The 109,943-nt window shown below is 42.0% G+C and overlaps 5 protein-coding genes across 7 annotated transcripts; 3 read left to right on the top strand and 2 right to left on the bottom strand.

The window, feature by feature from the left end:
• Positions 1 to 3,127: 3,127 nt before the first annotated feature.
• fbxo21 (F-box protein 21) lies at positions 3,128 to 25,265 on the top strand. Its single transcript, XM_029256618.1, has 12 exons — positions 3,128 to 3,366; positions 5,163 to 5,298; positions 8,136 to 8,245; positions 9,077 to 9,198; positions 10,591 to 10,737; positions 10,889 to 11,025; positions 11,530 to 11,666; positions 16,287 to 16,466; positions 17,618 to 17,750; positions 21,205 to 21,395; positions 24,063 to 24,220; positions 24,899 to 25,265. The coding sequence occupies exons 1-12, from the start codon at positions 3,128 to 3,130 to the stop codon at positions 25,126 to 25,128; spliced, it is 1,920 nt and encodes a 639-aa protein (XP_029112451.1). The 3' UTR covers positions 25,129 to 25,265.
• Positions 25,266 to 25,940: 675 nt separating this feature from the next.
• Positions 25,941 to 37,972, top strand: tesca (tescalcin a). 2 transcript variants are annotated; one of them, XM_018740505.2, is made up of 8 exons: positions 25,941 to 26,284; positions 31,291 to 31,360; positions 33,030 to 33,110; positions 35,280 to 35,419; positions 36,248 to 36,309; positions 36,425 to 36,532; positions 36,938 to 36,985; positions 37,086 to 37,972. In XM_018740505.2, exons 1-8 carry the CDS (start codon positions 26,218 to 26,220, stop codon positions 37,161 to 37,163), a joined length of 654 nt encoding a protein of 217 aa, XP_018596021.1. In that variant the 5' UTR covers positions 25,941 to 26,217; the 3' UTR covers positions 37,164 to 37,972. The 2 variants fall into 2 exon arrangements, with proteins under 2 accessions (XP_018596021.1, XP_018596022.1); XM_018740506.2 differs by lacking the exon at positions 33,030 to 33,110.
• A 2,572-nt stretch (positions 37,973 to 40,544) lies between these two features.
• On the bottom strand, positions 40,545 to 66,363 carry fbxw8 (F-box and WD repeat domain containing 8). The gene is made up of 12 exons (XM_018740533.2): positions 66,275 to 66,363; positions 64,981 to 65,473; positions 64,789 to 64,893; positions 63,116 to 63,280; positions 62,937 to 63,025; positions 58,613 to 58,770; positions 54,583 to 54,779; positions 52,855 to 53,067; positions 47,920 to 48,047; positions 43,445 to 43,618; positions 42,781 to 42,897; positions 40,545 to 41,411 (listed from the first exon to the last, which is right to left on the bottom strand). Exons 2-12 carry the CDS (start codon positions 65,398 to 65,400, stop codon positions 41,249 to 41,251), a joined length of 1,929 nt encoding a protein of 642 aa, XP_018596049.2. The 5' UTR covers positions 65,401 to 65,473; positions 66,275 to 66,363; the 3' UTR covers positions 40,545 to 41,248.
• Positions 66,364 to 69,517: 3,154 nt separating this feature from the next.
• rnft2 (ring finger protein, transmembrane 2) lies at positions 69,518 to 85,672 on the bottom strand. 2 transcript variants are annotated; one of them, XM_018740494.1, is made up of 10 exons: positions 85,552 to 85,672; positions 84,935 to 85,016; positions 82,945 to 83,334; positions 82,783 to 82,859; positions 81,065 to 81,165; positions 79,357 to 79,510; positions 72,825 to 72,974; positions 72,643 to 72,708; positions 70,574 to 70,675; positions 69,518 to 69,958 (listed from the first exon to the last, which is right to left on the bottom strand). In XM_018740494.1, the coding sequence occupies exons 2-10, from the start codon at positions 84,951 to 84,953 to the stop codon at positions 69,824 to 69,826; spliced, it is 1,194 nt and encodes a 397-aa protein (XP_018596010.1). In that variant the 5' UTR covers positions 84,954 to 85,016; positions 85,552 to 85,672; the 3' UTR covers positions 69,518 to 69,823. The 2 variants fall into 2 exon arrangements, with proteins under 2 accessions (XP_018596010.1, XP_018596009.1); XM_018740493.1 differs by having other exon boundaries at positions 82,945 to 83,444.
• A 295-nt stretch (positions 85,673 to 85,967) lies between these two features.
• spring1 (SREBF pathway regulator in golgi 1) lies at positions 85,968 to 93,018 on the top strand. Its single transcript, XM_018740495.2, has 5 exons — positions 85,968 to 86,480; positions 87,603 to 87,759; positions 88,003 to 88,154; positions 90,303 to 90,416; positions 91,620 to 93,018. Exons 1-5 carry the CDS (start codon positions 86,388 to 86,390, stop codon positions 91,701 to 91,703), a joined length of 600 nt encoding a protein of 199 aa, XP_018596011.1. The 5' UTR covers positions 85,968 to 86,387; the 3' UTR covers positions 91,704 to 93,018.
• Positions 93,019 to 109,943: the final 16,925 nt, after the last annotated feature.

Below are 109,943 nucleotides of genomic sequence, written 5' to 3' on the forward strand. Positions count from 1 at the left end.
TAGAATTGACAGAGAAATACAAAGGTTGTCTTAACAATGCATGACAACAAAGCAAGTTTATAGAGCTGTTTTGACATCTAAGACCCTCTTTAATTTTGAGAGGGATTCAGCATCTCTGAGGGAGACAGGGGCTCATTCCACCACACCATAGCCACTGTACAGATCCTTTGACCCTCTTAGAGGCCAAACACTTGAAAGTTCCCCCAGATCACTCTGAGCTGTCCTGCTCCTCACAATGGTAAAGGCTTGCCTGTTGAATCCTCCAGAACCCCCCAGTGGCAAACAGCATCAGCACCATTACAACTAATGAATGTAACACAGAACTGTCCCCAGGTGGCATCCCACAGAGAGAACTGCCGACACAGCCGCTGCAACATCTTCGCTGTACCAAAGTGCCTGATGCCGACAGGACTGCGTACACGCCCCAGCACATCATACCTGAGGCTATGGGGGACAAGGAGCTGCAACAGGGTCTGGTCATGCACTGGCCCCTCGCACTGGTATAGCAGTTCCTCCTGGGCCTGGTGGAACAGTCTTGCATTGTTAGCAGACATCATGTTGCTTGTCGGATCCTCTTCCAAAGCAGCGCAGGACTCCACCCATGGGAGCAGTCCCTTTACGCTCCTCAAGGCTGTTCCAATGTCAGCCCAGGACTGCACTGCATGGGCACCAGAGGAGCATGTCTGCATTAGTGTGCAGACGTTGTGGCCTCTGTTGGATCTCAAAGTAGTACCCCAACAGGAACTCCAGCCACCACACCATGCACCCCCCCCCCCCGGCTCCCTGAAGATTAGGAGCCATGTGAGCAAGGTGTGGTCAGTCCACAGGAGAAACCTCATACCGTAGAAGTAGGGTCGGATTGTGGGCTTCCCCAGGATCGATAAGGCTAAGGCAGGGGCAGATGCCAGTGCTTCACTCAGGCAGGTGGTAGCACGCTTGGAGGTCCACTTGAACGGGGTCCACCTTACGCTGGTCAGTCTGGACGTGGAGAAAGCATTTGACCGTTAAGACCACTCTTTCCTGTTTAACACCTTGAGCAGACTAGACTTCAGCCCCAATTTCCTAAGGTAGGTGTGCGCGCACTTTACACTGAAGTAGATAGCCAAGATACCATCAACAGCTCCCTCGGGGAGTGGGTGCCCCAGCTTAGCGGAGTGAGGCTGGGTTGTCCACTCTCCCTGCTCCTCTATGCTCTATACATCGAGCTGCTTGCTTCCGCCATTTGCGCCCACCAGGAGATTGACAGACTGCTTCTGCTGGGGAGCAGTGGCGAAACAGTGAAACTGGGTTAGTACACAGACGACATTACATTGTTCATGTGCTCGGACCAGTCACTTGGGCAGGTGCTTGGCCTGGTTCAGGCATTCAGGTGTGCCTTTGGCATGCCGCTTAATCTCCGCAGCTCCCTTATCAAGTCCTTTGACCACTGGAAAAAAAAAGAGGGCTGCATCTCAGGTTTTTGCAGTGTGATGGTCCTCTCAAAGAGTTCGGAGTCAACTTCTTTTCGGAAGATGCTCCCAGAGCCAATTGGGAAGAACGCTTGTTAAAAGCCAGATGGAAAATCAGACTGTGGAAGACTAGGTCCCCCTCCTAGTGCTGAAGGTGGACATCCTCCGTACATTACTCTACCTTACATGGGTGTATGCCTAGCCCCACTCGATGTGGAGAGGCCGTACTAAAGACATTTGGTCCAATATCGAGACAAGTGCCAAGACATGGCCTGTTTACTACGACCATGGTGGCTGGGATCAATGCAAAGAACCTCCTCAAGCACAGGGCCTTGTACCCTAGATGAGAGGAGAGGAACTCAAGTTCTTTGAGGGCTCAAGCAAGACACGTGAGCCACAATCCAGCAAAAGGGACTAGACCACCATGTGCAGGATTCGAAATGGTGTTCTGTGTAAAGTACTAAGTGATAAAGTAAAGTAAGTGCGAAGTAAGTGGTCCTGTACTGACACAAACTGACCAGCGACACACTCTGCCTGCTACTCCAGTGTGGTGAGAGCAAAACTCTGTGTCCGAAACTTCGACACAGGCTCTTTATCCTTGGGTAAGTAACACACGCCATTTGATGCTTACAGGACACCACAACCACTGTTTTTGGTATGTTTTATGTTAGGTTTAGGATTTTAATATTTATTTTAACTCAGTTTCATTGAACATTTTTATATAACATTGAGCACTTTATTGTACTTTTAAATAGTCTGAAAATGGCTACCTGTGTGGTGCGTGTTTGTATTTATTTATTATTTAAGGTTGGTTTATTTTAGTTTTCAGCATCCATTTGGGTGTTTGTTTGAGGTTATTAATCCTTTTTCATTATTTTTTGTTTGTGGTGTATTTGGTGCCCCTGGGAAGAGGGTTAGCAGACCGGCCCTCTTGAGCATGCAGTTGTCCAGTAAGTTTCCTTTACAATATTTATTTATTCTTTTTAGGCCTTGGGGTATGTTTTTAGTTATTCCATCATGCAATGATTATTTGAGTTGGTTTTGCTCATTTTATTTTACTGTAGAAATTGTAGCAGTGCCATGATGGTTTTTATGGCTTATTTATGGAATTTAAAAAAATGGTGGCAATAATGTAGCCTGTGGTTCAACCTTATTGCTAGATGAAGACAGAGTACAGCACAGTACCCTACACTTAAAATAAAGAGCACTCAGTCTTCTAGAACTCTCTGTCCTGAGTCTGCACACAGTAACAGCGCTGCGGATCGTGTCGCCATTATCATTCTACACTATACAGTAGTGTGTCTGTTTTGTTCAAGCAGGTGCCTAGTTAGTATCATTACTAACTGTACAACCAGCAAACCTATTCTTGAGGCTGGAGTGAGGATTCGATTAACAACCTTCATACTGCAATGCGACCATGTGCACACTCTGTTCTCGACTCCACAACATACAGTATAAAAAAGGATGTTACTGTGTACTGAGGAACGAACTCTATCCTCTGTCTGCTCTGCACTACGCTCCTCTATGCTCCACTACCACCACGACATTAAAATTGAAACGAGCACGGAGACGCGCATGACGCGCATGACGCGCGCGCACCCACACCGGCCGCCCCCTGCGCCAGAGAGGGGCGGGCCCGTGAGCGCGCGGCGATGAGCTCATCGGAGTAAACAGTAAAGATGGCCGCCGCGGGGGATGCGGACTCTCAGCCGGCGTGCGGTGCGGCTCCGGACGAGAGCGGCTGCCGCCGCCGCTGCTGCAAGAAGCTGACAGAGCTGCCGGCCGAGGTGCTCGAGTACATCCTGTGCGTGCCGAGCCTCAGCCACGTGGACATCTCGAGCGTGGCGTGCAGCTGCAGGAGGCTCCGCGACGTGTGTCACGGCAGGGGCAAGGTGTGGGCTCACCAATATGCGCGCAGGTGAGGCTGGCAGCCCCGTGTCGCGGCCTCCCGATCGGTGTGCTCGGACGTTTTTTGTGTATCTAGCACTGTAAATCACCTGGGATTAATGTGTCAGCTAATACTAGTTAATATCTGTGCACAAGCTCCTGCTTATGAATAAAATGAAATGAGTTGTAGAAGATGCCCACTGCTCCATCCATGCCTCACAATGTGTGTGCAGCTCTATCGTTGAACATGTTCACAGCAAGGCAGAATGATGGCAGTAAATCGTCGAACCCATCTGTATTCGATTAAATGCAGTGGTCTAAAATTTCGTAATTGCACATACAGTGTAATGTCCAACCATCCATTCATCCATCAACCGCTGGTCTGGAGCGGGGTTGCGGCGAGCCGCAGCCTTATCCAGCAGCGGAGGGGGGAGGGAACGCACCCAGGACGGGACGTCAGTCTGTCGCAAGGCACCCAAGCAGGGCTCGAACCCCAGACCGCCACACAGCGGGCACCGACCGAACTACACACACACACACACACACACACACACACACACACACACACACACACACACACACACACACACACACACACACACACACACACACACACACACACACACACACACACACACACACACACACACACTTTCAGAACCGCTCGTCCCATAGGGGGTCACGGGGAACCGGAGCCTAACCCCGCAACTCGGCGTAAGGCCGGAGGGGGAGGGGACACACCCAGGACGGGACGCCAGTCCGTCGCAAGGCACCCCAAGCGGGACTCGAACCCCAGACCCACCGGAGAGCAGGACCATGGTCCAACCCACTGCGCCACCGCACCCCCCCTACAGTAATGTCAAATGTCAGTATTTAATTTATGGATCTGTGGGTGTCATAGTAGTTAATGCTGCACCCCTTGCTTCCATGGAGGTCACATCTGAATTCCACTTTTTGCTGTAGTAGCCTTGAGTAAGGTACTTACCCTAAATTGCTGCATTAAAAATTACCCATCAGTAAAAATAGAGTAATCAGTGTAAGTAGCTTTCAATTGCAAGTCACTTTGGAGAAGATTGAATGAATGTATTTAAATAAATAGAGGTATGTGTCTAGTGGGCCGTAGTCTTTCTGAGGGTTGCTAACTTTGGTAATTAATTGATAACTAATATTACTGTGGTGATACTGTGTCTGTAGTAGGATGCAGTTAAGAACAATTGAGACCTTTACTTAAAAGTGTGTGAGAAGTTATCCAGTATTGAAGTAAAAATGTAAAGTAAAAATTCATCTAGTATGGGGACAGCTGGTAGTGTAGTGGACCCAAAAGGTTACAGGTTTGAACCCCACCTCTCACTATAGTACCCTTGAACAAGGTACTTATCCTGAATTGCTCTAGTAAAAAATTACCCAGCTGTATAAAAGGGTAGATAGTTCTCGGTAGGTAAACCGTGTAAGTCGCTTTTGAGAAAAGCATTGGATGAATTAGTCAATGTATTATAAGGTTTTTAATCCATTTGATACCTTGGTACCTTCATTCACAGTGCCTTGCAGTGTTAGGTTTGTACAACAGGGTATTTTAAGTGAGTTTCTACTGGAATTTCTACAGCTGGTTAATTTTTTACCGTATCAGTTCTGGGTTACTGCCTTGATCAAGGTTACTAAAGCAGAAGGGGGTCTGAACCTGGAATATTTAGGTAACAGTCATAGCCACAACACTACCTGCTGATGCTTCTGTTTGATGGCAATGATCATTTCCTGTAAAATATGCACTTTGACGTGTGTGTGTGTGTGGGTTTAACTAGTAACACTCTTTTGAACATTTCTGTTTAGATGGCCGAGACTAATGAAGAGTTACCGGCAGAACGAGTCGTGGGACTGGCTTACTGAATATCGCACACGACATGCAGTTGGACTGCAGATCAGGAGGACCGTCGAGTCCATTTCTAAGCGCTTCTTCACTGAAGTTGTAAGTGTCTGCAGGAAAAAAGACAAATAGCAGCATTAATCAACAGCATGAATGTCCACTTGGGTTAGGAGTGAAGAACAATATCATCAGTTCAAAAAATGCAAACCTTTTACTGTAACTTTGCTTTTCCTAATTTGCATAAATCTCAAAAGTTCATGAACCTGGGAGTTGAAGTATAATTCGATGATCTTCAGATTGCATGTCACACTTCAGTAAATGAAAATCCCTTTCTTGTTCTCTATGCAGTGTATTTGACTAGAACGACTGACATTTATTTTTTCACAACCCACTTGGGACTTATAAAATAGCTCACTAATATGTTCCGTGTGATTCCAACACTGGTGAAATGTACAGTAAGGCATATTTTCATGATTATTTGCTTATGTTTATTATCCCTATGTATATCATGGTGGCACAGCGAGTAGCACTTCTGTCCCACAGCGCCTGGGTGGTGCGAGAGAACATGGGTTCGATCCCTGCTCAGTTAGCCTGTGTGGAGTTTGCATGTTCTCCCTGTGTCTGCATGGGTTTCCTCCCAGAGTCCAAAGATGTGCTGTTCAGGTTCCCCCATAGTGTGTGAGTGACACATAGAGTGTGCTCTACTTATGTATGGATGAGTGACCCATTGTAAGTAGTGTATCTAGCAGTGTAAGTCACCTTGGTGAATAAGGTGTGTGGGCTGATAACACTACATAGTATCCATTCTAAGTTGCTTTGGAGAAAAGTGTCTGCTAAGTAAATAAAGCTATATCACTGTGGCTTCTGCATTGTGAAATATTACATACAGAAAAACTAATCCAGGGATGGGTGATTAGGTCTCATGAGGGATGTAGAGTATGCTGGTTTTTATTGTGTGCTGATATTCAGATAATAATAATAATTGATAATAACAGCAGCAACACTTGATCAGGATAAGGAAAAATCAAGGCTTTCGTTTACCCCGCCCGGTATGGGGTCACCGGGGCCCCACCCTGGAGCCAGGCCTGGGGGAGGCTCGTATGCGAGCGCCTGGTGGCCAGGTCTATGCCCACGGGGCCTGGCCGGGCTCAGCCCGAAGCCATGACGTGGAGCCGCTCTTCGGTGGGCTCACCACCTGCCGGAGAAACCGTAAGGGGCCGGTGCATTGTGATTTGGGCAGTGGTCGGGGCCGAGTGCCCGGCCGACCCAAACCTCGGGCGCCAACTCTGGTTTTTGGGACTTGGAATGTCACCTCACTGGCGGGGAAGGAGCCTGAGCTGGTGCGGGAGGTTGAGAGATACCGTCTAGATATAGTCGGGCTCATTTCTACTCACAGCTTGGGTTCTGGAACCACTCTTCTCGACCAAGGGTGGACTCTCCACTATTCTGGCGTTGCCCAGGGTGAGAGGCGGCGGGCAGGTGTGGGCTTATTATTAGCCCCCCAGTTTAGCCGCCATGTGTTGGAGTCTACCCCGGTGAATGAGAGGGTCATCTCCCTGCGCCTTCGGGTCAGGGAACGGTCTCTCACTGTCGTTTGTGCTTATGCGCCTTGCGGCAGTGCAGAGTACCCGGCCTTTTTGGAGTCCCTGGAGGGCGTGCTGGAAAGCGCTCCCACTGGGGACTCTGTCGTTCTACTGGGGGACTATGTCTCCCGGCTGGCCTGGGAACGCCTTGGGGTTCCCCCAGAGGAACTGGAGGAGGTGTGCAGGGAGAGGGAAATCTGGAGGACTCTGCTCGGACTGCTGCCCCCGCGACCCGGCCCCGGATAGTGGAGGAAGATGGATGGATGGATGAATTGCTTTGTAACTTTTAAACTCTGCCTGATAGAAAAATTGAGGAAACAGATCTGAATTCAGCGTAAAAAGTCCTACAAAGCACACCTATTTCACTCTGTGGGACAAAAACAACTTAAAATTTTGTTGTCCAGTGTACTCACTATTTTAAGGCAGGGTCATAGCGGTACGGAGCCTATCCCAGAAGCACACTATGTCACATTAGGCAATTATCATTAGTACTGTTGTTATGGGAGCATGGAGGCATAGCAGGTTGCGCTGGTGTCTCTTATCTCTGTGTGTGTGGCTTCTACCTTGAGTGCAAATCCTCCTCAATCTGTGTGGAGTTTGCATGTTCACGTTGGTTTCCTACGACAGGCCAAAAACAAGTGTTTCAAGGTAATTGGTGACTTTAAACTGCTTATTGTGTGTGTGCAGATGTGTTTGTTTGTTTAATTAAAAAAAAAAAAAAATGGTAGAAAGGTTATGAAGATTAGTCTATCCTGAATTTTGTGCACCTACTCGTGCAATGAACATTGGTGCATAAAGTGGAAGAAAACAAATTAGGTTTATTTAAACATCACATGTCTGCAACTATGTCTCTTTCTCCTAATGTAATGCACAAATTGTATTTTCCCTGAGACATACGTTGCTTTGGAGAAAACTGTCTGCTAAATGAATAAATGTAAATGTGTGTGTGTGTGTGTGTGAGAGAAAGAGAGAATTTGTACATGTGATTGCCCTTCTGGAATAGGCCATTTATTGAGATCGATATTTTACTGCTATTTTGGTGGATTACATTCCTGGGACTGAAATCAGCAACTTTATGGTGACAATCTTAATCCTTCATCATACACTGTCATCAGAATAGAAATGGTCACCATCTGTTTTAGCTGTTCACCCAGTCAGAAAATCACTCACCTGCACATATCCCATAATACCAATCCCCAAAAGTGCTTTATCCTATTATAAATGTCAAGTATCACAGTGCTGGACCTAACTTGATGCCCTGAACGTTTCTCAGTAATTTAGCAAGATGTAAATGGATAGGATGTTGGTGGGTATGTGCCCTGCATATTGACATTAACACTGAGATCTGTCATGCAGCCTTGTGTGGGCCAGGTTCTGGGGGACAGCTTTGCTGAGATTGAGTCCCTGGGAGCTCCAGAGCACTTCTGCGAAGATGAGCTTATCTCCATCTTGAACTCGGACAGGAGGTGAGTCTTCCCAGGTGCATGTTAATTGTGTTACTCCATTGGGGTTATGGGGCACGTCTTGTTTCCCCATTCAATTCATAAGGTAGCTACTTGTGTGCAAGTCATTCAGTGAAATATGCTCTTCAGTCTCTTAATGGCCATCACGGTGGCACTGAGTAGAGCTGCTGTCTCATGGCGCCTAGGTGGTGCGAAAAGATGTGGGTTCGATCCCTGCTCAATCTGTGTGGAGTTTGCATCTTCTCCCCATGTCTGCATGGGTTTCCTCCGGGTGCTCCAGTTTCCTCCCACAGTCCAAAGACGTGCTGTTCAGGTTCACCCATAGTGTGTGAGTGACAGAGTGTGTGTGTGTTCTACTGATGGATGAGTGACCCATTGTAAGTAGTGTATCTAGCAGTGTAAGTCACCTTGGTGAATAAGGTGTGTGGGCTGATAACACTACATAGAGTTCGTTGGAAGTTGCTTTGGAGAAAAGTATCTGCTAAATGAACAAATGTAAAATGTAATGTGCATTTACTAAAGTAGCCAAGCCCTGTTTTGCAGGACAAAGTCAAAGGAGCCAGGTTCAAATCAAGGTTCTAACCTTGAACTAATAAAAATGAAAATTTCCTAGCTGTGTAAATGGGTAAATAATTGTAAGTTGCTTTAGAGAGACGCTTCAGCTAAATCAATAAATGTGAATTTCATTATGGATGCTCTAAATGAGTATGGCATCTGTTTGAAAAATGTCCCCTAACTTGTGTGCAGTCCTTTCCATATTGCCGTACTGACTGTTTCACCTGCGTGAGTGTTGGTTAGTTTTCCTCATTCCTCTCAATGTTCTCTGACCTGCAGAAAGAGCCTGACGCTGAAATACTATGCAAAGAAAATTCTGTACTTCCTCCGACAGCAAAACATCCTGAGGAGCTTGAAGGCATTCTTGGACCAACCGGCAGAACAGCAGTCGGCGCTTGAAGGTGAAGGGGCTGCAGCAGTCTGAATTTTTTTGAGTTTCAGTGCTGTGAGAAAGTATTTCCAAATTTCTCTGTTTCTGCAGCTTGTTGACATTGTTCAATCACATAATTTTGTCTATTCAAGCAGCATAAGAATAGAGCCTTGGAGAAGCAATGACATCAGTATTGTTTTTATGTCATTTCCATGGTGTAGAACATAATGAATTCTGCAGTTATAGGTGTGAGAAAGTAATTGCCCCCAGCGTTAATAACCCTGCTTAATGGGGTAATTAGAGTCCTCCAGTTGGCAAAATAGACATTCACAGACCCTGTGATGGAGTGGTATCACGTCCAGGGTGTCCCTTACCCAGCTCTGTACCCGGTGATTTCAAGATACTCCAGACCTCAATGACCCATGTGGTTAATTAAGATGGATGGGTGGACGGATGGACATCGATAGTCACGTGAAACCACGCTGAAGGGGAATTTCTGAAAACTTGTGGAGAAAAGGTGCTGATGCTGAAGAGTGTCAGTGAGGACAGGACTGCACAGACATTTCTCAGGCTCTGGACCTCAGCTGAACCACAGTCAGATCCATATTCATGGAATGACGTGGACCTCACTGAATCTGGCAGAAATCAAATACATAATTTCAGAAAAAGAATATTCAAGCATGGTGTTAGAAGTTTGATGGTCTGGGTATATTTTGTTGCCCCAAGACCTCAGTCTTAATATCACAGAAGGAACCATGAATTCTTCTTTGTGTCAGGAAAAAAAGGAGAATATCTAGCTGTCAGTCCATGAGGTGAAGCTCAAGTGCAGCTGAATTGTGCAGGAAGACAACAGTGCCAAACATGCAAGCAAGCTGACATCAAGATGGCTGAAAAGAAACAAAAGAAAGTTATGGAATGGCTTAGTTGTAGACCTGTAGTCCTGACCTGATGTGCTGCAGCAAGACCTGAAAATAGCTGTATGTGCTGGAAAGTTTGCAAATGTTGCAGAGCTACAGCAGTCCTGCATGGAGGAGTGAGCAGCAGTTCCTAGACAGCATTGTGAGACTCTGGTTTAGTTGCAGTCATTGTAGCTAATGGTGGTGAAACCAGTTATTGACAGTGAAGGAACAGTTACTTTACACACTTTTGATTTCACATTTCATTATCTTCCACACCAAGGAGATGAGATAAAAACAAAACTAGTCACTTTTTCCATATCTGCTTCTGTTCATATACTACAAGAACTGGCAGAAAGACCTGATTAAATTTAGTGTCAACAAGCTGCAAGAAAAGAGAAAACTGGAAAGGCGTAAAAACTTTTTCATAACACTGTACTTCTATTTTGTGACTGGTTTGTGTGACTCATGTGTTACTAGGTCCACTAAACAGTCTGTTCTCCTCTTTCTGTGCTCGGCTTTGCTAGGTGCTGTTCTTGTTGACCAGTACTGCAACCCGCTGGCAGATGTTTCACTGCAGAGCATCTCCAGCCAGCTGGATGAGATCACAGACAAGGTCAAGAAAACACTGCGCACAAAGAATCCCTCGCACCCCAGCATGAGAGCAGATCAAGGTCTGTCCTAATCTCTACCGCAGGGAAATGACTCAGAATAGTTGTTGCGATCACTGTGAAAGCGCTTCCTCGTTCACCCATTTATGGTCCTTGCACGCATATTTGTTGGAGCCTGGCAGTCTGAACCCCTCTGTTTCGCATTCATTCCTAGGGGGCTGCTTTGTGGTGGAGGACCTCGAGCTCCAGAGACAGGTGCTGTGTGCTCTCAACTCGGTCCTGTATGAGCAACTTCAGTACAAGGGCAATGAGTGTGACTACTACAACCCTCTAAACTCCTACATTCACCAGGTAGCCTGTCCACTTACATTTACATTTATTCATTTAACAGATGCTTTTCTCCAAAGTGACGTACATCTCAGAGAAAATAATTTGTGCATTATATTAGGAGAAAGAGAGACATAGTTGCAGACGTGATTAAGTAAACCTAGTTTCTTTCCACTCTATGCACCGATGTTCATCGTACAAGTAGGTGCACAAAACTCAGGATAGACTGATCCCGATCACCTTCCTACAATTTTTTTTTTTTAAAGGTACACAAACATTTACATACAATACAGGAGTAGAGGCTGTATAAATGCTTATCTGGGAATGATCATAAAGTCACAGTGCATGAACATTTAAACCATACATGAGCTTGAGAGATCATGGGCGAAATGAGTCTGGAAAAGGTGAGTTTTCAGACCCTTCTTGAATGTAGACAGAGTTTCTGCACTGAGACGGGGAGGTCTATGCTTTGCACTCGTGTTAGTTGAGAACACACCTTTGTTTTAATTTTCTTGCTTGTTTTTCCAGGTCTTACTCCGCCGGATGGGAATTCCCATCAGCCTCTCTGTTTTATATATGACCCTGGCTCAAAAGCTGGGTGTTCAGCTGGAGCCTGTGAACTTCCCCAATCACTTCCTGCTCCGTTGGTGCCAGCAGCCTAGAAGGTAAGGCTGGACATAAGCAGAGACACATGCACAGGCTATTGTGGAAGACTATGTAAGGAGAATGATATTCCATGTAAAAAGTTTTAAACTGCTGTCACATTGAAACTAATTTAACCTTACCGAGAATGAAAAATATATCTGTGGATTGAAGTTTGTCTCACATTTCTGAATATTCTGTTTGTTTTGTCTGGGTGTGTTTTACTCACATCTAATGAATGGTTCTTGAAATGCTTTCACTCCACAGCAGAAGTCTTAGAAAATAGATTGAAGAAATTACAATTAAACACAAATGTCACCTTTTTTTATCCTTGGAAATTTATAACTCAAATGTTCTTAACATGAGGATCCAGAATTGCATGTATATTGTGTGTGTTTTTTAAGTTTGAATCCTTATCCCATGTTATCATTTTCATTTGCAATCACTATTCTTATAATGATAATGAAATATTTGACCTTTACAAAAAGCTTTTGGGGACACGCCTTGTGGGTGGCTTGTGAAAAGATTTTAGCATTTTACACTGAAGTGTGTGTGTAGATGCAGAAATTTATGCACAGATGTATCATGTCTAAAAAATTAAGCACAGTGGTAATCCATGGTCTGATTGTGAATTTGCTTTGGAACAAAAGGCTAGTTATCCACCAGCTTCCCCCAATGCACAACTCTTTTCAGAAATCCTTGGACACAATAGCAGACTCATAGGAATTCATTTGGAAGTATCTCATGGGAGGGAAGGAGAGAAAACAGCTTGTTTTTTTTTTTTTTTTTTTTTTAAATGGAGGTGAGATAAATTGAACCAGTGAATAGTGCCATAAGAGGCTGCAGAATGTTTTTGGACAGCATTTTTGCAGATTGCACGTGTCAGGGGGGTTAATAAACAAGCCACATGTGCTCCACACTGTCTGTTGTTACCCTGGCACCATCATGGGAACCAAAGCAAGTACTTTAGGGAAGAATAAAAGAAATGGAAATGAGTTGCATTATTTTGGTTCTCTTCGTCTTTTATGGACTAAATGAATTGGGGGTTTAAATGCTGGGAGCAGCTTTTATTTTTACAGGATTGATTAAATTACCATATTTTACTGCTTTTCTGCATGTTAGTACATTTTTCTATTGCTTTCAGTGTTTGGACTTATTTCACACAGCACTTCATTCCAAATTAGGTACTGCATTTGTATGGTCCGTTGGTCGAGTTCCATTGAGCTGCTTTAGGCCCTACAGGCTTCTCCCACAGTACAGCCCACTGTATCTTACTTGTTACACTGTGGTGCCATGTATAAAGTATTTTTAAATGTGTTTAATTTTCCAGTTGAAACTAAGAAGGTAAGCTTAGTATTCTTAGTTGAATACGTTTACATTTATTAATTTAGCAGATGCTTTTCTCCATGTAAAAGTCGGAATAAATAAAAGTGCTTTAGCTGCGCACACACAGTTGTTAAAGCACCGTCATTCCGCTGTTTTTGCTGACACGCAGTACATGAGTAGCTGCCTATAAAATTCATGGGAGCCTCAGACTTGATGATGGGAAATAATGTGATGTAAGCTGATGGAGCAGTTAAGTGATCAGGAGAGAAGTAGTGTGAGAGTTGTGTTTTGAGACCCTTCCATAATGTTGAAAGTGATTCAGCAGTTGTAATGGAGAGAGGGAGTACATTTCACATTGGAGCCAAAACCAAGAACCTACAGAGTTTGATTTTGGACCCAATGAGTCTTGTATCCCAAATGGCCAGAGGTACAGAAACATAGCACTCTTTCTGTGGTGTAGGGAGTGATCAGGTCCCAGGAGGTTTTGAGGGCCTGAGAAAAGTAGGATGCAGATATTGTAATGTCATGTACTATTCAGGACTTTTCACAAGTACGCTTTATTAATTCTACAGTTAACCTCTGCATGTGAATTAAAAACATTGATACAAACACCGGCAAAAAAAAAAATCTTACTGTATGCAATTCCTTTTAGCTGTAGAGATCACAGCCTTAAAGGGTGGTTAAAATAAAGTACAATTTATTCTGATTGTAGAACTATTTTCCTTCAACAAAATCACCTCATTCTCATGACACACCTGTTTTACTAGAGGTACATGCCTACTGTGCCTTTGGGAAGTATTCTGACCCCTTCTCTTCTTCTGCCATGTTTTTTTCTTATGTTGCAACCTCATCAATCTACACTTAATACCCATAATGACAAAGTGAAAACAGGATTGTAGAATTTTTTGCAAATTTATTAAAAATAACAAGCTTAAATATCACACTGACATAAGTATTCAGACCCTTGACTTAGTACATAGTTGAAGCACCTTTGGTAGCAATTACAGCCACAGGTCTTCTTGGGTATGATGTGACAAGCTTTGTACACCTGGATTTGGGGACTTTCTGCCATTCTTTTTAAGCTGAACTAGGTTGGTTGGGGACCATCAGGACAGGTATTTTCAGGTTTCTCCAGAGATGTTCAGTTGGGTTCAAGTCTGGCCTCTGGCTGGGCCACTGAAGGACACTCACAGAGTTGTCCCTAAGACACTCCTGTGTTGTCTTTGCTTTGTGCTTAGAGTCATTGTCCTGTTGGAAGGTGAACCTTCGGCTCAGTCTCAGGTCCACAGTACTTTGGAGCAGGTTTTCCTTAAGAATATTTCTGTACTTTGCGCCATTCAGCTTTCCCTCAACCTTGACTAGTCTTCTGGTCCCCCCATTGAAGAACAACCCCACATTAAGATGCTGCCACCACTGTTGGGATGGTTTTACACAAGTGATGAGGGGTGCTTTGTTTTCTTCAGACATGATACTTATAATTGAGGCCAAACAGTTCAATCTTGGTGTCTTACAGTTTGAGAGTCTTTTAGAAGCCTTTTTGCAAACTCTGAGCAGGCTTTAATATGTCTTACTGAGGAGAGGCTGCCATCTGGCTACTCTGCCGTAAAGCCTAAATCGGTGGAGTGTTGCAGTGATGGTTGTCCTTCTAGAAGTTTCTCCTATCTCTTCACAGGATCTCTGGAACTCAGCCAAAGTAAACATTGAGTTCTTGGTCACCTCTCTTGCCAAAGCCCTTCTCCCCTAATTGCTCAGTTTGGCTGGGTGGCCAGCTCTATAAGGAGTCATGATTATTCCAAATTTGTTCCATTTTAGAATTATGAAGGGCACTGTGCTCTTGGGAACTTTCAGTGCTGCAGAATTTTTTTGTAGTCTTCCCCAGATCTCTGCTTCAACAACATCCTGTCTCTAAGCTCTACAGGCAGTTCCTTTGACCTCATGGCTTCACTTTTGCTCTGATACACATTGTCAACTGTGGTACCTTTACAGACAGCTGTGTGCCGTTCCACATCATGTCCAATCTATTGAAATTGTCACAGGTGGTCTCCAAAACAGGTGCAGAAACATCTCAAAGATGATAAATAGAAACGAAATGTAAATGAGCTACAGTTCAGGTGTTAAATAATTATTAATTTTAAGGGAAAATATCAAGAAATATCAGATCTTTTTTCCCTATTGCAAGTGTTCAAAACAGTGTAAAAAGTAAGTTCTGTGCTTACATGTTTGGTTTAGTATGAAATTTAAGTTATGACATCATGATTGTGACACTGAGTGAGCAGCTCAGTGAAGATTTTATAAAGAGCCAGCCCTAATTAGATAGGTACACCCATGTGTTTCTGGTCCTGTGGTACATTAAAACAGGATACCCTTACACTGTATCAAAATAATATGGTGTCCTTTTTAAGTGTCTGTCTGTTTGCCAGAGATTCACTTTGGTATGAAAAATATACATATGTTATACTTTGATCCCATGCTGACTGAAGATGATGACCAACTGCCGTGATGGACGAGACGTACCATACCATATAGCAACAATATCATTATTACTTGTTAATTGGCTTAGAACTCTTCCTTAATCTAGAATGTCCAGGAGGGGTGGGCAACCACTGGCCGTTGGACCCCCAGAGGTTTTTTCTCCCTTGACTTTCAGTTGGGAGTTTTTGTTCCTTTCCTCTGTGGCCAGTAGGCATCCTTATAGCTCTATAAAAGTATTATATTATGATAGTCAGTAGTCAGCTGTCTTTTTTGTTTCTTATCCGATGTATTTGTTTTTCTTGCTGTATGTCTGTGTTAAAGCTCTCTGTGTCACTGCGTGAGAAGAGTGCTCTATAAAAATAAATTGAATTGAATTGATTATGTTTTTAACATTAAACCACATGATGTAAGACACACCAGAGGACATGCCAATGCTTACAATCTAATGAGGTACAATAAGAAATTAGTGCAGCAGGATTCTGGTAGCCTTTCCATCAAAATGATGAGTAGCAGAATTCAGATGTGGGTTGGGGTTCAAATCTGGCTGTGTGTGGAGTTTGATGTTTGCTCTGTGTTCATTTGGGTTTCCTCCCACAGTCCGAAGACGTGTGTTTCAGGAGAACTGTTGACTTAAAATGGCCTTTACTATGTGTCTGAGTGAATGAGTGTATGGTTGCAAGGCTATTATCTGTAGTTCCAGGATATGCTCTGGGTGTCCATTACCCTGAACTAACAAATACTGTTGTTATTATTAATGGATGGATGGATAGATGGATGGAAATGAATTATGCTTAGTTTTCCCTGCTGCTTGCAGTGTGTTCTGATGTTGCCTTGTGTCTTGGCAGGAGTACAGATATCTATGACTACGTGTATATCGACGCGTTTGGGAAAGGCAAGCAGTTGAGCGCAAAGGAGTGCGAGTATCTCATTGGCCACCAGGTGACAGCCGACTACTATAGCTCCATCAGCACTACGGAGCTGCTCCTCAGGATGGTGGGGAACCTGCTCAACATCGGCAAGCGAGGGTGAGCATCTAGCTGCCGTAAGACACACGTAATTCAGATATAGGCCATATGTGAGCACCAGTCACAGTTTCTGAATTGATCAGAAAGTGCGTTTCACCTTCAAATAAAAGCTCTGCCTTTTCTCTTCAAACTGTTGATGATAAGTGACGTTGAGAAGATCAGCCGATTCTTAGTAAGTGTCAGAGACCTGGAATGTTCCGTCCTCCAGTACTGTTGGGCTATGCTTCATTGGTGGTCATGTTTTTTTCTGCCTTCAGCACTTATGTGTTTTCAACTTATCCAATGGATGTATTTGTTTGAATCACTTAAGGAAATGTAGATAAAAGAAGCTTTGTGGTAACGAAACAAAAAAAACAAAACATTGCGCGCGCGCACACACACACACACACACACATTTTCAGAACCGCTTGTCCCATACGGGGTCGTGGGGAACCGGAGCCAACCCAGTAACACAGGGCGTAAGGCTGGAGGGGGAGGGGGCACACCCAGGACGGGACGCCAGTCTGTCGCAAGGCACCCCAAGCGGGACTCGAACCCCAGACCCACTGGACCGCAGGACTGTGGTCCAACCCACTGCGCCACTGCACCCCCTCAAAACATTGCACTTTTGCACATTTAAAAGAATGAATCATCCCTGTTTTTAACTACTGTTCTTAGTCATTTTTTTTTTAGCCTGTGGAATGTGTTTGAAACAGCTTTTCTTTCTCGTGTTCCTGTCCAAATTTGGGAGACCCTTTATAATTGTTAATAAAGCAGTAAAGAAACATAGATGATTGCTTAATGTTGTCTTCAGCACACTTAATTCCCAGTCATTGTTACTATTATTACGTGTGTCTGTATACCAAATATGTACAAATTTTGAAAAAAGCGGGTAAAATTCAAATAAACTGGTCATCATTAACTTCATGATGCCAACTATACGAGATACTGTATCTCGAAGCCTTGTGACAGTCATATAAAAGAGACAATTTGGTGACAAAGTAAAAAATCGGTCAGATTCTTAACAAATCCATAGGGATAAATAGTACATAAAAGTATAATTTAAGCTCAGCGTACAAGTTATGAGTGGTATGACACCTCCCTTTCCGAAGTGAAATTATGCGAAAGCTCTTTCCATTCCTCAAAGTCACCTGTGAATGTTTTTCTTACAGGGAGGGAAACGAGAAATCCTACCAGCTGCTGAGGGACTCTCTGGACCTCTACCTGACCATCAACCCCGACAATGTGCAGTACTTGCTGCTACAGGCCAGGCTCTACTTCCACCTGGGAATTTGGCCGGAAAAAGTGAGATGTGCACTTGCTTTAATAATAAAACCCATGGTTTGGCTGCGGTATCAGTTTATCTATGGCCTTTTCAAAAAGTACTACCTCTTCATTTATCAATTCAGAAGTGTCTGAACTTCATGCTTTGTACTTCGCTGTTCTGGCCCTTTTAAAAATTTATGCATTTGGCTGGAGTAGTGTTGTTCATATTTCTGCTTATTTGCATAGATATTCATAAACACACATGCACCCATACTCCCCCTCCATAGTACTTGATGCTTGTTATTTTACTTATGTGTTAAAATGCAGTAATATCAAACACATCATGAACCAGCTGCATTTTTTTGGTGCTCAGATAAGTTGTGAACCAGCAGGTTTTTTTCTGATAATTCAGAACTGTTTACCTAATAACAACACTTCACGGGTAAGAGCAACTGGCACTTTTATGGTTATTCATTTAGCAGATGGTTTTCTCAAAAGCAATGTATGTTGTTTAGTATGTTGTGGAGCACTTCATCCAGGGTGGCTTTACAGCCCTAGATACACGGCGCTAAACTCCCTACACAACCTTTAACCTTTAAATGCTCTCGACAGGAATGAGAATCAGTAGAATTTTTGCTCACAGTGGGTACAGCAGGGATGATTTAATGAAAGTTTTGCCAACATCATTCTATCCTTCAAAGCCCTGTAATGTCTTTAAAAGTGTAATGTAATGTAAAGTGGTGAAACATTTTAAATTTCTCGAGATTTTCTAAATGATCCAGTTACAGTAATGAGAATCCATGGTACATAAACGTTCCATGCCGAGCTGGGGATCCAAGATGCCATTTACCACCATTATAATTACTTGTTAAACACTGGCTTACAAATTGTTACTTTCTAGAATGCCCAGGAGGGGTGGGCAACCACTGGCCCATGGACCCCCAGAGGTTTTTTTCTCCCTCAACCTTCAGTTGGGAGTTTTTGTTCCTTTCCCCGGTGGCCAGTAGGTATACTTATAGCTCTATAATAAGTTCTTCATTATGGTAGCCATTAGTTGACTGTCTTCTTTGTTTGTATCAATTTTTCTTGCTGTATGCCTGTGTTAAAGCGCTCTGTGTCACTGCGTGAGAAGAGCGCTCTATAAAAAATAAAAATAATAAAAATAATAATGGTGTCATTGGGGTTAAAGAGAAACCAATGACATTTTTTTAAATTATTAAAGTATTGAATAAAAATCATCTCATCTTCATCTTTATTCTTGAAGAGTCATCATGGAAGAATCAAACTTTACTTAAATCTCATCTGTAACTTTGACTTTAAACAGTTTAACAGTTGTAAGAAACATGTCCGGATTCCATGATTTTACAGAAAATATATTTATTGGTTATACTGGATGAGGTTTATATACAAATTAGGCATTATTTCAAGTTTTTAATAACATTTTAATTTGGGATGCTCCAAAAAAAATTTTAAAATTATGTACATTGCATTATAGATACTTAAAAATCGCATTACAGTAATAATATTAAATTTAGTAAATGTGAAAATTCATGATTCAGGAGTTTATTGTCATGTGTACAGTAAACAGTTCGTTACACCATACAATGAAATTCTTACTCTGTGAATCCTCTCAGTAGCCTATGACATAAATTGTAAGGACATGAGGAAAGGAAAACACAAGGCATAAATCACAAATTTACAAAAATTACTATTAGTGCGGGGGGGCGCAGTGGGTTGGGCCGGGTCCTGCTTTCTGGTGGGTCTGGGGTTCGAATCCTGCTTGGGGTGCCTTGCGACGGCCTGGCGTCCCGTCCTGGGTGTGTCCCCTCCCCCTCCAGCCTTACGCCCTGAGTTGCCGATTAGGCTCCGGTTCCCCGCGACCCCATATGGGACAAGCGGTTCAGAAAGTGTGTGTGTGTGTGTGTGTGTGTGTGTGTGTGTGTGTGTGTGTGTGTGTGTGTGTGTGTGTGTGTGTGTGTGTGTACTATTAGTGCAAAAATCCAAGAAACGCAGTGTGCAATGTCCTGCAGAGGTAGATTGGTCTATTCGCAGTTGAAAGGGGGTGTGTATTTGTGTGTGCAAGGTATGCGGAGGTAGTCTGTGGTCTCTGATATTATTGGCGTTGTGGATGTGTATGTGTGTGTAGGAGGGATGGGAGGTAGTTGACACCTCTCAGCCTCAGCAGGTAATCTGTGTCTGTCGTGATGGGTGGAGAGGCAGTGGATGGATGTCGTTCACAAGCCTGCTGGCCTGTGGGTAAAAACTGTTTTTCAGCCTTGAAGTTCTGGTTTTAACACTCCTGTAGCGCCTGCTGATGGTAAGGGTGTGAAGAGGCTGTGCTGGGGATGACTATTGTCCTTGATGATGTTAATGGCTCTCCTGATGGTTCTGGCCTGGTATAGGCTCTCCAGTGATGGTAAGGACATTCCAGAGATGGTTTGAGCAGCTTTCACCATTCGCTGTAGCGCCTTACAATCCTGTACTGTGCAGCTTCCAAACCACACTGTGATAGAGCTGATGAGGATGCTCTCGATCGCACACCTATAGAAGCTTCTGAGGATTCGGCTTGGCATGCCAAATTTCCTCAGCCTTCTCAAGAAATGCAGACGCTGACGTGATTTCTTGACCAGATGTGTGGTGTTGTGAGACCAGGTGAGATCTTCAGTAATGTGAACACCCAGGAATTTGAAGCTGCTCACCCTCTCCACCACTGTCTCACCAATATGCAGTGATGAGTGTTGCTCCCTCCTTCTCCATGGATCTCTTATCAACTCCTTTGTTTTGTTGACATTGAGCGAGAGATTGTTGTAATGGCACCACTTCACTAGGTCAGCCACTTTCCTCCTGTATGCCGACTCATTGCCTCTTATCAGTCCAATGACTGTCGTGTCATCGGCAAATTTGATGATGCTGCTGTTGTTCTGAGAGGCCACACAATCATGGGTGAAGAGTGTGTAGAGCATGGGGCTCAGCACGCAGCCCTGCGGAGTTCCTGTGTTTATGGTAATTTTAAAATGTATTTTTGTCTCTAAAAGTATGAAGGCTCATAAATACTTTGTTTTTCCAAAATGATGTTGAACATGGGTAGCTTGTTGAAGGCTAAATGTCTGAAATCACCACAGACATCATTTCTGATTGGTTAATGAGACTGAAAAAGTCGCCCATCTGTATCGCAGTGCAACGTAACACAAATACATGAATGCCGATTCACACGGTGCATAATTTAGAGGCACTAGTTCACATAAAACACACATCAACACTGCAAGAAGAACATGGAAGTCCACAAATGCTGGGTTGGATTCCAACTTGTGTCTGACTGCCCAGCCCAGGAGCCATGAAGCACCAGCACTATCCATTGCTCCACTGTGTATTATATGAATAAATAACTGTATGTTGAAGCTGTGTAAAGTGTGAGTACAGCCCAGCACTTGCGTGCATGGGGTAAAGTCAGCATGAACCTTAAAGTGTGACTATGCATGTGGACCCCTGCCAGGTCTTGGATATCCTGCAGCACATCCAGGCCCTGGACCCCTCCCAGCATGGTGCTGTGGGATACCTGGTGCAGCACACACTGGAGCACATCCAGCACAAGAGGCACCCCACAGAGCCAGAAGCCAAGCGACGCAGTGCTGTTGTGCATGCCGACGTGCTTTACTCCGTGGGGCTTGTCATGAAGCACAAGAGGTACGTGCGTCAGGCTGTCTGCAACAGTGCCTTGTCAGGATGTCGGAGAAGCTACCCACAAAGCCTTGTTTATGCACGACGCCAGTCCATGCACTTCGAGTCTCTTCATGTCTGTGGAAGCCGAGTGTCGGCATGTTTGTTTTGACAGTACAGTAAATTGTAGAGAAACAGTGCTGCGTCATACTGCATTCTTTCTTACAGTCTCATTCTGATATTATTATATTGGACTTTTGTGCATTACACCGAGGATCAAAAATATTATAGTAATGCCCATGACTGTTACTGTGATTCTGTTTGGCTCACACCTATCCAAAGCAAAGTACTCTTTTACTAGATAAGTGATGTGTAAACATAGTGCCATTCATTGCAGACCTTATATGAAAGTGTAATACACCGGCTCTTCACCTAACAGGGTTAATTTATTCTGTAAGATCACTACGTTTTGTGAATTCCCATTATGAGGCGGTTCACTGACAATTAATTCTTATGGGGAAAGTAATAATTGGTTCTTGAATGAAAAGCACATCATCCATAAAAAGTATTTTTATGCATGACAATGATAACACCAAAAAAATTTTATGATATATTTGTAACAAAATTTTATAACTTCTGGTCGGTCTTTTAATATTATATTTTCATTAATTCATCAATAACCACTTATTAATAACTAGAGCCTATCTAGAAAGCATAGGGTACTCACTGACAGGGATCCTCCTGGACAGAGAAGTGGTGACAGTTTGGCATACTATAGATGTTTTGATGAAAAGAATAAAAGTTCACAAAATCACTGCCTATGTCTTTCATTGTGCAAATCAGGCAGATACTACACTGTTAGAGGGGCTGTGTAGTTTTTCTGACAAATATTTGATCACTACACCTGCTATAGTACCCTTGAGAAAGGTATTTGCTCTGAAGTGCTCCAGTAAAAACTACCCAGGTGTATACATACATGGGCAAATGATTGTAAGTAGCTTTTTAAGAAAGCATCAGATAAATTAATGAAGAATAGTATTGAATTTGGGGGATGTGGTGACGCAGCAGGCTTGGCCGCGTCCTGCTCTTTGGTGGATCTGGGGTTCAAGTCCTGCTTGGTAGGTCTGGCAATGGACTGGCATCCTGTCCTGGGTGTGTTGCCTCCCGCTTCAGCCTTGCACCCTGTGTTGCTGGGTTACATTTGCATTACATGTACATTTATTCTTTAGCAGACGCTTTAGTCCAAAGTGACGTACATGTCTGTAAAAGTACAATTTATGCATTACATTAAGAGAAAGAGACACAGCTGAAGACATGTGACTCAAGTAAGGCTCTGGTTAGGCTCTGGTTCACCGCAGCCCCGCTCGGGACAAGCTGTTTCAGACTGTGTGTGTGTGTGTGTGTGTGTGTGTGTGTGTGTGTGTGTGTGTGTGTGTGTGTGTGTTGAATCTGCTGTTTCAATTGTGATATTATATTTACCTTCATCAAGGGTTGTGATTGCTTCAGATTATCAATGTAATAGGAAGTACGCAGTACAAATTGTTTTTTGTTATCAAAGAAGCACAGTATCTTCATGCTTTGCAGAGTGAAAGAGTAGACAGTGAGTAAAATAACTGTTCTGGTAATAAAATATTTGTGTAACAGGGAAAAAATGGCATTGTACTGAATTTAAGCCTTTTTCATTAAGGGTGTGTGTGTGCGCATAGAATTTTGTTTTGCAGGACCCTGTTACATGAGGACCAACTGTATATGGAACACAGAAAACTTAAGCACAGATGTTTTGTGTTAATGTGCCGAGAATGTGGTTAGCAACAAGACACACATTGGAAGCAGGCAGTTGTGAAAGTGCAACTGGCACACTGGAGAATCGTGACGGAAAACCATGTCACTATGGTTAGTGTTGTGCAACCAGAGTGATAACGTGAAGCCTTCAATTCACTTGTTAATTGCAGTAACTGGGTCCAACAAACAACATCAATCTGTTTCTGCAAACCACTTCACTGGGTGTACAGGCTGTGTGACCAGTCATATTTAATTTTTCCCCCACCCCCAGTCAACCAGACAGTTAAGTAGCTTCATTATATGCGCTCAAGATTATGAAATGCTTGCAACTTTGTTCTCCACTAATATACTGCTAAATGAATATACAGGTACCCCTCAAGTTACAATATATACATATTACAACCACCCAAAATTTACAGAAGTTATTCAAGTTCCAGTGTTTGGTTGTAGCGTCTAACTATGATCACTCCCTGTGGTACGATAAAATCAGCTGGCCCTGCTGCATTGTTTGGATGTCTAGCCCTGATTGTGTTTTGCTTTCAGAATTTTTAGTTTGTGGTTCCCATCAAGTTCAATTTCATTTAAAATTGGCTTGCAAGAAAATAATGTAAGTGTTCTGACGGTGCTGAAAAGAAAAAGCAGATGAGAAATTTAGATATGAGAGTGAAGGTAATAGTGTAGCATGAAAATATATTTATAAAACTCTGCTGCATTTATACTATTCTCTATTATTTTAGTATACATAATGTGTGACATTTGTGAAAAATTACAAATCCCCTTACACGAGGTAGCCTTCAGGCATGGTAATTGTTTATATACCCTTCCAGTTCATAGAATATTTGGGAATTTTCAGCTTGTAATGAGGCTGTTGGAACAAAATGCTGTCGCAAATATGTTGTCTTTCTTTCCCAGATCTGGTTACAACTGTGTGATCTATGGATGGGATCCAAAATGCACTATGAGCTTGGAGTGGATCACAACCATGAGGGTCCACCAGCTGTCTAATGGTGCAAACCAGCCATTTTACAATGTTCTGGTACAGGACGGCACCTGCCGATATGCAGCCCAGGGTAGGCCTGCTTTTCTCTCCACTTTTTCCATTCTCCTTCCCAGCATCATTCCAGGCATATCACTTTACACAACTATACAGGATGTGAACAGTGAACCTGTTGACTGACTTCATGTAATCTTTAATCTTGATGCACATAGCAATATAAAAGGAGTAATTATCATTGCAATTTATGGATTTCAAAGCTACATGCATCCCACAACATACAGCAAGATTAGATATAAACATTTGATTATCAAAACACAGCTCATTTGTTTAATATCTCCATTGTCACAGCACACATTTTCCTGTAGCTACTTTCAGAAGTGATGTATGAAAAGGAAAATAGGCAAAAGTAGCAGGAGGTAAAGAACAAACTAGGTTTCAGGAGCTCAGGAAGTTAAAAAGAAATGTTTTGACACCCTTTCTTGAATGCTGCAAAGGATTTCAGTAGGTCTGAATATGAAGCATAAACGTAGTGTATATCCTTTGCATTTGTGATTGAGAAATTTCATTTCATCTTTTACAGTAAAATGTAGCGTAAAAGTCATATTTTGTGCATTCATTAAACTCTGAGCATTTATAACGTGCCCCTACTACACTATTATAGACAATAGCAATCCACTCAGTTTTTTGTCCTGTACAAAGCCTGGCCTTTTTTGCATGACTCCCATCTTTTTCTCCCCATCATGCTGTCCAGAGAATCTGGAGCCACACTTGGCTCCCTTGGAGATTGGGCACCCTGAAGTGGGCCGCTACTTCACTGAGTTCTCTGGTACCCACTATGTTGCCAATGAGGAGCTGCAGGCACGGTATCCCGAGGACCTTGATGAGACCCTCTGCGCTGTCCAGAAACTATATGGTGGACAATCCACTGAGCCTGGCGAGAATTCTGTCGAGAAGCAGAATGACGAAAGTGCAGCTGTGTAGCCTGCATCCTCAAACCAACCTTGGACCAGGACCAGAAGCAGGGCTAGAGCCAGTACAACTCATCATTGACCCAAAACCCCATGGGTGCTTTCCCTCCACTTGGAATGAAATCAAGACCATTACAGATACTGCGGAATACGCACACTAATGACAAATGACTTTTTTCTGTATATTTACAATTAAAAATAGTAGTAAAGATGCACATGTGGTGTTCATTTGTTATATTGCATAACTTAATGTGCACTGCTGTGCTACAGGATATCCAGGAGCTGGTGGGTGGCCATGTCATTGTCACACCTTAGGGTTTCTATGCATCCTGCCTGCCAGAGCGCTTGGTGAGCTCTTGGGGTGTGTGTGTGCCTAAAATTGCTTCAGTTGAACACATTTTAATTGTAAATTAATTTTTAAATATTTCTCACTATGCAGCTTATGCTGAATGATAAAGCAGTGTGTAGAATTTGGTCAAGCACAAGCTTGAAAAAACATGAAGGGAGTAAGAGGGTGTGTCTGAAAGATAAAATTCAAAGTTTGCTCAAGTTTCCAGTAGCCAGGTTAATACTTTAGTCTGAAGCACTCTAGAAAGAAGGGAAGTGTTACTGTTACGTATTTCTTTCCCTTCATTTTGTAAATCCGGAACTGTGACTTTGTGTACCACCTCTCTGTATTTCAGGGAAGTGAAACTTGTCTTAAGTGGTGTCAGGAAATTATTGGCAACCATCTCGCAGGATATATGATGACGGTCTTACATTTGTGGGCGTGCTTGGTATTTAAGGATGAAAAGTAGACATGGTAAGTGTTATTGTTCACTTTTTTGCTCGGTCCGAGGAAACCTGCCGCTCACGCCAGGTGCGCCACTGAACCGGCCGTTTGTGCATTAGGACCCGGGGGACGCCGAGCCGTTCTCTGCGAACCAAGAATTGAGAAGAAACGAGACGAAGAGATAGAACTACACAGGCGTGCACGCTGCGCGCGCTCCAGCAGTAGCGCACTTTTGCTCAGCGACACTCAAACCACTCCGAGTTTTTCCCTACTTCTTTCAGTTTGTTTTAGCAATAAAACAGTTATCAGGCTGTCATCTAATTAATAATTATGGGGACTTCGCTGTCTGCTCCTGATCAGGATGATGATTTTGAGGATCTGGCAGCCCGAACAGGATGTAAGTACAGAGTATGTTGCGTTTTTCAGTGTTTCCCCCTCCACTGTTTTTTCAGCTTGTTTCCTAAAAAATAAATCAAAATCAAACAAAGTGATCGAAGTGATGAAGCTAACACACTTCGCGGGCAATCGGACAGGTGATGCGGAATACTTCGGGAAATCTCGTTAATAGAAAAGGCCTGCTTCTCTGTTAATTTAAAAAAAAAAAAAAACTTTGTGACACTCTCGAATGGAATGGAAGTCATCTAAATCACGACGGAACTTCAATGCTTGTAGAATACTATAATTAATAGTGTATATAAAGCTGAAAGCAGGTAAGTGCAATACAATACCTGGGAACTGCAATATTGTATCATAGTACTTATTGAATACACTGTCCTGCATCCTGAAATGTAACAGAGTTGGCCCACGTTAATAGCATGATTAATTATTATTATTATTATTATTATTATTATTATTATTATTATGTCAGTGTTTATATTATATAATATTAAATATGTGTAACCTACTCCAAAGTATGCTTAGTTTCCAGTGGTGCTGCAATATGTCTGTTATAACCGTTTCGCAAACGTGTTTCTTTTATCTGCAATTGTAAAACTGTGATTGTCCTGCAGTGGAAAAGGGGCTCAAAGGTGAGCGGTGTGTGCAAATGCACACAAGACCCATGCTGGAGAGAGCAGGAGCGCAACATGTTCTTTATTTCATACAGCTGAGCTCCCAGCTTCCACGAGTGTGTATAACACAGTATAAAATATTTCTGTGAGGCTGCTGTTATAAACTTTACAAAGCAACCTTTGTAGTGTGTGTTCCTTAACTACGTTTTTCACATGAAACCCACCTTCATTATGAACCTTTGTTTATCTTCTGCCTTTGTGAATAGTGGCATATACATAGTGTGAGATGACCTTTAACTTTGGAGTAGGTTACACACATACTGTACACACACAGCACCTGTCCTGCTGCAGTACAGTATATTGTCTGGAGGTAATGGCAGTGTTCATGGGTCTTACAGCAGCCTGGGATGTGTCCCTGCCACCTTCGCATTGCAACATGACTACAGTACTCTAACTGTACACGGCTCTACCTGCTGCTCCCTCATAGCTCCTCAGGATCATTGACATCATACAGTATAAATCACAGCCTTTCATGGCATTCCAAGCCACCAAGAAGCTGCTGGAAAGTGTATTGTATGTGAAGAAAACTTGTTATTGTAAGAGATCCTCTGGCACAAATCCTGCCTGGCTGCAATTCCATTTATTTTTGGCATGAAACACCTCAGGATAAGGTTCATTATTTATTTTTTTTTAAAAAGTGGGTGTTTAATCACACTGTTCTGCTACATCTGTGTCCACTTTGCGAATAAACATAATTTCTCCATTTTGGTGAAGAAATATTTTTGTACAATTCGGATATAGACACAATAACACTTTTTTTTTTTTCCCTAAACTGCACCATCTGTTATTTAGTGTCTAGGCTTATTTATACTCAGATACTCTGCTTGGTGGATGTTTGTAAAAGAGAGTTTTTGCATTATAGTTTTAAAATATGAATGAAGTGCATTCTTTCCATCTTTATTTTACTGTGGTCTCCATGTGTCCAAACACTATCCACCTTTTTGTTTGCTTTAATTATGCTGATAAATATATTTACTCAGGTGTGGCCTGGTGCTGCTCAGTGAGAATAGAAATTTCTGGATGGATGTACCAGTATGTTACTGGGTTTCAACAAGACATTGCATTCAGAGTCGTTGGCAGCTCTTTTCATACCTAATATTTGGAAAACTTCAGTAAATATTTAATGCTCTTACTTAATGTGACATGACCTGTTAAATGTGCCATCTATGAGATCAATAAAAGGTTGGGTGTTTTTAAGTACCCCAAATTACCGTGAGCTCTTTATCATTACTGTACATACACAGCTTGTAAAGGTTTACCAGTCCCCTGTATTATTTCAGTGAAACATGGTAACTCCATGGTTTGTAACTACCATGTGAGCACCCAACACACTTGATACATAAGTAAGAGTATATAATCAATAAAAATATGTGTGTTATAGTAAAATGGGAAGTGAAAACTATAAATTGACATGCGTCAATAAATAATCTATATTTCCGGTACCGGAAACATTAGGGTTGTGTTCAACTTTCACTTTCAGATCTCCAATGAAGTGAATTCTCTCATGAAAATGTTCGACTATGAGTAGTCATTTCTGGAGCAAAGCAATGTAGTCTAGTGTAGGAGGCAGTGTAGTGGTTTGAGCTACCCCCTTGCAGTCAGTAGGCCCTGGGTTTGAACCCTATGCCCTGCTGTACTTCACCTGAAAAAAGGTACTTACCCTGAATTGTTCCAATAAAAGTTACCAAGCTGTTGTAAATCACTGTAAGTACTAGCTATACAGCTTTGAAGAACTGTGTTGAGTACAGGTGGTCCCTGGGTTATGAACGAGTTCCGTTCCTGAGTCTGTCTTTAAGTCGGATTTTGACGTAATTCAGAACAGTTAGGTATGGTGGGTATCTAACGTCAGTTTGTCAAATGTTTGTCTTAGTATATCATATATTGTGTACTTTTCTATGCATATAAAACATATTTAATATAACAATACAGTATCAGTAGTAATAATAATAATAATACTACAATGTAATGATGTAATGATAATAATGATAATAATACTAAAAGTAACTCCAGTATTTATAATAGAGAGACACATAGAACAAGGTAATAATAAATGTTACTACTGTCATGAACAGAGGACACAGAGGAGGCTGGACACAAGTGCAGGATCATTGATTCAGAATCAAAGGACTAGACATGTTCTCATGGTCAGGGATGGGCGAATGGTAGGTTGATCAGCGAACTGAACAGAGGCAAGGATCTGAAATCGTGGTCGAGGGACAAGACGGGTGGTCGTTATAAAAGAGATGTGGAATGGAACTGGGGAACAATGAGGGGCAGGACACGGAAGAGCAAAGCGCGGTAGGTTTGAGAACGCTGAGGGGACGGCTGTGATTCCACAACTGGGAAGTGGTTGAGGAGTGTCTTTTATAGGCGAGTGCTCCGATTAAAGCTACTGGTTGAGGTGCAGGGCGTGGTCATGACAACTACAGTATTTTTAAATAAAGCAAGAGAGAGAGAATGTGTGTGTGTGTGCGCGCGTGTGGGTGCAAACCATTAAAGAACCTTTAATGTTTGTTTTTCCAGTGTTCATTGACGTTTAACCTTTTTCTGATAGCTTTATTATTTCCGCTTTAGTTTCAGTTGTGATTGTTTTCCTTTTCTTTGAGACATCACCATCACTTGCATCATATTTACGCTTTGTTGCCATGGTTAGGAACAGGGGCCATGGTGGTGCAGTGGCGCAGTGGGTTGGACTGGGTCCTGCTCTCTGGTGGGTCTGGGGTTCGAGTCCTGCTTGGGGTGCCTTGTGACAGCTTGGCATCCCGTCCTGGGTGTGTCCCCTCCAGCCTTACACCCTGAGTTGCCAGGTTAGGCTCCGTGACCCCGTATGGGACAAGCGGTTCAGAAGGTGTGTGGCATGGTTAGGAGGGTTAAAAACAAAAAGGAATTAAAGCCAAATACAGTAACACATGAGACACTGTTAACAGCAATGTGGTCCAACTGAAAAGAAGGAAGTCTTTGTCCTACCTTGGCTCACAAACTGCTGTAGACGCGCAATGTTTTGATGCGGCTCACAAAGTAGTGCCAGTTTGTTATTACAAATCATTGTATGTAACTCGAATTTTTAATATAATAGGCTTAATATGAAGTTTTCATTTAACTGTTACTTAAGGGTGACAAAAAATTCACTTCCAGTCAGTAGGGGAGTGGTTCGTAACTACGGGTTGTATGTACGTTGGATGTTCGTAACCTGAGGACTGCCTGTACTGTAAATGAATAAATGTTAGTAACATATTCTGACCAGTCGGGTTGTGTTCTTCAACCACAAGGCCTTTACTCTGTGGCAGTGTCCTAATTGTTCACTGAATTGTGGTGACTTTAACAGTGTATACACTGTGCTCTTACTCTATATTTTACTCGCATTCAGTGTTTCCACTAAGACAAGTGACAAAGTGTAAATTTTTTTGTTTTTTGTTGCTGCAATGAAGCCCACAAACCCATACATCCTGAAACCCTGAACAGAAAGGAATGGAATGATGCATGTGGCAAGCATCTCAAACTAAGAAAAACCATTTGCCTTTTTGTTTTGAGCTTGCAGCATTAAGAAAAAACTGTTGTGCTGTAATGTGATAGTTGTGTTCTTATTAAAGAACATGTTATGCCAGTTTGTGAGGTAAAAATTTTTTAAAAAAATTTCCACCAACTTATGGACTGTCAGAACATTTCTTGGCACTTTGTTGTGTTGTCCTACCATGTTTACTCAGATTGAACCATGTGGATCAGAGTTAGACAGTAAGTGCAAAAAAATGTCATCCAATGAAATGTTTCTAAATCAAAACAAAATAAAATGTTTTGTTCTCAAATGTGTTTCATGTTACATAATTTGTGCTCTTCTGTTTATCGATTGTTGTTGTTGATTATAATAATACTAATATTCATAATATCCACATAATTAAATGTCTTGTATTGCATACACACACACGCACACATTGACTGAAAATGCTTGTCCCAAGTGGGGTCGCAGCGAGCATAATTACACCAAAATCAGCTAGCAAGAGCAAAGACAGAATTGTGCCTTTTCTATGTCAACTACAGTATTGCTGTATGAAAATTGCTGTAGTGCAGTTGTTCAAGGTCCTTACCCTGAAATGCCACAGTACGAATTTCCCTTAAGTAGCATTGCCTTTGAACAACTTCAAAGAGCACAGCACTGTAACTGACTTTGGAGAAAAGTGTGAGCGAAACAAATAAGTCTTTCTCAGCACATGTCATTCACGTCCAGCCGGTCTGTAATGAATCTGTACTGGGGCTCTTGGTTTGCTAGTGGGACGGTAAATCATGTGGATGTGGTTTTTTCTCTGGGCTCATGAGCACTGCTTGTCATCTTCCCTAGTTTCTCTGGAGCAGATTGGGAATCTGCACAAGCGCTTCAAGCATCTTACCAACAATCAGAGCACATTGAGGTACTTGCCTTCATTTACATACGAAACCTCTCTCTTTATTCCAGATGGCATCTTGGCCCTGTTGTTGTCACATTTTCTCTTTTTTATTATATTATACTACTACAGTACATATGTACACACACACACACACACACACACACACACACACACACACACACACACACATTTTCAGAACCACTTGTCCCATATGGGGTCGCAGGGAACCAGAGTCTACCCGGCAACACAGGGCGTAAGGCCAGAGGGGGAGGGGACACACCCAGGACGGGACACCAGTCCATCACAAGGCACCCCAAGCGGGACTCGAACCCCAGACCCACCAGAGAACAGGACTGTGGTCCAACTCACTGCACCACTGCACCCCCCATATACTACTACAGTATATTATATTATATTAGTTTACAATGAGACAAATGGGTTCTGAAAAATATTCTGTTACATTTTCATTAAAAAGGTGGACGCATAACCCTTGTAGCATCTTCCTGTGTTGTATCCTATGTTAAATTGCTCCAGTAAAAATGATCCAGCTCTATAAACATCAGTAGGGCTGCTCCCAGCTATTTCCAGGTCTTGATCAACCGCTACACCCCAGCCAGGCCCTTTCGCTCGTCTACTTCTGTGTGCTTGGTGTTCCCGCGCACGAAAGGCAAAGCATGGAGGTTCTCAGTTCTGGCTCCATTGTGGTGGAATGACCTTCCCCTGACACTCAAAATTGCGGAAACTCTGTCTACATTCAAGAAGGGTCTGAAAACTCACCTTTTCTGGACCCATTTCGCCCAAGATCTCTCCAACTCATGTACGGTGTAAATGTTCATGGTAGAGATAAAGCCAGATAAAGAATTAGCCAGATAAAGCCTTTATTCAGCCACTACTCCAGCAGTGTTTTGCTTGCTTGTGTATCTTATAATATTTAAAAAAAAAAAAAATTGGTAGGAGGGTATCAGGATTTGTCCATCCTGTGTTTTATGCACCTACTCAAATGATGAACCTCGGTGCAGCAAGTGGTAGGTAACAAACTAGGTTTACTTGAGTCACACATCTGCAGCTATGTCTCTTTCTCTTAATGTAATGCATAAGTTGTACTTTTTCTGAGTTGTACATCGCTTTGGACAAAAGTGCCTGCTAAATGAATAAATGTAAATATAAACGGGTAAATAAATGTAAGATGTTTTACAGAGAGGTGTCATCTAATGAATGTGTCTCTAAGTCTAAATGAGTGCAATGTGAATGTTTACAGATACATGTATTTGTTTAGCTGACACTTTTTCCAAAGTGACTTAGTCTTAAGGTTACAATTATAAGCTTACAAATATCAACCCATTTACTGGAGCAATTTAGGGTAAGTACCTTGCTTAAGGGTACTACAGCTGGAGGGGGGATCAAACCTGCAACCTTTGGATCCAAAGGAAGTAACACTACCCATTACACTACCAGCTGTCCCATACTCTGTAGTCTTCTGTAATAGTCTGTAATCGCAAAAGGAAAAGGTAATAAATCCATAAACCAGTAGGGTATTTTAATGTTTCCATTCCTGAAACACCGTGTTCAAGTATCGTTTTCAATAGGTTCTTACTGAGTCCTAGAAGAACAAAAAATGAGAACCCCTACTGAGGAGGACGTGATACTGTTGAAATATAAAATAGTTAATTCAAAAAAGTTTCTTTCTTTGCAGAAGAGAGAACTTTGACTCTGTTACAGACCTGATGTGGAACCCAATTCGCTCAGAAATTATTGAAGCTTTCTTTGACACAAGGTGGGTGGATCATACTCATGCTAATTTACACCTGTAGGCATCAAAAGCACACATTCAGTTTACTTCATTTATTTAACAGATGCTTTTCTCCAAAGTGACTTCCAATAAGCTCTATGTAGTGTTACCATCCCATACACCTTATTCACCAAGGTGATTTACACTGTGGGGGTGTGGTGGCGCAGTGGGTTGGCCCACAGTCCTGGTTTCCAGTGGGTCTGGGGTTTGAGTCCTGCTTGGGGTGCCTTGTGATGGACTGGTGTCCTGTCCTGGGTGTGTCCCCTCCCCCTCCGGCCTTATGCCCTGTGTTACCGGGTAGGCTCCATGACCCCATATAGGGTGTGTGTGTGTGTGTGTGTGTGTGTGTGTGTGTGTGTGTGTGTGTGTGTGTGTGTGTGTGTGTGTGAGTGAGAGATTTACACTGCTAGATACACTACTTACAATGGGTCACTCATCCATACATCAATGGAACACACTCTTTCTGTCACTCACACACTATGGGTGAACCTGAACAGTATGCCTTTGGACTGTGGGAGGAAACTGGAGGACTCAAATTCTGCACAGACCACCCAGGTGCTGTGAGACAGCAATGTTACATGCTCTGACACTGTGCCGCCCCACGTTAAACTATTGAAACATTTCTATTTCCCCAACGTTTTGAAACAACTGGGGTCAGAAGAACCAAAATACATTAGCTGAAACATATTGGTTGAACTACTAATCACACACAATCTTGGCAACATCTTGTCTGCCACCTTGGCTTTGAAGTTCTCTGTTTTTTATGGTCACACACACACACACACACACACACACACACACATTTTCAGAACCGCTTGTCCTTTACGGGGTCACGGAGCCTACCCGGCAACACAGGGCGTAAGGCCAGAGGGGGAAGGGGACACACCCAGGACGGGACGCCAGTCCGCCGCAAGGCACCCCAAGCGGGACTTGAACCCCAGACCCACCGGAGAGCAGGACTGCAGTCCAACCCACTGCACCACCACACCCCTTATGGTAACATGTGTCTGATTATTTCCAGCTGTTAAAAACTTTTGAAAATACAAACAGTTTCTGTCTGTTTAATTTTAAATGGAGTATTTTCTTCACTAATCTGTCGTCAGACATTTGAGTGTCATCTGCATTTCTGCATCTGGCCATTAGTTGATTGTAAAGAGCTTCCAAGCATCGTAGGAGTGTTAGACTGGATTAGCAACCTGTGTCCCATATTCTTGAATTTTCACAACAAATATGATGAATGCTGCATAAGTTTTTGGGATTATATAGTTGCACCGATCATGAAGAAGGAAAAATGAAACTTGTATAAAAGTTTTATCTAATTGCTTATGATAACACACAGTCTATGTGAACATAATACAGTATGTCCACAGAGCGCAAACGTGATCTGTCGTACGATGTTGACATAAGGTGGCAGAAGTCCACTTTTCTAATAAAACTGCCTCGGTTTGTCCAGTGATAAAGCTGGTGCCATGTAGACAATAAATGAGACTGGCCAGAGACCAACAAATGTCAAACACACACACACTTTCTGAACCGCTTGTCCTATAGGGGGTCACAGGGAACCAGAGCCTAACCCGGCAACACAGGGCGTAAGGCTGGAGGGGACACACCCAGGACAGGACACCAGTCCATCGCAAGGCACCCCAAGCAGGATTCAAACCCCAGACCCACTGGAGAGCAGGGCCCAGTCCAACCCACTGCACCACCACACCCCCTCAAATGTCAGACATGTTCAAGTTAATGAAAGAGAATAAAATTTCCAAGACAGACTGATATCGTGTTCTGTCCATGGTGCAGGATACCATGTGAGACTCAGCATCTCTGCATATTACAGCTGGTTGATGAAAATAGAATCAATTAATAACAGTGAATCTTTCACTTTAGCTTCACCTGATGTTTTACAGAACCTAAGGTGTGAATAGGTAGAGGGACATGAGTGTTAATGATTGTGCCATAGTGGTTGGGTTAACAAACAAATTAGGTTATGAACAGACTTCGTGTTAATTTTTTCCATAAGGGCACCGAAATATTCACTGAAGAACAATTTGCAAACTGGAGCAATGAAATCCATGACCTGTTGTGTAGCTTTCACTCAAACCCATCATGGAAGGAGCCCTAGCTTTGTGACCCCCTCCCTCCCTTGTCACCCTTTAGAAACTTTCAGCCCGGAGGCACAGGGTCTGTCCGGGAGATCACCTTCGAAGAGTTCCTCATCGTCATGTCCCACTTCAGACCCCCGGAGCTAAACATGACATCAGAGCAACGGGAAAGCCTGCGAACAAAGAAACTCCGCTGTGAGGGCACCTCCTGCCATCCTCCTATCCTAGCACCACATGCGAATCCTCTTTCCCTGTATAATCCCATGAACATGATGACAATGTAGAGGTCATATGAAGGAGATCGCTGGAAAACAGGGTTCCCAACACTTCAAAGTGATGGGAAACCCAACAACGCTGGGTTGAGAACAGTCAGCTGTGTAGATGGGAGCCATTTCTCAGCAGTGTTACAGTAAAGGTAAAAAGAACATGCATAAGAAATACAACTGACATTTGCAGAGAGCTGGAAGACTTGTTATACTTGTGTTAAAGTGGCACAGCAAAGGAGCACTGTTTTTTTCAGCCCATGAAGATTTCAGCAGCAACCAGTGTGTGTGGTTTATTAATGGTCCTCAGGTCACATTGGCAGCCAGAAGGAATGTTGGCTCACACTACAATGCAGTAACTTCCTCATGTGGGAGTGACAGCTCGAACCACAGGCCATCCATCAACAATTCTTTCCTGCCTGCTGCTCTTGCATTGTTTACACCCATGGTGTGTCACACACTTTTTGGTGGCCCGTGTCTCTATATGTGGTGAACCATAGAAGATACTGGGACAAAAGTGGATCTGAAAGAGATAGTTTTTGAGACCATTCTTGAATCCTGAAAGGAAGTCAGCAGTGAATTTATATAAATTCAGTATTTTAGGCATCATAGTAAATAATGTAGATGATAAACCGTTAACTGGACCACCGGAACCCATACAACATAGAGATGAACCATGTGTTTTAACAGCAACGCATACTGTATGATGTCGGGTCTTCTGAAGGGCAGAGGTCAATGTTTGTGTATTTCCCTCTCTCAGTTCTGTTCAACATGTATGACAAGGACAATGACGGGAAGATCACACTCCAGGAGTACAGGCATGTAAGGATGAACCCCCGTGAACACATGTGCTTCGTCAGTCTTCGTCATCACCCTCCATGCCATGTCAGCCTTCGCTCCAATGGCCTGTCTCAATTGTGTGCCGTCATTTGGCCAGGTGGTCGAGGAGCTCTTGTCACGCAGCGGCACAATAGGCAAGGATACGGCAAAGGACATCGCAGACGCAGCCATGCTGGAGGTGGCCAGCATCACCGTTGTTCACATGGTAAAGAATTTTCCCAACTGAAGTTACTTTGCTTTCTTCTCCCATTTCCTCCCACTCTAAAATATTGTGATTCAGCTCTATTTTATCAAATGCGCATTCAGATGGACAGAGGGTCCTGACCTCACTAACTGTCCACTACATAGTGGTAACAGTGATCAGTGAGTGGTGATATTTGTGCAAAAATATGTATATAAAAATATATAACTGTTATTGCACTATTTCTGCTGAAATACTATCACTCACTAATCACTTTTAATTTACATTTACTACAATGTGGCTTATCATTGTATGTTTTTTTCCAATTAGATATAAATAATTTCACAGTTTGAAATTATACTTCTGTTAAGTTTGCATGGATTTAAGTAAAGTCATGTACTCTTCACACATTATTTACGATTCCCTCAGGAGCCGGATGAATTCTATGAAGGAATAACTTTTGAACATTTTGTAAAGGTTTGTGATTAAATAATTTTCAACAATTTATTTTACTGCTTCTCTGTTTCCTTGATATTTTAAAAGGTTGAATCACGTAGATTACATATTTTCCTTGCAGATTCTGAAAGACATCGAGATTGAATCGAAGATGTATGTCCGCTTTTTAAATATGGATACCACGACTCTGTGCAAATGAAAAGTCTTCTCTTCAGAAGACTGGTAAACACTGTGGAGTTGAGCAGAAGCTCAACTGTTCACCTTGTATGTGTGTGTGTGTGTGTGTGTGTGTGTGTGTGTGTGTGTGTGTGTATGGAGGGGACAGCAACCAGCAACACTACTGAAACACAACAATCATTCAGCAATTTAATTTTTGAATGCTTCTTGATTGTCTATCCATTTATGTATGCATAAATATGCAAAATATGCACTTCTGATCGATTCTACTTTACTGTCTGCAAATAATCAGATTTGATCAATAAATGAGCAGTTCTAATGCAATGCTGTAGCAGATAATCACACAAGGTCATGTAAAAGATTAAACACATTTGTGTGAGTCATACTGGCTGAATGCTTTCCTCAGTACGGTGTTTGTTTTGGGATAAATCAGCCCTTTGTGTGTGTCATGTGTTCTGCTAAACTTAAACTATGCAGAGAGACACCCTGGAAATATGATCTTTTGTGTCAATTCAGTCTGTTGTTAACTTAATCTCTGTCTGTAGGCAACTGATGAAATAAGAATGTAATGCTTCAAAGTGTCGGCTCACACGTCAAACTGTTGAAAATGAAATTATTAAAGATCAGCATGTCTGCGCTAAACTATGGAAGTGTAAATTTGGCCAATTTGTGAACTGAGAAACAAAATGTGTTGAAAAAATGACATTTTGATGTGAAAGAGTGGCCCATGTGAGAAGGCCTTGAGGAGCTCAGCTGAGCTGGTGTAGAGACCCACTGAAGTGGCCGATCCTCCTGGGAGGAACTCAAAGGAATTAATGAAGGAAGGACATGCATAAGGTTTGGAAAGTAGGCTGGGGAGATGCAGCTCACTTCTATTATTATTATGATTTTCTTTGGACAGTTTTGGGCTTCGTGTCCTTTCCCCCAACACATATCACAAACAATATTGGCATTAACACCGCTGCTCACATATACACACACCCACAATCCTTCAAGCCAAGTGGATCAAGGTGTCAGAGTGGTCAAATGTGCCTAGGGACAGTCCTCATTTAGGACTTATGTGTACTGTATAATAATAACAGAACCTGTCATTATTATACAGTACACATAAGTCCTAAATGAGTGGGTGTGCTGCATTCCCAGAGTCACAATCTGAAAACTGTGTGTGTGTGTGTATGTGGGCAAAACATACTGGTGTCCACGTTTAGTGCAGTTCAATCATAGCTCCAGTTTGAAACTTCTTATTGTCATAATAGTGGAGATTGCCAGTTCCTGGTGTGGAGTTCTTTTTTACCACAGTTGTCTAATTTCTGAATTTCAGCACCCTGTTTTGTCGATGATTTCCCCCATGCGGATGGATGACTAAAGGATCTTAACCTGTGTCACCTCATATTTATACTGGAGTGAAACAGGAAGCCAGAGTTGACAACTTAGGAGTTCTTAAAGACCAGGTATGCTTGAAAAAGCAAAATGTACGTCGAGATGTACGTCACTTTGGAGAAAAGCGTCTTAAATGAATAAATGTAAATGTAAAATATTAACAGGAATATACTTGTTACATTTTGTTAATTTTTACAAGTGCCAATAACTGTTACACATGTTTTTGAGAAAAATGTTTTTTATGAGGATTTTATGTTTTAAATAATTATACCTCAGTGAACAGTTAGATTTCTCTCAGACTTTGAGTCCAGGACCAAGCAGAAATTTTTCTGCTCATCTTGACTGCAGGTGCCAATAATTTTAGGGGGTGCTGCACATCAGTATACATCAGTGTAGGTTTCACTAAAGAGTAAAAACAGTGCTAAAGAATGATTACACACCTTCATGTGGAGCATCACACTGCCAGCTCAGCCTTCCTGAGCCACATCCTGTCCCTGGATCAGCAGAGGAGCCCCAGGTGTGTCACCACCACTGTGTATTGCTAGGGACAGGGACCACAGTGCTCTGAGACAAAGCAAAATCTCTATTTCACACTGCTGCTCTGCACCACTGTGCCCCGCCCTCAATAATTTAGGACACAAGGAAAACATATTGTTACATCAACCCACACAATCTAAGAATTTTTATTAAATATATTATTATGCATTTATCTGTTATTGCAATACTGTTTGAGTAATTTGTAAGCTATTATTAATATTTTACATTTTGATGCTACCATTTGGAATGGGAATGAAATGTTAGCAGGTTGAGATTAAAATAGGTAGTGAAAATTATATTTACTCATGCTGCGTGCCTTGCAGTCATGCCCACAAATGTGATGATCAGCTCAGCCATGACCAACTTAGACTGACAGTAATTAAAGGTGGAGCGATGAAAAATAATGGGTGCAAAGAGTCTTTAATTGGGCTTTCAGGGGGACTCAGCTCAGCAGTAAAGTCCACCAGCTGGGATTGACCTGTGAACAGTATGTTTATGGAGGCAACAGCAAGAGGACGCAAAATACATGAGCAGGGCCTTTCGGCAATAAAACACAGACATGCCTTCTAAGGAGATGAGTTTCTGGAAAAAAGTGATCTGCCAAGCTACCAGTTAGCGCGCCTACATAGCATGCAGGAAAAAAAAAGCCTGGAAACATGTATCCCTGGATCCTTGTGTTACATACATTAGCGGTGTGAATTCTTAAAGTTGTTTTTCTATTTATTTTTTATTGTATTTTCTTAACTTATTTTCAAAAAGTTGTTTGTTATGGATAAGGGGTGTGGTGGTACAGTGGGTTGGACTGGGTCTTGCTCTCCAGTGGGTCTGGGGTTCGAGTCCTGCTTGGGGTGCTTTGTGACGGACGGGTGTCCTGTCCTGGGTATGTCCCCTCCCCCTCTGGCCTTATGTCCTGTGTTGCTGGGTAGACTCTGTGACCCCATATGGGACAAGCGGTTCTGAAAGTGTGTGTGTTTGTTTGTTATGGAGCCAAAGTCACAGCCTTTTGATTATTTAGTAAATTGCAGAGTAGAAGCATTGAACTAGATTTATTGAACTTCCTTCCAGTGCTTATAGCTCATGTCTGGTGTTTGTGAGTGCTGGTGATCAGGAACAAGGTGACAAATGCTGCACATTGAACTGGCATTGAATAAGAAATTGTGGGAGAACCATTTTTATTTAATCATTTTCGTTTTCAATTCAAGGTACCTCAGTTAATGCCTTACAGTATATTTTTTATTACAGGTGATCCCTGATTTACGATGGGGTAACGTTTCGTGAAACTCATCGTAAGTCAAAAATGCATTTAATACACACCTCTGCGTGAGACTGGGAGATGCGGATCACTGTTGCTGCCCAGCATCGCAAGACAGTATTGCACCACATATTGCTTGCCTGGTAAAAAAAATCTAAATTCAAAATTCGAAGTACGGTTTCTACTGAACGTCTAACGCCAGCTCACCATCGTAAAGTCAAAAAAATCGTAAACTGAACCATTGTAAATCGGGGACCACCTGTATACTGAAACTGTATCTGAGACTTTTACAGAATCTATGCAGCAAACAGAGCAAAGTCTTACAGTGAACTTTTAATTCCTGACATCTTTATCTGAGGTTTTTTACAGAACTTAGATTGTGACTAAATTGGGTAATGCCTGTATTAAGCTTTAACTGGTAATAATGCACCGGACAGAAAGACAGACAGACTTTAGTCCCAACTGTGTTTATAATTTGAGAACCCAGTGTAGTCTTTGGATCTCTGTAGGATCTGGATTTTAGTGTGTGAGCCTGACAGACATTTAACTGGGCTTTAAAGATCAAGGAAAAGCCAGTCTGCATTCATGACATGTAACATATTAACCACCTGTAATGGAACCTTTATTACAGTATATAAAAGTCAAAATATATTCATACACAAGTTTATATGTATACTTTCACATTCTGTATTTACAATTTTGTTACAAGCTTGGCATCCGAGTGATCACTAAAACTGATTTAATGAAAAAACTAACACAAAAGCTTCATGGTGCCCCATTCTAAAGAATATCTGTCTTTAGAACTAGTTATGGTTAAAAAGACATGAACATTAGTTAAGAATAAAAGGAAGATAAAAAAGGTACATTTTGAGTATCCCCGATTTATTTTCAGGTAACGAGAGGATCACATCCAGTCCAAGGTATCTGTGAATGAGGGGTCAAGGGGCATGAGGTCCAGAGAGGTCATCATAGGGCACGACAAGGCCAATGTTGTAGTTGTAACCAGTGGACTCGGTGTAGTTGGACCGACAGATGGGTAGAACGTGGTCTGGCTGAGTTGCATCCACAGAGAAGTCATAAAGGCAGATGACACCTCTGTGCCTGGAGTGGGGAGGAGCAAGGAATTTAGCAGACAGCCTCATTCAAGACAAGTCATAGAGCGAATCACTTGTCAAGGTAAGTCGCCATCACTTCACAGGGTTACCAGGTTACCGAAAGAGAAATGCAAAAGCAGGAAATTCAGGTGGCTTTGCCTTTACATCAGTCCCGTAAATGCTCCCGTTCTTTGACAGGAGAAGATTGGACCAGAGCACAATTACGTTATGTTCCAGTTAAACACTTTGATATTGGATCACTGCTCCTGCCACAGGTGATAGCTCAAACAAGCGCTGCAAGATGGTGAAGAACTTTCGACTAAGAGTTAAGCGCCCAGGTGCGAGTATGAGTATGAGCTGAAGGAAATGCTGCCACTGAGCTGCTGTTAAGTGGAAGGCTCTTGAGTCTCAGCTGTTAAGGTTTGGAGAGCAGAAGCTCAAGTCAGGACATTAACGTAATGATTTTATTGGACATAACATTATTTATGAGGAGTTAACACAATAAAAAATGTTCCATACATTACAAACGTATGCACTCAGGCACACAAACACTGGTATGTGCAAATATTGCATGTATGTATATGTGCACATATTTATACATCTTTATTGTTTTTAATGCCCATTTTTCTGTATTTTTAATCTTTTTTTCCATTTTCTTCATTAATTTTAATCCCCCCCCCCCCAAAAAAAAAAAAAAATAAATCAATAAATAAAAGCAATATTTTTCAGCCTCAGTCTATTGTTCTTGAAATCTGTTCTGGTGTCTGTTTTCCTCGTGGACTGTACATCTCTATTACTATTCACTTGTTGATTGTATAGATAATAAAGGAATCTGAAAGTGCCAAAAAGCTGATGAATGCTGCACGTATGTCTAAAGACAATAAAAGTCCTGTAACAACCCCCTCCCTCACCCTTATGTTTCCAGGATAGGCTTTGCAATACAAATACCTACACAAGATGAACAGTTAATCAAAATGTAGTACATTATGCCTGCAGTGAACTTTCTTAAGTCTTCATAGTTTCAACTGTGGTTCTTACTGAACCTAACCCATAAATAATTACAGGGATGTGTGTATTATTAAGCTTTTATTTATATAGTGCTAGGATTTATGAACTAGCTGAGTTACAAACAGCCTTCTGCTCCCAGGTTTCTTCATAAGTGGGGGATCAAAGGTACTTCAGATGGAACCTTTTTAGTCCTGGAGCAGCTAGTACACAGTGTCACCACTGGGTCTGGGTCTGGATCTGGGTCCGACTGTGCAATCTACAGCTAATTTGTCACACATCATAAAGGTGGCAACAGATTCAGCCTGGAGTTGACAGGGCACATTAAAATTACACCAAGAGATGATAAACTGGGTTGAGAAGTCAGTTACCTGCGGTGAGCAGTCAGGTCGTCGTCCGTGATGCAGGCCCCGCGGGGCAACTTCTCATCTGGGATGTTGGCCGTCACCAGCCTGCTCACTCCAAAGGAGAGATGTCGCACAGGATGCCTGCAAATGGGGATTTGATATGGAAACAATGAACTTACAGTGACTTAGTTATTTATATAATTGAGGGTAAAGTACCTTGATAAGGCTACAACAGAAGGAGGTAGGATTCAAACCTTGATCCTTTGAGTGCAAGGCACCAGCACTAACCACTATGCTACCTCCTGCCCCCTTATTAAACTTTTAAAGGGATTCAGCAGTTCTGAGGATGAGAGGGAGCTCATTCCACCACAGCAAAGCCAAAAGAGAGAACCTATGGACTTTTGATTTTGGACCTCTCATGAGTAGGATCACCAAGCATCCAGAAGTGGAGGAGTGCAGCACTTTTGTTGAGGTGTAAAATATATAAGCTGTACTGAAAAAACGTTGATAAAGGTGCCATTCCAACGTCCATCAACAAATAAGCCATAACAATCTGGCCAGAGACTCAGACTATGAATGTGCTTCTTTAGCAGGTATGCCCAGTGCTGGTTGTGTTTCCACATAAACAAATGTGTGGAAGAAGGGACTCTGTATTTACCACAGTGCAAGCGACTGACATTCACCTCACCTGTTGTGCATCTCCCACAACTTGGCCCCTGTCCTCATCTCCCAGACGCAGACCAGTCCCTCTATGCCTCCACTGACAATTTTCCAGTCATCTGCCTGGACAGTGGTCACGCCGAGGTGGTGGGCGTACAGTGACACCACAGAGGAGCCGGTGCGCAGGTCAAACAGCCTCACCCTGAAAACCCAACAGCAAGAGAGGGGGGCTATAAACCTGCAGAGTGGCAGTGGCAGGTCAGGGATCATAGGAATATGCAAACGATACATGTGCATGACAACCTCATCACTTATGAGAGAAAGTGATCCTGTCTTTTCAGAATTAAAACCCTGTACACGAAGCTCAGCGGACTGATAAATGATGGCTCTGCAATGTCAATAAAACTGAGAGCTAAGAGGAAGCGAGTACAACCAGTCACAAGTGCTCCATGGACTTGCCTCCCCATCTGCTCTCATGAATTTTTATTGGGAGACCATGACGCCAGCAGATGACTTCAAGCAAAAGCTTTCCAAAGTTCATTAGTGGAGTCTAATTTCATTTGCGGCACAAAGATTTAATTTCCGTTTTAAGGAATTAAGCAAACCAGGATTGCAAAGCTGAGTGGGCAGTCCAATGTTAGCTATGAGGGGGTGTGGGTCAAGACTCCAGACAGCATGTTGGAAATAAAAAAAGAGGGGGTTAAAAGTTATTGGCAGACTCTCCGTGCCATAAATCTAACGCTACTGCAAAAGCTGATTTCCTCGGCACGCCAGCAAACAACCCACTTTCCATTAATCAGGATAATGACTCTTCCTCGCTGGACAATGACAGGCCGCTCTCTAGAGACTCTCTTCCCTCTCTTTAAAACTGCTTTTGGCTAAAGATATGGAAGCAAACACTTTGAAGGGCCGCAAATAGACATGACCGCTCTGAATCACTCCATATCACATTTACTTGCCTGACACTTTTTGTATGAAGCTATTTACAAAGATTTACCCATTTATACAGCAGGGATCTTACTGGAGCAATTTTATTTTATTTAAACCTGGGTCTTTCAAGCAGAAGGCAGCACCTGTAACCACTATGCCACCTGCTAAATGACATTTACATTTACTCATTTAGGTGACACTTTTTTTCCAAAGCAGCTTACACTGTAAAGTTTACAGTTATTACAGTTACAAGTTTACAATTATTTACCACTTTATACAGCTGGGCAATTTTAGGGTAAGTACCTTGCTCAAGGGTACCCTAAAGGAAGGTGCGGATCAAACCTGTGATCTTTGGATCCGAAAGCAGCAGCTCTAACCTCTACACTACCAGCTGTCCCCATATGTAATTAGAGCTGCTATTAAACTGCTAAAAAACCAGGTCACAAGTTAAGCAAGAAAGGACAACGTACATAACATACTGTGTGTAGACAGTACATACGAAACAGCAAACCATGTAATCTAGGAATGTTTATTAGAATCTTGCAAAAGGATATCTCCTCATCCTCCATTATTAGCTTTCCCAATATCTGATTTTTTGCATACCTGGACCAAGATTATGAATACCATTTATTACTAAGTGGTCAGGGTTGTCATTTATATGGTCTATGAAATTCAGTCTGGTCCACAACATTTGGTCCAGCACAAGGAACTGCAAATTCATTCAAAAACTTGTGCAAAGTGGCTGTGTGAAGAAGGCTGTTAGACGCACTGCATTGTGGGAACCGTGTACCCCCACTCTCAGCCTTCATCTATCTCAAGCCCAGCACACTATCATGGTAAGTTTACTTAATGAAATCATTACCATAAAACAAAAACAACTATTTTATCTACATGAGACCCTTCATACATTAAATAGCTTGTCATTACCATGTACACCCTGAGTGTGAGCTCCGCAATGGCCCTGAAACAAACATTAATGTGCAGCAGTGAGGCAAACAAGGAAAAACTGTACTTTAGAATCACGCGTCTGCATGCAAATTCCTCCTTCAGTTGATGTAACGCACTCTTTGTATTTTTCTCTGAGATGTACGTTGCTTTGGACAAAACCTTCTGCTAAACAAATGTAGCCTAAATGTGAAAAAACAGCAACTGTAAAATAAAACTCATTTCTGAATTTATTCACAATTTAAAGTAGGAAAAAGAAAACAAAATAAAAAATGTCATTTAATGCAATCATTCTTTCTTCTATGTCAAATATAGACTTTAGAAAATGTGGTGCTGGTGTAGAATAGTGAGGAAGCTGTTTGACAGCGTACATTTCAAAAGAGCTTCACAGATATGTGTGTAATTTGAAAATGCGCTGCAGAGGCGAGGGAAATTTTTTAAATTATTTTCTGGGAACAAACTGTAAAAAAGTAAAAATGCATGAAATCATTTAGGGTGACTTTGGGATAAATATGGAATGGGCTTAGAACAAACTGGATTTTTTACTCCTCCTTAAAAAAACAATGCATTTTTGGTTTTTTCATATTTCATGAGTTTCCAGGAACAAATTGCGACCAGTTAACAGGGAAAAGTGTGCACACATAGCTACTTGTCTGTTTAATTTTCCATCATTTAAGGTCTATGGGCTGTTTCAAAGGTAATGTTACTGCAGGGATGGAGAGGAAGGAAGTAAATGGCACAGCAAGAATTAAAGGCTTCACTGTGACAGCAGTAGGGTTTGTCACTAGGCTTTCATATGCTCTTCTCTCAGATCTTCTCTTCTCTCCATCTTTCTCCAAAGCACCTTGCAATGTTAATCTGCTCATAACAATTGACCCAATTAAACAACAGGCTCATTTCTACTATTCAGGCTGAAGTATCTTGTTCAATGATACTAGAGCAGCAGTGGAAAGTGGCAGATTCACTACAGGACCTCTTAATACAGTACCTCTAGTACAGCACCTCTTACTGGAGTACTTCTTAATACAGCACCTCTAACTACATTTACATTTATTTATTTAGCAGACACTTTTCTCCAAAGTTATGTAGTGTTATCAGCCCACACACCTTATTCACCAAGGTGACTTACACTGCTAGATGCACTGCTTACAAAGGGTCACTCATCCACACATCAGTGAAACACACTCTCTCTGTGTCACTCACACACTAAGGGGAACCTGAACAGCATGTCTTTGTACTGTGGGAGGAAACAGGAGCACCCGGAGGAAAATCACGCAGACACAGGGAGAACATGCAAACTCCACACAGACTGAGCGGGGATCGGACCCACGTCCTCTCACACCACCCAGGCGCTGTGAGACAGCAGCGCTACTTGCTGTGCCACTATGCGCCGTACAACAGCACCTCTTACTAGAGTACCTCTACAACAGCACCTCTTACTAGAGTACCTTTACAACAGTACCTCCTGAATGAGCCGCACATGAACCAGGTCTCAAGCTGCGTGAGCAATGACACTGAAACCCCGTGCAAGTCTCAGATGCCGTTGCAGCCATCAAATCCTTTCTTCCACTCGTACACAAAAGCAACCGTGGTCGCTCAGTCATTCACAGCTGTATGCAGCTCGGACCAAGTTGGTCACATTGGAAGAAGGGAGGAAAAAACCAGAAAACTAATTGGGAAGACAGGAGGAGCTGCATTAGGCCTTGGCCTTTGGCCACGCTAATGCAGGGCTGTGGCGACGTTCTTCTAGTCCCTTCTTCCTTTGCTGCTGTTCCAAGACTCGCTCCAAGTGGACAAGCTGGCTTCTGCCCCCCACTGCCCAAAACTCCCTAATAAGCTAAACGGACCAACAAGTGGGTGTACACTCCCCCTTGTTCGAGCCTGTTAAAAGCCCCCAGGATTTCAAGCGACACATGATTCCCCAACCAGGACGTATTCGACCTAGGGCCTACGGTCCACAGCCGGCAAAGCCAACAGACCCCTGCCAGGCAGTCCTCACTCTCATCTTCCCAGCCCAGGCTGAAGATGTGGGACTGAGGTGGGGGGTACCATGAGTTCGATGCTCAAACTGCCGGGCAGCTGCTTGCAGTGCCTTTCGCTTCCAGCACTTCTTTGTCTTCTCACATACGCCCGCAGGTGATAAATGGATGGGGAAAAAAAGCCGTTCAAAAGCGGTTTGTTTTGCACGAGCATCGGCCCAAATTCAGTGTGCTGGGATTGATTTTTCCCCCCATATTTTTTTGTTCATGTTTTCTAAGAGTTATTCTCTAATCTTTTGTTTCCAGACTTTTAGTGTTAGCCAGGAAAGGCTGGGAGTGAAGAGGGCTTCCCCCCACCCCAAGGATTTACTGGAAGTTAAAACACCTGCTTTTGCCAGTCATAGCAGTGCCTTTCTTTATTCTCATTCTGAGACATTTGAATGGGCGCTGACAAGAGGCTACAGACATCTCCTTTTTTTTCTTCAGTGGAGAAAGCCAATTTTGTGGGTGTTACTAGGATAAAACAGAAGAGCTAGGATAAAGATGTGAACGTACAGACATATCAATGTATGTGAACGCCTCCTCTCAAAGACTGCAATGACAGATAAAAGAGATGAGCCCAAAGCAGTCCCTGCAGGGTGCCTCGTACCTTCGATCTTTGTTGCCACACACCAGGAGGTGGGCTGGGCTGTCTTTCAGGTTGACACAGGTGAAGTCTCCTGCAGAGCTCCCCACTGACACCTCCAGCTGACCCGTTGCCAAGCTGTACACCTGAATCTGAGCACAGAGGTAAAGAGAGGGGTCTGTATTACATCAATGTCAATAATGCCCCAGTTAAAGCTACAGGCAGAAAAGTGGGAGACAGAAAACGCACAAACTGCAGCTGCTGCAATGCTGTTTTCCAACGGTGTGAACTGTTCAGTAATGTATAGTTACATCTTCCCTACAATCCCTCCTGGGCGGCACTGTGGAAGCCCTGCGGGATCCAGAGGGGGGTAACATTTTAAAACACCGAAACTTATATTCCAGTTGATCTCACCACATGTGCTTTGGCAGAGCTGTTTTGTAATGCAAGTCATTTGTAGCAGTAATAATAATAATAATCATTATTATTTTTTACTATAATTACCTTTGCCTCACTTTTAGGTTACAGTAATTCAGTTAAAACAGCACAGCAAACATGAGCTTTAAAATCAACTCTTCATGACAGATTGTTCCTCAAGAATCTGTAAGCACTATTCAAAACCAGAAAGGCAGTACAACACTACCAGAACAAAACCGTTCACCAACAAAAATATAGTTTGACTCCCAATGAAGTCATGTTAACAAGGGGCATCACTGCGGTACGGAGCTATCCGTACCACTTTTACTTTTGTTGTTTTTTTTGTGTCTTATTTCCTGTCATTTTTAAAAATTGGTTTATTTTTCTGTCTAAATGTGATTTTTTACTCCCAGTGTATGTCACAAAATTTTTGCTCTGTCACCAAGTATGTATGCTGCGATGGCTTTGTGTAAATTTCCTTTGGAATAGATAAAGTTCTGAAAAATTTGTTCATTCACTTAATAATGAGAATCAGAGGCTGCCAAATACTGCTTACTTATCACTGAAAATGACCAAGGGACAACAGTGCTATGGTGAACGTGCTCTGTAAGAATTGCTTGTTGCTGTCAGGTAGATTTTGACATTTAAAAGTCTGTTTAAAGTGTGTTTTTTTTATGGAACAGGACTTAACAGTGCCCTAGGAAACAGGCAATTTCAGCACAAAAAAGGATATAATCCAAATTGCTCATTAAACAAAAAGAGTGATGCACAAAGGAAGCGAAAAGCGAGCTAACGTGCTGCATGATGTAAGTTTTGAGAAGATGCCAGCTGTTTTGTGTCTCGTTCTTTTCAGGCCAGACAGACTTAACTGTGTGTTGCCCAGAAGCATGCCAGACCCCCTGAGACTCCCTCAGACTCCAGACGAGCTGCATCATGGGCTGCTGGGGGGCATTTTCTAGATGCTGAAAAATCATCGCACTTTTGAGAAATATGAAAAAGCATGTTTAAATACCCTGAGTGAGTCAAACCTGAAAGGATGTGGTCTCCAACTCAATGCTGATGTGGTACCATGGTCTGATCATGGTATACTGAACAGACTTCAGCCCGAAAAACATCCATCCCCAAGCTTTGGCAGAGCTACCTTATTTCATTTCAGACAGAAGAACATGCAAAGACCATTAGATGGCACTACACTTACTATAAGTGCGGTAGTTCAGTTAACCATGTAAGACATAATTTAAAAACACAATTTGAAAGCAAAAATACAATTACAAATAAGTTTATTTCGTGTTTCCAATAATATATTAAAATTTAAATAATTTTGAAATTAAATATAAATTATTTCCAGTAAATGTTTATCATTACATTTACATTTATTCATTTAGCAGACGCTTTACTCCAAATCAACGTACATCTCAGAGAAATACAAGATTTAAAAAATGAAAGCACAGTCACTGAAATCGTAGGGGCAAAAAAACACAAAAGCAGCTACAACCCAAAACCTTGCCAGTTCACAACAACCTGCTGTTGTACGGCTACAATACACACACACACACATTTTCAGAACCGCTTCTCCTATATAGGGTCGCGGGGAACCGGAGCCTACCCGGTAACACAGGGCGTATGGCCAGAAGGGGAGGGGTCACACCCAGGACGGGACGCCAGTCCGCCGCAATGCACCCCAAGCGGGACTCGAACCCCAGACCTACCAGAGAGCAGGACCCAGTCCAACCCACTGCGCCACCGCGCAACCGCGCCCCCTGGCTACAATACATTTTTGAGTTAAAGCACAGTATTTTCAACACGGTATTATAACCAAATGAGTCTCTGGAAGATGTATATAGATACATTAAATATAAAATAATCTTCCCTCCAGCACTGTCCCTTATCCACATGAAACATACATAATAAACTACATCCAAACTTGAATGAACATTAAGTTAAAACATTTTAAATACCACTGTCAGCAGCTGGATATTAACAAAGTGATGCAGTTGCACCTATTTATGTCAAATGCTGCTGTTACGTCCATCAATATGGCCATTTCATGGTAGTCATGCTGTACTATTTACACAGTGCGTATTATTCTTTATTCCTGGTACTTCTGTCATAACGTAAGATATAGAGCTGTAGCACGCCAAAGCGGAGAAGGAAGGGGGTGGAGACGGGGACAAAGCAGGCACAGCTGGGGCTAATCACTAACCCTATTTCTTCCCCTGCACCCAGCAGTGAGAGAGAAAAACGGCAGAGGAGAACCGACGCCGAGAGACCCAAGTGCGCATAATCCCGATCCCGATCCCAACTCTGATCACGAGCATGACACCGCCAAGACCGGGCCAAGTCCCCCTCGTACCCGTTCCCGATTCCCCCTTTTCCCTCCCTTTCCTTCTCCCCGACAACGGAATAAATAAACCCCATGTCAGCACAGATGAACACCCTACCTGTCTCCTCTGTTACAAGAGCCTCCCACTTTTGTAGTTGTTCAGTAGGTTCGGATGCATTGTAAGGGTGTCTACATGAGCGTCCACATTGGCCTTTCAAGTGTTGTGCTAAATTGTCTCGTTTGGCAGTTACATTAATACTGTGATCCTAAAGCTGCATTTCTGCACATGTGAAGAGAAACGGTCCAGCACAGTTCCCATCCCTCCCAGCACCAGTACAGTTCAGGAGTTAGGGCTCCTCTGAACTCAATCAATAAAGAGAACAAACAAAAAACTCAAAAACAATGCCAGAAAATACACACTAATAAATAAAGATGACTCGCACCTTTTTCTGCACAAAGACACAATCCTTGGAAGCTCCTTTTATTTCTTAGCACATTTTAATTAGGCATATGTCTACTCATTAAATACTGCAAAAACACATTCTGCCGTGTGTCAAACTCGCCAAAGTCTCTGCTGGCAATTTTCGCATCCCTTGCTGTATAAAATTAACGTTACAATGCCAGCGAGCCGACAGAGAAAAACCACGTTGAAAAAGAGCTGAAATTAATGTATTACTGTCATTAATTGCATGAGGAAACAAGGTGTTAGAAATGATTTGGCATTCTCAGTGAGAGAGCTGAACTGCAGGAACACAAAGGAGCACCCCGTTCAAAACTACAATAAGAGACATTCCTGCCATATAGAGTGACACTCAGGACTAGGCCAGCGGAGGGTGTAGCAGTTAGAGCTGTTGCCTTCCACTCAAAGGACCCAGGTTTGAGCTCCATCTCCTGTCGTAGTACTCTTGGTCATGCTAGAGATATATGTCCTTGAGTTATGAGATATGCCATTTAGGACCAACCAGACATGAGACAGCCATCCAATTAGCCTTATTGTATTAGTTTTGAGTCCTGACATTTGGTCATAACATCCAGCAATGCCTGCTCTATGATAACATTGGTTGACCACACTGCCACAACACATTTATATTTAGTCCATGCTTTTCTCCAAAGTAACTTACCATATTAAGCTACATACAATTACTGTATTTACCCCTTTATACAGCTGGGCAATTTTACTGGAGCAAAGTAGAGTAAATACCTTGCTCAAGGGTACTACAGCTGGAGTAGAGATTCAAACATGTGACCTTTGGGTCCAAAGGCAACAGCTGGAACCCCTATGCTACCAGATGTCCCTGTTGTTATTGTTTGGGTCTCACAGTGTTTTGGTGTCTGAGTTTGTTTACAAACCTTTGTTTGTAGATTTCTTTCCAGTTACTTTTTATTTAAAACAGATAGCAAACAAAACAGAGAGTATTATGTATGGTATTAACAATATTCATAAGTAATTACCTGTACTGTATTTCATTTTATAAATCACTGCACCATATTTATATTTCTGTATATCAGCATTATTTTAACATGAATAATACTATGTGAAATTAGTGAGAAAATATAACAAAGGCATATTACACAGGATAGTATTCATGTTAATTGTTCATTTATCCTTATAGTTCATTTAAAACAGTATAGCAGGATTTTAAGCTAATGACATCATTGACTTCCAACAGATTGTTGAAATGGAACCTTGTCAGAAGTGGAGGGCAGCCCCTACAAGTGTTCCAGTAAGAATGACCTTGCTTGATAAATGGGTAAATCACTGTAACACTGATGTCAGCTAAATGAATAAATAAAAACGAACATGTGCTTCTGTTGTAAAAAGCATGCTGTCGATTCCAATTAAATTCCATGTCTTGCTTCTTTTGTTTATGAAAAGATTTACAAACATTTTGATTGGTGCAGAAAAGAAAAAAAACCCTAATTATAATTATACTTGCATTAATGAGACAGCTCAGTCCTGAAGAGAGCGTGGATCTAAAGACAGCTATATAAAGCTTTTAAGGCAATTAAATGTGGAATGGCTGAGGAAAATAAAAATACAAAAACAATAAATATAAAAATAAATAAAAAAGCACCCACTGAGGGAATGGCACAAAACACAGGGGCTGAGGCAATGGGGGTGTTCCACTGGGGCGAGTTATTTCTGGGTCCGCCCTGCACTCCCCTGTGTCTCTCACCCACCCTGGGGCTTTGATGCCATGACCCAGCCACCGGCTCACCTTGTTACCCCCATCGTTCATGGCCCAACCACAGCTCTTGACACCAAGCGCTGCTCGCACAGCACTAACATCCAGGCAGGTCACGGGGTGTCCATAGATGGAGTGCAGCACATCAGGGCCCCTCCCCGGTCCAAGCAGGTACACGCTGTCTCCGGCGGCCACCGCTGCCAGGGGGCCCTCCAGGTGCTCAGGTACCAGGAGAAGGGACTCGACCTGTCCCCAATGACACCCACAAGGCACTGTAATACTCTCTCATGAGAGAAGAAAACCCAGAGGAACAGCAGTGTGAGCAAGCTTTACACTTCACACGTCAAGACACTGTTCAGTGGTTTAAAAAAAAAAAAAAAAAACATTAGTCATCAAACTAACTGATCATCAAACACTGATTTATATTAAAACTGGAAAATTGTGGACTGTCTCTCCCTGTCTCTATCCACCTCCTCTTCTCTCTCTGTCTGTCACTCTCACTGAGTGGCTCATGGAGACTGGGCTGGCAGACACCTTGTGCACACACCGGCATTTTCAAAGCCCCACTGGCTGGGGATTTATGACTTGTAAAAAAGAAAGCACAATAAATACTCGTGGCTAGAACCAGAGCAGAGTGTTGCAAGCTTCACGTCACACCTATTATCTGTCCATGAATCGGTGGAAGTTAACTCCGTTTATGAAAAAATAAATACTAAATCCTTTTTTTCAAAAAGTTTGTTATTCAGAAGTTTGTAAATCGGGTAAACCTTGTACTTAAAATCAACCATATGCTATAAGAGCATTATTATCTTGATGGATTACATTAGGCCTTTAGCACCTTTACAGAAGCATATTTCATTGGCGCAAAATAAATACGTTGTTTTCTTCGGACTTGAACCAGCAATCTTTCAGTAACAAGTCTCTGTATTTAACCACATTTTACCAGTCAATAGCTAGTGTTCAATGCTTTAGTACAGCCGCAGGAGGTTGAGTGCTTGGAGCCACCACCGTATACTTGCAGGACCCTGAAGGTTGCTGGTCCAAATCCATGCTCCTGCTGCAGTACTCTTGATCAAGGACACTGAACTGCGGGGTACTTAATTCTGTGAACATTTGTTATAAAAACACACAGTAACTGCCTATGCTGTTCACAGTGGAGAGGATATGCAGAGAAGAATGGCAGAAAATCTCCAAATCCAGGTGTGCAAAGGTTCTCACATTACACCCAGGAAGACTTGAGGCTGTAATAGTTGCCAAAGGTGCTTCAATTAAGTAAGTAAAGAGTTTGAATATTTATGTCAATGTGACATTTCAGTATTTTAATAAATCTCCAAAAATTTCAAAAATCCTGTTTTTGTTTTGCCATTCTGGGTATTGAGAAAACCTTGGTGAGGGAAATAATGAATATAAACGATTTTAGTATAAGGCTGCAATATAAAAAAGCAAGAAAAGTGAATGAGTCTCAATATTTTCTGAATGTACTGTAATTCAAGGGCTCAAGGTCAAGACTGGTCACAGTTATGACAATGCAGCACTGTATCTCCACTCCTATAAACTTGTGTCTGATCACATTCCCAGAATAAATGTAAAGTCCCTGGAAAGGCTTTGCATGTAAAAATTTTAATTAACGTGGGATATGGTTTGGGATATGGCATGGTTTTTCATATTTAGAGTTTGAGAAAAGGTTTTGGATCTCTGACAAGATGAAGACTGAAAGCAGACAGGTGCACCATAAGAGCCCTTCGTAAGAATTGAACTCACGGGTGCATGGAGCTCTGCTTGGCACAGCGTTGTCCAGGAACCCGAGTCTTCTGGACTGTCGACACGCACCTGTGTACCAGATGCAGTGGCCACTGCGACCGCCTTCGGCCCAAGAGCCACAGTCTGCACACCTTGGAGCTGCTGATAATGGTGAACAGGTTCCTGGCCGCTCTCTGTACTCCACACATCCACTGATCCTGGGACGATCAGAGAACACCAATGTCTAGCGTTTATTCCAGGAGCCCAAACCAACTGGGGAGGGGCATCAGTACTACAAGGTGTAAATAATTAACATAAACTTACACTGGCACAACAAAAGAAAACCTGATGTTACAATAAAAGACGACAGATTACTGCCCTGGGTGTTGCAGTGAAATAAACGTCCTTGCCAAAAGTGCATTTTGCTTCCAAATCATGTCCATTGTCACCCTGGGACGCCTCCGAAGCCCCCAAAAAATTAGAAATGCATTACTGCATTTTGCAGACACTGTCACAAAAACGCATTAATAAATGAGTTGAAACAGCACATTGTGCCACGAGAACCAGTACAAAACACTCTGAAGGGAATTAATTAAAGGTCATTAATAGGTACCTTTAAAAGCTTGTGGGTGTACAACAATTGTCTACTAAATAAGAATTCGCAACACAAATTAAATTGTCTCAAATTAATCAAATCAGAGAGAAGGTGGTGGAGTGGGTGCAGGTTCCACTCGCAGAACGCTGCTCAATATTAAATGCTCTTTCCCACCTTGGTGGAATCGCCGCCATGGAGCTCAGCTATTGGCATGGTGCCCCCCACAGCCGTGGTTAAACTCCTAACCCAGTGACCAACAATCTATCAAATGTGGGCCCACGGGGCATCTGTAATGCATAGGCACCAAGACAGCAGTCTTCAAAATGCTCTGAGAGACATGTCGAATCAATCAGGTCCCTGAGAGAAGGCAGCCAGAAACACGAAACTCAGAGGACAGGCTGGTAAAGTCAAAAGACTCAGTCCTAACAGCCTGACGTCAGTATCAGACTGGTTCAAACTGGACTGTATGTTAAAACACCTATGGCTTCCTGCTTGTCCAACTCTTGACAGGACCAAAACTGATATCTTGTAGATTTTGTTTTGCCTCCGGTGTGGTGGAATGAGTTCCCTCTGTCCCTCAGAGCTGCTGAATCCCTCTTAACATTCAAGAACAGTCTCAAAAAGGATCTCCTTCAGATCTCATTATGTCACCACCACCTTTGCATTTGCTATCAGTTATATAATGTAGAAAAAATGGTGGTATTGAAAAACCCAACTGTGCTTCTACAACTGTACACCTGCATTTAAAGTCTGTTGCTGATGCACTTTTGTTTACTCTGAGTTGTATGTTGCTTTGGAGAAAATGAATAAATGGAAAACGAGAGACTCTCAGAAGCAGTGCACTGTATGTATGACACATGTATCACTGTCATACATGTTATATATGTCAATGTCACAGTTATATACTGTGTGTATAGCACTGCTTAAGTTATTAAGCACGCTACAGAATGAGACCATTTTCATTAGCACATTATGTGCACTAAAATATAACAAGGGTAAGACACTGGTAAAAAGTGTGTTAATTACTGTGGACATTAAACGATGACAAGAAGCAGATGAACCAAAATAACAGTTGTTGCACCATGCTGAACACAGTAACCTGTCTCATAGCTAACTCGCTCCACTGAATCTATGGCGGGTTTTCATTTGGCAAAGCCGCCCTGCCAATCCATATGGTTAGTGCTCCCATTTGCCAGAGCGCTGGTTAGAGAATTAGTGATTAATTATTGGGCAAATCTCCCACATAGCAAATTCATTTCCTCCATAATCAATGGTTCTAAGAAAAAGCAACAGAAAGGCATCAACTGGAACGGGAGCAAAAGCAGAAGTGGTTAATGGCAAAAGGTTTTTTCTTTTTTTTTTTTTATTAAATAAAAAAAAACCCACACACAAAACACACCAACACAACAGTTGTTCCACAGAGATGCCAAGCACATTGATCCAAGTCAGGTTCCCACCACACCAAGGGAGAGATCACACAGAAGAAGTGCTAACAAAGCACTGTTCATACAAATTGGCTTGACTCGTACCAAACTTCTCCACTTCTTGGGTGATAGGGTCTCTGTGCCAGCTGCACATCTGTGTCCAAAGAAATCCATAACGACAAGCACAAATCCACACAGAATGTTTGGGAACATGGGATCTATTTATTATTCTGAATATACAAAAATAATTTTAAAATCCACCAAAAGAAAATAAATATATATTGCTTAGGATAATTTTAATTACAGTCTCCGGGTTACGAGGGTCCGACTTACTTACAACCCTTAGCTACGAATCACCCCTTGTAAAGCCTATTATATTAAAAATTTGAGTTACATACAATGATTCGTAATAACAAACGGGCGCTACTTCGCGATGCGCATCAAAACATTGCGCATCTACAGTGGTTCGTCGGCTCATGGGCATGTGAGCACGAGGTAGGACAAGCCTTCCTTCTTTTTAGTTGGACCACGTTACCGTTAACAGTTTCTCATGTGTTACTGTATTTCGCTTTGTTTGTTTTACCCTCCTAACCATGGCACTAAAGCATAATTGTGATGGGCGAAATGCCAGCGAACATTGGAAAAGCGAACATTAAAGTTTCTTTAATGTTTTTTATACCCACACACACACACACACACACACACACACACACACACACACACACACACACACACACACTCTCTCTCTATCCTCCTCCTCCCTCTCTGTAGTAACATTTAATGTCTTTCTATGTCTCTATTAATAATAAATGTAACCACATTATTTATATTATCACTACTTTGTCTTATTATTTACATTTACAATTATTCAGTTAGAAGAAAGAGACACAGAGCAGACGTGTTTTTGAAGTACAGGTAGTTTCACAGTATGTTCCTTTTTTTGAGATACATAAACATTTAGGTTACATTTCAGGAGAAGCTGCGTAAAGGTATATGCAGGCATAATCTTAAAGTTATAGTGCATGAACATTTACACATGAACTTAAGAGATCATGGGCAAAGTGAGTCTGGAAGAGGTGAGCTTCAAGACTCTTTAAATGTGGACAGAGATTCAGCAGTTCTGAGTGAGAGGGGGAGGTTGTTCCACTACAACAGAGCCAGAATTGAAAACTTTTATACTTTACCTTTCACGCACGGGACCACCAAGCGGGCACAAGATCTACAAGATACACGATATACTATATTCTAAGACAACCATTTGACAAACTGACGTTAGATACCCACCATACCTAACTGTTCCGATTTATGTACAAATTCAGCTTAAAGACAGGCTTAGGAACAAAACTCGTTCATAATCCGGGGACTGCCTGTATTCCAAGAAAAACACTGACTGCTGTGAGAGCAAAAAGAAAACCATTAAACCGGCATAAACCCCATTTCCCTGAAAATTGACTGTGACTTAAAAAGCTACATAAAATAATGACTTATAATGCTAGATACACTACATTAAACTATTGACATGTGTGTATCCATCCACTCAACAGAGCAAGTTAATACACTAACTTACAAACATAGACTGCAGTTTATAGTCACCATTCGCCTGAAACACAGATCTTTGTGCTATGAAACACAGAGGAAACCCACATCAACGCAGGGAGAACATGCATATTTTATTCATTTCTACTGAGCTCCCCAAACTACCCCATGTTTTTACTTCACTTATGAATCAATGAAGAAACAAAAGCTGAATATGGAACAGCCATCTGCATCTTCCAGCTGTGGTGAAAGAGGACTACGGACACCAAGCTTCGAGTGGTTAGAGCTGCCACGTAGCACACAAAGGATTTATGTTTGAATCCCACCTCCTGCTGTAGCACCCTTGATCAAGGTACCTACACTGGACTGATATAAATGGGTAAATCACTGTAACTTAACATTCAAAGTGGCTTTGGAAATAAAGCATCAACTAAATTAACCAATGCAAATAAACAAATGTAAACATAAATGTAAGCCTAGTGTACTGCAGTCTCACCATCTGTGTAAGACGCCACTGCCACGGACTGGTTGATCTTCACCTGGCTGACGTGAGGCCGGGGGGCCACCTCTGCCCTCAAACGGTTGGGCCACAGGAACGAGGCCCCGGCATCCCAGTGAAGAGTGTCCCACAGCCTGACATCACCCGACGTGTACCTAAAATACAGCGGGACACCAATCCCAGACAATGCCTTTGTCCATGCCAATTTCATCATGTACACAGCTAGACTCACATCATGTAACAATTTAAACTAAATTTAAGACAATAAGTATTTCAGTATTCTGTATTTCAAATTCTTTACACATATAACTGTATTGTAACCGTCGACCCCCCCCAAAAGACAAATGTATATTTATTACCATTATCTTTCAAGCCTTGGCATAATATTAAAAATGCACAGCGAGAAACACATATGGTCATGTGTGGAGTCATTGAAGAGAGGACATATTCCGATCGATCCGTCAGCTTCGGCTGTTTATCGAGGACAAGACCATTCTTGAGTGCAGGGATAAATAGTACACAGAGCCCTAAGCAGAAGCTGGGCTCTTTTTCCACACAAAAGAAGGACTACCAAACACCCATCCACACACACAACCTATTCCACAGAAGTGCCAAACTAGAATCACAGAGAAAATATGGGGACGTGAACATTTACATAGTACACAATAGGCCAAGTGCTACATGACTGCAACCAAACAAACCACAAATAGCTTTTCTATGCCAATAAAGCATAAAAAGGTGAGTTGATTCACTTGGTCTGTTTGCTTTTATGTGGTAAAGTGTGTGTGTGTGCGCGTGTGTGTATGCTTTCACTAGGACAGGCTCGCAGCTGAGCCCCGGGATGCCGCCTGCGCCAACTGCCGTGGGCAGGGAGAGGCGCCTCTCTGGACCATGCTCAAGAGCGGCGCTGGGCGGCTGGAGGGAGCAGGGTGCGGGTGCTGCCAGCTGTGTCACTCCTTCCCGCCTCCCCCCTACCACCACTGTCATCTCAGTGCCTCCTCCTCTTATCCATCAAGCAATGTAGACTAAATCACGGTACAACACAGTAAGCTGGCAAACTGCCCACTATTGCATGCAGTACACCAAAATAATACCTCATATGCCACCAAAAAAATATCTGACAAGTACAAAAACTCATGGCAATGTTATTTTTATATCATAACAGAAATGGCAGAGGTATGAACCAAGGAAGACAAGGGTTTGAATCCCACCTCCTGCTAAAGTACCCCTTATTAAGGTATCAACCCTGAACTGATACAGTAAAAATTGCCCAGCTGTATAAATAAGTAAATCACTGTAAGTAGCTTGCAAACCCTAACACTGCATCAGTTTGGAGATAAAGTAAACAAATACATAATTATAACAATCTCTGTCCTCATTTAGTTGGGTACATAACACTGTAAACTGTGCGAAAACAGTTACACGTATTCATTCAGCAGACACTTTTCTCCAAAGTGACATACATCTCATAGAAAATGCTATGTGTTCATTACATTAGCAGAAAGAGACGGTTAAGATACAGATGTGTGATTCTTAAGTACAGTTAGTTTCTTGCCACCATATAAACCAATGTTCATCACGAGTAGCTGCATAAAACTTTATCAAAATATTGATGATTCCTGATCACCTTCCTAGAAAGAATATATATACATACACACACATTTACATTACAAGACTAGCTGTGTTAAGGTTTATCCAGGCATGATCTTAAATTATACTGCATGAACATTGACATTTACACCAGAAACTTAAGCGATCATGGGCGAAGTGAGTCTGAGTCACGGTTATTAACTGTTTATTAATGATTATACAGTATATGAAATGCACACGCATCCTTACACAGCATACTTGTACTCAGTGCAGCTGGGAAAAGTTCCTATTATTTTCTTGCTTAAAGAAACTCATAAAACAGAGAGATGTTAAAAGCAGACAGTCTCGTGCGGGTTAAACACGAGAGAGTAAGACAGCAATCTTATGAGAGCTGCTATTTGAAGGTCTCTGGAAAGAGATGAAAGCGCCCAGTTAGTCCAGTTAGACAAAGAAGACAATGGGCTGCACAAGGTAAAACACCCCCAACTCAGCCCCTCCCCTTACACTGCTGTCATCTCTCCCCACTAATAAGGGGCCTCATCTAAAGGGTTGACAAATGACAATTTAATCAAGCTGCTCCCATGGGCTTCGCAGTTATGACACTTGTTTGAGACGTAAAACAACTCCCAGCTCATCCGTCTGCAGAGCGAGGAACAGCTAACATAAGGGCCTGCAGTAAAATACACAATGTGAAGAGCACAACATTTTATTTCCTTTCATTCTTCAGCTCACAACATATCGCGAAAATTATCTTGTTTCTTTTTAGTCAATGATATGTAAGTGAACATAATGGTGAAACTATTTTTAGAGACTGGTCATCTGTAAGCTCAAAGAAGAGGAGACTGACTCAACACTCAACAGAATGTAAGAATCAAGTTAAGGGCTTGGGAGGTCAAAAGCGCCTTGTATACATGAAGTTAGAGAAAAGATGGGATAGCACACCCACACGCACACACGGTGATACATTTTTACTTTTTATAACAGGATGGACATGTTTCGACATCCGGGCCACTTGTGTGTGCCCTCCTGTCTTTCCTTTAATTCTGTAAGTTAACATGCTTTGCAAGGTTAGAGTGAGAAAAAACTGAAATTCTGCTCATTTTGGAATGCAGATAGAATTGTAAACAAAAGCTGCATTGCAAATAACTGTCACATTTTCATGCATTTTGAAAAAATAAAGCACTTACAAGGAAGTCAATTTGAAATAACAGTGGAAAATCAATGAAGAACCACAAACAGCCACTCAGCTGGGCAGCTGAACAAAAAAGCTGTGTGGTAATATGTTTAACAGGCAATGGTTTTTTCAGATAATTATCAGGCATTTTCAAATCAGCCCATTTATTCTGCTGCATATGTATAATAAAGTCCTTTGCTACATGGAACTACAGCAATGCGACTCAGATCTTCAGTCACAATTTCAACCTAAAGCCAGTGTACTACTGTGATGCTATCAGAACCAGGAAATCTTAATACATCATTACAATTAGAGCTATTTGTCACATAACTGGTCTATTTCTTCAGTCTCATGGAAAAAAAATACATATATTTATTCATTTAGCTGATGCTTTTCTCCAAAGCAACTTATAATGTTAAGGTTACAATTATTTACCCATTTTTACAGCTGGGTAATTTTACTGGAGCAAATCAGGGTAAGTACCCTACTCAAGGGTACTACAGCTGGAGGTGAGGCTTGAACCTACAACCTTTGGGCCCAAAGGCAGTTGCAATAACCACTACACTACCAATTAAACCCTATATAATCACTCTATATATCACCTGTAACTCTTCAAAATAGCAAAATACAAGCTACCCAAAAGCACGACGATGAGAAATCAAAATATTTTATTAATATGTGGTTAAAATTATTTCCAGCTTGTCTTTTGATGTTAAACTCTCACACATTAAGTCATTTACAGCTTTTCCTTGTGCAACGCAGGGATTGTGGAGGTCTGGAATCCAACCAGGAAAGACGGGGCATAAGACAATGCACCCTGGACAGTCATTTTGATAATATGGCTCATGAGTGTTTATAATATATATAAAAATGGGAGTTCAAAAGATTGCTGCCTATGTTTTTCACTAAGTAAAGCAATTGAAGAGTATGTAACTATAGGCACTGTGTAGTTACTTACAAATGTTGGGGGCAGCAGATCACATGGTACTTAGACCTTCTTTGTAACCAAAGCACCCAGGTTTGAATCCCACCTCCTGCTATAACACCCTTGAAAAAGGTACTTACCCTGAATTACTCCGGTAAAAATGACCATGCTGTACAAACGGATAAATCATTTTAAGTATCTGAACATAGTCTCTTTGAAGGAAAATATTTTAGCTTAATGAATAAATAACATTATTTACACTGCATCTGCTATTTCCATTTCGATATTAACTTTAATCCAGGGTTGTGATTAGTTGATATTGTCAGTGTGATAGGAAGTTGGAAATAGGAAATACATAGCTGGATTTCTTATTTAAAATAAGTACTGTATCAATGAACTTTGCAGAATAAAAGACGTAGTAAGCAGCAAATAAAAGATCTGCTGTGGAAGTAAAATGACCACATAACGGGGAAAGACGACTCTGTACTGAATTATAAATCCGTTGGATTAAATTCTTCCATAAACTGCTGTAATGATTGTGAAGGACCTCATGATATATAAGGGCCAAGTGTTCCTGTCATACTCATCTCTGAATGTCAAGGATTGCTCCAGAGCCACGTCTGATCTCTTACCCAGCGATGACAAGATCCTCACAGGAGCTAACATCACACAGCACCTTCCCAAGCTCATACTGTAGCTGACTGATGGCACCAATGCGGTTCTGAGGTTTTAAAAAAAAAAAAATCTGACATCAACGCCCATCGGCAAAGAAGGGCTCTAGTGATCTTCTCAGTAATCTAGGGTGTCCTACCTTCCAGTTATGTTGCACGTTGTCTTTGGTCCTCTTGCAGTCGCGTAGGGTACCCTTCCAGCAGGGTGAGTCAGAGACACTCGCTCCCCTGTGATAGCCCTCATTCAGACACAACCTGTACCAAAGAACCTCATCCTCTGCCAGCACCTTCCACGCTTTGCTCACCTGAGATAGGAATAAGAGGAAGTGGACTCAGAGCCTGAAGTATTTATTATATTACTCATGACTACTCATCAACTTACTTACCTACTTATCTACCTGGCTACCTTCCTATTTGTCTGTCCACATACCTGTCTACCTACTACCCACCCACCCATCTACTTACCTGACTACCTACTTAGTTTTATAGGTATTTAGCTATCTACATTCCCATCTACCTATTCCTCTACCTATCTATAAATTTAGCCTTTTAGTTACGTGCCGATCAACTTACCCACCTATTTTCTATCAACCTGTTTACATACCTAGGTATTTACCTAGCTTTCAATGTAGTCATTTAGCACACTTTTCTCCAATACAATGTCTTATGAACACTATGTAGTAGCATCAGCCCAAGGTGACTTACACTGCTAAATACACTACTTACAATGAGCCACTCATCCCAGTGAAACATACTTTCTGTCTGTCACTCACCAATCCACTTGAACAGGCTGCTTTTGGACTGTGGGAAAAAACCAGAGCACCCAGCGGAAACCCACGTAAACCACCCAGGTGCTGTGAGACAGCAGCACTACTGGCTGTTGTGCCCCTACCTATGTAAAGATGTACCTATATACCTATGAACTTCTGTGTCTATTTATACACCGAGCTACCCAGATGGGGGGTGTAATGGTGCAGCAGGCTTGGCCGGGTCCTGCTGTTTGGCAGATCTGGGGTTTGAGCCCCTCTTGAGGTGCCTTGTGACAGACTGGCATCCCGTCCTGGGTGTGTCCCTTCCCCCCCGAGCCTTGCGCCTTATATTGCCAGGTTAGACTCCGGCTCGCTCTGACCCTGCTTGGGACAAGCAGCTTCGGCCAATGTGCGTGTCTGTGTGTGTGTGTGTGCTACCCAGATGGCTTACCACAAACCCCTCTGTAACACGCCGAGGCGGCCGGGGAAGGGGGCGGAGACAGGGACAAGGGAGCCACAGCTGGGACTAATTACTACCACTATTTCTTCCCCCAGACTCAACAGTGAAGGAGAGCACGAGCAAGAAAACGAACACGATGCCGACGAGACCGAGTCGAATCCCCTTTCCACCCGTTCCCGGTTCCCCTTTTCCCCCCCCTTGCCTCCTCACTGACGACTGAGTGAATAAAACACTGCACCTACTCTGCCTGGCTTTGTCAGTCTGTTGCACCTTATTAATAATAATAATATTATTATTATTATTATTATTTTTATAGAGCACTCTTCTCACGCAGTGACACAGAGCACTTTAACACAGACATTAGGCAAGAAAAACAGATACAAACAAAGAAGACGGTCAACTATGGCTACCATAATGAAGAAATGTACCCACTTGTCCTATAGCCTATCTAACTAACGTACTATGACTACAGCACTAAGTACACTCTGTGTATGGGCACAGCGGCGGGAGAGCAGTCAGGTGCGGTTAGTGTTAGCACTGCTCGCGCTGTTGTGTGTGTGTGTGTGTGTGTGTGTGTGTGTGTGTGTGAGTGAGAGACCCTCACCTGAGCGCAGCGGCCCAGCTCCGTCCGGCCCAGGAACATGAATATGTTCAGCGCCACCTCGTAGGGCAGCTGCACGTCGAAGAAGGGCACTTCGTTAATTTCGTCCTGGGACAAGAGCAGCGATGAGGAACCCACAAACACTCTCAGAGAGAGAGAGCGAGAGAGAGAGAGCGAGAGAGAAATTCGTCTTACCAAGTCCCGAATGAGCTGCTCCACAAGAGTGCCCGTTCCGGGGCTTTTCGCCGGAGGCGCGTCCCCGGGCCCGGGGTTCGCCGTGCCCGAATGCCTCTTCCTCCTACGACTCTGCGTGTCACTCATCTTCGCCATCAGCGAAGTCAACCTGCCCTCCAGCAGCTCCTCCACCATAGCCATGCAGGCTGGCATATGCGAGGCATTCTCCGCACGCCTGCTGCTCCTGTCGCCGCGCACGGCCCCGACGCCCCCGTTCACCCCGCCGGCTCCAGCGTACCCGTTTTGGTTTTCCAGATCCCCGCCGCGCCTCCGCGGCTCTTGGCGCTCACATCCTCCTCCGGCCAGTCTCGGGCTCGAAGCCCTTCCCTCCAGCTCCCGCTTCCATCGCTCCCGAAACTCCCAGAGATCCTCGTCTTCCATCTTTCTTCATGACAAGTTGCGCGGCAGCTTGGGGTGCATCACAACATGTGGTCCGGCCATTAAATCTATCCGCCTGCAACAAATTGAAATACAAAAATGGTTCCACGACGATCCGATGAGCGTCCAAGGTTACTTACCCAACTATTCTATTGCACATCTATTCTTCTTCTTCTTCTTCTTCTTATTATTATTATTATATGACACTCTTGCACAAAGCCACTTACTATGTCAATTATCTTACTATGACTCATATGAGATGTCCCCATATTTATACAGCAGAGGGTCATTTTATTGTATCACTAGGCTAAGCATCTTGAATCTGAATACGTTGTGTAGGTAGGATTGTAACCTGGGTCTTTAGACCTGGCTATCTACTACCCCTTTATTATTGTTGTCATTATTAGATTATTAATCACGGTGAATAGTAATAATAATACACACACTTTCTGAACAGCTTGTCCCATAAGGGGTCGCGGGGAACCGGAGCCTAACTCGGTAACTCAGGGCGTAAGGCTGAAGGGGGAGGGGACACACCCAGGACAGGACGCCAGTCTGTCGCAAGGCACCCCAAGCGGGACTCGAACCCCAAACCCACTGAAGAGCAGGACCCGGTCCAACCCACTGCGCCATCGCACCCCCAAAATAATAATAATAATAATAATAATAATAATAATAATAATAATAAATATTTCAGTACAGGTTTGACAAGAGAAGAATTACACAACTATATGTTTTCATTGCTGAACAAAGTACACACCACGAGACCCGCTATAAAAGTACTAGTATATTAGCGCATTTCCTATTTTCAGCTGCGTATGAATCAGCTTACAATTTTGAAGAAAACCGTTCAAAAACTATTTGCACTAATTTATACCTCTAGAATGTATGTTCGGAGATGACGGTGGACAGTTGCAGCGTGTGTGTGGTTTTGCTGCGGTGGTGTAATGCTGTTGTCTTGTGCTGTTATGATGCTACGGTGCCGCTCCTCCCCCCCACCTGCGCGGAGATGACAAAGGTTCGCGAGCGAGCGGGCGAGCGCGCTCCAAGGGTTAATGATTACCTTTCTCTTTGGGGAGAAGATGATGTAAACCCTCATCATGTGACACTTTAATAAATAATAGCAGAGAGGGAAACAAACACAGCGGAGGCTCCGCTAGGGCTGCGGACCAGCTAGTTCGGCACACGAACGGCCGCGTGCTAGCAGAGCGCGCATCGCATCGCATCTCCTCGCCTCGCCTCGCCTCACATCAAATTACACCGCGCTGCGCCGTGCCGCGCCGCACCGAGCGCGCAGAGATGTGCTGTCTGCCAGCGGAGCGCGCTCTTCCCCCGGCCGCGCAATCAATGGGCGCCCCGAACTCCTGCTCCGAGGCCCCGGCGCTCGCTTCCCGCCTGCGCTGGATCGGGGACCAGCTGGAAAAGAGCAGGAGGGCGGGTGGCCGCGGGAGCAGCAAGGAGCTGCCGAGAGAAGCGGCGAAAGGAGCGGGAGGAGAAACGCTCTTGCGGGGGCTGTTCGTCGTGTGCGCCGTCGCGCAAATGAGCGCCTTCGTGCTGCTCGTGGGAAAGCGCCACCTGTAGGTGCCGTTACAGCTCCGCTCCGCTTCGCTCCCAGCGCGGGACCCGCAACAGGTGAGTGAGGCTCGAGTCGAGCGGCGCTCGTGGAAAACACGGGACCCGCCGCTGACTTCATTCATTCATTAATCCTCTCCCGGACGACCTACACTCTTATATAAATAAACTTACATTCATTTAATGCAAAGTGTTGAAAGAAGCTGCTTTTAAAAGGACCATGTATCTGGCACCTTATTCCAAGGAGTTTTAGAATGATAAATTTTGCACTTTCGACTTTGTTATAATGCTACAACTATTATTATTATTATTGATAGTAATAATAGGTTTATTGCTATTATTTAATCATCCATCTCAGTCAAATATTTCAGAATTCAACAAGAGATCAAAAAAATTCACCCAGGCACTTATTACTATTATTGTTATTGTCATTACTCAGTTATTCAGCAATGTATTGTTATTGTGCCAGTTCAGGGTAAATACCTTGCTCTGGGATGATGTTAGGGTAAAGAGGTTCCAACTGGGATCCTTCAGATAGTAACACCAGGTCTGTAAACATCGCACTAGCCGTTGCAGTTAAAATGATAAACATGGTTTATCACTGATATCATTGTTAGCCATGTGGTGCCCTGGTTTATGGTTGATAGCAATATCATTAATGTCATGGTTTATCATTGATACTGCTGTTATCAGTAGCATAGTTTACCACTGTTAAAAGTGTATGGTCACATTTGGATCCTTGTGAATGACCACCAATCACCAAATGTGTGTCACTGCAGATGGTGCCTTCAGGATCCCAGTCGAGGACACGGAGGGAACCGAACAGTGGTCCGAACATTTGCACTGAGGAAACTTGACGCCAGCAAGAATGACATTTACGAGACACACTTGGGGAGCCCATGCCTTTGTACACGCCGTACAACATGTTTCTTGTGCCTCAATATTGTGCCGTTGGAAGCCGTGGCTCTGCGCCTACTTGTACCGTTCCTACACATTTGTACAGGACAACCGTTTTTGGACAAGTATTTAATTTAAAGCTGAATCTAAAGCCCTCGATAGCACCCATGGTTATGTTGGTGTGCATTGGAGACACCATCGTGGAACAGTGTGACCATTAACCATGATCTTTTTTTCCCTTACCGTGAGATAGCCACTGCTTGGCATCTGTTCTTGTACAACAACTTCCATGTGTTTCAAGTTGCTTGTGCTTTATCATGTAAGACCGCTGTTAACGTCACACACAGGTCACCCGACGCCACCTGTAAAACACCTGCAAGACTAAGAATAGCAAGTTGATGTCATTGTCCCTTGGTAGCTGGAGAAGGGAAAAACTTACTTAATATTGCTTTAGGATTAAGGTTTTCATAACTGAGCTCAGAGCCACGGTTACTGCTGAATATAAATGACCCTTTTGGGTATACAACAAAAATAAAGGAATAAAAATCAATTTGATTCACTGTTTGAATAATGCAGTCTGGTCCTAGGTGTGACCACATTTGTTACTCCGACCAAAAGCTTTCCTCTTGATATTGCACTGTACTTTCAGCCTGTGAAATAAGCTAATATTAAACACCACATCCAACAAATCTCTTTTTGAACAGAACAGCAAGTGACAAAAACAGACACATTTTACCTTAATTTAAAAAGGAAAAAAAGATTTTTTTAAAAAAAAAGATAAATAGATGAAAAGCAGAAAGAGGTGTGTCAGTCACTTGTTATTCTGGAAACTGAGGTTTAAACATACAGTTCTATTTTATAGGGTTTTTTAAAAACTGAGCTTTTGAGCTCAAATTTTGTAGCAGTGTTAAGATAGTTTACCTTGAATACTGATAGAGCTGTAAAGAGCATGTCAATTTATATAAGCTATGATGTTTTTGTACCCTTGCAGAAATGTGATACCGTTTGAAGTATGACATTGTGATTTTGAGATTTTACTCTCTTTGAGCTGTTCTGAAAAAAAATCTTGTGATTTCTGTGAACTGTTAAATAAAATAAAAAAAAATCCAAATAAAATATTTTTAGTATCTTACTAAGCAACAAATACAAATTCTGAAGCAAAAACCAATATCATAATGGGCAAATGTGAGGTTTAATCACAGTTTCCTGCTTGTAAAACTGCAGCATAAAAGCAAATAAAATGTAGCACAGCATGTATGGTGACAGACATCCTGATAAATGGTAAATTGGCATGATTAAATAACGACAGTGTTACAGAACCACCTGTATTTTAATATAAGTTAATTTGAATTCCAGTTACAGTACATTAATTCATATACAGTAGTATCACTAACCATTTCTCCAGTGCTGGTCATAGTCATCTGGAGCCTATCCCTGAAGCACAAGGCATACAGCAGGCTACACCCTGGACGGGACACCAGTCCATTACAATTGCGTTCACTCATTAACTTACTCAGGGTAACTTAGAGTCATCAGTTCACCTGAACAGACATCTTTGGACTGTGGCAGGAACCCAACTCAACACAGGCAGAACATGCAAACTCCACGCAGATTGAGCTGAATTCAAACCCATATTCCATGTCACTGCTTAGGAGCTGTGAAGCACAAGTGCTATCCGCTGTGCCACCATGCCAGTGATATTAGAAGAAGAAATGTCCTATAACTTCAGAAATACAAGAGGGCAGCCTTTTATGACATGGCAAAAAGCACAAGAGTTTTATATACTGCATACTGTATATAAAAAACGTGACTTCCAGGTTTAGTTTTCACACATTATAAAGCCTATACAGTAATATGAAATAATATTAAATAGTTAATGAATCCAGGAGATGAATGTTCACCACTCCTGTCCCAGGGTCCTCTCAAGGTCTCGGGTTTGACTCTTCCACCTCACATGCTAGTAGATCTGGAAGTGAGCGGAAGTGGTTCCATCCTTCCAGGAACGTAGGCTCTCGACGGCCGTGGAGCGACACAGGGGACACGTGCGCTCACGCTCAAACCACAGGCACAGACAGTCTTCGCAGAAGACATGCTAGTGGACGAACAGAGTGATACATGGCGGTTCACTACTTCTTTGACTGCTGCACAGAGATCTCTCACTACTACCTTACCTCATTTTCACCATGGCGGCACATGGAGAAGTGAACAATGAGGCTTTTACAAAGCCCTTATTAACATACACAAAGCCAGGCTAATGAATACAGACTAGGGTCTTTTTTTAAAAAAAAAAAAAAAAATTAACAATGAATAATTATGTTCATTTCAGTGACAATTGTTAAGGTGATTTTATCTGTACTGCACAGTGCTCTTTGGCTACAGAAGATGAAAGAAGCGTCAACTCCAGTTTCAATTTAATCTGCACTGCATTCCAAGAATGGTGAGGAATTACCATTGCAATCACTGTGTTATTATTGCTTATTATTATTAATTTGGTGCAAAGCCTATGCTTTTATCCAAAGCAATTTAGAGTATTTGACTAATTTATACAGCTGGGTATTTTTACCGAAAGTAATTCAAGGTAAGTAGCATGTTCTATGTCCTGCAGCACTAGCAGGAAGTGGGGCTTGAACTGTCGACCGCCAGGTTACAGGTCCACGACCTTAACTCACAAGTGGAAGATTCAGTGTAGGTGAGGGACAATCCTTACCTGGCAGAGGAGAGCTACCGGATCACGGAACTCGGCCTGGCAAATGGTGCAGATGTCTCCTGCTTCGCTGCACTGTTGAGTATTGGCTCTCACCCCGTAGCTCTGGAGGACAGGAGGGAGTCAGTAACTGCGGTTGTTCACTGATTCGCACACACCAACCCACTGCAGTATTAACATACAGTGGGTAACACGGGCTCACATAACATCAGATACAAAACATTCAGAAAGTATTCAGACCTCTTTACTTTTTAATGGTGCAGCCTTATGCTAAAAGAGTTCATTTCCTCATGAATATGTCACTTACATTTACCTGAATCTACACTTAATACCTATAATGACAAAGTGAAAACAGGATTTTAGAAATTTTTGCAAATTTATTAAAAATAACAAGCTTAAATATCACATTGACATAAGTATTCAGACCCTTGACTTAGTACATAGTTGAAGCACCTTTGGTAGCGATTACAGCCACAGGTCTTCTTGGGTATGATGTGACAAGCTTTGCACACCTGGATTTGGGGACTTTCTGCCATTCTTCTTAAGCTCTGCCATCTTGGTTGGGGACCATCAGGACAGGTATTTTCAGGTTTCTCCAGAGATGTTCAACTGTGTTGAATGTGTTCAAGTCTGGGCTCTGGCTAGCCACTGAAGGACATTCACAGAGTTGTCCCTAAGACACTCCTGTGTTGTCTTTGCTTTGTGCTTAGAGTCATTGCCCTGTTGGAAGGTGAACCTTCGGCTCAGTCTCAGGTCCACAGCACTCTTGAACAGCTTTTCAATAAGGATATCTCTACTTTGCTCCATTCACACACACACACACACACACACACACACACACACACACACACACACACACACACAAAGTCTGAAACTGCTTGGCCCGAGCGGAGTCGCAGCGAGCCGGAGCCTAACCTGGTGACACAGGGCACAAGGCTAGAGGGGGAGAGGACACACCCAGGACAGGATGCCAGCCCATCACAAGGCACCCCAAGCAGGACTTAAACCCCAGACCCACTGGAGAGCAGGACCTGGCCAAACCTGCTGTGCGACCATTGCCCCCCACTTTGCTCCATTCAGCTTTCCCTCAATCCTGTGAAGTCTGCCAGCCCATGGTGCTGAAAAAGAACCCCACAGCATGATGCTGTCACCACCATGCTTGACCGTTGGGATGATATTCTGCAGTAATAAGCAGTACCTGGTTTTCTCCAGACATGACACTTTTGAATTGAGGCCAAACTGTTTAATCTTAGTTTCATTAAACCAGAGAATCTTGTTTCTGACAGAGTCCTTTATGCCCTTTTCTGTGTTTCATGCTAAAGAAAGGCTTCCATCTGGCCACTCTGCAATAAAGCCTAAATTTGTGGAGTGTTTTAGTGATGGTTGTCCTTCTGTTAGTGTCTTTTATCTCCTTACACGATTCCCTCACAAGAATTTGGCTGGGTGGCCAACTGTAGGAAGAGTCGTGGTTGTTCAAAACGTCTTCCATTTAAGAACTATGGAGGCCACTGTGCTCTTGGAAACCCTCAATGCTGCAGAAAATTTTTTCGTAGTCTTCCCCAGATCTCTGTTTCAACACAGTTCTGTCTTTAAACTCTACAGGCAATTCCTTTGACCTCATGGCTTGACTTTCGGTCTGATACACATTGTCAACTGTGGGACCTTTATAGACAGGTGTGTGCCATACCAAATCATGTCCAATCTATTGAATTTATCACAGGTGGTCTCCAAACCAGGTGTAGATACATCTCAAAGATGATTAATAGAAATGGGATGCCCCTGAGCTAAATTTCAAGTGTCAGAGCATGGGGCCTGAATACTTACGTTAATGTGATATTTCAGTTTTTTTACCAAATGTGTAAAAAATTCTAAAATCCAGTTTTTTCTTTGTCATTATGGAGTATTCAGCGTAGACTGATGAGAGAATTTGCTAAATCTAATGAAATTGTGGTATACAATTCTCCCAAGCTTCTTCGTTTGTGGGAAAGTGACTACAGTGTTTACTGTAAAACTCAGAAATGAGAAAAAATATTTTAGGAACACTGATTAAAAATAAAAACAGTCCCTCTTACCTGGGAGCTGCACAGTATTACCACCGCTTTTCGTATTGCTGCAATTCGTCCGCAGATGTCAAAAGACTGCAAGAAGGCATCCAAGTTATATAAGCAATGAACATTAAATTCACATTCATTACTATTGTATTATTATTATTATGATTATTATTGTAGCTGCTGTTATTAAAAGAGCACACCACCTTGCAGAGGCTGTAGATCACAATTAGTGTGGCTCCCAGGAAGTAGCTGCTTGAAGGGTCCTCCCCCATAATATATTTATACCACAACTGTATGGGTACCAGGGCTCGAAACAGCTGGCTCAGCTCCTCAATGACCAGGTATAACTTCCCCTGGAGTAAGGAACAGATAGGAACACGGATAGGTACATTTCAGCTCGGTAGACAGCCTACAGCAATTACACAAAACGCTTATGAAAACATACAAAATAGATGTATGAACACTTAACACAGTGAAATCAAACATTTACATTTATTCTTTTAGCAGATGCTTTTCTCCAAAGCGACATACACCTCAGAGAATACAATTTGTGCACTACATTAGGAGAAAGAGACACATAGTTGCAGACGTATGATTCTTAAGGAGTTTCTTTCCATCACATGCACTAATGTTCATCACACGAGTAACTGCATAAAACTCAGAATATCGACGATTCCTGATCACCTTCCTATAATTTTTTTTTTGAGATACATAAACATTTACATAACATTACAGGACTAGCTGTGTAAAGGCTTATCCAGACATGATCATAAAGTTATGGTGCATGAACATTTACACCTTACATGAGCTTATTAGATCATGGGCGAAATGAGTCTGAAAGAGGTGAGTTTTCAGACCCTTTTTAAATGTGGAAAGAGTTTCAGCAGTTCTGAGTGAGGGGGGGGGGGAATCATTCCACCACAACGGAGCCAGAACCGAGAACCATCATACTTTACCTTTCGTGCGCGGGACCATCTAGTGGGCAAAAGTATAAGAGCGAAGCAGTCTGCATGGGGTGTAGTGGTTGATCAAGCCTTGTAAATAGCTGGGAACAGTTTTATTAATGCATTTGTAGGCAATAACCAGGATCTTAAATTTGAGCTGGGCAGCTATAGGAAGCCATTGCAGAGAAACGAATAGAGGAGATACATGGAAACGCTTCAGCAAGTCAAACACAACTAAGGCAGCAGCATTCTGTATCAGCTGTAGAGGTTTGATGACAGTAGCAGAAAGGCCAGACAGGAGGGAGTTGCAGTAGTCCGAAAGGAATGTCACCATTGCCTGGACAAGTAGTTGGGCAGAGTCAGTTGTGAGGTTAAGGACAAATCCTGCAGATGTTATGCAGGATGTATCTGCAGGTCCGGGTTGTGGCCTCAATGTGCTGAGAGAAAGATAGACTTGAGTTAATCATCACTCCCAGACTCTTAGCTGAGGAGGTAGGCAAAATGAGTGAGTTGTTCAGTTTGATCGAGAGATAATGACAGGAAGACAAGCCAGCTGGGAAGTGTAGGATCTCTGATTTGGAGAGGTTGAGTTGGAGGTGATCAGACATCCATGCAGAGATGTCTGACAGACAGGCAGCGATACTCGAGGAAATGTCTGATGGTACAGGTGGAAAGGAGAGGAAGAGCTGGGAATCATCGGCATAGCAGTGGTACTTGAATCCATGGAAGGTGATGACAGGGCCGAGGGAGGAGGTGTAGACTAAAAAGAGCAGAGGGCCCAATACCAAGCCCTGCGGGGCACCAGTTGAGAGAGACAGAAGACAAGAACAGGAGCCCCGTCAGACCATTTGATAGGATCGGATTCCTTTGATCCCAAGCAGACTAAGAGAGGAGAGCAGAATCTGGTGGTTGACAGCATCGAATGCTGCAGACAGGTCAAGGAGGATGAGGACCAAGGAGAGGGAGGCGGCTGTAGCCAACTGGAGAGCATCAGACATTGCCAAGCACGGCATCTCCATGGCGTGACCAACTCTGAATCCAGACTGATATTCATCCAAACAAAAACGCCCTTGTTATTAGCCCATATACCCTGGGTGCTCAAACGTACACAATTAGGATGAGGAGGCTATTCATAACTCAATCTCGATCTGTTTGTGTGCGCAACGCTCAACAGTCATTTGTGCATAAACCAGACATTAAGACCACAGAATTATAGGTAGATCAATGGCTAGGTGTGAAAAAAATGGACAATGTATTCACCCCATGATCCCACCCTAATGAATATGAAGTGACATGAACAGCATTTGGAGTAAAAACATAGATTTAAAATGGGTTGTCAACAGGGGTGCGGTGGCGCAGTGGGTTGGACCACAGTCCTGCTCTCCGGTGGGTCTGGGGTTTGAGTCCCGCTTGGGGTGCCTTGTGATGGACTGGCGTCCCGTCCTGGGTGTGTCCCCTCCCCCTCCGGCCTTACGCCCTATGTTACCGGGTAGGCTCCGTGACCCCGTGTGGGACAAGCGGTTCTGGAAACGTGTGTGTGTGTGTGTGTGTGGGTTGTCAACTGATGAATACATGTGGGAAATATGTATATCGATCTGCTCATAAATCCAACCACTGTGCCACAATCAGTAAATGATTCAAGCTGCCCCTCAATGTATTTGTGGGGTAATTTCTGTAAAAGCCTCAGATAAAGCTGACAAAGATGTTTTGGTGTTGTTTACTGACAACTAACATCTGGACACACACACGCAGGTGACGATCGCATTGTAACACACAAATGTTTCAGAAAGAAGTAAATTAAACACTACTAATCATAAATCAATAAAAGTAAAATGTTTGTACCTTTGAAAATTACAGTATACATTATCTGTTACATTTACAGTTATTTATTTAGCAGACGCTTTTCTCCAAAGCGACTTACAATGGTGTAACACGCCGAGGCCGCTCGGGAAGGGGGTGGAGACGGGGGCAAAGCAGCAACAGCTGGGGCTGATTTCACTCCCTATTTCTTTCCCGGTGCCCAGCAGCAGGGGGAAGAGACTGAGGAGGAGAACGAGGCGAACCCGAACCCCTATCCCTGAGACGATGCCTGCGTCCCGACCAACCCGACTCTCCCAGCCCCCCTGACCAGCACGAAACCTCTCCCTACCTGTTCCCTGGTCCCCCTTTCCCGTCTCCTTCCTTCTCCCCGTCTAAGGGCAAATAAAAGCCCACAGCAACGGGCGACTGCATCTCCTGTCTCCTGCCTCGTCTCTTACAAATGGATACTACGTAGTGTTACCAGCCCACACACTTTATTCACCAAGGTGACTTACACTGCTAGATACACTACTTATAATGGATCACTCATCCATACATCAGTGGAACACACACACACTCTCTCTGTCACTCACACACTATGGGTGAACCTGAACAGCATGTCCTTGGAGTGTTATGTGTATCATGTGTTATGTGTATGGATTGTTATATATATATCACACTTAACAAGGTTCCAACAAGCACCACAGTAAAGGTGTTTTTAACAAAGACTTTTGTTTTAATGTATGCTGAAGAATCTGTACAGGTAACACATGGGTTATCAAATAGTGCACCACCTTTAATGGTATTTTGCAGTATACTTGTCCAATGTTATTTGGTCTCCCTTATTAAGTATTTAACAAATCAAGTCTAAGATCACTAGTTCCACTTCTAGTTAATCAGTACAGATTCTCATTTAAATGGTCTGCCATCTCTGGTCTGGGCCACAACATTTGGTCCAGTACAATAATCTGAAGTCACATTTAAAAAATTGTGCCAATTGGCTGTGTGAGAGACTGACAAATGCACTGCATGGTGGGAACTGCGTACCCACACTCTCAGCCTTCACATTCTTCAAACCTGTCCATTCCATACAAGTTTATGAAATGAAATAATTACTTTTAAAGAAGATATATGCTAGACCCTTCATGAATGGAAGAGGAGGGCAATATGAAAAACAGCCGCTATAAAACACAGATCTTGAACTGTTTTCTGCAGTTATTTACTATCAGAGTAGAAGAAAAGAGAAAAGAAACTGTTATCACCTCTATATGAAATGCAAACTAAAAAAACTGGAATAAAAAGAACTAAATGTAAAAAGTACATTAAAGTAAAAAAAAAAAAAAAAACATAACATTTCATTGTGTTACAGTACTTTTGTCACATTCAGGGACGGGAGACAGGAGGTAGGTGGTTCAGACCCAAGCACAGGTGAGGTCATCCTGGATCCAATCAAACACACAGAGGCAGATGAAATCGGTGGTCAGGGACAGGTGTCAGTTGATCGAGGTGCAAACGTCGTTGCGAGGGCAAGACAGTACTCAGAACAAGGGAAAGTGTGCAGAGGTCGAAGGCCAGGTAAACACTGGAACGAGGACCAGGGTGCAAGGGATGAACCACTGAAATCACAAGCCAGGGCATTGCAAGATTCCACAACCTTGTGCCGGGACAGAGCTGCCTTTATCCCTGGCCTTGATTACCATCAGGTGCAGCTGCTTGGCTTGTGGGCGTGACAACTTTCTCCTCATCATTTTAGGGACCATTTACGGTGACTTTCAGGTGATCTTGGGATGGGCTTGGGACAAATTGGATTTTTTCCCATTAAATAATAAGACAATAAACAACATCATTACCCATTTCTTCCATACTCCGTCTGTTCAGGAACAAATTATTTTTCCAAACTGCAAACTGCAGTTTTGTTTCCTTATACATTATCTGGTGCTATTCTAAGTTCAGTTATTTGTGCAGGTTTGGAGATATGAAACTGGAAAATCATTCACATAAGCAAACGTGCTATGTGTCAGCTCTAATGTCACCTTCCTAAAAGAGCTTATCTGTCAATAATAAACAACACATAATACTGCATTTGGTGTTCTGTTCTAGGATTCTTCATTTTTAATATGTAAAATCAACATCCAGCACTGTGCACTTCAAGGAGACAGAAGCAACCAAGCAACTGTGGCAGGAAGCTCCCAGAATCCCTCTTCCAGTTGCCATCAGTGCAACTGAGCAACAGGGTTCAACTGTTAGAGAGGCCCCCGTGGCCTGCCAGTAGGGGGCGATGTCCCGCAGTTGTACCATCTTACACCAAAAGACCACTAAAACACATAAGACGCTGCGAAGGAGCGTTCACCCACATGAATCGTGGGTAAAACCACCCCAGCTCCCTGGCTTGTGAAACAAATTTGTTTTTTTATTTCCTGACAGGGATTAATGGCCCTTCGTGAGCCCCCCTGCGGGAGCAGACCTCAGGAAACGGGCAATTTATCTTTGCTTTTGTCCCGCCGGCATAGCTCGCAAATGCACCCTCAATTCTACAAACGTAACTGGATTCAAGCCAAAGGAGAAGCTGACGGGAAGTTTGCCATCCCACCTCTCCTTCATTAACACACCTGACCCTCCTAACCCCATTTCTGAGGCGCCCGGCAGCTGGGGACAAAGTGGTTATCACTGCATACCCAAAGCATGTTTTCATTAAGTCCAAACGTCTGCCGACTTCCCAGGAGGGGGAACACGTTTGCACTGCCATTAATGAGAAAAGTAAGTCGTCACTTTTCAATGTGTAATTACTAAAAGGCCTGTAGAAATGTCATCTGAGAACTCAAGTTCAAAGCAGCGCTACTCTTAAAAATGTCATTCTCAGCCAGTTATGGTTTTTTTACATATTGGTATTTCTAATATAAAATATACTTCCTGAACTAAATTTTTTTTGTTAAAATATGTAATACATTACTTCACTGAGCTGACACTTTTCTCCAGCAACTTAACAGTGTAAAGCTACTTACAGTTATTTACCCATTTATACAGCTGGGATTGTTTTTTTTTTTTTTTTTACTGGAGCAATTAAGGGCAGGTATCTGGCTCAAGCATACTACAGCTGGAGGTGAGACTCAAGTTCCAAAGGCAGCAATTCTAACCACTACGCTATCAGTTACCAAATATTTTAAATCAGTATCTATTCTACTTTATATAATATTGATACATTTAATACTTATAAACACATATTTTTATTTTATGTTCAAATTTTAATATTTAAATAATATTTGAAGTTTCTAATATACTGTATATTTATAAGAAAATTATAGGTAATACTAAATTATTTCTTAATTTTTTTAAATTACATTTTCAACTTTAAAAGTAAAGAAGTAATAGGTAATGCAAACATTTTTTTCAGTAAGGAAGGACAACTGTGGTCTCTCACTCTTTGCCTTCATGGTTGGGCCACTAGGGCTTGGTTTAGTCTGTGGTTGCAACACTTTTCCCAGTCGACGGATGCTGCCGTAATGGGATCTTCCAGGGAAAGGTGACTTCACCACATTCTCTCAGGGGAAATGAGCTCAGCATCAGGCCCTTGTTAGCCGGCCACTTTCTCCCTGCACCAGAGACTGGAGCTCAACCCGCCAAGGTGAGGCAGCGCACAGGCTGCTGGGGAAAGACTGCTTATACTGCTTATATCTATGCCTGCCTCCCAAACACTTGAAAAACAGACTGTGAGCAAAACTCCATTAATAGTGTAAAACTCACTTACTGCAACAGATTCAATGTTTTGACTCCAGTCTTTCTGGAAACTTAGTAATCAATGCAGTTATTTTTAGATTCTTTAGGTGAGAAGTTTCATCAGTGTATTGCAATGGTGTCTGTTGGGCATTAAAGCAATACCGTACAGAAAAATTTAAAAAATACAGTATATGTCAAATAACAGAAAAAAGTACATCAAGGAGGAGCAAGCATGTGTTCCTTGAGTGGCACACCTGCACTGGATTCTGTTTCTTACCCTGGACTTGAAAGCGAGGAGTATCTTTGGCAGGAACAGGACAAAGCACTTGAGCCCAATGGTGAGGTACTTCAGAACAAAGTCGGTGATCCCCACCACCCAGATCAAGTCGAAGAAATCAAAGCTCTCGATGTTGGGCTTTGCAAAGAACAGGCTGTAGGGAGAAAACGATGGCTTATATTACCGTATTACATATTGTAAGTTTCCAAGTGACACTTTTATCCAAGATGACTGATGTTACCTGAATGTGTAACATCTGTATGCAACAAAAGCAAAAAAATCTCCTTAAATGTGAAACAATGCTCAAAAACTATCATCATATGAAATTGTTCTGCATGTTTCTGAGAATTTGGTCATTACAGTAATTATTAGTTAGAGTAATTTGGAGAATGTATTCAAACCCAACAGAAAGCAATAACCTCATAGCACTGAAATGATTTGAAACCAAAAAGGTGGACAAAAAAAAAAACACAGCAAAACTACCGAGAGATAAATAAATAAATAAATACTCACAGAACAAGCAGACAGAATGATGCAAAAGACACCTACAGGAAACAAGTACATACGACTAAAATAAAGTATAAAAATAAATGTGTGCATGTTGTAGACAAAGAAGTGACTAAAATAAAAGATGAAGTGTTTGAAACAACTGTTTAAATTTTGTATGTTTAAAATAAATCTAAATGTATTGCAAAAGAATATATAGGCAAGCCTCAATTTACAAACTCTCTTTATGTGAAATTTACTGTTTGCGTATCAAAATCAGCAAAGAAATTTCAACTAAATTTTCACGAAGCATGCTCAAAAAAACATGAAAATTGCAAATCGTGCAAGTGAAGCAAAAATGCAATGATGTACTGTAATAGGCGAGTCTGCATCTAGATCGCTCCGTCTGTTGGTTCTTTAGGACAGTGGAGATTGTTACTTTAAGAGAGTTAGGCATTATGGGAAGTGTATGAAATTCCACAGGCGTGAATTTCGGCCATATAAGGTATGTTATTTAGTTGAACAATTGTGGAGACAAGAGGAACAATTAATAGGAAAAGTTTAGGTGATTGACTTTCGGGTATGTATACACATTTTGCCAACAGTGCAGTTTTACAAAGTTGTTCACAATAAACGTGACATGATCAGCGGAGACCTTCTTAATTTGTTGTTCATCCTGTGGTGAACTAATGAACTAAAAAGAAAAGTGGGAATTACCCTAGAGCATTAAGTTTGTAAACGTAGGTGTATTATATTGTGCTAAAATCAGACGTTGATAGCTATACAGGTGTTTTATAGGGTTCAAGTGATAGTTGGGAAAATTGGTATGAGGTTTTTGGTGGACTAGGAATGCAGTATTATTCTTCCTCTTTTAAAATGTTAAATAATTGAATAAACAATAAGCTTTCGTTGGTATCCGAAATTTCACCATTTAGATTTACAGTTATTTGTTTAGCTGATGCTCTTCTCCAAAACGATGTACAATGTTAAGATACTTACACCTATTTACCCATTTATACAGCTGGAAAATTTTACTGGAGCAATTTTGGGTAAGTACCTTTCTCAAGGGTACTACAGATGGAGGTGAGATTTGAACTTGCGACCTTTGGGTCTAAAAATTTTGTAAATCCAAGAATGCCTGAATTCCCAACATGAATGCCAATCCAGACTGTGAGGTTCTTCAGTGTATCCTGAATTGCTCCATTGTTTCCTTTTACTATACCTGTTGTGCAGCTCCTGCGTGCTGAACGTGTAGTAAAGGTACACCGTGTTTCCCATCAGGAAGACCAGAATCCAGAGTGTGACAAAAACTGACCTCTTTTCCTAGTGGGCAGAAACAGGACCGCTGTGTCATTCATTTCAATCAATCCCAGTCACACACAATTCTCACATGCTTCAAATATATTTCACTCAACAGTAGCAAACACAAATTGGACTGTATCACTTGTTTTCATTTATCATGCTTATGGTTTTTCACAAATCGACTTGCAGTGTTAAGACAGCTGTTAAGTTACTCGTCCATTTATGTTACTGATTCTACTGCTCTCGAGGGCACTACAGAAGAAAGCGGGATTTTAATCTGGGTCCTTGAAGTGGAAAGCAGCACATCTAACTACTTTGCCACCTGCTGGTCCAAAAGTGCAATTATATGCTATGTGAATTCTAATGATTACGAATGGACTCAAACCTTTAATGTGATCCAGAATTAGATGCCTAATCCATTAGGCTGCATTGTAAACATCTTCATATTCATATTATAATAATTCCATAACAAACTTGTCACATATCCTTGTGACTTTATATAATTAAAAACATGGACTTAGAATTTCAGTGTGTTACAGCGTGGCATCACATTATGTACATGTGAGACCTGTGGCAGTTCAGAGAGTGAATGTAGCGATGGCAATTGTACACGCAAAATGATGTTCACATCCACAAGTCACCACATGCATGACCTGCATAACAAAACGACGGGGAGAACACATTTGTAAAAGGAAGGCATAAACTTCCTTGAATGTGTAATTAAATTGATGCATTTTCATTTCTCTATTTCTCACTTTGAATTTCCTCAAAACTGCATTAAAACTTAAAGCCAGATGGTGACTACATTTGCAAATGTGAAGTACAACCACACATTCAAGTTCTCTACTAATTATGATTTACATTTATTAAATAAGCTGACACTTTTCTCCAAAGCGATTTTTAGTGTTAAGCTACTTACAGTTATTTACCCACTTATATTGCTGGGTAATTTTACTGTGCCAATTTAGGGTAACTGCCTTATTCATGGGCACTATAGCAGAGGTTGGGATTCAGACCCGGGTCCGTGGAGTGCAAGGTGGCAACTCTAACCAATGCACCCCCTGCTGGCCCTTTGTTACAGTGGACTGCACTATACCCCATTTCATTATTTGTTTTGCAAATTATAGTTATCCGTTTTGGAAAAAATAACCTTAATACTCTTGGGGTGTACTTACGTTTTTACAATTTACTCTATTATACCTTGTACTCTTTATTATATTATTCAACATAGGGTATTCTTTCATGACTTCTACTCTTTTACTCCATTACATGCATGCCATTCTTTTCATTTCACAGCTGGAATTTCTGGTATGCAAAGCACCTTTGTTTGGAAACCTTAGGTGGTCTGATTTATGGGCACAAACAGATGCAGAAAGTATAAAAAACCGGGCAGAGATGTGCAGGTAGTGGCCATCATCTGGCAAGATCAGGCAGAACTATTATAAACCATTTTAAGCTTATTTGTGCCTTATTACCAAGGCTCCAAAGAATCTGAAATTGCCGGAAAAAGATCAGTTCCAACATTACACTCACTATTATGTTTCACAAAGTACAGAAATGTTGTCACTGATCCCTCATTACATGCCAGTACTCACTCTATCCTCGCTGAGGGACAAAGGGACACACAGTTAGCCTTACCCGTAATGAAACCTGATGCTTTACTGTCGAATTGGCAAATGCAAATGTGCTGGCCATCCCAATGCACACGGCAATCCCTGGTAAGCACAAGAAGCAAAGTCAAGCAAGACCTTCAAAGTCAGAAATTCCTCTTCACTGCAAAGCAACCATCCAGACTCTTACCAAGCTTATGCTGAAAGCAGACCTTGGAGAGGAGGATGAGAATGAACGGGAAACCTTTCTGCAACCAAGATATGATGGCCCGGAGCTCAGAAAGAGCAGGCGCTGGCGTTGAGGAGTCCTCTGCCCCATCGTCCCCGCTGCCGTGGCGCTCACCAGTGGCTGCATGCAGCAGGGAGGAGCGGTGCTGAGAGGGCTGGTGGTGGTGGTGATGGTGGTGATGGTGGTGGTGGTGATGCTGGGGAAGCCTTGGAAGGAAAGGGGTGCTCTCTGGCCTGTGGGGGCCCTCCTCATGGGAAGATGTGGCCATCTGGATGAACACTTCCGGTGGAGACCCCAGCACCAGCCCGGCTGCCTGGAAAGGGACGGAGGTCACGTTTCCAGAGGGGACTCCTACGAGGCCGGAGAAAAGCTGCTGAGGCGAGGGGGCATCAGGTTTCAGGCAGTCGAAGACTCCGCCCTCATCTAGACTGCTCTCTGACCCCAGGGTCTGGCTCCGACTCCTGGAAGGATAAAATCAGCAGGCTAACTCACCACTCATCATTGTATCACAACATTTGTAACTTAAGAAAAGCCCTGAAGGCTGTTGCTATTATTAATGTGGGTGGCACAGTCGCTCAGCGGGTGGCTCTAGTGCCTCACAGCATGTGTGCATGGGTTTCCTCCATTTCCTCCCACAGTCCAAAGACATGCATTTCAGGTGGTTTAGTGACTCTAAATTACCCATCGTGTGTATCTATGTGTTACATTGCTCTGCAGGCAGGTGAATTTAATATAGTGCATCTAGCATTGTAAGTCACCTTAGATAACACACACACACACACACACACACTGTCTGAAACCACTTCTCCAGGGGAGCCAGAGCCTAACTTACAGGGTCACAGGGAGCCAGAGCCTAACTTGGCAACACAGGGCATAAGGCTAGAGCAGTAGGGGACACACCCAGGACAGGATGCCAGTCCATCACAAGACACCACAAGTGGGACTTGAACCCCCAACCCACTGGAGAACAGGACCCAGTCAAACTCACCCCCCCACCTCAGATAACAGTGTCACCTAAGTTGTTTTTACATTTACTCATTTAGCAGACAATTTTATACAAGCAAATTACAATGTTAAGATACTTACAACTATTTACCAATTTATACAGCTGGGTCATTTTACTGGAACAACTTACGATAATTACCTTGCTCCAGGGTACTACAGTCAAAGGTGGGAACAGAACCTACAACCTTTAGGACCAAAGGCAGCAGCTGTAACCACTACACTACCAGCTGCCCTAACAATTACTTGTTAATAATCATTTTATGTCCCCTTGGAGAAGAATGTCTGCGAAATGAATAAATGCCTAGTGGATTCTTTTATATAGAATTGCAATGCAATGCAATGTCTACAACTGCTTGTCCCAAGCAGGGTCGTGGCAAACCAGAGCCTAACTCGGCAACACAGGGTGCAGCAGGGCCGAGGGAGGAGGGGACACACCCTGGACAGCACCTTTAAGTCAGAGTGACTTTGCCTCACAGTTACATTTTTTTAGTGGAATAATTCAAGGTAGGGGTGGTGCACTGGGGCGCAGTGGGTTGGACTGGGTCCTGCTCTCCGGTTGGTCTGGGGTTTGAGTCCTGCTTGGGGTGCCTTGCGACGGACTGGTGTCCCATCCTGGGTGTGTCCCCTCCCCATCCAGCCTTACGCCCTGTGTTGCTGGGTGAGGCTCCGGCTCCCCACGACCCCGTATGGGACAAGTGGTTCAGACAATGTGTGTGTGTGTGTGTGTGTGTGTGTGTGTGTGTAATTCAAGGTAAGTACCTTAATTAGTGTACTAAACTAAAAGCGGCAAATGGAGCTCAAAGCAGCAACTTTTCACTTGCAGATACATTACCTTAACCAGCACATCACCTGCTGCCTAATAATAATAATGAATGTAAAAATGATGGTGATCATGATGATGACGAATGCTGTGGGGTATGGTGCAGTTTCCCATACCGCGAAATACCTTTCAGGAGGCATGCCATCCGTGTTACTGCTGTGTCTCCTCTGCATGGCCTTCACCTCCACCTCATGTCCCTGCTTCAGGCCTGGGGGCACAGAGGGGACAGGCTGCAGCACCACCCAAAATGTGCCAGCAACTCAACCTAAAGACATGATACTCATCCTTTCTGGGGTAAGAACAAAAATAAAAAAGAAATAAAAAAAAAAACTCTACATGGTTTCACATTCGCCTGCTCTTTCTTTACACTCGATATTTATGGAGACAAAAGAAAAGCCAGAAGCAAGAATCTAATGTCACTACTGTTACTGTAGCCCAGATTGTGAAACTTGTTTTTTTTTTTTTTCCTGATTATGATATCGCACAACCGACGGTGCTTATTTGGACAAATACTAATAATTCAGCCTCCGACCACCTTTACAATTATCATAACTATTATCATGTCACACAACTCATCACACACAGTTAATACAGTGAGTGATCATGACTGAATGAATGAATGATATGCGCATCGTGCACTGCATGTCGATGTTTTAAATTCAATTGACATGTCACATGTGCAGTGATGATAACATGACTACCGCACAGAAAATGTTTATTACGACATTCGACGCTCATCTTACCAGTTTTATCTGGTAACCAGTACCGTACATACGTTGTGCTTTTTCCATTAAAAACCTGTTATTCCTTTCCCTTTGCACACAATACAATATTGCTGCAAGGCTCAGCCAATCAGAGCCCGCTGCTCTGAGTGGACTACTTCCGGGTTATTGTAACCTTTTTGGTTGTACTGTGTTTTGCCTTTATCTCGTATGGTAATTGCTGTTATTTAAATTCCCTTTCACAGATGTTGCTGCACAGTTAAGCCAATTGGAGCCTGACCATCCGATAACACTAATTCCGGTTTAAGAAAAGCTGCTTTTATTGCATCCGGTAAAATTGCTAAACATGGAAATGTTTATTATTACTTTTCCTGTACACAACGATTGCTACAAGGTTGAGCCAATCATTCGAGTACTACACAAGAGAACTACTTCCGGGTCCATTACTGGTGTTTGTTTTGGTTTAAGGCAACACAGTGTTCTGGCTTTGGGGGATACTGAGGACAAGCTTTAAAGTTTAAATTCACACGAATCACGGTTATCATTTAGGTGCACCAAACGAAGCTTGCCTTCATTTCAGTACGTGACGGGTCCGTTAGTAGGAAGCACGGGGGGGTTGCTGCGTATTGCCAGAAGAGCCGTAGCTGTGTGTTCCCGCGGCTCAGTGCGTGGAAACTGGAAGTGGGGGGCAGACGCGCTGCTGGTTGTTCACTGTGGACTCCGATCTCTCACGCCCCGAGAGATGGGTTAGGAGATGAAGTGGTGAGCTCTCTCACTCGTACATATTTGTGAAAGCTCCTGCAATCCCCAGCGCAGCGGTACGTTCTTGGCTCCCCGACGCGACAGACAGTACACCAATGGTGCTGCGCAGACTGCTCAGAAAACGCTGGGTCCTGGCTGTTGTATTCGGACTCTCCCTCGTCTACTTCCTCAGCAGCACCTTGAAGCAGGTATACAAGCATTACCCTCCCGAATTTTGCGTAGCATTGTCATGCTGCTCTGGTGAACACGACTACGACGTCGCTCGCTCCTGTCTGTCTGCTGCTGCGAGACAGACACCGACCGACTCCGCAGATCATTACCTCGCCACAAAGTCTGATAAGCGTGCTTAGTTTAAAATGATTTAAATGTATTTAAAAATTTGGTTTTGGTTTTAATAATCATGTTCTTTTATGATTATAAAATAATGTTTTTTCGAGAACATTGATTGAATCAATTCTGTTACTGTACTGGTCTACACACAGAGATTGATATTCACTGACACTGTGTAGTTTCCGTTCTCTCTCTAACAAACACTGCATGGTAATATTAAATATTACAAAAAACACAAACATCTCGAAATATACACCACTCAGTTTCCACAAGTGTTGTGGGTGATGACAGCTACATATGTTTTACAGAATATACGGTATGTATGTGTTGCCTCCTGCTACCAGTTCCCTATGCTACCATACCATACACACGACACGTACAGAATTCTAAAATATATTTATGAATCATGTACCCAAAAACAGTAACTGGTCCTTATAACATCAGTAAAATATCTAGGAATAATGATGGGAAATTAAGTACACAAATGATTACATAAAAAGGTAAAGATTCAGATGAAATGTATACATTCCTTGCTCTTTGTGAATCCCATGTTGTCCACCTCCTTGGCACATCAGTTCTTTCTGTGCGGCTGCTGTCTTGTTTTGTGTGTTTTTTTTGTTGTTTTTTTTTTTTTGCACAAAGTGTGGTTTAATACACTGCACTGCAACTTTGTATGTTTTCCTGTTTATATATTCCAACCATAGTGTCCACACATAGTTTTTGACCAAGCATAATTTAAGGCGTACCCAGCAGAATTGTAAAGGCTGGATATGTCTGCATGCTTTTCAGTTGTTTAATCGTCTTGCCGTTGCCTATAGATGATGTGTTATGTTATTTCTTTTATTCCTTTCTTAAAGTTCTGTTATGGTGTAGCATTTCTTTGTGTATATTGGCATCATATGGTGGGAATTTTCTTCTGAACAATTGTAATGTACCGATGTTGTCCCCTTTGTAATGTGCAATTGTTATCCTATTTGCAGGAGGAGAGAACTATACGAGACCGGACTCTCCTGCAGGCCAGAGACTCTGAGCATCGTATTGCCTGGAAAGTTCACTTCAATCTTGGCAACAGCAGTAGACAGATCACACAGTGCCGGAATTCTGTTCAAGGCAAAACGCTTCTCACCGACGAGCTGGGTAAGTCCGTCTGTGAGGCATGGTGCTTGTCTGTGCTTCCCCTCAGCTTTAATGTGGAGAGACTGCTTTTGTGATTAATTAGATCTAACAATCTACTCTTCAATATAAAGTCTGGAAATACTGCAGAATGCATTATTGCTATCTTGATTCAATTACATTTTCAACTAATAACAAATTCTGTTGTGTTGTTTTTGATTACATTACATTTCTCCACCTATTGATTTTTGTGAATGGGGCTCCCAGGTTATGTCTGTGAAAGAAGGCATCTCCTGGTGAATGGCTGCTGCAACATCAATACCCCCAGCACCACGCAGTACCTCTGCAAAAGCTGTTTGAGCAATGGATGCTGCAGCATCTATGAGTACTGCATCTCCTGCTGCCTTCAGCCTGACAAGGTATGGCTTTATATCGCACAAGTGACCTCACAGCTAACCATTTATACATGCAGTTAGAAACATGATTTAGGACATCAGCTCTAGTTCCAAGGAGGGCCCTTGCTGTCAAACCATCGAGGACAGTGCTTAACCTAGTATGTAAAACTGTAAATTCTTACAGGTACTGACGATATTGTTTTTATTTATTATACATTTTGCAGCTTAAATCTTTTGTCCAGAGCAACTTGAATTTTTTCTGCGTTATAATTAACTGGAGCAGTTTCCAGTCACCTTTTTTATAACTGCTTAAACACATTTCCTGAAAGTATGCTCTATTTTCTCAGTGGTTAAAAAAAAAAACATCTGAAACTTACACTTTTCTCATCAAACCACAGACTTCTCAGTCAGAACTAATCAACTTACTCAAGGGGGTATTACTTTTACTCAAAACAAAACTTGGACTTCACATAAAAACCAATCTAATTCATAGATCCTACGTAATACTCACTACACACTACAGGGAGGGACTTAGAACACTTATGAAAGGTGTTTATGATATTAATTACTAATCATAAAACCTTAGATAAACATGTATAAAAATTTTGCATTTCTATAGAGACTGTAAGCGCACAGGGAGCACTGCAGTAAGAAATCTTCAAATTATTTTTATATTATTATTTTCATCATTCATCATATATTCGTTATTTTCTTATATGAAACTCACTTTCTCCATAAATATTTACTGTAAAAAGAAAAAAAGATTTCAAAATTAAAAATAACAAGTAGAGGCACTGAACCAAAACAAGTCATTACAAAGATGGACAAAAGTGTGTTTTTATTCTACCTCATCTTCCTGTTCCTGCATGTGTCACTTTTCTTTACCTTACACTCCCTTCACCCTCGTCCTCAGCCACCTCCTCTTACCGGAATGCTCCTTCTTCCTCTGAATTTTCAATGACTAAACTGAGAAGTTACTGATTTTATTTTATTTACATTTGTTCATTTAGTTTTCTACAAAGCAATAATAGGTGCAGTGTGTGTGTGTCTGATTAGGAATTGTCTATATTTGGATAAAGATTTATGCAGCTACTCATGTGATTTCTATTGGTTCATGTGGTGGAAAGAAACAAACTACTTAAGAATCACGCATCTGTATCTATGTCTCTCTTCCTCCTAATGTAATGCACACATTGTATTTTATGAGATGTATGTCGCTTCCGAGAAAAGCGTCTGCTAAATGAGTAAGTGTAAATGTATTATTGTGTGATTCAGCAGTTAATAGTGTTTGTGGTAGGTATAGTATATGTTAAATTATACATTTATTTACATTTAGCAGACATTTTTCTCCAAAGTGATATATTAACTCCGAGAACAATCCAAAAATAGACATCACCAACACGCAGAGATTTGGAGCCATGTGATTCTTTAGTACAGTCAGTATGTCACATACCACTGTATGAACCAGTATTCATTACATGAGTGGCTGCATATATTATACTGTGTGTGTGTGTGTGTGTGTGTGTGTGTGTGTGTGTGTGTGTGTGTGTGTGTGTGTGTGTGTGTGTGTCTGTGTGTGTATATATATAATCTTGTACATGTTTGTCTTGCACATAACAAATCAGGGGAGAAGTGAGTCCAAAAAAGAAGTTTCGAGACCCTTCTAGAATGTTGAAAGAGATTCAGCAGTTCTGAGTGAAAGAGGGAGCTTATTCCACTACCACCATTGTGCTTTTAATGTTGGAAAATTAATAATTTTACAAATGTTCTTGCAGGCCACATTATGTCTTACACCAAGACACATCCCACTTTTTGGCTCCACAGTGCACACTTCTGATGCTTTTTCAAAAGCAGTTTCCTTTGAGTAATTGCCGTTAAGATATGGATAGTTCTGTTCATTGAACTAGTTGGCAGTTCAGAAATGTGAGGCGGCAGGTCAAGGGTGCTAAGTGAGGCTTCTCTTGGAACTTGAGTGGGCAACTTTCAGGCTACATTTCTTTAACATGTTGAATAAAAGACATTTCCTAAAGCAACTGTAATAAAGAAAAATACATACTTTCTATAGTAAACAGAAATGCGATCTGATACGGTTGTCAGTGCTATGTGGTGATTGACCCCATTTATTGTCTGGGCAACCAAATGTGTGGTTAACCAATTTCTTCGACCTTCCAGCAACCCCTGCTTGAGCACTTCCTCAACAGAGCAGCGGAAGGCTTTCGGAACCTTTTCACTGCTGTGAAGGACCATTTTGAGCTCTGTCTGGCCAAGTGTCGCACCTCCTCCCAGGTAGACCTCCAGTCATAGGGTACACATAGTGGATAGAGCCACTGTAGGATGAAGAGCATTATAGTGATTTCCTTGCTTGAGCCTGGTCTGTTAACTTCTTAATTAGTATCGTAATTTTCTCACATTATTAAAATAAAGTACATTTGAACACTAGATATTTAGCTCCCTAGTGAGTAAATACTACATTTTAGTGTACTTCTTTTTCGTGCAGTAAAGACTGGTGGTTCCCAACACTATGGGACACGCTCATATACACTATATACTCAACACTATATACTCTTATATACTCATTGCAGGCATGATGTAATTCACAAAAATGTTAACTGCTAATAATGTGGCAATAGATAAAACTAATTAAACCACATCCAACTCCTTCACCAAATTAATTACCTCTTATTATATCTTCTTTGAATGAACACCTTAGCTTGACAATCAAATAAAGTGTATGCAATTAATTTAATAGATTTTCAGTAAAGTTAATAAGTAGCAGTTATGTAAATATAACCAAACTTTATTTGGTTTGGTTTTATTAAACTGTTTAGAATTTTTTTAGCAACTTATTGGTGTTACATTTACATACATGCAACATCCTCTATATACTGTACATTTACATTAATTTTTTAGCAGATGCTTTTCTCAAAAGCAGCTTTCAATGAACTCTATGTAGTGTTATCAGCCCACACACCTTATTTACTAAAGTGACTTACACTGCTATACACATTACTTATAATATGTCACTCATTCATAAATCAGTGGAACACCCTCTCTGTCAGCCATAGTGTGAGTGACATAGTGTGTTCCACTGATGTATAATGAGTCACACATTATAAGTAATGTGTCTAGCAGTGTAAGTCACCTTAGTGAATAAGGTGTGTGGGCTGATAACACTACACAGAGTTCATTGGAAGCTGCTTTGGAGAAAAGCGTCTCCTAAGTAAATAAATGTACTGTAAATGTAATTAGACCGAAAGGGGATGATCTTACACCGACTGCCATGCTCTCTTCTGCAAATTCCAATGCGTTAAGTATTGAAAGTGATGTCAACAAAACTGAAAGCAGAGCACAGGTTACAGAGTTTTTAAGAATTCACGACCTGCTTATTTCATATCTCCTGAAGTTTTCGCAATATGTCAGCCGTGAATCAGAAGCCATAATAAGAATAAAATGCAGCTCTTTTTATTGCGTCCTGTTTTCCTGCATCAGAGTGTTCAGCACGAAAACACCTACAGAAACCCACAAGCCAAATTCTGCTATGGCGAAAGTCCTCCAGACCTCCTGCCAGTTTGATCCTGCAGCTCTGTGGGTCTCCATCACAGTGGACGCACAAAGAGATGGGAGAACAGTGGGTGTTGAGCATGGAACTGCTTTCCTCCTCCATACCCATCATTCTGCGCTGGCTGGACTGGGATGAGGCATTGCATGATGAAGGAAAACAACAAGAACCTCAGTTTGGAAAAACATTTTAATGTACACTTCATAAGTGCATTGAACACTTTTTTACTTCATCAGTGATGATTTTCAGGTCCCAGTTACCTATCCATATCTCAAACAACTTAAGGAATGGGAGGTAAATTTAACAGCTCAACATGCTCACTTTGGCATTGTTCTATACTAATTTATCTGTAACAATGGTACAGTCTCTGCGTTTGCCCATGTATGAGTATTCAGATACACAAAATGTGACTTTCCTTTTATGTATGGTATGTACCCCATGTAATATGTTTTTGTATGTAGAAAAAGTAAGCCAAGTAGCCATCACATGCTTTTTGGCTTACACTCTAGTTTTTCTTTTGTTAATTGAAAGGTATTCAGGTTTCATTACATATTTCTTAAGTCAGTCTTATTTTAATATCTGGAATTTTTGTCTGTTTAACATTGGTGTTATGGTGTTGAAAAGCTTTATTTGTAAGCTACAAGCCCCTAGATCAGCATGTTCATTGCTAAAACATGTAATCCTCTAATTTCTGGTTTGGAAAAAATGGATTGTTTGTGAGGTTTAGGATGTTTTTCACTTGCATGAAAGAGAAATGAGAACCAGAGTTAAAATGGATAACAATGAGGTAATGATAAAACATTTGTACACTTTAAATTCCTTTATGCTTTATTCAAGGATCATGTGGTAAATTAAATTCAGCAGACACTCTACTTTGCTCATAATATGTGTTGCAAGGATCCTGGATGAAAAGTAACAAATATGTGCTTGACTAACAAAGTATACCATAAACTGTTTTATTTCTGAGAACTGATTAAAATTTCACTGTTAATATCTGTTTTAGGGGTTTTGCTTGTGCTATGGCTCTTTTAGAAACGGACAAAATGATTTGTCTTGTATTTTGGAAAAACTTCCCGAAAACATCATGTAATTTCCTGGAATTCACGTAAATTAAAATTTTTGCTCAGCCCCTTTATTTTGTGTATTGTATCAGAAAGATAGGTTTGTGTTGAGAAGCCAGCCTTTCCCTGCCTAACTTCCCGAGAGTCTGCTGATGGGCAGTTGAAGACAGCAAACCCATCCCAGCTGAGAAAACTCATCACATTCTCCTGCTTCTAGGCAGAGTAAACTGTTGGCATGCAAGAAACGTTACTAGTGCCGAACAATTAATCATCCTGTATTCTAAGAAAATAAAATCTGCATTATAATTAAAAAAATTAATAAGTTCCCCTATTCTTATCACCTCCCTCAGGCAATTTGATTAATGAGGGTCACATGGAATCTTGTGAGGAAAAAAATCAGTGCTTTCCATCAATGTTGGCTTTTTGTCATGTTTCTGTCTGCACATGCTCGTCTGGAACGAAAGCATTGGTTTTTTTGTGGTGTAGGGGAGTGTAATTGAAAGATACGCCTTCCGGCATCTGCAGGCTGTTAGTTTCACCCCGCTGAAGTTAGTTTAGATGATGAGATCTGGCCCAGTGGGCAACATCTCCTCAGCCAAAGTCTCTCACCTGCCTTGTATCAGAGCAGCATCTGTTCACTCAGTTTGATGCTTTTAATTACAATGCATTTCTCTGACCTGATTGGTCCACAACTGTCATGTCATTTGTTGATGTATGTCTTTCATAAATCATCTAACTTTTTCTATTTGATTTAGAAATTTATCCAGTTCAGGGCTGTAGTAGTGCAAAGCCAATTCTTGAAGCAGAGAGCAGTATTCCACCAGTACTACCCACTGCAAACCCCGTTTGCATTTCATTCATTTGGCTGACACTTTCCTTTTTTTTAGCAGTTCAGTTTAAGTACCTCACTGAAGAGTACTACAGTAGGAGGTGGGATCTGAACCCATGACCTCTTTAGTTCAGGGACAGCACCTCGAAACACTACTGTACCTACTACCCTCCACAGACTGACCCAGATTCACACATTCAGCTGAGGAGCTGCGAGGCATTGGCATTACCTGCTGCACCATGGTGGCACCCTGATTTTGACTAACTGTTAGATTTTAACTGACTACATTAGCTGAGTAAGAAGAATAGCTGCAGTGAAAACAAGCATATAGAAAGTTTTCACTGATAGAACTAAACTTTACAAATGAGTTTAAGCAAGAGGCTGGATTAATTAATTTTTACAGCAAATCCATTTAACTAACATAATACATTTTAAAGTGTATGCAATATAACAAAATCACCTCTCTTCCACCAGTTGGAAGGAAATAGAATAAATACCATTGAAATACTTACAAATAGTATTTCCTCTAACTGTACTAATATAAATGGTGTAATTATTTACAGGGATGTGAATATATAATATAATGTCTAGTGCCTATTTTGTATATTGTGTGCTTTATACTCTGTATATTTTTCTTTTTAATCTTTTATTAGCCCAATCTACTTTTATTGTCTGTGTCTTGTCACTGTCATTCTGTCTGTGCTGTGGAAGTTCCTGTCACCAAGACGAATTCCTTGTATGTGTAAACATACTTCGCAATAAAGCTCGCTCATTCATTCATTCATTCATTCATACACAGAGGGTGCGGTTGGCCAGCAGGCTTGGTCGTGTCCCACTCTGGCTGGTCTGGAGTTTGAGTCCTGCTTGGGGTGCTTTGTGGTGGACTGGCATCCCATCCTGGGTGTGTCCCCTCTCCCTCCAGCCTTGCGCCCTTTGTTGCTGGGTTAGGCTTCAGTTTGCCACGACCCTGCTCAGGATAAGCGGTTTCAGACTGTGTGTGTGTGTGTGTGTGTGTGTGTGTGTGTGTGTGTGTGTGTGTGTGTGTGTGTGTGAATACATATATCTAAGTAATATAAGCACAGATGTATCAAAAGCTCTAGGTACAGGTTTCTGGTGTAATTGGTGATGCTTTATTAAAGCATTTCCCAATTAACTGCAATGTGTGTTTTCAAAAAAAAAAAAGCCCCTGGCAAGAAGCCGTTTTCTGCAATGCACCAGAAAAAGGAGATGAAAAAAACCTGTATCTGAATGCAGATATTAAGAGGTTTATGTGGTTGTTATTCTGCCTAATAAGGAGGTGGCTTGTGGTAACTGTCAGGAACGATAAATATTTTCTTGAGAAAAACCAGGATGTGTAAGCAATTCTTCATAATCACATTTCATTTTACACGTAGTATTTATTCATGGGGGTGCGGTGGCGCAGTGGGTTGGACCGCAGTCCTGCTCTCCGGTGGGTCTGGGGTTCAAGTCCCGCTTGGGGTGCCTTGCGGCGGACTGGCGTCCCGTCCTGGGTGTGTCCCCTTCCCCCTCTGGCCTTATGCCCTGTGTTGCCGGGTAGGCTCCGGTTCCCTGTGACCCCGTAAGGGACAAGCGGTTCTGAAAATGTGTGTGTGTGTGTGTGTGTGTGTGTGTGTGTGTGTGTGTGTGTGTATTTATTCATGGGGGTGCGGTGGCGCAGTAGGTTGGACCACAGTCCTGCTCTCCGGTGGGTCTGGGGTTCAAGTCCTGCTTGGGGTGCCTTGTGACGGACTGGCGTCCCATCCTGGGTGTGTCCCCTCCCCCTCCGGCCTTACGCCCTATGTTACCGGGTAGGCTCCGGTTCCCCGCGACCCCGTTTGGGACAAGCGGTTCTGAAAGTGTGTGTATTTATTCATTGCCTTATACATTTTTTGCAAATTTGGTATTATGGTAAGGGTTAATGAATTAAGATCTTAATGTATTCTAACTCCTGCAAGGATATGCAGTATCAAATTGCAATGCACTGCAAACTTTTGTGCAAAGTACAATTTTATATTTTCATTCAGTAACTGCACCCCCACGTAAGAAAATGGAGTTTGCTAAACAAAAGATTGTATAAAATAAGGACAGCTAGTAGCGAAGTGGTTAAAGCTGCTGCCTTTAGACCCTGGGGTTGCAGGTTTGAGCCTCACCTCCAGCTCTAGTACCCTTAAGCAAGGTACTTAGTCTCATTTGCTCCAGTAAAACTACCTGGCTCTATGAATGGGTAAATAATTGTAACCTCAACAATGTAAGTTGCTCTGGAGAAAAGCATCAGCTAAATGTAGATTTAGGTTTTGTGCCATTTTCATTTGGGCTTCTGAGAGAGCTGAAGTGGTAAATAACCTCCAGATTATGATTATTAAATGATACATGGTATAAAATATATGTACATATTGGTTCATCTGTTTTCTGGGATTCAAAGGGCCAGGTAGGGTGAAATCACACTTTTAAATCTGTGTGCTTTTCTTACCTTGTGGGTTCAAATGTTCCATATGTAGTAAATGTTAAACTCTAAGTTTTTCATTACTTTTACATCACTTATTTTATATTTTTTCCATTTTCTGCTTCACTGTTCTCTCTACTGAATGTGCACATATGTATTTTTTACATTTAGCAGAAGTGCTATTTCAAGTCACTCACCAAGTGTAAAGCAATATCCGCACAAAAGAAATTCCAAAATTATTTCTTTATTGTATTAAATTACAATAAAATCTTTAAGAAAAAAAAAAAAAAAAATATATATATATATATATATATTTGAAAAAAGAACACTGACAATAAATAATTTAACTTAATAAAAATAATAAATTATGGCTTGTCATAACAATAAATGATCAAAATATTTCACATGAAATGCAGAAACTCCAGTTACACTGTGCGGTCCCATTATTCCTTCATTAAGGTAGCAATACAAACATTTACTTTCAGAATGGATGAAGCACATAAGGAAAAAAATATGTAAAGAACTACATAAATAAGAATCACTCAACTCTGAACTTTTAATTCAGACATTGCCAACAAGTATGTCCATAAGGAATATAAATAAACATATATATATATAAACATCTCTGGGGTGAGAGATTCAGGTTTTTATTTCTGATTTTTGTTGGGTAACCATGGCGTCCAGTGAAACAAGGGATTGCGTCGAGGAGAAGGTCTGTCCTACAGATGCCTGGGAGAGTGCAGGAAGTTCTTCAGCCATTTGATGAATTTCAGGGAATCCTGAAAGACCCTACAGCCCCACAGCTTCTTCTTGTAGAAGCTGTTAGGCTCCTCCAGCTTATGTGTGGGGCATTGCTCTCTGCCCAAGAAGGAGTGCATGCAGCTCTGCAGGTTGTTTGGGCCAAGGTATTTGATGATGGTATTCAGTTGGTGCCGCAGCTCATGGTCTGTACTAATCTTGTCACTTGTGTGGTTATTTAGGATGAAGGTGATGGCCTCTAACATTAACTCCATGCCACAGATGGCAGCCTTTCTCTTCTGTTCTTCCGGCAAGGTCCCATTGGGAATGCGAAGCACGTGTTTACTCCAGGAGTTAGTGATATTCCCATTAGCCTCTTTCTTTGGGAAAAAAATAGGCCACTTATTAATAATTATAACTCAGCTAGCAACTGCAAGAGTGTGAGGAGTGCAACAATGCCAGTCTTGAAATTTGTTGGAACATTCTACTGAGGACCCCTTCAGTCTAACCCCACGGGATGGGAATTGGGGGTTTTCATTTTCTCGGAGCGCTGAAATATCTGTTTTTATTTATTTTATTTATTTTCTCCAAAGCAACTTACAATGTGAAGCTACTTAAAGTGATTTATCCATTTATTAAGCTGGACAATATTTGCTACATCAGTTCATGGTAAGAACCTTGATCAAGGGTACTACAGTGAGCTTGGATTCAAACCTGGGCCTGTCAAGTGGACAACAGCAGTGCTAACCACTATACCACCTGTTGCCCTTTAGTCTTCGGCTAATTACTCTAGTTTAGCCTCTCTATCCTTTACCTGAGGGTAGAGAAATGTGACATACTGTCATGAGCCAGGTGCCAGGATTGTCACATGACTTTATAATCATTGATGAGACAAAAACTGCTGAGAAGGGAACTAGAGCAGTGCATTAATTTCATTATCTTTAGGTTCCTTCCCTCTATGCACAACCTTTATTAAAAGAGTCAAGGGTGAGGCTGGCGGTCGGTCCTCTTATGACCATCCAGGAGATTATGTTTATTGTGTTGGCTGAACAGCAATTATCTGAATGCACTGGAAGCTCCACATTATATCAGCTGCAAAGAGTGAGCTTGGACCCATCCTACAAACCAGCAGTCACCAAGATCCTTCTCTCTTACTGAGAAATGCTGCTAAGAATCATAAGAATCCCTCTCATGGAGTAGGGTTTGAGTGTGTGCTGAGCTTGCATTTGGTGAGCTCCAGCTATGACTGTAGGTATGTCAGTACCCCATTCACTGTCTAACAGCAGCAAGCAAGGAAAGGAAGAGATTTACTTACGTAGCGGTCAAAGCTGCTATTTAAGGTAGCGTTGATGAGTTCCATTAACTCAGGTTTACACGGAGGTGAATTTCCACTCATAGATGTGGATGCAGTTAACGGCAAACTCTGGATCAGGTTCGACACCAACAGAAAAATGGCAAGTGCCATCGGAAGACCTGGAAAAGTCAGAGTCTGGGTGATGGATGAAGTTTAAGTTTGAGATGTTTAGATTTAAATGAATTCGAATTTCGATAAACGAGAAGGTCCTACGATTTCTCAATACGTGATGCGAACAAAAGACAGACAATGTGTATTTATTTTTATAACAAAACATCATACAGCGAAAGCATTACATTCATACGTGGACATGTTTCTTACCTGTAGTTGACTTCATGACAGAAACTGTTTGCCTCTGCTGCTTTGTTATCCAGCTGATCAAGCATCAGCCTAAGATGCTGTTCTATCATTTGAAGAAAAGGATGCTCTTATATACCCTTACTGTGATGAGCTCACTTTGGATTTTCTCATCATTTACATATTATCTGTACATCTCAGGATGGAAGTATGAAGAAAAAATAGAGATGTACTGTAGGTAGGCTGGAAGGACTGACAACACAATTGATGACAGTAAAGTAAGCTTTAATAAACCAGTGTTACTCTTTGGAACATAATATGATTCATTTAAATAGTTTCCTATTAGGAAGTTCTCAGCTGTTAACCTGCTATAAAACTATTAAGTGTCGTGTGTGTGCCTTTTCCATATGAAATTCTATAATTATTCCACACTGTAAATATTACATAGCCCTGATCTTGTAAGTGCATATGTGCTTTTCTCTCTAACAATTTGTAATAATTTGTTTAATAATGGAAAAGCCTTTATGCAGCTACTCATGACATTTGTACTGGTTCATACAGTAAATGTGACACATTGACTGTACTGTCCAATCCTTCTGTTGATGTAATGCACTCTTTGTGTTGTTCTCTGAGATGTCTGTCTGCATGTCACTTTAGATGAAAAGGTATGCTAAATGAATGCATGTAAATGGATACTGATTTCCACTGTTTATAATTCATTGCCCATTTTATGCAGATGTAAATAAACCTGATCACTACCCCAAGCACATCTCTCAATCCCACAAAACAGCCACATACTGCAGGTGTGTTGCCTAAACATGCTGTAGGTGCTTTGCCCTAAAGTTTCAAAAACACTGAAGCTTGTTTGTCAACAGCCAGCATCCAAGAAAGAATGACAATCCCTGACATGTAGATGTGAGGTTTCTTGGATAGTACCAGATGTACAGTATTCCCTATTTCCAATTGGAACGTCAGCTTTTAAATGCTAAATTAATAGAGCCACTGATTTCGGCTGAGTCTAATGGTGTGTTGAATATTGCCGAGACCAAATCCCATCATACTGTCAAACAAATACCCAAGATGTTTTATATTTCGCATGTAATATTTTTTGAGAACTATCCTGGAGGAGGGAAGCACATGTCATAGTTCACACATGATGGAGCACAGCAACTTTCTGAACGGGAGCGCTATGGCAGCAAAAGCAGTGGCTCAGCTTGGCATAAATGAATGAATGAAACTTTTTTTAACCATAGAAGGAAATTCCACTGGGTGCAACAGCATGCAACATCCTCTATATACTGTACATTTACATTAATTTTATAGCAGACACTTTTCTCCAAAGCAACTTCCAATGAACTCTATGTAGTGTTATCAGCCCACACACCTTATTCACCACAGTGACTTACTGCTAGATACAATACTTACAATGACTCACTCATCCATACATCAGTGGAACACACTCTCTCTGTCACTCACACACTATAGGTGAACCTGAACAGCACATCTTTGGACTGTGGGAGGAAACCATCGCCCCCAGTGGAAACTCACACAGAGACAGGGAAAAACACACAAGCTCCACACAGACTGAGCAGGGATTGAACCCACATCCTCTTGCACCACACAGGCACTGTGAGACAGCAGTGCTACTCGCTGTGCTACCATGCCACCCCCATGTACATGAACATATGAATACATACAAACTTAGGTACTGTAAATAAGTAGGTAAAGTTGATAATGCTTTGTGACTCCATGACAGTGCTCTCCAGTGGTTTATACCATAGATTGTGCACAGAGCAGCCTGGTCATGGACGGGTCCTCTCTTTTCCCTTCCTCGTACATCTGCTGGTTCCATGCACATGCTGCATTTGGGTGAATAACAAAAACAGCACTCGTATGGAAGATGCTGTGCTACTTAACATGTTTTTCTTTTAACAGCATTTACTGCATTTTCCAGGTTCAGCCCAGCTATTGGTTGATGTTCTCATCTTCTGGTCTTCAGTTGCCCATAGCATGGCATTAACTCGTGAACTCATGTTCAGAGATTTGTTTTCAGTGAACAGTAGTGCTCTCTTCCAGCACGGGTACTTTGAATGATATGGAGTGATGTGTGATAGGAAAGGGGACTTCAGGAACAAAAGGGAAAACAAGATGCTGATTAATACAGAATTCCACATCTCCAAAGGCTTTGCTCATGAGTTCATGGGGAACAAGATTCCACAAGAGCTGCTTGTATCCATCTCTCCTGCAGAAGGCAGCGTTGACTGAACCATGGGAAATGTTACCTGCGTTCTTTTCCTCCTAGTTCTTCTCAACCTTTTTATATTGAAGTGCAAGGTGTAGGTAAGAAACTTTGCAGTGATTTACCCATTAATGCAGCAGAACATTCCCAGTTCAGGGGAGGTACCGTGATCAAGGGTACTGTAGCAGAACTGGGATTCTCCCCCCAGGCCCTTCACATTACAAGGTGACAACTGAAACCAAAAGATTCCCTCCTAGCCTGTTGTGACGTTCCTTCACCTACAACCAGATAGCCTGCATCGAATAAAGCGTAATAGTGCCACAAGTCATACTCTTTGCCCATACCATGCTAATCTGTCCTATGGTAAAGATTGACCTTGATATAGTGGTACAAGCTATAAGTCACCATGACCCTGGTGAAGATTTTTTTCTAATGCAAATGTGCTTCTAGAACAGTAGCCCATCTTGGTCTTGTCTTGCATCTGATGTGTCACTGTGTGTTTCTCTGTGGGACTCGAGAATTTAAATCACACTATGTGTGTCTATAAATACGAGTAAAGCAGCCTTAGAATACTGTCCCTGGCTGGACTGATGTGCACAATAGGAGCACTATGGACACCCCCAACAGGGATTTTTCTGGGCTCGTTCTGTTGAAACATTTTTCAATTGAAAAAATGAGGTTAAAAGTTTTCCACTTTGCGTGGAAAATGACACGCAGAGATAGCCCAGGAAGTGCTCTGCTAATTCTGCAACTGAAGAGGTTTCAATGAGTCATACAACAAGACGTGCCAACACTTCGGAGCTCTAAAAAAGTAGCAAAAAAGACATTTGTCCATTTCCACGAGGAAATGCTTCCAACAATTACAAAATGTGCATGACACAAAAGGAATGGCTCGATAGGGTCAATACTTGAATAGAAAAGGTAAGATGCTCATGGAACATGTACAAAGAGGCATCGTCATTTGGTCACGTAAATGATGTGACTGTGCTTTCCAGATTAATGGAAACCGAAGTACGTCAGTTGGTTATATCTGATAATGACATGAGGTTGGAGGTCCTTGATTATGTGATTTATGATTACAGATGTTTCTTATATTTTGTAACAGGTGTGTTCCTTCCATCTTTTCAAACACACATCAGCTCCTCTTGTTGACCACAATGTTGTAAAATGATAACATGCATTGCTTTTATTTCTGTTCAGCTAGCAACTTGTAAAACCAAGATTGCAGATCTATATGAAAGCACATTCTGTGTACTTCTTACTGTTTATGTGTGTCACATTTGCAAATATTATTTAGCAGATACTTTTCTCCAAAGCAACCTGCGGTGTTAAATACTTACAGTTATTTGCTCATCTATAGACTGGCAAATTTTTACTGGAGCAATTAACATTTAATTTCCATTTATTTATGGCAGGCTCTGGTTCCCTGCAACCCAATATGGGACAAGCGGTTCAGAATGTGTGTGTGTGTATTTAGCAGACACTTTTCTCTGGGTGGGCACGGGGATGCGGGAGCGCGGTGGTGCAGTGGGTTGGACTGGGTCCTACTCTCCACTGGGTCTTGGGTTCAGGTCCTACTTGGGGAGCCTTGTGATGGACTGGTGTCCTGTCCTGTGTGTGTCCCCTCCCCATTCAGCCTTTCGCCCTCTGTTGCCGGGTTAGGCTCCGGCTCCTCGTGACCCCATATGGGACCAGCTGTTTCAGATGATGTGTGTGTGTGCATGTGTGTTTTCTCCAGAGTAACTCTCTGTATTGTTATCAGCCCACACATCTTATGCATCAAGGTGACTTAGACTGCTAGATACACTACTTACAATGTGTCACTCAACCATACATCAGTGGAACACACTCTCTCTGTCACTCACACGCTATGGGTGAACCTGAACAGCATATCTTTGGACTGTGGGAGGAAACCAGAGACCCAGAGAAAACCCATGTATACACGAGGAGAACATGAAAACTCCACACAGACTAAGTGGGGATCAAACGAACATCCTCTCACACCACCCAGGTGCTGTGAGACAGCAGCTCTACTCGCTGTGCCGCCCATTTATTAATCTAGCCGATGCTTTTCTCCAAAGCAACATCCATTTCAGAGAAAAATACAATGACTGTATGCCATCAAGAGAAGGAGAGATTTGGATACAGACACGTGATTCTGAAGCACAGAACACATTGCACCATATGAACCAATGTACATCACATGAGTCGCTGCATAAATAATTATCCATTAACTGACCATTTCTGATCACAAAATTATAACAAATATTGACATCACACGAGTAGCTCCATAAAGGGTTTTCATTATTCAACAGTTATATTCACAAAATTATTGAACAGAAACATTGACATGGGTCAGTAGATAAACATTCAATTTTGAATCTTGCTCAAGGGTATTGCAGCAGTGGGTGAGATTTGAAACGGTCACCTTTGGAGCCTGGTAGACTGGGAGAACATCAGTAACAGTGACCTGTAAATGTAAAAAGACAGTAAAGCCTTGCAATAAAGTAAAGGTTACTCTGTCCTTTCTTGCACAGGGTCTCTGTGTTGAATGTCCACTCCAGCCCTGTTGTCCAGGTGCACAGCCAGGTACTGAGATGTCCCCATTACTTCCACCTTCACTCAGTCAATCCTCAAAGGCCTCAAGAAACTCTTGGGCCTCCTGAAGTCCATCATCACCTCCATGGTCTTTCCAGTGTTGAGCTACAGCTAATTCAGTTTGCACCACCCAACAAAGTCCTTCACCAAGTTCCTGTGCTCGTCCTCCTGCCCTTCCTTGTGTCACCCAAGCACTTTGCAGATGTCATGACTCTTGAAGTCAGAGTATACAGGGTGAACAGGAAGAGAGAACTGTCCTTGTGGTGCCTCATGCTGCACATGGCCATGTCTATACACATATTAAAACTAAATATTAATACATATTAAAGCTAAAAAACTTTTTCATTGAGTTTTATATCAAAGTTCATACATCTATTGATTTTCGATACATTCACCATGTATTTCACCAATGTGGTGAAATAGAGATCGCTTGCAGAGACAGTTTCCAGAACCACTGGGCACAAGGCTGAGGGAGGTTCACTTTCGACAGGACACCAGTCCATGACAGGGTAGCTAGAACCTGAACTGCATGTCCTTAGACTGTAGGAGGAAACCAGAGCACCCAGAGGAAACCCACCCAGACATGGGGAGAACATACAAACGCCACACAGACTGAGTGGGTATCAAATCTTGAATCTCTCACATTACCCTGGTGGTGGGAGATGGCAGTGCTACTTGCTGTGCCACCCTATATCAAAGTACATATTTGGCTAGTTAACATCTAGAAAAACAATTTAAAACATATTTTATAGTAGGAGGATTTTAATTTATTAAAAAAAAATCCTTTAATTAAATGGAAGATCAATTTGCTCAGTGGCACATTTAAAAAGTATTTGTTCACCTTTAATCGTTATTTATTTTAGCTAAATTTATTCAGAAGTAACATTTTGTTGTGGTTCATACCCAAAGTTTCTCTTTAAAAACAGTAGGTATACAGATGACCCATAGGATGAATTTTTATTCCACTAGAAAAAAGCTTAATCTGTATAACTCATACAAATACCCTTTTGGAGCAGCAGGCTTTTCACTAGCATCAGTTTTTTGTGCTTGTGTCACATACTGTATATGTATGTGTGATAATACAGTATACTGGTATTTCTGTTTTTATGTATCTGTGGCCCAGTGGTGCTGCTGTTACTAAAAAACATACAGATTTTCAGAAGGTAAACTTTTTCCTAACTTTGAGCTAATCCTTTTTTTCCCCCAAGTGTTCAAGGTTTATTGTCATAAGTACAAGTACTGTATACAAAGTACTATTAAATTTTTGCTTGAATGCTTCTCCATAGACTATAGACAACACAAGATACAACAGATAGTACTAATAAATGAATTAATAAATAAATAAATAAATATCTCCTCTACTCATCTCTTTGCACTGGCTTCCTATAGCTGCCCGTATCAAATTAAAAACCCTGGTTATTGTGTACAAATGCACCAATAGAACTGCTCCCGGCTATTTACAGGACTTGATCGACCAGTACACCCCAGCCAGGCCCCTTCGCTCATCTACTTCTGCTCGCTTGGTGGTCCCGTGCATGAAAGGCAAAGCTCGGAGGTTCTCAGTTCTGGGTCTGTTTTGGTGGAATGACCTTCCCCTGTCACTCAGAACTGCAAAAACTCTGTCTGTTTTCAAGAAGGGTCTGAAAACCCACCTTTTCCAGATCCACTTTGCCCAACATCTCTTCAGATCATCTATGGCGTAACCGTTCAGGCATCGTAACTCCACAAGCATCCCCAGATACAACCTTTATTCAGCCATTACTCTGGTATTGTAGTGCTCATTTGTGCATCTTATAATATTTAATAAAAAAAAAATTAAAAAAAAAAACTAGTGTGGGTATCAGGATTTGTCTGTGTCTTATGCACCTGCTTGAACGATGAACCTCGGTGTAGCAAGTGGTAGGGAACAAACTAGGTTTGCTTGAGACTTTCATGTCTGCAGCTATGTCTCCTCCTCTCAATGTAATGCATAAATTGTAGTTTTGCCGAGATGTACGTCGTTTTGGACAAAAGCGTCTGCTAAATGAATAAATGTAAACGTAAATATGAATAAATAAATAGCCACAATAATTAAAAGTGACAATGCAAGTGATGCAGTTGGAGGGATCAGTGCAAATTCTAGTTTCAAAAAGTGACAGTGTAAAGTTGCTTCTGAATCTAGCAGTGCAGGTTTGAACCCTCAAATATATACACACACACATTGGCTGAAGCTGCTTGTCCTGAGCAGGATTACAGTAAACTAGAGCCTAACCCAGCAGCACAGGGCGGAGGGCTGGAGGGGGAGGGGACACACACAGGATGGGGTGCCAGTCCATCACAGGGCACCCCAAGCAGGACATGAACCCCAGACCTGACAGAGAGCAGGACCCAGCCAAACCCGCTGTGCCACCGCACCCCCTTATATTTATATAGATAGATATAGCTTCTGGTATATTGTCAAATTATACAGTCCCCCCATTGAGCAGTGAATCACTTTTCGAAGTAGTGCTGTAGAAGCAAAACTAGAATAATCTGCAGTAAAACCAGTGAAACCAACTCATAAACAGTGTATGAAGGAAATACTCAATATTCACTTTTTTCAGTGAGACCACAGATACTTGATGATAGGAAATGACAAGAGTTTGTGAAATGTACCCTTTTAAAGACTTTGAACTGTTGCACAGAAAAATGTGCAACCCAGAATTATATGGCTTGTCATAGGTTTTTGCTGTATGGTCTGGTTTTATCCTGGCGTGCAAAGATGTGATTGAGGTGAACTGATCATTCTGAACTGATAATTCTAAGTACAAACTAGCGGTAGCAGCTGATAGCAGGGTAGAGCTACTGTTTTTTTGGATCCAAAGTGTATCAGTTCAAACCTGATCTGATGATGCAGTACTCTTTAGCAAGGTACTCACCCTAAACTGCTCCAGTAAAAATACCCAGCTGTATAAATGGGTAAATAGTTGTAGGTAGCCTGAGATTGTAAGTGACGTTGGAGAAAAGCATCAGCTAAATGTTGTGTTGTAAATGTTGTGTACATTCTAAGTTGCCCTTTGAGTGTCCCTGTGTTTGACAGCACCAGCCCCCTGTCACAGACTGGTGTGTTGTCCAGTGTGGTCCCTGTGCACCTTTGTATCTGCTTTAGTTCACTCAATCCCTGGACACGTTGGTGAGAACATATGGAAGACAGATAATGAACTGCATTGTGACATGATCTCTTCATTCATACATGGATGTATTTGAAGCCAAGCTATAAAGTGAAAAAAAGGTTGAACGGACAGATTTCGCAAACTCAGAATCTTTCAAAAAGAAAACATTTTTTATGGCCTGCCAGATAGCCAAAGAATATCCTGATACCTTCAGGGCTAGATCACTTCCTTCACCCCTGCAAAATGCTTTGGTCCTCCATATCTAATCACTTGATGTGTACACCCTTGAGAGGTCAAAAATCTAAAGTTTCTTGGCTTTTGCTTTGATGTGGTGAAATTAACTCATGTGCCTCGGAACTGCTGAATTACTTTCAGAATTCGCAAAGAGTCTCAAAACATATCTCTTTTAGAGCCACTTCTCTCCAGATCCCCTAACTTGAATCAAGCAATCTTTCACCATCTCTTTCATCAGAAAGGTGGTTTCTTGCCAGCTGGGCTGTCTGCAAGTGGAAGAACCCAGACACATGAGTAGAACACTAGGGCAACTGTGTGTAGTCTGTCAGATCAACACATTACTCAAATGAACACACGCAAGCGACATTCATAGGTTGATGGCAGAAGGAGATGAGAAAAGCCCACAAAAATTTCCCTGGCCTGCTTAATATAGACAGCTTGTTCAGAGCCTCTTACGAGAAAGGGGAAGGTTTGGTCTCTTCAATTAAAATTAATCAACTTTTATCTAAGGCCAAACATGTTTCAAGATCGACTCAATAGCCTTGTAATATTATCTATTAAACGTGATGAAGCAAAAAACTTAAACTATGGGAGAGGTTTTAAAGAGTTTGCAGAACAGAAAGAAACAATAAATCTTTTAAGTATATCTTTAACATATTTCATGTCAAATAGAAAATTATGTTTTGGACATAGTGTTTGGTTTTCAATACAATATTTCAGCATCTATTCCTAATACCTGACTTGAAATAACTAGCAAGTCCAGAAGGCTCCAACAAAGTGTTCCAAACTGGGCAACACAGTTTCTCAGACCAGTCATGGCACCAATCATGGAATGTATTATTTTTGATGGATCACATCATGAATGTCTTTCTGTTTTTTTCATTTAACTGATGCTTTTCTCCAAGGAGAGTTGGAATCTCTTACCCATTCATATAGCTGTTTTTTTTTTCCTTTACATGGTACAGTTCTTTTTAGGTTAAGTATCTTGTTCAAAGACACTACAGCAGTTGGTAGGATTTGAACCTGAAACCCTTGGATCCAAGGGCAGCAGCTCTGTCTACTACACAGTCAGCTATCAGAGTGGAAAGCCCTCAGGTAGACATCCATTCATCTATACTGTTGCCTCTGAAGTGCATTTATGAAAACATCCTAATATATTTCAGTGAATTCTTGCCATGTCATACTAGAATAGTCATTCAGAAAATTGTCATAACAGATTTCTTACATGGTGATGCAGTTGCATCAGCTGCATGTGAACTGACAACTCATGAGTGACAGGAGATGAATGGAGCTCACCACTAAAGAATGGCTATAGTGAGCGACAGTTTGTGTCCCTAAGGGCCAGCCAACAAGGACAAGGCCCCCGATGCAGATGAAACAGGACGCAAGGCTTTGCAGACATGAGATCTTGGTTATCTGAGCCATCACATCCTGCATGAAAGCCAATAGCCATAGCTGAGTCAGTTACTTACTCTGCAACATGTAGTGCTATTAATGGCATCTATCTCTGTATTTATTCACATCTACATTTTTCATTTATTACGAATTTATTAGTCAACACATTCCTCTCCGGAGGTGTCCGGAGTACTTGTGCTGAAGAGGTTGAGTATTAATCCTTGACAACAAATGATTTTGTATTTGCATAACTCTGCATGAAAAAAGTGGATGAAAGAGGACAGAGCTGCCTACCCATCATTCCCTCTCATTTGTGATCCTTGAACACGACAAACACATCACGACTAAATCATTTTCTTCAGTTGTCCTATGGCACATTTCCTCATATTCTCAGGTGTTCGGCACTTTAGACCTGCACTTGTTTCCCCCCGAGCACTCCTCTACCCAGGACCGGCGCAATTCATAAAGCTTAACTGCACATCATTGCTTGAATTTACAGTAAATGTATATAGAGTGAAGGTGGTGCAGTGGTGCAGTGGGTTGGACCACAGTCCTGCTCTCCGGTGAGTCTGGGGTTCAAGTCCCGCTTGGGGTGCCTTGCAACGGACTGGCGTCCCGTCCTGGGTGTGTCCCCTCCCCCTCTGGCCTTGCGCCCTGTGTTGCCGGGTAGGCTCCGGTTCCTCGCGACCCTGTATGGGACAAGCGGTTCTGAAAGTGTGTGTGTGTATTTATCTACTTATTTACTTTTTATAGTGCTGCTAGTGGACTGCCACCAACCTGCCCGCACTTTGCTATTCTGTGTTGTTTTTTCACAGCATGCTGCCTGACGAGTGTGTTCTTGGGCCATGTTTTCTTTTAACTTTTGTATGAAAATGACATTTCTTTCTTCTGAGCACTTCCTGCTACAAGTTGCATTAGTAATTGGACCTTGCTTTGTGGTGTTCAGGGGGACAGTTTTTTCCATTCTCCAGTCTGTGCTTCAAAATGTGGATGCAGATTTGTGGTACTTCGAGCTCAAGGTCACAAGTTCAACAGAGGGCCTGTGCATTAAATGCTTACTTTGCTCCTATATGGTATCTTAATCATCTATATGATTTTTTTAAATTTGTTTAAAAATTTTTAAATACATTTGCATGATTCCTACAGCATGACCTACTCCAGGAAACACTTTTTTCTTTCAGTTATTGTGTATCTATCTGGGGAAACTCAGGTTTTGATTTTATACAACACACACTGTAAGCTCTTTTCTTTTTTGCTGAAAACGTTAGGTAGTGTGGTCCTGTAAGACTGTGACATCTAACCTTTGCTATCAACATAAAATTAACGTCAGACTGGACTGTTGAGATTCGAATCGTAATTCATTTAGCAGAGGCTCTTCTGTAAGGCAACACAGAACTCGGCAAACAAAAGTGCGTTGCATAAACAGGGGAAGAGCTTTCGATGCAAACAGAGACATGTTGATGAATAGTCTGTCTCTCACTTTTGCCAACATATATTACACAGGTAGCTGTCAACTGCACTGAGTGTGATAAAAAAATAAAAAGGTTATCGTGACAGCTGGTGTGATGTTTGGAGATCTTATCAGTCTAAAAGAGTTGCATTTTACACAGAGGCCAGCTATCAAGAAATCTTTCCCATTTGCAGACTTCCTCTGAACACATGTGCAATTGCTCGTATTTTTTCAGCAGCATTCAGGACCACAGACTAAATACAAGGTGGCAGCATGTGGTGCATCCTTTTCGAGCTGCACCCCCGGACATTACAGGTTTGAATGCCACCTCCTGCTCTAGTACCCTTAATCAAGGTACTTACTCTAAATTGCTCCAGCAAAAATTTCCCAGCTGTATAAATGAGTAAATTATTGCTGTCATTTTGTGTCTCATGTAAATGCTTTGATGAAGTCATGCTTCCTTCAGTTAAGAAACATCCATCCAT

This window comes from Scleropages formosus, chromosome 12 (assembly GCF_900964775.1).
Source record: "Scleropages formosus chromosome 12, fSclFor1.1, whole genome shotgun sequence".
In the NCBI taxonomy this organism is placed as follows: Eukaryota; Metazoa; Chordata; class Actinopteri; order Osteoglossiformes; family Osteoglossidae; genus Scleropages; species Scleropages formosus.

Coding starts and splice junctions, on each gene's coding strand:
- fbxo21 (XM_029256618.1), top strand. CDS start 3,128: ATGGCCGCCGCGGGGGATGCGGACTCTCAGCCGGCGTGCGGTGCGGCT. Junction 10,738..10,888: donor CAGCATGAGAGCAGATCAAG/GTCTGTCCTAAT, acceptor ATTCATTCCTAG/GGGGCTGCTTTGTGGTGGAG. Junction 11,667..16,286: donor TGGTGCCAGCAGCCTAGAAG/GTAAGGCTGGAC, acceptor GTGTCTTGGCAG/GAGTACAGATATCTATGACT.
- rnft2 (XM_018740493.1), bottom strand. CDS start 84,981: ATGCAGAGGAGACACAGCAGTAACACGGATGGCATGCCTCCTGAAAG. Junction 72,975..79,356: donor TCCTCGCTTTCAAGTCCAGG/GTAAGAAACAGA, acceptor TCCTTACTCCAG/GGGAAGTTATACCTGGTCAT. Junction 72,709..72,824: donor TGATCTACAGCCTCTGCAAG/GTGGTGTGCTCT, acceptor GCCTTCTTGCAG/TCTTTTGACATCTGCGGACG.
- fbxw8 (XM_018740533.2), bottom strand. CDS start 65,400: ATGGAAGACGAGGATCTCTGGGAGTTTCGGGAGCGATGGAAGCGGGAG. Junction 58,771..62,936: donor GAGGATCTTGTCATCGCTGG/GTAAGAGATCAG, acceptor GCTGTATTTTAG/GTACACGTCGGGTGATGTCA. Junction 54,780..58,612: donor AGTGGCGTCTTACACAGATG/GTGAGACTGCAG, acceptor TGATCGTCCCAG/GATCAGTGGATGTGTGGAGT.
- tesca (XM_018740505.2), top strand. CDS start 26,218: ATGGGGACTTCGCTGTCTGCTCCTGATCAGGATGATGATTTTGAGGAT. Junction 35,420..36,247: donor GCGAACAAAGAAACTCCGCT/GTGAGGGCACCT, acceptor TCCCTCTCTCAG/TTCTGTTCAACATGTATGAC. Junction 36,310..36,424: donor CACTCCAGGAGTACAGGCAT/GTAAGGATGAAC, acceptor TCATTTGGCCAG/GTGGTCGAGGAGCTCTTGTC.
- spring1 (XM_018740495.2), top strand. CDS start 86,388: ATGGTGCTGCGCAGACTGCTCAGAAAACGCTGGGTCCTGGCTGTTGTA. Junction 86,481..87,602: donor TCAGCAGCACCTTGAAGCAG/GTATACAAGCAT, acceptor TCCTATTTGCAG/GAGGAGAGAACTATACGAGA. Junction 87,760..88,002: donor GCTTCTCACCGACGAGCTGG/GTAAGTCCGTCT, acceptor TGGGGCTCCCAG/GTTATGTCTGTGAAAGAAGG.